Raw genomic sequence first — 100962 nt, forward strand, 5'->3', positions numbered from 1 at the left:
CTAAAAAGGAACAAGTCTTCAAATACATGAGCCCATAGGAGGAGGACATTTCTTTCAAACTACCACAGTGCACAAGGGTGGAAATAGCTGTAATAGTGTTCCTTGTCCTGCATGAGTACACAAACAGTTATGAGGCTGGGACTTGCAGTTGGCCCCAACACACTCTCTCTCTCTCTCTCTCTCTCTCTCTCTCTCTCTCTCTCTCTCTCTCTGTCTCTCTCTCTCCTTTGTGTGTAACAGGGACAGAAAGACTCATTGCAGGTAAGGGAAAGCGATTTGGGGAAGTGGAAACTTACTGCTGGGACCAAAAAGCCACATCATCATCATCATCATAATTTTAAAATCTCATTATGTTAACTCAAAATGAAGTTATCACATTCCCTTTCTCTTATCCTAGTGGCTATGATCTCCTGCGAGTGTTAGGTGTAAAGTAAGGACCAATCCAGGCTGGAGAGATGGCTCAGTAGGTAAGAGTGAGTACAGCTTTTGAAGACAACCTGAGTCAGTTTCCCAATATCCGTGCTGGAGGTGGGGGAGCTCATCGCCTCCCACCTCTCCAGCTCCAGGGGATTTGATACCTTCTGTGGTTTCTGAGGTCACCTGCACTCGTGTGTACACGCCCACACACAAATACATAATTCAAATAACATAATTTTTCTTTTCCTTTTTGATTTTTTGAGACCCAAAACTAGGCTGTGTAGCCTAGCTGTCTTGGAACTAGCTGTGTAGACCAGGATGGCCTTGAACTCACAGCGATCTGCCTGCCTCTACCTCTTGAGTGCTGGGAGTTAAAGGTGTGTACTACTGCCATCTGGCTTTAATATAAGTGGTTTTTTGTTGTTTTGTTTTTGTTTTTAAATTGAGAACTAATTACTAGAGAGTGTCAAACCTAAGGGAGAGAGAGAGAGCGAGAGCGAGAGCGAGAGCGAGAGCGAGAGAGCAAATCAAGCTCTTCGAAGGGAGTCCTAAACCAGAGTTTGGTGGCTCCAGTTTCTCTTTCCCCCTAGGTTGTCAGAAGAGCATAACTGGACCGTCTGCACGCAGGAAGCTGAACACTGTTCTAGCCGCCAGCAATCTTTGTAGTCTCTGACTCATCACGTGTTAACTGGGGGCCATCAAAGGCCGTCCTTGCAGGCTCCGCCCCCGCCCCCCAGGCCACTACCAGGGATCTCCAAACCTTGCCGATACTCCCTCCTGTTCGTAACTCATCACCCTGTAAGCAATAAGAGTTTTCACTGTATAGGACAACAGTTTTACCAGAGATTACTCGTGACTTTCTGAAGGACCAGCGTAAGATGCTGTCATTATGCAGCAAGGCAGGTCCAGGATAACGTGAAGAGAAGGAAGAGAGTGTGTGTGTGGGTGGGGGTGGGGGAGTCTAGGAAGGAGAAAGGAGGAGGAGGGAGAGAAATCAAGATGGAGACAAGTGAGCAGGATGATCCAGACCCAGGCGGACTAGGTCAATTTTATCTTGTCCGGGTGGGCGGTTTAAATCTTTATTAATCGGCAATGAAATTATTGTGTGGATGTATTGTGGACTGAGTGTTTAACATATAAATCTAATTGCTAAGCTACAAAAAAAAAATAAAGAAAAAAAGACAAGGGGTTGGGGATTTAGCTCAGTGGTAGAGCGCTTGCCTAGCAAGCACAAGGCCCTGGGTTCGGTCCCCAGCTCTGAAAAAAAGAAAAGAAAAGAAAAAAAAGAAAAAAAGACAAGCTGCATGCTTAGATTGGGCAGATCTACCACTACACTACTCTATTTCCCAGCTAGGAGATCCCTTAGAACTTGCGGTTTCTCCAGGCCACGTGCTTCAGCTCCATCTGCCTTCCGCCTCCTCTTTCTCCTTTCCCCTTCTCTTCAGCTCCACCTTCCCTTCCCCTGCTTTATTTTACAAGTTAAAATGGGGATAAAGTTTTGAAGAAGTCACCTGAGTCCTGACTAGGCACTACTCCTTGGGTAAGGGGAATTAGCATCAAAATACGAACAGCTCCAGGGCAATCCACAACAGACCAGAGGTTGACTGTGGATGCGGGGAGATCCTTTGTCTTCCTATTGCTGGGATTTTGGGTGGGCTGCCCCACCTACCTTGTATTTACCTGGGCGTTGGGCGTCTGAACTCAGGTCCCTGTGCCTGTGCCACAAGCCCTTTCTCCAGTCTCTTTCTTTCTTTTTTTCTTTTTTCTTTCTTTTTTTTTTTTTTCCGGAGCTGGGGACTGTGATACTGAGAGTCAAGTACTCAGATGACGAAACCAGATGAAGACTGGGTTTTTAATGAACATGAAAAAAGTGAGTCTGTAACTTTGACTATTTTCAAAACAAAAATAAAATTTTTTCTCCAGTTACTTTTGAGTTTTCTGTTAAATATGGGCAGACCTAATTCTTAATGGATATTCTATTTCAAGGCTAAAGGATCAAAAGCAGCCATTACCAGGTTCTTAGGCACACTTCTAATGTGTTTCTTTCTGAGACAATCTCCTTTGCTCAGATTTCCTTCATTAAAATGGCCTTTCCTATCCTCATCTCCTGCTGGTCCCCACTCACGGCTGCTCTCACACCAGGATCTAGCCTCCTTTCTCAAGTCAAACATTTTCTTGTCTGAATTATTCATTTTGTTTTGAAAATAGCCTTAGCAAGAAAGTTCAGGGGGAGTTTGTGTCGTCCAATTTCCACTGGAGGTATTTCCACCTAATTCTTCCTGGTATCCTGTCGGTAAATATGTCAAATACACCTGCATTTCCCAAAGACAGATATGACTTTTGAGAAACAGAATTACCGCATTTACATGTTGAGAAAGAGAAATTCTTGACATTCCCTTGATCAACGCGAGCTTCCTCCTGCCTCATGGATAACGGTAGAATAGGTGACAGTTTCTTTACCTCTGCCTTTCCAGATTGTCCCTGATGTTTGAAATGAGTTTAAAAATCAAGACCCACAGCCTCTTTCCTACTAGATCTCCTGATGGTCTGCAGTTTGCTCACAAGGGTCAAGTGTTGGAAATACCGTGCTCCTACTCCCCGACAGAGTACATTCCTCCTACGTGTGGTCCTCCTGCTCTCCTCCACAAAATTAAATTTTTGATTAAGGTCTCATCCTCCCTGTGTTTTTGAAGACACAGAGTAAGACGACCTAAGCCCCTGGTGCAAGTGACTTTCTACCACGTGGATGGGAGTGAGGCAGGGAGGTTCAATTTTCCAGTTACATAAATAATACATTCTCAGGGAGAAACTTTCCAGCCAGGGTTCTATTTTCCGATTTTCCGGTGTGTGTGTGTGTGTGTGTGTGTGTGTGTGTGTGTTTCTTCTTTTTTAGACTGACCTTCTGCTTATTTGCCTACTCAAGGTTGAACATTTGCCTGGTGTCCTGTGGAATCAGCAGCAGTTAAGCATTTTTTAGAGCCACACTGGGAAGGGAGAACAGCTCTAGCCAGTTGTCTGACATTCCAGGAACTTTTCCACTGACCTTAGACTACAGCCTGCTTTTTGCATAAGGCTATTATTTCAAGGAAGGGCAAGTCTGGGAGAGGAAAATAGGTATATGCTAAGCAACCCTCTAGGCTCGTTGTCAAGGGTGTCTACCGAAGGATTCTACGGACAAGTTTGAATTAGTGATCAGAGTGAAGGCTTTGTTCTCATTGTGAAGTAAAATTTGTATTTCCTGCTGGGCGTGGTGGCCCAAGCCTCCAATTCCAGCATTTAGGAGGTAGAGGCAGAAATGGGAGGTAGCGTGGCCGAGTGGTCTAAGGCGCTGGATTTAGGTGGAAGAGGCAGGCAGATCTCTGGGAGTTTGAGGATGACCTGATTTACCACAGATAGCACGTTCCAAGCCAGTCGCATCTACCGAGTGAGTGCCCCCCCAAAAGATTTATATTTCCTGCTTTTTATGTAGTCTCAGATACCCAAAAAGAAACTATCTTTCCCCCCCATAGGACAGTGACAATAGTAACACTATTATGGCCATCTATAATATTTATTAACATTGTACTTCATCAGAGGAAAGGAATGGTGAGTCAGTGCAGAAGCTGTCTTGAGTTATTCACATACACACATATGCACAGACACACATGCACACACACACGCACACGGAAGGAAAGCAATTTTCTGCTACCTTAGAGCAGTTTTTTGCACCTTCTTTATAAGGATTAGGACCAGGCACCGGTCACTTAGTCACTTAGATGTGGATAAGCCAGGAAGAGCTTATGCTAAGGGCTGGCGAAAGGCTGGATGGGAAGAGTCAGAAACTTAGTGACAATGAAAGTCATTGTGTGCCACAGAACTGAGAGTGATGGCCCAAGACAAGGAGTGAGAGTAACCAGAAATGTCAACAGTAATGATACCAGCACACTGATAGAGCCCACGACACAGGCAATGAAGAATACTTGGCATTGTGTTCCCAAATCAGGGACAACAGTGGGGTTTAACAAGAATCGAGTCAGCACCCTTTTTAGCAAGTGAGATATTCCTGAAGGTTCAGTGGCATTTTGAAACTTGAAAGAGTAAAGACTGGGGATAAAGTATGTTGTCTATAAATTAGGAACAACCCTGGGGTCCATTCCCAGAGCAGAGGTAGACATGAAGAAGAGACAATGCGACATAATGGTTTTATTTCCCAGGATTCAGTTTCCTGATCTGCTATTGAAATGTACGGGTGAGGGGAGGCTGAACTAAAGTAAACCAGGGAGTGTAAGTTCATACTGATCATAGCATAGACATCCCACGACAGACATCGGGGTGGTGATCGTTCAATTGATAAGGAACCAAACACAAGGACTTGAGTGTCATCCCCAAACTCTGTCTTTGTGTTTTGTTTTCTTAAAGAATGAAAGCTGTGTGTGATGGTGCATGTTTGAATTTCCAGAACCAGGGAGACAGACACAAGTGATCTCTGGTGCTCACTAGACAGCCAGTCTACCTTTATCAATGAGTCCCAGGCCAGCAGGAAAATCTGTCTTTAAAAAGATAAAGGGGGACCGGGTAGAGAGATGGCTCAGCAGTTAAGAGCACCAACTGCTCTTCCAGAGGTCCTGAGTTCAATTCCCAGCAACCACATGGTGGCTCACAACCATCTGTAAAGAGATCTGATGCCCTATTCTGGTGTGTCTGAAGACAGCTACAGTGTACTTAGATATAATAAATGAATAAATCTTTAAAAATAAATAAATAAATAAATAAATAAATAAATAAATAAATAAATCGATCTTGAAAAAAAGAGAGAGAGCAAACGCTCCAACTCAACCAAGCTTAAAAAAGAAGATAAAGTGGATAGTGCCTAGGGCTGTCCTCTGGCCTGCACACATGCCCACTCATGCATATACATCTATACACACACATGTACACATACACGCACACACACACACACACACACACACACACGTATACACATATACACACTACATTACTGACTAGATCTTTGGAAATTCTCAAGTTAAAAACTTAGAGGTGGTGGGTACACTTAGTACCCAGATGTTTTTTGACAAATGGCTGATCCTCACACAGAGGCAAAAAATAAACAAGATGACTCTGGAACATCTTGTAATACCATAAAAATGAAGAAGTGTTCAGTAAGACGTAGTTGGGTACAGTAGTTTATGCCTGTGGTTCCAGGACTCAGGAGCTGAAACAAGGAATCCTTGTGTCCACGAGTTTGAAACCAACCTGGGAAATATTTAGAGACCAAACAAAAATCTAAAACACTCCCACCGATGTTATGTAGCACAGAAGTCAGCTTAAATAGCTCCCACTGGCCAATGGCTAGAGCAATTTGGATATTAAGATAAAATGACATTGGTTCAAAATCAGAGTGTAAAATAAATATCTGTGAATCTGCAATGAAAAAATTAAATATGTACAAATTCATCGCAAATAATTTAGGTGAATGCTGTTCCTTCAAGGAAGTGGAGAGTGACACCCCATTCCTTAAGCATGAGCTGCTCTTGATGCTGTCCTTTCAGAGAATACACTCTGGATAAAAGATGAAGGAAAAGAAAGAGAGAAAGAAAGGAAGGAAGGAAGGAAAGAAGAAAAGAAAGGAAGGAAGGAAGGAAGGAAAGAAGAAAAGAAAGGAAGGAAACAGGAAGAAGGGGGGGAGAGAGAGAGAGAGAGAGAGAGAGAAAGAAAGAAGACCACTTTACATAAAGAAAACCATAAACTCTATCTCTAATCTCTATTCGGTGTTCAATCTCAGCAACAACGAATCACAGTGCTAATACACATCATTTTTATATTTGTAGTCTTCCTTTCTAATCCGATAATTGTAGGACAAAACCAGCAAATTATAGTTGAAGGAATCTGAATAGTATTGTTCAAAGATGTGGAGGTTTGAAAAACGGATCCTCAGGGGACCTAATAATGTAATTTGCTATGTTAGATAGGATAATAGGACAGATAAACATTATTAGGTAAAAACTAAGGAACTCTTTTTTCGGCTCTTTTTTTTTTTTTTTTGGAGCTAGGGACCGAACCAGGGCCTTGCGCTTCCTAGGTGGCGCTCTACCACTGAGCTAAATCCCAACCCCTATTTCAGTAAAAAATCAGAATTATGTTGCCAGCTGTGATAGGGCATGATATATTTGAAATTAATTGTCACATTTGAGAAGTTTATTTGGAGTGAAGAGAGATAATTGGAATTTAAGGACAGTGTGAATGGTTCAGGGACATCCAGGCAGAAGAGGTGTATATGGAAAGATACAAGGGTGGAGTAAGAACTCCATGCCCTCTGGGCACACTATCTTCCCAACACCAACATGCACTCCGAAACCTGGAGATTCATCAGATTTCTCTATGCAAGAATTTTGTCATAGTGGCTGGACAGAGGACCTAGCTTCAATTCCCAACACCCACATACCTAGTGGTTCGCAACTATCTGTAATTCCAGTTCCAGGAGATCCAATGCCTTCTGGCCTCTGAGGGCACCAGGCATGCCAACAGTGCACGGATATCCATGTAGGCAAAACACACACACACACACACACACACACACACACACACACACTCTCCCTTCCCTCCTCTTCCCCCTCCTCCTCCCCTCCCCCCTCCCCCTCCTCCTCCTTTCCCTTCCCCTTCTTTTTTGGTTAGGTGGTTTGGCTTAGTTTGGTTTTCAGAACAGGGTTTCTCTCTGTTACAAAGTCCTGGATGTCTAGATGTCCTGGAGTTCTTTGTGAACCCAGCTGGCCTTGAACTCACAGAGATTCACTTGATTGCCTCCTGAGTATTGGGACTAAAGGTGTGTACCATTACATCATCTAGAGGTACTAGTTTCAACGACAGGATGTTTAAGGAGAATGGTTCTTTTTTAAAAAAATATTATTTATTTAATGTATATGAGTACACTGTAGATGTCTTCAGACACACCAGAAGAGGGCATCAGATCCCATTATAGATGGCTGTGAGCCACCATGTGGTTGTTGGGAATTGAACTCAGGACCTCTGGAAGAGCAGTCGTGCTCTTAACCACTGAACCATCTCTCCAGCCCAAGGGGAATGGTTCTTAAAACATTAGTTTTTATCACTTGGACAGTCCTCTGTTCCAAACTCTAAAGATTTTCCTCTGACTAAAAATAGAAAGGACGATTACATTAAGAAATAGGCAACATAGGGAGTCTTGTGATATAAGATGACAAAAAGACAGGGGACAAAGTCTCCTCCCTCTTTGGAAAAGTGCTTCAGGAATGTCCAAAGCAAGTCTGGCAAGGCTGGACACTGACCACAGTGAGAGGAGATAACAGCGCCTTCAGTGTAGACAGAAGAGTCCTCCGCACCAGGTGCTGTCCACGTGCAGGTGACTGCATTATGGCAGTCACAAGATAAGGAAACAGACATTGTTCATGGTAGTCTCAGGGGAGGAATTTATTAAGGAAACCAGAAGCAAAACACTAGGAAAATACAGTGATAGATTATCTAGAACTGTCTTTCAGAGTAATCTGCTCGGGACACACAAGAAACACTTTGTAGGCACCATAGTCATGGGGATCTACTCCCTGCGTCCTGTTCCTAATCTCTTCCAAACGCCGATCTGTTTTTCCTCTATTTAATTTCATCATTTTTGAAAATGCTACAGAAATAGAGTTGCACAGTATACAAACTTTTGAAGCGGGTCTTCTTCATTTAGTGAGAAGATCTCACAAGTTTCAATTTTAAGGAATAGATGTCAATAGTTATAATTTTGAAACTGTCATGATAGAAATATTTCGGTAATGACATCCTGAGATTCAACTAGTGGCTGGTATTAATTTTGAACTCCAATGGCATGTAGGTTTTTGATTGCTCTGTCTTAAGAAGTCTTACCTGTAAACAGGAGTGCGGGTTAAATGTTAACTAAGCACTGCATAGTAGAGTAGCTTCAGGGGAGCGTTCAAAGGTTACCTATGGGTAAACATAAGGACAAAGGGGTGTGCCTCTTATCAGATAAACAAGGTTCAGGGGGGACTCCATAAGCAAACCAGAACAAAAACACAGGGGAGAAATTATAAGCTAAATTATTTAGAACTATCTTTTCAAAGTCTACAGTAACCTGCAGAGGTTATCCTCTTTGGCGTGAAGAAGACAGAATAGTATTAAGTGCTTATACCAAAGTCGTGTGTGTAAAATCATTCTGAAAACCCAGAAATTAGAAAAGACCAAGTCTCTTCTATGCTATATAGAGTATGGGAATACCTAAAATCTAGAACATAGGCTTTAAGAAGCAAACTCCATTCTACGCTCTGGCAGTTGTTATTGTTGATGTGTGTGTGTGTGTGTGTGTGTGTGTGTGTGTGTGTGTGTGTGTGTGTGTGTGCGTGTGCACTTGCAGTGACCAGAGGTTAGCATCAGGAGTTTCAACAATAGCTTTCCACTTTAATATACATAATTTCACTTATTTACTTTTTGGTTTTTCAAGTCAGGGTTTCTCTGTGTTGTCCTGGCTATCTGACTGTCCTGGATACTACTCGCTCTGAAGACCAGGATGGCCTTGGGACGTGCTGGAATTACAACGTTACCATGTCAGGCTGACAGGTTTATTTAATTGTTGAATGCTTTTTCTGCATGTATGTATGTGCACCGTGTGTGTGCCTGGTGCCCTCGGAGGTCAGAAGAACTGACCTAGAACTGGAATTAGTGACGGTTATGAACCACTGTGCAGGGCCTGGGCACCGTCCTCCAGAGCAACAAGCGCTCTTAACCACTGGGCCATCTCTCCACCCTCCTCCACTTTTTGTTTTGAGGTCTCTGACTGAGTCTGAGCTCAGGATTTGGCTTGATGAGGCCATCATGATTGTGTAGCAGCCGTCTCTCTGACCGAGTCATCCCTCAGCCCCTGTCTACCATTTTGAATCAGAGTGACACTCAAGCTCATAGAGATCATTCCGTAAATTCTTTGACTTTAGGACAAAAGGGCATGGAAAAGAGAACATTTCATCTTGTTTTTGGTTTATAAACTGTTTTCAATGATCTAGGCCTTTGTTAGAAAGCTGGGCTTGTTTAGGAAATAAAGTACAGTTTTGTTAGTTTTATTCGGTGATATAGACTTTTTAGAGTGACTTGGTATGGAGAATGAGACTCAGGTAGACTGCATGAATTTTAAAGAGTAACAACTGGGGCTGGAGATAGCCTAGTGGTTAGTGACGCGTACTGCTCTTGTAGAGGACCCTATTTTGGTTCTCAGCACCCAAGTCATGTGGACTAGAATGTTAGCTGTAGGGAATCTGATGTCTCCACAGGCACTCCCCACATATGCACATACTAACACATTTAATATACTTAATTTTTTTTCTTTTTTTCCGGAGCTGAGGACCGAACCCAGGGTCTTGCGCTTTCTAGGCAAGCGCTCTACCACTGAGCTAAATCCCCAACCCTAATATACTTAATTTTAAAAAATTGTTGGGCATGGTGGTGTAGAACTTGGTATCTCTGTGAGTTCAAGGCCAGCCTGGGCTCCAGAGTGAGTTCTAGGACAGTTAGGGCTGTTACACAGAGAAGCCTTATCTCAAAAAACCCAACATTTGTGATAACTGTATTTATTTAAAGGTTCAGGGTTAAGAGAGACATGATGTTTTCAGTCATTTTTTTAAAAACCTTGTAAACTGGCATATTGTCTTTAAAATTGCCTTCACGGTATTCATCAAACTTGGTGTGCTTATACCTTTTGCTCTGGAATTCTATTTATAATATTCCGTTCCTCAGATGTAATCATATGTGGTCATAACTATGAGATGTTCTGTGTGGCATTGTTAATTATTTTGATTTTTTTTTTCTTTTTCTTTTTTTTTTCCCCCGGAGCTGGGGACCGAACCCAGGGCCTTGCGCTTGTGCTCTACCGCTGAGCTAAATCCCCAACTGTTAATTATTTTGAATAGCTACAAATAATTTAAGCGTCCACTATTTTGGAAAAAAATTAAAATGTGGCACATTAAATTTTGTGCACTATGGAGTATTAAAATAAAGTCAATTAAAATACTGTAATTAAAAATAGTTACAGTTGGCAAGCATAAGTCCAAGTTCAAGGCCAGCCTGGTCTACAGAGTGAGTTTCAGGACAGCCTGGGGCTATACAGAGATCTCAACCCTGTCCTGAAAAAAACCAACCAATGGAAACCAAACACAAAACAAACAAACAAACAAAAAAGGATACAAAATCTACCTCAAATACAGCAATAGAAACACTTCATCAGCACTTCTCTCTCCCTCCCTTTCTCTCCTCCTCTTCTCTCCCTCTCTTTTCCTGAATGAGTGCTGGGATTAAAGTCATGTGCTATCATCACCTGGTCGGCTGCTTTTCTCTGACATTTTATTATATTTTTCTGTGACCCAGGATGGCCTGGAACATAACACGTAGCTCAAGGTGGCCTTAAACTCGGGTAGGAATTATAGGCACAAGTATGTGCCTCTATACCAAGTTGCTATTTTAAAATCCCATATAGCAAAGTAAGGTGGAAATGTCTCCAAACATAAGTTAATGTTTAGATTTAACATACGAAATGTTTTTGACATCTTGAAAATGGGAAGTGAAATTTCTTTAAAAATGACCTTGAATTACAAACTGGTTATGCTTCTTTTTTTTAAAAATACGTGTCTACTTATTTTAAAGTAGGTAGTCAGGAAAGATAGATTTTAGTTGTTACTTTCTTTGAAATGGTGTGGGCAGGCTCCCTCTTTCATTTCAGACTCTGAAGACATGGCTTAAGCGGCTCAAATTTCAATGATCTGCGAGTTGAAAAAGCACTCCGTTCAGAAGTAGATGTGCTATAAAAGAGGGGGAAAAGCATGTTCTCACTAGTTATACGCATTATATAGAGTAAATCGCTGTTTTATGTTTTACATATAACTTGTTTTTGCTCATACCAGAGGAAAGGGCTTTGGTTCAAACAAAACATTTTCTGGCTGTGAAATTTCAGAGACCTCTCGTTTATTTTCACCTGGAAAAACATCAATCCTTTCCTATAACGCTCCCCCAGCCCCGCCCCGCGGAGGGATGAATAAATAAACTTATAAAATACTGGCATTATGATGGCCATTAAATAGCTATGCGATGAAAGTTTCTTGTAGCATTACACTGTTCGGTAGAAAAGCACTCAGATTAAAACCGTGTAAAAATGAAGATGGACTTCAGTCCAGGGCAGTCTCATTTACTTAATATCTTTCCCAACCACACCTATCCGGCCAGTGCGGGTCTCAGAGGTTGGCCATGGCCCGGCGGACAGGCTACCGTCGCTGCTCTCAGGTTCGGAAAGACCACTGCCCATCCCTGCCCCGTAGCCGTCGCGTGGGTCCCCTGCCGTGCTGCCTGGAGTGTCGCCCGGCAGTAGCAACTCAACGCCGCTTCAAAAGTCCCCTGGGGTCCCGAGGCTTTTCTAGGCAGCAACATTCAGGGCCCTGAGTCTTAGTCCGGGAAGCCGGAAGGCCCGCGGGCTCGCAGGAGGGCGAGTCTCGAAGCGGGAAGCACAAGGCGCGCGTTCCCGCGAACGCAGGCGCGACGCTGGGGGCGGGGGGCGCGCACGCGCGCCGAGGCACGGGCGGGGGGCGGGGCGAAGAGGCGAAGGCGGGAAGAGGGCGCCCTGGAGTCCTGCCGAGTCCCGGGAGGGCGTCGACGCTGAGGGGGCGGGGCCAGGCGAGGCGGGAACGCGCTCGCGGGCTGGGAGGGCGGGGGCGCGGCGCTGGCGAGAGCGTGCCCGGTCCCCGCCCCTGTTTCCCACTCTTCCTTCCACCTCTGACCGGCCGGGGCTGCGGAGCGGCTTCGCTCGCAGGTCCCGGGAGCCGCCGCCCGCTTCCTCCGCCCGCGGTGAGCCCGTCAATCCCCGCACAACGCGCTCCTCCATCTGGGCCATGGATGGGTAAGTGCCGGGTGGCCGCTCGGGGGCTGTGCTGGCCTCGTTTCCTCTCGGCGACGCGTCCCACCGAGGCCGGGAGCAGGGCGCGACGCCGGTTAGCGGAGGAGCGGCCCGGGGCTAAGCCCGACGGCAGGGACCTGGGAAGCGCGGGGGTCCGTCCGCCGCGGTCTCTGCTTCCTGCGCGCGGCGCCCCCGTCACGTCCGCCCCTCGCAGCCTCGGGGCGCGTTCGGGAAGCGGAGTCGAGCCAGGGCCGGGGTGCCTGACCGGACTCCCCACACTTCCTCTCAGAAAATGGTGCGCGGCGCTGGCGGGGGCGGAGGCTGAGGCGGACGCGGCGCTCGGGGAGTTGCTGTTTACCGGTGGGGTGGGGCGCGCGGCGGAGCTTTCCTCGGCGGCGGGCCCGGGCGAGCGGCGACAGCCGTCTGGGCGGCGACCGGGTCTCGAACTGCGGTCCCCCGAGGGTCTCGGGACCGGCGGGGTCTCCTGACTTGGGCTTTGAGATACGTTAACCACTTCTAAATACCAAGCGTCTGCACTTTATTACCGGGGACGCTTCCTCTTCGTTCCCCACCCCTAAGAAACTTCGTGAATTCGCCTCGGGCGATGTTAGATATTGTGTAAGTGCAGATTTCCGGGCGCTTTCAACTGCTCGGTTTAAATAGGGTCTATGACTAAAAGAAAAAAAAAAAGATTTACAATCACCTTTTCCGAGCTGGTAATTTCTCTGGGAACTCTGGAACATGGGACGGGACCTGATGTATTTTAATAAAAGCGTGAATTGAGGGATTTTAATAAATTGGGGTCATATAATCAAGATTAAAAAAACCCTCCAAGTCAATTAGAGAACCTACCTTTTATTTATTTACATCTTTGTCGTTTGAGTTGTTCCTTAACCCCGCTCCCCCGCCGACTTTTGTTGACAGGACTTCTATAAACTGCGGAATTGGTGGAGCATATAACTTGTTTGAAAAGTAAAATCCATTTAGCAGGTTGCCGCGTAGTTGATCATAGCATGCTACGTGTTTACGTGAGGACACTAGAATAAAACAATTTTTAACCTCGTTAGGTTTCGTTTTTCTTAATTTCACAATTTTGTGATATATGGATTATCTCATCTGAATGCAGATTGCACACTGCTGTGGATATCAAAGTTCGATTTTAGATTTGATTTATGATTGTGATGCTCTTTAAAGTATTTTTATTTAGTGGGAGCTTCTTTGCGAACGCTTCTCCTTGAGAATTGGCTCCTCCTTACCTGTCTGATTCATTTTACGTGTGAAATAATTTTCAGTGATTTATACCATAAATGCCATTATATCAGTTCAGGAAGGACGGTGAAGTGTTCATCTTCAGAAGGTTCAACTTCGGGTTTGGTGAAACAAGTTAGCTTTTTGTGTCATGAGATTTAGTTAAAGGGCTTGCTTGACTTTTGCTTCTTCACTGTGAAGTGCAAGCTCCTCCCCCACAGTGCACTGGTTGGGGGTAGGGGGAAGGGTGAGTAGGAATGTTCAACCTTAATTCAGCATCTATGTGTTTATCTGATCCAAAACATTAATTGCATAGGTTTTAGTCATCATTTGCTACTTACTTACTACAGTCATCTTGTTAAAAAGTACCTTTTTAGTTGGCTATCAAAATAATAGGTTTTATTATATTTCACGCACAACACACATACCATCTCATTTTGTTCATATTTACTCTTCTGCTCTCGCCTTCCCAAACTTACTTTTATTAATAGTTTTTAAGCACTTTGCCTTGCTTGTGGTGTTAAAGCTAAGAAGACAGTGATGCAGATAGAGCATTCAAATGGGGAAATGCTTGTTTTGTCCACCAGGACCGATAAAGATAAGATTACACACTTTTTAAAGTATAACTTATCAGTTTTTATCAGGTTTACATTTCAGAAAAATGAATGCAGGTTTCTACTAGGAAAAAAAGGAATGGTTATTGTTTAAAACAATGAAGTTTGTACCACTTGATGCAAAAACAGGCTTGCATACCTTTAGGAAATTATGACTATTGATTAGTAACGTAGTACAGAATTTGTATTATAAAGGAACTATGGAGATAAACTGCTAACTGAAGATGTAGGAGAGATCAGCTTTTGTATAGATTAACTGTATAGGGGTTTTTACACATAATCTTATGGAGTGTGGCTTTTAATATAGTGAACTATGCCCTAGGCAAGCTTATTAAATTTCATTTTCCCACAGCTTGCAAAAAGCCCATTTCCTTTATTCTGAGTAGTTAAAAAAAAAAACCCACTAGCCAACATATTTTTAGTTCCTCCTCGAATTCCAGCTCTCTGCCTGCCTCCTTCCCCCACTGTGTATGTCTGTCTGTCTGTATATGTTTGTTCATGTTCATTTCTACCTAGGAGGAGGAGTACTTTTGTACTCAAAACAATATTGATGGATAATATTTTTTAAATAGCAAATTTAAAATTCGGCATGTAGAAATTGACTTTTATATTTATTCTAGCTCTGGAAGATGCGTTTTTTTTGTTTTGTTTTGTTTTTTGTGAGTTTTGGGGGGCGATAAGATGCAGATTTACAAGAGACTTTTGGTGTCTGTAAAATCCAAGCCCAGGTTTGTTTTATTGAGGCTGTAGGGTGTGATCACTTCTATCAGTGACTTACGAGGATGAGCCTTGGTGATTTTAGTTTTGGTTGGATTTGTCAAAGTGAGATAAACACATGCTTATTGTATCGAAGCAGAACTGTTCCACACACACACACACACACACACACACACACACACACACACACACACGAGAATACTTTATGTCTTGCATTGATGTTGAAGCTTTGCCTTTGAACTCTGCTGTTGCTACACTGTCCATTGATTTTTCTTTATTAACATTTCCCAGTTCATTTTTCATTATTTGTTATTATAATGCCTTTTCTTTTTCTTTAATCTTATCTGTCTTTTAAAACTTGTTCTCTAACTTTGTTTTCCATTTTCTCTTTTTACTTTTTCCATACAGTGTTGTTACAGATCTTATAGCAGTCGGTTTAAAGGTAGGAATCTTTTACTATCCTTTCATAGTTTTTATGTTTTAATTTTGACATTTCTCCCTTAGAGGTGAAATGATTTCACCTGTTCATGAAATTGTCTTTTGTTCTGTGTGATAATAGCCTTTTACTTTCACCTCCACCATAAGTAGGCCTGTGGATTTTATGCACCTCTCAGGAGGAACTATAGTATTATGTATGGAAAATTAAAACCACCCAAAGTATAAATTAACAAAGTTTTTTTTGGGTGGGAGAGTTTTGTTTTTGTAGTTAGAATAATCATAGACTGATTTTTTTTTTTTAAAAAATATCTTCCTTTATGGCTGCACTTATGAGTAATAAAGTAACAATAGCTGATTTTTTTTTTTTTACTGCCAATGATATGCCATGTGTTTTACATGTATGCACACCAATCATTATAACATTCCTTCAGGATGGGTAATTACTATTCTTATTTCAAAGATGAAAAAGCAGGTTGAGAAAGTTTGTCCAAGGTGTTAAAGTACTTGTCTTCCTGTTCTGTTTTCAAAGCCTTACCCTTTTGTTGTTGCTACACCTTGTTGCTAGCAATGAGGTCTATCTTAAACGTGAATATCTGGAGAACTTAATATATCTCATGTGTAGTAATGGTTTTTCCAAGTTACAAGTCTATAGTTACATCAGAGTCTTCTCATTATTGGATAAAAAAATACAAATCAAGAAAATAATGCTCCTCAAAGTGAGAGTTTTAAAAATATAATTTGTCTTGGGACTGGAGGGGCGGCCAGCAGTACTTACTGCTCTTCAGATGACCTGGGTTCTGTTCCCAGGGTATATGGTGGCTCACAACTACCTGTACCTTCAGTTGCAAGAGCGTCAGATGTGTTTTTCTGACCTCTTGAGTTCACAAACATACTCAGGCATGTACATATACATGAAATTTAAAGACAATAAAATCATAAACGATAACTGTCATGAAGTTTGATATTTGATACTGAGTTGGGAATGCAGTTCAATAGGCCACACAGTGCAGATTCCTTTATCCTTGGCTCTGTTTTAAGTAAACTAGGTTTATTTATATAGGATGATCACGGTCTAGTATGTCAGAGTTAGCACACATTCCACCACTGTACCCTGACTATGTTTTGTTAGTTAATTCTGTTTTTGTTTCTTTACACTTACAGGATCTGATCGTAATGCTTGTATTCTGTGATTTCTCAAGAAATAAGTGTAACAGGAAGTTAAAAGAATGGGATGTCTAAGACTAGCATAATTGAGAACTATTGCACTATCTTTGGAGGTTAGGTAGAGTTGACCTGCTTTGGCAAGCTCTAAGTATGTTTATGAGTAGGAAATTAATGCAGGCAGCCTTTTCTGGAACTGCCTCCTTCCATATGTTGTCAGCTTCTTAAGAATAATATGCAGAGATTAGAAATTAAGGCTTCAACTGTGTGTCTGAAGGTGCTTGGTAGAAGGGATATTTAAATGAATTGTTTTGATCTTTAAAGAAGATGTGTTTTGTGTTTCTAGCTTTTCTCTGAGATGTAAATAACAACAGACACTTTAAGTTACCACTTGGGGTTGGGGATTTAGCTCAGTGGTGGAGTGCTTACCTAGCAAGCGCAAGGCCCTGGGTTTGGTCCCCAGCTCCGGGAAAAAAAAGAAAAAGAAAAGAAAGTTACCACGTTAAGGTTAAAGAATTATGCTTATTTTATTATGGTGAAACTCATCCATTATAAATGGAAGAAAATTTAAATGTTATGTTTAGGAACCAGATGTGAATACAAGGTTTGGTTTTCTGTTTGTATCTTTTGAAGTAAGCACTTTGAAAACAACACCTCTGAAGAGATGACATGCTGACTAGCTGACTCAGTAGGCAGCCTATATTAATATATTTATTTATGTTATAAAATATGTATATTATATATATTCAGCATCTATATATTGAAATACTAGAATCATGGTATAAAAATATTCATTATGTACTTCTGGATTGTTGTTTCTTTGATCTCACCAAGGAAGTTTAGTTATTACCAAATAATGAATCAGTAAAACTTGTATTTCATCCAGAATATATGAAAAATAAGTCAATATTTGTTTTCTTTGTTTGCTCTCTGAATACAACAATATAATTAATGGCTTTAATTAGTAGCGATAATGGAATTTAGGCTGTGTTCTCTAATTTTACTTTCCTGGATTAAAAAGATAGTTATTTAAAATTAGTTAAAACTTATTTTATGTGTATGAGTGTTTTTCCTGCATATATGTTATATGTGTGTCTGGTGTTTATGGAGGTCATAAGAGGGCCATCTGGAACTGTAGTTAAGGATGGTTGTAAGCTACTGTTTGGGAGCTGGGATATCTACAAGAGCAGGAAGTGCTCTCTCCAGCCCCAAAATATTATTTAGATTTTGTAAAAGATAACATAAAATACTTTAAATTTGAAAGTAATTATTTTAACAAAGGGAAACTGAGTTGCTTTTAATGTGATTTATGATGTGTCACAAAAGACATTTTTGAGGCTCTCTTTACTGTTGTTTCTAGTGTCTGATTGTTATAAACTCAAAAAAGTTTGCTAAATGAATGAATGAATGAATGCCAAATCATAACAATGATGTGGCAAACATTCTGGAACCCAAGCTTTTTGATACTGCTGGTATTCTCGTAGGTATACACTTAGTGAAAAAGAATTCCTTTTTTAGATTGAAATTGTATTGAAGACATGTATACATTTTCAGGTGTTTTAGGATTCATATCATGATATGCACCTTGAATCTTCTTTGTGGGTTATTATAACTTCTTTTGAGGGGCTTTGAGACAGGGCTTCTCTAAGAAACCATGGCTGTGGGGTTGGGGATTTAGGTCAGTGGTAGAGCGCTTGCCTAGGAAGCGCAAGGCCCTGGGTTCGATCCCCAGCTCCGAAAAAAAGAACCAAAAAAAAAAAAAAAGAAACCATGGCTGTCCTGGAACTTACTCTGTAGACCAGTCTGGCCTTGAATTTGAGCATCTGCCTGCCTCTGTCTCCCAAGTGGTGGGATTAAAGTCATGCACCACCATTGCCTGGCTTGGAGTATTAATTTAAAAAAATGTGTGTGTGTGTGTGTGTGTGTGTGTGTGTGTGTGTGTGTGTGTGTGTGTTTGTGTGTATATATAATGTATATGAGTGTTCTGTCTGCATGTATATCTGCAGGCCAGAAGAGGGCATCAGATCTCATTACAGATGGTAATGTGGTTGCTGGAAATTGAACTCAGGACCTCTGGAAGAGTAGCCAATGCTCTTAACCACTGAACCATCTCTCCAGCCTGGGGTATTACTCTTTTAACATTGCCCAAATTAAAAAATTAGCTTTGGGAACTCATTGTGAAATATTTTTTCATTTTTGAGTTGTTGAGATGGTCTTGTTAGGTTAACCAAGCTGGACTTAAACCTGCTTCAGTCTCCAAATGTCTGGGGTCACAGGTATGCACTACCATGACTGGCAATCTGTGTGTGTGTGTGTGTGTGTGTGTGTGTGTGTGTGTGTGTGTGTGTGTGTGTGTATTTTACATGTCTATGTAAGACACACACACAACACTCATCATTGACTCATTGAGAAACAATGAGCAGTGAGTTCTTTTAAATGAAGACACAGTCTGGTGATAGAGTGCTATAGCATTCATTTTAGAGATTTACTATACCTCATAAATCAGTGATAGCATTCTGGGTAATGGCCTTTTTTGTGTGCCAAAGTGCATTTTAAACTTCAAGCTTATGCATTCAGTAGTATTAGCTGGCTACTACTCAAAATCTCAAAGCCACATTTCCTATATTCCTGTTTATCTATATTCCTGTTTATTTTGGTCTTCCAAAACTATCATAGTCTTTTCTATTTTTAGTGGGTAGTTGAGAATAGGAAAACATGTTTAGAAAGGACTATAATTGGCTTCCAATAATTGTCATGTCTGCTATGTAGAATAGAACCACACCATATCGAAATTAATTTTGAAGGTCGGTTTCCTTCATGCAAGACATTGGAGGTTAACAAGCAGCAGCCCATGGGCACATCTGGCTTGCCACCTGTTTCTCTAAGTAGTTTTATTGGGACATAGCCATGCTTATTTATGTCTATATTGTCTGTGATTGCTTTCACATTATATTAACAGAGCTGAATAGTGGTCATAGTCTGCAAAGGATAATGTATTCACCTCCTGGCCCTTTACAGAAAAAGTTTGCTTACTGTTATGCTTCACTATTGGAAATATGGAAGACCTTGGCTACATCTTTTTTAAATGAGGTGTTATTTTTATAGAATGCAATTCAATAAAGTTGGACAAATTTTAACACTTTAATCAAAACAATACAATGTAGCTTGAGAAAGATCCCTGTTTATCTCTTTCCTGACAGTCTAGGCAACTGTTCTGATTTTCATTAACATAGATTAGTTTTACCTGTTTCATATGAACAAAACCAAATAATAAAGGCTCTCCTGTGTGGCAGTTTTATTTAGCAAAATGAATTTTAGACTTACTGTGTTGTACTATGTGTAGTAGTAGTTCATCCTTTTATTTCTGTTTCATATTGTGTCTTAAATTCTGTTCTCATGTTGATGGGCACTTGAGTTCTTTCCAGCTTGGGAATATTACAAATAAAGTTTCTGTGAACGTGTGTGTGTGTGTGTGTCTGTCTGTCTGTCTGTCTGTGTCTGTGTGTGTGTCTGTGTCTGTGTGTCTTTTATTTTTAAATTTTATTTATAGATGCACGCTCTCTCTGTCTGCATTTATGCCTGCATGGCAGAAGAGAGCAATAAATCCCATTACAGACGGTTATGAGGCATCATGTGGTTGCTGGGAATTGAACTCAGAACCTCTGGAAGAACGGCCAGTCCACTTAACTAGTGAGCCACTTCTCTGTCCCTGTTTAGTCTACTGTTGTATACCTATTTTCTAAGCCCAGGAGTGGAAGTGCAGAATGATAGGACATGCAGATTTATCAGAAACTGTTCAATATTGTTCGGATCTTGAATGTTCCTCAAAGGCCTGTATGTTAAAGGCTCAGTCTGTAGGGTAGCATTTTGGGGAATTCATAGAACCTTTTAGTAGGTTTAGTTTCCTGGGAAGGTTTTAGGTTTCCATGTGATTGTGGGATATTGGCACTTCCCTCTTTCCCTTTGCTTTCTGAACTTCAGGTGAATTGTTTGTCTATCATTCACAGTGCCTTGTCTACCTGGCCTTCTTACAGCAGTGTATCTGCTTGATCTTAGACTGGCATCCCCAGAACTAGGAGCTGAACAAACTCTTCTCTTATAAGTTAGTCGTCTCAAGTATTTCAGTATAATGATGGAAGAGCCTACTCTGAGCTGTTGAACCATTTTCTAAAGTGTATGCACTTTACACAGTCTGCTTCAAGCCCACATCTGTGGTCATATGACCTTGAATATGCCTGATCTTCCAGTCTCATCTGAATTAGAACTCAGGTGCTTTTTCACCCTTTGCAACCCTTGGTGCTGTTTTTTACTTTTAGGTATCTAAAGGGTGTAGCTGAATGGCTAGTATCAGTAATATTTTATTGATTTGATGACTGGTACTGATATTTTTTTTTTAAAGATTTATTTATTATATACAAGTACACTGTAGCTGTCTTCAGATACACCAGAAGAGGGCATCGGATCTCTTTACAGATGGTTGTGAGCCACCATATGGTTGCTGGGAATTGAACTCAGGACCTCTGGGAAAGCAGTCGGGTGCTCTTAACCGCTGAGCCATCTCTCCAGCCCGTGGTACTGATATTTATCAATATCCTATGTACTGTCTAGCCGTTCACTTTTGGAGAGGGGATTCTGTGAAGCTCTTTTGTTGTTGGTTTTTTTTTTGTTTGTTTGTTTGTTTTTGTTGTTGTTGTTTTGAGACAGGATTTCTCTTAGTAGCCCTGGCTGTCCTAGAACTTACTCAGTAAGCCAGGCTGGCCTCAGGCTCAGAGACCTACCTGCTTCTGCCTCCCAAGTGCTGAAATTACAGGCATATGCCATCACTGTCTGGCTTTTTAACACTATTCTTTATTCTAGTGTAGTATCTCCTCTCGTAACAAGTATATCTAGTGACGCTCACTCAACCTTCCTAAGGCTGTGTGCAGCCCTTTAATATAGTTCTCGTGTTGTAGTGACCCCAACCATAACATTTTTTTCATTGCTACTTTATAACTATAATTTTGCTTTTGTTATGAATTATAAAGTAAATATTGGTGTTTTCTGATGGTCTTAGGCAGCTCCTGTGAAAGGGTAGTTTGACCTCCAAAGGAGTTTTGACAACATATTGAGAACGACTGTCCTAGAGTTGTGAGGCACCATATGGGTACTGAGAGTTGAACCTCAGAGTAACAACTGCTCAATCCCTGAATCTTTCCAGGCCATCTGTTGGTTAAGTCTTTACTTTTTTCTTTTCCTTCCTGTCCCCTTCTCCTCCCTTCTTTATTTCCAGACCAGGCTGGTCTCTTCCTGCCTCTGCCTCCTTAGTGTTGTGATTAAATGTATGCACCACAACCACCCACCTCTTCAGTGTTTCTTAAAGACACTAACTTAAACAAATGACATTTTTTTATATGCTTGCTTACGTAATTGTGTGTGCATGAACCACAGCATATGAGTGGAGGTCAGAAAGCATCTTGGTGGAGTTGGTCTCACCTTCCTCTCTTGTGAGTTCAGAGGACCAAACTCCAGGTTGTCAAGCTTAGTGACCAGAACCTTTCCCATTGAGAAGTTTCATCAGTCCCCAAAATACAGCTATTTTGTTTGCTTTTGTTGTTGCTTTGAGTCAAGGTCTTTATGTAACCTTGGCTGTCCTGGAACTCATTTGTTTTTCTTAAAGTGTGTTCTCATTATCTTTTTAAATTTATCTTTTGAGACAGGTCTCACAATATCTTTGTGAAGTCCTGGCATTCTGGAACTCTATGTAGACCAGACTGGCCTCAAATTCAGAAGTCTGCTTCCTTCTGCCTCTCAAGTGTTGGAGTTATGATAAGCACCTTCACACTCCACAGATTCTGATGATCTTTTATTTGAAGTAAGTAGATTGACCGATCACATTAGCGTACTTGAATGAATATATTAGTTACTTTGTTGTTGCTGGGACCTTAAGGAAGAGAGAAAGGTTTACACTGGCGCATGTTTGAGAGTACAGACCTTCACTGTAGGAAGGGCATGGAGGCAGGAGCTTGAGGTCAGGTCACATAGTCAGGAAGCAGAAAGGTACATGTTGGTGCTCAGCTGGCTTTCTTGTTTTTCTCTTTTCTTCAGTCTGGGATCCCAGCACCTGAGATGATTCCAATCATAATTAGGATATTTCTTCACCTGAGTTAAACTCCTGGACACCTTTCTACGTGCACTAAAATGTGTATTCTAGGTGCTTTCAAATCTGGACAGATTGACAGTGTACATCAACTCACATCTGCCATCTTCCTAACTTTTTGCTCATTGTACTTGTTCTTGGTTTCTTCTGATTTTTGTTTTGCTTTTGAAATGAAATATTGCTAAGTTTCAGGCTGGTCTCCAACTTCAAATGTTCCCACATTAGCCTTAGGAGTAGCTGGAGTTACAGAAATTCTCACTACATCTAGTCCCTTCTTCTGTGTTAGTTGAACATATATTTGATTCAAATTTTTTCACTTAGCATAGTTATGTATTATGTAAACATTTTCTTTGTAAGTTGCTTTGTAGTTAGCATATGTAGTTATAACTCATAAGTACACCATCCAAAATCATTATATTACTTCATGTGTACTGTAGGTAGAATAAACCAGCAGTCTCAGTTCTTTTCTGTCACTTATAACCTCACTACCCTTCATTTTTCTTAAGCATGTGCATTATCATCTTATACTTTAGAGCAGCTATTATGTAGATATACCATAATTATTTTTTGTGTACATGTCTTAGTGTAAGTTTGTGTACCACATATGTGCAGGAGTTTGTGGAGATCAGAAGAAGGTGGTGGACCCCTTGGAACTGGAATTACAGGCTGTTGTGAGTTGCCATGTGTATATCGGGAACAGAACCCAGGTCCTCTGCAAGAGAAATAAACATTCTTAATCACTGAGCCATCTTTTCACCCTGATAGCTCAATTAAATTAAAAGATTTTATTTTATCTTTATTGATTTCTTTCATGTAGATCCAGCTTCCTGCCCAATAATCAGAATGAACTTCTGCTTCCTCATATAACTTCTTTTAAGTTACAGAAATCCCACTAACATTAGAGTCTCTTAGTTTTGGTACATCAAATCCTACTTGGTTGTGTGGAGGCATTGTTAGGGATTGAACTTAGAGGGCCTTGGACATTCTGTAGATGGGCTATGTATACTCCCAGCTCCTGGCATATTTAGTTCTTTATTGTGAAAGGTACTTTCTGTACTAAAAATTTGGCATTGGCTTTTTCCTCCCTTTCTCTAACACTTGACGTATATTTCAGTCTTTTTATTATGCTTCTGATGAAACCTTGTAATTGTTACTCTTAATGCTCTGGACATATAGACTTATCAATCACTCTTATTTCTCCTTCCTCAAAGGTTTTCTTTGTCTTGTTTTTCATAGTTTGAACAATATACTGAAGTATAAGTTTAATTTTGGTATTTATGTACATTGGTAAATTAGCTTCCTGGAGCTGTAATTTGTAGTTTGATATAACTCACTAATTATGGAAAGTTGCAAGTCTTTGTTCCTTTCTGTCCCTCCTCCTTCTTTCTCTCCTCCTCCCTCCCTCCCTCTCTCCCTCTCCCCCCCCCCCCCCCCCTGCGTGTAGGTGTGTATCTTGTTATATTACATGTTATGGTCTCAAAATGGCTCTTGGGTCCTTCTATTTTAGTTTCCCCTGTAGCCAGGTATATAGAATGTACTAATGAGGCCTATTGCTAACCTTTTTTCATTGTTACATTTTTAAAACTATTTTAAAAAATTTTGAGGTTAAATTACATCACTGTTTCCTCCCTCTAGCCTTTTCTATGCATCCCCATTATACATTCGCATGTATATACACACACATTGTTTTTTCCCCTTTTGAACATTTTAGCTTTTGTCTCTGTTACTTATTTGAAATTGCCACGCATTATTGGATGTTCTGGGGTTTTGTTGTTTATTTTCTCTGAGCATTTCTTTCAGTTTGGGAAGTTTCTACTGAAATCTTTTTCTTTTTTTTTTTTTTTTTTTTTCCGGAGCTGGGGACCGAACCCAGGACCTTGCGCTTCCTAGGCAAGCGCTCTACCACTGAGCTAAATCCCCAACCCCTGAAATCTTTTTCTTTAGCCTCTGCAATACTGGGTCTGAGCAGGTATTCTAGAACTGAGCTTGTACCTACAGCCCCTACTGACATACCTTCAAGTTGATTTCTTTCTTCAGTAATCTCTAGTCTTTTAGTTAACCCATCACAGATTTATTTTTGTTACATTCGTATCTGTTTATATACACCATTACATCTAGTTTTAAAGGTTTTTGTCCTAGCTGGACATAGTGGTGCCTTTAATTCCAGCACTGGGGAGGCAAAAGGCAGGTACCCTGTTTCAGAAACAAACAAAAAACCCAAAGGACTTATCCTGCATGATTCTGTTCAGGGGTTTAATGCCTGTCTATGTTTATATTTATTTACCTCCTAAAGTGACTTTTACTTAATGGAAAGCCAGATATATCAGAACAGAAATTTAGAGGCAAAAGGTCCTTAGTGGGATGAGTTCTTTGCTAATATGCCTAGGTGTTGGGTTGGGTTTGGTATTTGCTTTAGTGACCAAAGCTTTAGTCTCCCCAATGTTCTTATTTGAGTTTTTTATTTAAAGACTGACCCTGCAGCTCTTTCTGCTGTAATCCATTGCTGTTACATTGGAGCCCTGTGACATAGTAAGATTTTAAGGGAATACATTCTGTATATCTTTAGATTTCAGCTTTTAATGGATATACATCCTTGTCCTGTTCCCCACTCCCATAGGTGAGCCAGGAAGGCTAGCAGGGGATAGAGTTTGAGGAAATGCCCTTCTTTGGATAGAGTAAAGTAGTTTCCACATCAGTGTAGGAATGTGTTAGTCAGCGGTCTCTAAAGGAACAGAACTGATAGAATGAATATATACGCAATATGTGAATTTATTCAGTTGGCTTACAGGTATGGACTGGGTAGTCCAACAATGGCTGTAACATGGCAGATAGTTGTTTAGTCCAGAAGGCTAGGAAGTGTCCCTGCAGTCCCAATTTGGTGCTTGGTATTGGGGGTAGGGTGGGGTAGATTCCTAGAGCTGCTGGCTTTTATTCTATGTTGGATTTAATACTGGGCATAGAAACAGGATAGATGAATTTGTCAGCGAGGGCGAGCAATCAGAAGAAAACTGTTCTGGCCCAGTTGGTAGGTCTTCCAGCTTCGGTTCTGTTTAAGAAAAACCCCTCAGAGAAGAGCCCACCAGCTTGATTTTTTTTTTTCTTTCTTTCTTTCTTTCTTTTTTTTTTTTAGGATAAATATTCTAGGACCGGGTGTGGTGACATGTTTTTTTTTTTAAACTTTTTTTTTCTTTTTTTTTTGAACTGGGGACCGAACCCAGGGCCTTGCGCTTCCTAGGCAAGCGCTCTACCACTGAGCTAAATCCCCAACCCGTGACATGTCTTTTAATCTAGCACTTGGGTGGCAGAGGCAGGAGGATCTCAGAGTTTAGGGACAGTTTCATCTCCATAGAGAATTTCAGGACAGCTAAGCCTAATGGTGAAACCCTGAATTTAAAAACAAAAAACAAAACAAAAGCTTGTATTCTGGGGATGTAAAGGAAGATTTTCTCATTTGTTTGTTGAAAAAAATTCCTAGGCTGAATTGTTGGGCACCATTGTTTGAAATTAATTTACCACATGTGAGTTGGGTTATTTCTGCTCTATTTGTGCCTTCTTATGTTATTATCACATCCTCCTAAATTTGAGGGACTGTTATAAGAATAGTACAAATAATGTGTATATCCTTTACCCATTTAGTTAATTTAAAACAGTTTATTCCTGCGATAAGGTGGGTGTGTGGAGGTCAGAGGACAGCGCTGTTGAGTCAGTTGTCTTCCTCCACCCCTGCTAGGGTTCCGAGTAGGGCGCTCAGGCTTGCATCGTTGGGTGGCGCTCACCTTTACTTGCTGAGCCGGCTCACTAGCCAGCGCCTTTTAGTGAACATTTCCCACTTGTTCTCATTCCCCGTTCTGTGTCTTTCTCTCTTAGCTTGTTAAGGTGATTGCTGATCTTTTCAGCTGTAAAGCTTTACCTTTGCTCTTATAATCAGTAGTTTAGAGATTTTTATAGTCTCTGCCTCCCAGCTTTCTCAACTGGGAGCTAAGCCAAGTGCTACTTAGCACTCTTAAGTCCTGAGTGCGCTCCTGCTCCTTTGAGCACTGCTCCTCCCCACCTCTTAAATTTGATTTTGAGACAAGCCATATAAGTTGCTGAAAGTGGCTTTGAAGTTTCATATTTTTGATTCATATTTTCGTTATTTCAAAATACCTTATAGTTTCCTTTTCTAGTTTTATTTTTAACCTATGGATTATTTAGTACTTTAAAAATTTTAATTTCTAAATACAGTCTATTCTTTTGTTACTATTTCTAATTCATTTCTTCTCTTTCTCCTTTCCCTCCTTTCTTCTTGCCTTGTCTTTTTTCCTTTCCATTGTTTAACTCCAATAGCCTAGAGTATTGTCCTTTTGTTTCACTGTCCTGAGTGCAGGCCTTGTAGCATTGTGGCCTTCTTATTGCTTACTTGTTGACAGAAAAATAGTCTCAGTGGATTCCTTTGGGTGAAATTGAGACTTTGACGAACTAATACAGGAATTAGCAAACTAGGGCTAAAGGGCTAACTACTCACTGTCATCTGTTTTTATATATCTTGTAAGCTAAAAGAGTTTTTATATTTGTAAATGTTAAAAATAAAAAATAAGGTTAGGGGGCTGGAGAGATGGCTCAGAGAGTAAGAGACTGGCTGCTCTTCCGGAGATCCTGAGTTCATTTCCCAGCAACCACATGGTGGTTCACAACCATCTGTAATGGGATCTGATGTCCTCTTCTGGTGTGTCTGAGGACAGCTGCAGTGTACTCATAAATAAAATAAATAAAAAAGAAAAAGAAAATGGCTTCTTTGGTAGACTCTTTAAAAAAATAAGGTTAGTATTTCATGACAGGTGAAAAATAGATGAATTCTAAGTCTTTGTGTTTTACTGGAATAGAGTGGCTCATTTCTGTGTTGTGTATGGTTACTTTGTTCACAGCAGTGTAGCTGACTGAATAGTTGGCTCAAGAATCTTATTGTCTAACTCTTGACAGATAAGCTTACCGACTTGATACAGTATCTGTGGTATGCTGCCCCTCTTTGTACACATGAGATAAATGTTCTACCGCTTAGTTATAACTGGAGTCCAAAATGCCTGCTTCTGTAAATGTTTATTTCTAGCTGTATGTCTGGTCTCCATTCAGTGTTCTGTTAGCACAGTTTACTGGTCTATCACTTCTTTCCTCCTGTCATATTTTTATGTATTTAGTTTTAGTAAACTAAAGAGGGATTTTTTTTTTTAATAGTATAGACTAGAGTTTATTCAGGGTGGGGGGTGTTGAGAGTGTAGTAGAGACAGAAAAAGGCAGAGAGTAGAGTAGAGACAGGCCATGAGCATGTAGAGAGAGGTGGGGAGGGGAATGGGGAGAGAGGGCGGAAGGGGTGAGAGGACAGAGCAAAAGAGCAGAAGCCTAAGAGGGATTTATTAAAAATTTAAATTATACTATAAATTTTTATCTTTCATTGGTATCGTTTTCTTTGGATTGCAACTTTATTTTTTCATTCTAAGTGTTTCACCAAGAGATCTCGTGTGTGTGTGTGTGTGTGTGTGTGTGTGTGTGTGTGTGTGTGTGTGAGAGAGAGAGAGAGAGAGAGAGAGAGAGAGAGAGAACATGGATGTGCCTCTGTGTGACAGCTTATATCTCTATCAATTTCTCTATCTTGTGTGTATGTGGTATGTGTGCTCTCGTGTTCATGAGTTTATGTGTGGAGGTCAGAGGTTAATATATGTTGGGTTTCTTTCCACAATTGCTTTCTACCTTATTTTTAAGTTTTTATTTATTTTGTTTGCATGCATATGCTGTGCATGGGCACTCATGCCCTCACACATGTAGAGGTTAGAGGATAACTTTCTGGAGTTGTTTCTCACTTTCACCTTTCTGTGGGTTCTGGGGCTAAAATGCAAGTTGCCAGGCTTATGAGGCCCGCACCTTTACCAGCTGAGCCATCTCTCCAGCCCCACCTTGGCAGACTCTATCACCAAACCTGGAAATCACTAACTGTGCTATTGCGACTGTCTGGCCAGGAAGCCCCAGGATCCTTCAGTCTACCTCCTCAACACTTCGGTTACAGGAACTGCACTAGGCCCTTTTTCTGTTGGTGTTGGGGATTCAAACTCAGGGTTTTCAGGACTGCACCACACACACTTTGCCAACCGAACCATCTCCTCATTGCTTCGTTTTTCTTTGTTTTCTTAAGAAATCGTTATTTTATGTGTTTTGTTTGCAGGGGTCTGGGTGTTTATAGAGGCTAGATCCTCTAGAACTGGAGTTACTCAGGGTTGTGAGCTGCCATGTGGGTTCTGGGGCTCACAAGCAGGTCCTCTGGAAGAGCAGTTAAGTGAAGCCATGTCTCCAGTCCCTACTTTGGTCTTTCTTGAATCACTGTTGGCTGTTTTTCTCTCTTGACTTGAGTGACTTTTCTAAAGGAGCCAGTGTGTGCTTGTATGACAGGCCTTACAGGCTCTGTAGACATGAGGGTATTTTTCAGCAAGAATTATTTTATTTTAAAGGCTTCCTTCAAACCTCCTTTCACTGAGACTCTTGGTTCTTTGACCTCAGTCTGTAGCCATCAGTCTGTGTCATCCTCACATACAGTGCTTCAAGCTCGCCTGCTTCTGCTTAATGTTCTCTTTTAGTAGCTTTTTGTTTCTCTTTTCTTTTTTGAGACAAAGAGGTTTCTGTGTGCAGCCCTGGCCATCCTGGAACTTGCTTTGTAGACCAGGCTGGCCTCAAATGTAGAGATTCTGCCTCCTGAGTGTTGGAATTAAAGGTATGTGTCATTGCCTGCTCTCTTTTAGTATCTTAATTTCTGGAACACATATATCCCTCTAGCTTTTGTAAATATCTAGAAGTTAAATTTGGACATGAGAGTAAGTAAGCCATTTATCTTAATTTCATGCTGTAGACCAAAGACCCATTGGTTAGCTAGTACCATGAGTATGAAAGATGTCACCTAGATAAGTTATTCATGAAACTTCCAAATTCTGTAGGTGAAGACATGATTTTAAAGCTTCTGGAGAGAAAGAAGTGAGTTTTAAGTAAATGAAGGTTTGATTTGACTGAAGGTTAGACTGGAAACTTAGCAGGCCCACTACTGCTCAATGAAAACAGGAACACTATAATTTTCTTGAGAAAATAATTTTAACCCAGCACTGTAGTCAGATGACCTTTTGCATAGGTAGATTCTCACATATGCATGGACCTAGAAACCTTACCTTTTTTTTAGTTATTTAGGGATACACTTAAGCAAAATGAAAAAGTAAACTAAGAACTTGGGGGAAAGGTTTTTTTTTTTTTTCTTTTTTTTTTTTTTTTTCAGAGCTGGCGACCGAACCCAGGGCCTTTCATTTGCTAGGCAAGTGCTCTACCACTGAGCTAAATCCCCAACCAGGGGGAAAGGTTTTAAAAAAGCATCGAGCCATCCCAGAAAAGCAGTGAAAAGACTTTGCCTAGGTGGTTGTCTAGAATGGTTAGAAAGCTCTAATTCTAGATTTGAACAAGGATATCTTGGTGGGATGAATATTCACATCATGGAAAGCTTGACATAAAAGTTGGTATAGGACAAGAGTATAAGCAAAACCAAAACTAAGGTCATTAAAGATGCCATGGAAATCTAAACAGGGTAAGGAAATTATGGTTAACAGACCAAATTAGACTGACATGGTGTTATGAAATTAAATAGGACTGTAATAATGGATTTCATCTTAAATCTAGGAACAGGCACCCAACCCAAGAACTGCCACTACTGTAGCGGCTGTTTAAACAGTGGTGCACACAGCAAAGTGCTTTGTCGCCTTTGGGGGGCTGCGCAGTGTTCTGCGGGAAAAGAAAAAAAAATCTAGGAACAATTTTTGTCTTCAAGTAACACTGGACCATAGAATAGAAAATGAACTGTATCAGGAATGATTTCTTAATAATAATAATAATTACATAATTTAAAAAGTGCTGTTTCTTGATTTTCAACTTTGAGTCAGCCTTTAGTCACCACAGGAATGGACAGAGCCTGCAATTGCAGGGTAGAATGTGACAATTATAATAATAAAAGAGGCAAATGAGTAGAAGAGGCAGGGAGATTACTACCTCTAATAGTTTTGTTTTTCACCGAGAGAATCAAGAGGTAATGCTGAGTTGACAAATAAACAATAAAGATACACTATTCAAGTTCAAAGGTGGCCAGGTGTGGTAGTGCACACTTGTTATCTCAGAACTCTAGGGGCAGAGGCTGAGGCAGAGGCAGGATTGCTAATGTCTTCAGGTTTTATTGCTGTAAAAGAGACACCATGATCAAGGCAACTCTCTCTTTCTCTCTCTCTTTTTTTAAAAATTTGTTTATTTTATATGTGTGAGTACACTGTAGCTGTTTTCAGACACACTAGAAGAGAGCATTGGGTCCTACTACAGATGGTTGTGAGCCACCATGTGGTTGCTGGGGATTAAACTCAGGACCTCTGGAAGAGTAATCAGTGGTCTTAACTGCTGAGCCATCTCTCCAGCCCCCAAGACAACTCTTATAAAGGGAAACATTTAGTTGGGGACGACTTACAGGTTCAGAGGTTCAGTCCATGATCATGATGGTGGGAAGCATGGCAGCATGCAGGCAGACTTGGTGCTGGAGTTCTGAATCATTTTTAGAAGGCAGCAGAAGCGGACAGTATCACATTGGCCAGACTTGAGCATGTATATGAGACCTCAAAGATCTGCCTCCACTGTGACTCACTTCCTCTAACAAGGCCACACCTCCTCCAATAAAGCCACGCCTCCTATTAGTGCCACTTCTTATGGGCCAAGCATATTCAAACTACCACAACCAGTTTGAGAATTAACACCCTGTATAGAAAGTTCCACAGCAAGATCTCATCGCAAAAAGTCTATTCCATGAATTACTTAAAGATTTTCCAAATATTTGGAAAGTCATGGATATCCAGTTCTAATAGACTCAAAGAATTCTATAGATTTGATCTTTCTTTAAAGATACTCTCTAGGACTTATAGTGAATCCATCAAAAGGAGTATATAAAGGGAATTCTAAAACTAGCAAGAAGAAAGATGTCAAGTTAGTTTGTGCATATAGCTTACTGGTAGAGCACTTGGCTGGCTTGTATAAAGTTCTGAGTTTGATATCAGTACCACAGGGGCAGGAGGAGCCAGAAAAATCCATAATGGGACGTTCTATTACATCTATTACAACAGATATCTCTGGAGAAACCATACAGGATAGAATCAAATGGATGGTAGGATATATTCAAAGTCTTGAGGAGCAATTGAGATTACTGTACCCACTAGAGCTACTCCTTAGAATTGAAGAAGACATACTTTCCAAAACAAGAAAAGCTCAAGGGAATTTGCTACCACTAGATTAGCTGTAATACATGAAAATGTAAGAAAGTATGAAGCTCAAAAAAAAAAAAATCAATCTTTTATAGAAAACCAAAAAAAAAAAACAAACCAAAAACAAAAACCCCACCCAAAGTATTTTATCAGAATAGAAAACCATGTTTTATTATTAATAACCTTGAATATAAGGGTTCAGTTCTTCAGTTAAAAGATATAAACTGAAAAAAGAAAAAAAAAGAGAGCATGTGGGACCAGTTTGTATACTGTCTATGAGAAACCCAGTTCATTAATGAAGGCACAAAAACTGAAAGTGAAAGGATCAAAGAAGATACTCTTCATAATTAGACACCAAAAGTAAGTAAACAGATTACACATTAAATTAAAAATTGAAAAGAGACAGGTCACTCTATAAAGATGAAGGGGTAGTTTACCAAGCTAAATTTATAGTTATAAATATATATTTATGGATTGGAGAGATGGGATTAGGGGCACTGACTGCCTTTCCAGAGGTCCTGAGTTCAATCCCCAGCAACCACATGGTGCCTCGCAACCATTTGCAAGGGATCCAATGCCCTCTTCTGATGTGTGTGAAGACAGCTATAGTATACTCACATATATAAAATAAGCAAATAAATCTTTAAAAAAATAGGTGTTTATTTAATTCTGGAGCCACTCCTTTATATAAAGCAGACATTATTAGTTATAAAAGAGTAGACTCTAGCACTTAGAAGGCAAAGGTTGGCAGATCTCTTGAGTTCAAGGCCAGCCTAGTCTACAGAGTGAGTTCTAGGACAGTCAGGGCTATGCCATGAAACCCTAGTCCCTTGGAAAACTTACATGTCTAAAAATATTTATATTGTGATTCTTAACAGCAAAACTACAGTTATGAAATAGCAAGGAAAGTAATTTTACGAGGAAATTAATTAAATGAGGAACTATATTAAAAAGTTTGCAGCATTGGGAAGGTTGAAAACCACTGTACTCAATTATTTAAGGACGTTTTGGGGTATGTGTGTGGGTGTGGATGTGGGTGTGTGTGGTTTTAAACATTTGAGCACATGAAAAAAGTTAGAAGTTCTGTGAAGGAAGTTGTAAAGGAGAGCAGTCAGCAGGGCTAGACCAGGGCCAAGTGTGTAAAAGCTCAGTACAGCAGGGGACAAGATCCAGGACCCTGGCTAGAGATGGCAAAGGTGAAATGCAGTTAGACATGTCTTCTGGGCACTTAATGATAACACATGTCATCTGGTAACACTACATAATAACACTTTATTTCTGTTTATGGAGCAGATTACTAAGAACAGGACAAACAAATTTTTTCTGGAAAGTTTCACAAAACGTTGTTAATCCATCTGCTAGAAATTTTGTTTTGATTGAAGATAGTACTTGGGTATTTACTTCAATGTTTCAAGAGTATGTTCATTTAAAGAAAGAATCCTAGAGACTTTTTTGATAGTTTCCCTTATCTTGATAGATAAATGAAATGATAACTTATTCTAGAATTTCATGTGCATGTCATATCTGGTTTGAATTTAGATTTTTGGTTTAGTTTCAAAATCCTAAAATTTACTTCAGTGGCTCAGTTGACAGATTGTCTTTTAATCACATTAATTTCTTCCTTTAATTGCATGCAAATAAAACCAGTTCCCACCAAATTTGATAATGAAACATTTGTACTGTTTAATCATAGTATTCCTTTGCTTTGTTGGCCTTGTATATTTAGTTTTTCAGTCGGGGAGCTTCAGTAATTGATGCTTGAAGCAAGGAAGCTGATTTATGTGTTGACATCATCAGAAAGCTAACAAGTCCACAGGAAATTGCTGGACTTATGTAAACTGACCATGTGTTTCTAAGGAGACTGTTGATGCAGTCTTAACCTCCCCTCCACACCTGCCACACGATGGCTCATTTTTCATTCTTTTAAGACCTTCTTGGCAATACTGTTAATTGTTTACCCATGATGCACTCTTTTCCCCCTGCTAAACATTTTTGTTGTCTTTGAGGAGAGAACTGACTCCTTGCACACATATACGTCATATAAAGTAGTAATAATAAACCTAGTACAAGAGTGTATCCTTTGTGATTAACCTCTTGATATTTGAGATTACCTTGTTCTGTGGGATAGTAGTTGATGTTTTTAATAAACAGTCGCATGGTTTATAAAGATTTATTCTGTAATTGATTACACTTGGTTGTTTCAGCTGCTCTAGTATGAATAGCATTGTGGGAATATCCCTGTCTAATCATGTGTAAGTAAGCATATCCTAGGTGTGTGCATAGTGGTAGGTCACAGGGGTCCTTTATATAGTTCACATGTTTGGCTTTCATAGGTTGAATAGTGTTATAAGTTGTCCCATTAAATCACATCCAGCTAAGTCCTGTTTAATTCCAAGAGCTTTGTTGCTCTGCCTTAACCAATGCTCCATTTTGCTACCTTTCTTCACATGATGGTATTCTGTTAGAGTCTTAACTTACATGTCCCTGAGTAGCCAGTAAGAGTAAACGTGTTTTCCTATGTTGATATACATAATGTTAGAAAGATGTTTTCTTGTTTGTTTACAATGTGTATGGCTTTACTTAATTCCTGTGCTGGAAAAATTGGGCTGTTAAAGACTTCCTCTTGTTTGAGAAATTTCCTTGTTATAGAGTGAAAGTGAAGAAAATAAAACCAACAAAACAGCTATCGTATGTTTGGGTTAAGTGCTGTTGTGTTCATATTCCAGAGGTCAGAACCTATCTATCACAAAGCCATGCTCAGTGTCAGTGAGGCAGGAAGCTGTTCTCGCAAGCCAGGCCTGGCAAGTCATGGGGTCCCTGTGGATGAAGGAGGCTGGTCCTTTCACAGCAAAGGACAAAGTACAGGTGCTAGACAGTGGTCACATGATCTGCTGCGCTTGGTGAGGTGTTGATCATTGTCTTTCATTTGTATCTTAGCTTATTCTCATTTTTTTGTCTTTTGTTCATATATATATGTATATTAAAGTTTAAAAAAAGGTTTTTAAGGTTATAAATGCTTTATTATACATACATACAAACATATTTTCTTTCACTTGGTCGTTTACTCAGAATACAAAACTTAACGTTCAAGTATGTATTTGTGTTTTTTTCTTTGCATTTATGCTTTCTGTTGTTGTTGGTTGTTTGAGACAGTTTCACTGTGTACCTTGGGGTGGTCTGGAACTTCTGGTTCTCCTTCCTCAGCCTCAGTGCTGGGTTACAGGCATGCACCTAGTTAATTTTTGTTTCTCGTGTAATGTTGTACTCCATAATCACTGAGTTATATTTCGTTATCTTCTGGAGTTTTCATCAGTTTTCTTTTTACCTTTTAGTCTGTAGGCTAACATATTTTTAACATTTAAGCATGATCATTTTTAGAGTATTCTGTGAAAGAGTTGCTCAGATGGTAAGAATTTTAGAACTGTCTCGACAGGCTGGGCCTAGCTACTAGTCCTAATTGTGTGTGTGAAAGAAATGAGTAATTGTGAAAATCAGAGAAAGGAAATTTAATTAACATGCACCAGGAAGAGAAACATAAAGAGAGACCCCCTGTCTGTATCCATTTTTGTTGCACTAAAATAGGTTAGGTAGAAGAAGCGTGGCATGTGCAGCTAAGCACTGCTGATCTAGGTGTAGTCTGTTTGTTCATTGTTTCTTTTCTGCTTCTGCATGGTGGTCAGGAGTTCTTATTACTCTTGGGGACAAGCTGCTTCTCAGATTAATCATGCTCCAGAGTGCTGCCTTTCCATTATGGACAGCTACCCTCGTTTGGGTAATAGTTTGTTGTGTGAGGAGGATGTGTTGTTTCTGGATGCCTAGGTGACTGCAAGTTTATGGCATTGGAGACCTTTCAACATGTCGTGGGGATCTGGAATAGGACATTATAAAAGCTGACAGTAGGTGCCTCAGGTGCTCTTATATTTGTTCCTTGCGCCTTGAAGTGAAATAAAGAGGTAGTTAGATATTACCTTTTTCCTGGGTGGTGATAGCATGCCTAGGTGCAGAATTAAGGAGTATAGTTGCAAAGTGAGAGGAGAGATACCAGGATTTTTTATCCTGCTTTTAGTTGCCTTGTAGGCCCAAGTGAAGAGTTGGTGGGGTTTGTTTGTTTGTTTGTTTGTTTTGTTGTTTTATTTTTTGGTCTGTGGGGTTTTTTGTTTGTTTGTTTTGTTTTGTTTTGGCAAAGGCAGGTTTTTAGACCCTTTTACCAAAGCGGCTGTATTTTGACATGAAACACTGATACTAAAAGACAGATATATGTAGAGGATATATCTATTAGCAAATAAATACATTTTAACCAAATTTCTTATTTTAAAGCCATGTTGGCCACACTAGAATGAATGAATATATATTAGAATATATATTAATATTTTTTCCCCAAGGCAAGATTTCTCTGTATAGCCCTACCTGTCCTTGAACTACCTCCATATACCAGGCTAACCCTGAACTCAGAGATCTGTCTGCCTGACTGCATCCCAAGTGCTAGGATTAAAGGCCTGTGACACTATCACCTGACAAATTACCATATTTAAACTTCAAAACCTTAACTTTATCTGCAGGTAGATAGTAAGCTACAAAGTTTGTTCATTATCAGATCAGAAGCACAGTAATACCTTTATATCAGAAATTAGGAATTTCTGTGCTTTAACGATCCTGGTCTTGAGCCAAGTTGGAACTTGAAAATTTTCTTTCATCCTGGTTAGTTAATTCCTTTGTTTTGGGAGGGTGTCTTTGTTAAACTTGAGTTTAACAAAGGCTAGCCAAGGATAGTGATTTCTGGATGCTTAAGACATTTTTGTTTAAATAATTGTTTTTGTAGTACAGTAGAGACACTTTGGAGATTAGTCCTTCCACAGGAGCCAAAATGTTTGTAGCTAGGGGCTGGAGAGCTGCTTTTGTAGTTTCATTCCCAGCCACCACAGTGGGCGGCTCACAACAGCCTGTAACTCTGATTCCAGGGGATGTAACTCCTCCTTCAGACCTCCATGGGCCCCCCAACCCCAACAACATACATTTATACCAGGAAACACTTAAGTTTGGAATGAAAATAAAATATTTGCGGTAGTATTATTCTAAAATTTATATAGTTATTTGAAGATTAAGTTTTATTACCTAATAAACCAAAATACTTATTTTTTTAAAAAATTCATCAGGATGAACAAAATTGATCGATTTGAAGTGGATTGGTTTTGCCTTCTATTTCATATTTATTATCCTTTTATAACCTTGGTTAACTATATTAGGATTGTAATAAAAAGGCTTATCTGATACATTTTATTGTTGAGTATTCAGATGTTCAATAGGACAGAACTCTTGCTTGAATAGGTCTGATGGCTCATCCCGTACCTGAACTCAGATCACCACTCAGTTTGGCTATATATAACAAGACTCTTAGAAAAGCCAAGGTCTGAGGCTGGAGCTGAGTCATGTTTGCCCAGCATGGTCAAACCCCCAGCACCAGGAGACAAACCCTTCTCTCTTACTTTAAATAAATAAATTTCTAAAAGCATATTTGCTTTTAAAACCAAAGATAGTTTATGGAAACTAATAATTATAAAAAGTTTGACCAATTTAGATATGAATCGTGTCCTTGTAGTTCTATTTTTAGAAATTAGTTTTGAAAGTAAAGATTCTTAGAATGTTAAAGTATTTGCATGTAAGTCAAAACTGTCAGCATATAGTCTCCTAAACACAGTTTAGTATTTCAAACACTGAACAATTGGAATTGTCAGAGGCATTTGCAAAATTATGCCCCCAGTGTTTTGCCTTTTTAAAAATATAACTATATTGATAGGCATCTGCTGTAGTTGTTTTTTTTTTTACCACACAGTTGGCTCCCAATCTTCTTAAATATCCTTATACTTAAATAAAATAATACTTTTGGTTAATAGTAAATATAAGCCATTATTTTAAAACTTTATTAATTGAGTACTAATTTTACTTTTCAGCGGGGATCTGATGAGCTTCTTCCTTCTGGTGTCATTAACGGACCTTCTACCATGAACAATTCTACTTCTGCAGGTGTGTATGGTAAGTTTTAACACCCGTCTTGTGTTTTCTTTCTGTGAGCTTTTTTCCCCATTGTTCTTATGTGCCACTGTTTACAGTAAAAATTTGTGAATTTTACTCAATAAGAGAAGTGGAAAGAGTCAGCTAAGGAAAAAACATAGTATTGAAGAAATTTAGGAATGAGTCCACCATTTTGTACATCTACCCCAAAATAATTAATTGGGAAGATTTTGTAGGCAGAGAATTTGTTAATATAAACGTGTAAACAGTGATATGGGAATTGAGACTAAAGCCAACTTTGTAAAGTTGAGTTCACATTAGGATCCCTGGAGAAAAACTGGGGAGATGCATGTAGTTCAGTTGGTAGTGCTTGCTATGAGAGCATGAGGGCCTGGTTTTGAACGCCCATGACTGTTTAATGTCCATGTCTGTCACGCAGTGTTAGGGTGTGAGGGGAAAAGAAGAGAGAATCCTTGGAGCTTGATGGCCAGCTAGTCTAGCCAAAACAAGGAGCTCTAGGTTTAGTGAGAGACCCTGTCTCAGAAATTAAGGTGAAGAGTGATAGAGGAAGACACCCAAATCTATTTCTGACCTCTATAAGGATGCAGTACATAGGTAGTCCTATGCACATGCATACCAGGAAGCAAAGAAAGATGGATGCTAGTACTCATTACCTTTCTTTCCCTTTTTATTCCTTCTAGAAGTCTCCATCATGGAAAGATAGTGCCCACGTTTAGGGTGGGTCTTCCCACTTAAGTAAAGCCTCTTTGGAAAGCCTTTCTAGACTACACCCAAGGGTTTATCTCCGAATGAGTCTGTTATAAGAGTCTTGAAGTTAACAATCAAGATTAACCAGCACACTTAGAATAACTTGGAAGCACTTGAAATATACAAACTCACCCCTGAAGTTTCTGTGTGGAGGAGATGTTTGCCTTTGTTTTAGAGCTCTTAGGTCATGCATCAGACATACAGATAGGCTTGAGCACCACCGCTAGTCAAATTTTCATTCTTCTTCTCAGGAGAGATCCAATTCCACAGAGCTGTTGCCTCCTGGGATTTCAGTTAAAGGTCTAGGGGTTGGGGATTTAGCTCAGTGGTAGAGCGCTTGCTCAGCAAACGCAAGGCCCTGGGTTCGGTCCCCAGTCGGAAAAAAAAAAAAAAAAAAAAAAAAAAAAAAAAGGTCTAACCAGCGCATCTGTCTTGCTTGGTTCTAGCTTCTCTTACATATTTTGTCGTTTCTTTCTCCTTAAAAAATATGCTATTTTGGATAATTAGAATGTTTTTTGTTTACTTACTTTGCCTTCTCCAACTTGCTGTGCAAGTATGAGGGCCTGATAGATCATCAGTACCCATGTAAGGCTGGTTCCCATACGTGTCTAACTCCAGTGTAGAAGTGTGAGGGGCAAGAACAGAGAATGCTGGAGTGTCATTGGCTATTCTAATTTGAAGTGTATGGTTTTCATTTTTCTTTTATTTATGTCTCTTTTATTTTTATTTTTTATTTTTTGCCAAGGTGTGAGGTGTGTTGCTAGGAATCTAATCCAGTCCTTGCAAATGTTAGACAGAGCCTACCCAACTAGACTTGTTTGCTTCATGCATCTCTTAATGTTCCTTTTAGATTGTCCTAGATTCTCAGAGCTCTATGTCCTGAAGGATGTGTGTGTGTGTGTGTGTCCTTATGATTTCCACTTGGTAATAAACTTTTCTTTCATTGTGCTGGGAAGTGGACCTAAGACCTCACATGTATTAAGATGAAATTGTATCTCTAGAACCAAGGAAACCTTTAAAATATAACTTCATTTCTTTGTAATAATCCAAACCCAGGTTTGTCTGAACTTGTGATATTTCTGCCTCTGCCTTCAGAATGTTTCTGATGTTACAGGCATTCACCACTGAAACAATGTGAGTGTGGCTCACAACTGCCTGTAGCACCATCTTCAAAGAGTTTTAACGTTCTTTTTTGACCTCCATGGGCATCCATATACATGTGTCATACACACACACACACACACACACACACACACACACACACACACTCACACACACGTCATAAGCGTAGACTTTGATGCTTTCTTAAGATACACAAACTTTTTTTGTTTTTTGTTTTGTTTTGAGACAAGGTTTCTTTGTATAGCCCTGGCTGCTTAGAAATCAATCTGTAGACCAGGCTGGTCTTGAACTCATAGAGATCTGCTTGCCTCTTCCTCCTGAGGGCTGGGATTAAAGGGGTATGCCACCACTGCTTGAGAACAAACATTTTAATAAAGTCCTACTGTACCCCAAAGTGAAAGCCATGAATACTGACTTGCTGAGTGATCTTTTTTCCTTTAGTAGAATCAGAAAATTTTTGTAGATAATCTGAATATCAATTTTAAAAATACTTTAAGTCTGAGAAACTACTTTGTATTGCTAGAAATATTTTTGTTTGAAAACAGGAATTAGTTTGTATCAATCCTGTTGCAACTACGTGGCTGACTCAAACTTTTTGCCATGTATGGGCTAATGATGCATAGCTGTAAATTTACCAAAAGACAGAAGAGAACTGACATAGAGAGATTATTACACACTCTGTGATGGATCTGCAGCAGGTAGCTTCTGCCACTGAGGGGACAGAGCCTTTTATATCTGTAGAGGGGCAGTGTACTCAGTCAACTTCATAGATCATTTTTGTGTGGTCTAAAGCTGAGGCAAAAGCCAAATCTGAAAGGACAAACTAACTTTATGCCATCTTGTTAACTATTAAGCTTTACAGCACTGGTTGTCTCGAGACGAATCTTTGGGGGTAGGTGCCATGGGTCATTGGGACTTTGTCTTGGAATGTTAGTGTATGTAATATCTAGATAAGGCTCTGCAGTTGAATGTTGATTGTCAGAGTGCACAGACTTTAAATTAACATTTGTCTTGGAGCTTTTTATCTCTGTGCTTTTTAGTAAGAACAGTGTTCTTACTCTGAGTATGTGGCACCTATATTTATAGCTTAGTAGTACCTCAAAATGTTATCTTAGCCAGGACTCAGGAAACCTAAGCAGGAGGATTTCAAATTCAGTGACAGCAAGTTCTAGGCCAGCCCTCACTACAAAATTCTGTCTTACCTTAAAATGATGATAGCAGTTTCTACCTTTAATGTTGAACTTTTTTTAAAAAAAAAAAAGATTTATTTATTTATTTCATGTATGTGAGTATACCAGATACCAGAAGAGGGCATCAGATCCCATTACAGTTGGTTGTGAGCCACCATGTTGTTGCTGGGAATTGAATCAGGACCTCTGGAAGAGCAGCCAGTGCTCTTAACTGTTGAGCCATCTCTTCAGCCTAATGTTGAACTTTTTTAAGTGAATTTAAACATATTAGATAGAATTGCTCCTGTAACATTCAGTTGGGATCTACTAAAGGGATTCAGAAGCATGTCAGTACCATGTAATAATTGATTTTCTGAAGTTAGCAAATGATGACAACATTGAACTGATAGAGCCTGCTAAATAGAGTTGCTGTCTCATGGATTATGTCTCTCTCTATAGCATGCGGTATTAATTAAGGAAAGCTGTGAGTTGATTTATTGCAAGCTTTTTAAACAAAATAGTGATAAAGTTGTATTTCACATGTGCCTTGTCAACGGATTCCCACATTTTCAGCTGTTGGCCTGGCCACCAAGTGGTCCCACATGATGGTGCATTCCTTTAGTCCTAGCACGGGGAAGAGGAGGCAGAAGGATCAGAACTTCAGGATCATCCTTGGCTATATTTTTAAAAAGTGGAAAGGAAAAAAAAATTTGTGTGTGTGTGTGTGTGGGAGGGGGGAAGTATAGGCAATAGGTTAATTTTACTTATTCATATCCTATATCCTATTGTACCTGCTACTTTTAAATCAAAAGGTCTGTATGTTGTCCATGAGGGATTTCATAAAGAGCATCAGTCTCTCATTGATTAACTTTCAGATTTAACTGTTCTATCTAAATAGGAAGATGAGACTAGCAGAAAACTTAACACTAAGGAATTAAATCTACCAAATCCCATTCTTGCTTATTTTGGTACAACTATTAATAATATAGTTATAGATACATTTAAAATGAAGATTTTATGTTGCGTAAGGACACTGGAACACTGGTGCCAAGCTGTGACTCCCTAGGCAATGTGGGACCTATGGTTATTCTCTGTGTATATTGTTATTTTAAAATCTCATGTATGACGGGTTACCTGAGATGCTGGGGGTAGGGGTAAAAGGCACTTGCTACCACACCTTGTGACTTGAGTGTGATCACCAGGCAGTTCCTACATGGCGGATGGAGAGAACTGACTCCTGTTGTCCTTTGACTTTCACACATCTGCTGTGACACACATGTCTACATAAAATCAATAAATAAAATGTAATAAAAAATCCTTTCTTGTAGCTACATATTCTGTGGGAGCTTTAAATTATGAAGCTTATTCTAAAATAAAGAATATCCCTTCCTATGATCTTTACCTAAAATAGACTTAAAGATATTTTGACTCAACTTAGATTATTTTGTTTTTGTATTATGCTGCTTTCACTAGTGTGTGTGCTCATGTACCCTTGTGCACAGGGCAATGTTTTTTATATCTGGGATCTTGAACATGGATCTGCAGTGTTAAGGCTTTTTTAAAAAATGTCTCTGGTAACTATGATTACATTTCAACACTTCATAACTCCTATCTCCTTTTAAATATAGTTGTATAAACTAATGGCAGGAACTGATAGTATTCTGTTTGTTTAAAAGAACTGATTTTTATTTCAGCCCATTGTTACTCAGATTGACCTTTTAAAAGTCTTCCTTTTAGCTCTATGTGGCCTTGACTAATAAGTACAAGTGTTTTATGGGGCCTGTGGGTCATCTCTGTATACTGTTTGTCTTTTCTCGTTCTGCTTGGAAAACGTCTATCTTTCATCTCCGATTGTAAAGATGATGGTTACCTTTTAGCAAGAGAGACAGCCTAGAGCCTAAGTCACTCGTGGCTTTTTTATCTTGCTATTACAAACATATAATATTCAATGTTGTTTAACTTCACAAGCATAATGCTAAATGTTATATATTTAACATATCAGTATATGTTATATATTGGCTCATTTATACAATGTTTAATGACACAAATATTGTGAATCTATGTTGTGAAAAATCAATATGATTGGAAGATAAATGTAAATGGAAAGAGAAAAAACCTCATATGCATAAAGGACGTGTGTTTCTGTGTGAGTGAATGTGTTGTGTGTGGGTGTCTCAGGATACCAGTAGAGGTCAGTGGATTCCTTAGAACTGGGATTATAGGTGGTCAGTCACCTGGTGTGGGTGCTGAAAACTGATTAGGGAAGAGTAGCAGGGAGAGGTCTTTGTTGCAGTATAATTAATAGAAAGGTTTCTTTTATCCCACACTAGAGCTGTCACCGCAGGGGCACATGGCATCTGTGAGATATTTTCATCTCAGTCAACAAAGTGTCTCACCTGCTCTGTACCATCCCATATCATACTGCTGATGACCACTCTCTGAGCCTGGCAGCAATCTCTCTACCCATCTAGTTCCCAAGGCAGGTTTCCACACCAGACATACACATCCCAATTCTGTGGCAGGCTCAGTGTGTCCCGCCACCACACACTCTCTTGAACTCAATTAAATCGCCACATGAAAGAACACACAACACAATAACCTCCGATCCAATTGATAAGATATAATTGCCCATCTAAACAGCACAAAATCCTTTATACACCCATCCCTTAAAAATAGTCATGTGCAGAGAGAAATCTTAACATCTGTCTCTATGTTCTCTCAGCTGCTCTCCCCCTCACTCTGATCTTCTCTCTAAAGCTTTTCTCTCGCCAATGACATCCTTCCTTTTCGTCCAATGACAGGCCTCGTTCTATCCTGTACCTGCCTTCACCTGCATAATAACATCAACCTATAGGTCTTAACTGCTAGTCCATCATTCCCGCCCAGTATTCTACTTTTTTTTTTTTTTTTTTTTCGGAGCTGGGGACCTAACCCAGGGCCTTGCGCTTGCTAGGCAAGTGCTCTACCGCTGAGCTAAATCCCCAACCCCAGTATTCTGTTTCTTGACTTGACTGATGATTATGCAGCCTACTTATGAAACTATGATAATATTAATACTAAAGTCTATTCATGGCTATATTACAAAAAGAAAGTTATAGAGAAATACTTTGATACAGTTATGAGTCCTGACAAATTACACAAGATGAGCAAAATATGTACATGGGGTGTGTGTGTGTGTGTGTGTGTGTGTGTGTGTGTGTGTGTGTGTGTGTGTGTGTATGATAATGATAATACACACTCTTAATGGTCATTCTAATGTCTGTTTTCCTTTTCCTTTCAAAACAGAATTCCCAAATTATTACTAGATTGCCACACAAGAATAAAAAACCAATTTCCTTCTTCCACTTGAAAGTGGAAGGTCAATGGTAAAAGAAGATTGATTGAGATGAAGTCCAGTTTTAACTTTCCTTAACCTCTGAGGATGGGAATGATGGTGATAGTGGTGGTTTGATTAAGAATGGCCTCCGTAGGCTGATTATTTGATTGCTTAGTCATCAGGGAGTGGCAGCATCTGAGAAGAGTTAGGAAGTGTGACCTTGTTGGGATAGGTGTGGTCTTGTTGGAGGAAGTGTATCCCTGGGAAGGGTGGGAGTTGGGGTTCAAAAGCACAGTGTCACTCTGTCTTGGCCAGTGAATCAGAATACAGCTTGCAAGACTTCTCTAGCACCATGGTGCTGCCATGCTCCCAGTCACGATGAGAGTGGACTGATAAACCTCTGAAACTGTAAGCAAGCCCACAATTAAATGTTTTCTTCTGTAAGAGTTGCCTTAATCATGGTGTCTCTTCACAGCACAATAGAACAGTGACTAAGAAGTGATGAGGTGCAATTTTATAACTTGAACCAGTCGTCATAAATTATAGAAGATCATATTATAAAATCTGGTTCTTAATCAAGAAATCAAATCTCCTGTCATCTACCCATGTTTCAGAAGATCTAAAAATATACCCCTAAGTCTGCATTTTGTTTTGAATTATAGCACTCTCACCTATGTTTGAGTTAACATAACATACAAATAATGCTCCCATGATCGGCCTGGCTTAATCTATGCATACAAGAACAGGCCAAAACCAAGAAATTATAAAATATGTCACAACATCAGATGAATGGAGAAACCCTTATGACAGATTAATAAAAGCATAATTATAGCTATTGTTAACAATACAAAATAAAACAAAAGCAAATTAGTGAGATAGTCTTTGTATTCATATGCTTGAAATAATATTCATTTGAATCACTAAAATGTGGGAGAATAGTGACCTAGCATGTATGAGGTCCTAGGTGCAAAACACAGAAATACAACCTAGCAGTGTACTAACATACATACATACCTGTTACAAATACAAATGTGGGGGCGAGTGGTAGTGTGTGTAGGGCAATAGGGAATGTTCAGTTTATATATTTTTAGGTCAAGTTGTATGTCACAGACACAACATTAAATATTGCTGTGTTTTTTATATGGTCCTCATGACATCTATATAGGATTATAGGTAGTACATTTTCATTAGTTTTTAGAAAAGGGATATTAGGAGTTTGGCAAGATTGTATTTTTCTGCCAATAGTGGCAAATATATTTAATATTTAAAAAGATTGTAATAAAAATTTTAGTGGCAAATATTTAATATTTAAAAGGATTATAATAAAAATTTAAATAGTTATATTTGGCCTATCCTCATAATATTCCTGGAAGAAAAATATTTCTGAATTTCATCTGCATAAACTTGAATAATCTTTATAGGCAGGTCAATTGTAGTTAGTATGATCTGAATAAGATCTTGCTATGTGCTAGGACAATCAGTTCATTTTTTGCAGTGACTGGTCTGAAATTTTAGAGCAGGACAGCATCATTGGGACATACAGTACTGCAGAGTGCTGAGTGGCATGCATGTAGTTTAAAGCATGTGGGGGTATTGGAAAATGCATATCTTAACCAAGGTCTGCTTATTACTACTGAGTAGGATTATCATAAGAACACAAAATGTAGCTAATACATAATAGATTAAGCCTATAATGCTTAAGAAATAAACTGAAATTTTATAGATAACTCATCCAGATTGTTTTGGTTGTATTTATACAAAAATTTATATCATGATTTTCTTTAAATTGGGTATTTCTTTATTTACATTTCAAATGTTATTCCCTTTCCCAGTTTCCCCTCTGGAAAACCCCTATCCCGTTCACCCTCCTCCTGATTCTGTGAGGGTGCTCCCCTATCCATTATCCCAATCCCTCCTGGCATTCTCCTACACTGGGGCATCAAGCCTTCACAGGACCAAGGGCCTCTCTTCCCATTGGTGCCCAAAAAGGCCATCCATCCTCTGTAACATATGTTGCTGGAGCCATGGGCCTGTCCATTTGTAGTCTTTTGTTGGTGGTTTAGTCCCTGGGAGCTTTGGGGTGTCTGGTTGGTTGATATTGTTGTTCTTCCTATGGGGTTGCAAACCCCTTCAGCTCCTTTAGCCCTTTCTCTAACTCCTCCACTGGGGTCCCCGTGCTTAGTCCAATGGCTGGCTGTGAGCATCTGCCTCTGTGTTTGTCAGACTCTGGTAGAGCCTCTCAGGAGACAGCTATATAAGGCTCTTGTCAGCATGCACTTCTTGGCATCTGCAATAGTGTCTGGGTTTGGTGACTGTATATGGGATGGATCTTTCTTAAAATTTGTTGTTTGTTTGTTGAGCTCTGACTGGTCTGGAACTCACTCTTTAGATCAGGCTGGCTTTGAACTCAGAGATCTGTCTGCCACTGCTTTCTGGGATTAAAAGGTTTGTGCCACCACAACCTGGCTTAAATTTTGTTTTAGTTCTTTTAATTTTGCAGTATAAAACATTTGAAAAGGGTCCTTTAACAATATATTAGTGGACTAGAGAGATTCCTGAATAAGGTTGAGTACTGGATGCTCTTGTAGAAGACCCAGGTTCGGTTTCCATCACCGACATGGCAGCTTAAAACTGTCCATAATCTCAGTTCCAGGGACTCTAGTACCTAGTTCTGATTTCTTGGGCACCAGGCATGCTGATTGTACATACATACATGCATGCATGCATGAAAAACACTTATACTCATAAAAATAAATACACACATGAGACATTTTGAACATTGTAGAGGTATAGTCATTCCTCAGTTAGTGATTGGCATGCTTTCTGAATATGCAGTGAACTTCCTAGAGTAGGGTCTCTCAACCTATGGATTACGACATGTGGGGGTTGAACAACCCTTTCACAGGGGTTACCTAAGATGGTCAGAAAATACAAATATTCATACTATAATTCATAACAAGCAAAATTACAGTTGTGAAGTAGCAACAAAAATAACTTTATGGTTGGGATCACCACAACATGGACTGTATTAAGGGGTTGTAGCATTAGGAGGGTTGAGAACTACTGTGCTAGAGTGTGTTTACACAGACCTGGGCAGTATAATTTACTTACTACACTTAGGTGTATGTGTTATATATGGTGTAGCTTGTGCCTCAGACTGCAAACCTGTGCATATTGACTTTGTACAAGTCTGTCACTGTATTGACTACTGTAGGTAGTTGTAGTTAAGTGTTGTGTATCTAAACATAAAGAAGGTAGACTTGTGGTTAGTGCTTACCTCATGAAAGTGATACCTGACTCTATGAAGCAATAGAATTGATTTATCCTAATACTTTTCCTCAAAGAAAAATCAGACAACAATTAAATGTGATGGCCACAGTGAAAAACCAAAAGTGGATTTATTAAGAGGTGATTGGTTTCAAAACCCATAGCTCCATTAATTTCAAATCTGGTGCACTAGGTCAAGTGTGGCAATTTTTAGTTAATGTAGTATGTCAACCCAAATTAGTTTTGTAATTAAAAAAAAAATCTTATGTTTTTTTAGCTAATGGGAATGACAACAAGAAATTTAAAGGAGATAGACCTCCCTGTTCGCCTTCCCGTGTTCTCCATCTTCGAAAAATTCCATGTGATGTCACCGAAGCAGAGGTCATATCATTAGGTCTACCATTTGGCAAAGTAACTAATCTTTTGATGTTGAAAGGAAAAAGCCAGGTATGTAATATTTAAAGATTGACACTGAGTGATTATCTTCTGGGTGTTAGTATTTCATGTAATTTTTATTTTCTTGAACTTAAAATTAACTAGTTGACTTGAGACCGGGTCTCTGTTGCTCTGGCTGATGTAAAATTCATAAGCTCAAGTGACCTTTCTAAAGTTCAGCCTTCTAAGTATCAGGAACCATGTGTGTGCTGCCGTGTGGCTATCTGTAACCACAGATTAGTTTTTAAGTTGATTTTTTTTCCTTGTGTGACAACAAGCAAAAATTAATACAATAAACAGGAAAATTTCTTATCTAATGATTTGAGGTCTGATTCTTTGAGCCCTATTTCGTATTTTACTTCATGTTTTCAATTATAGGATGATTCTTAAAAATGTCCTATTATGCCTAAGAGACCCTGATATTGAAATTATAAATTGGCACGTCATTTGTCCAACTAAAGAACAATGCAATTATCACTATAAGCTAAAGATCTAATTGTCTTTTACCTGGGATTTAAGAGTTGGGAACAGCTGGCATAGAGGCACACACCTTTAATCCCAGTGCTAGAGAGTTAGGGGTAGGTGAGTCTCTTGAGTTCAAGGCTAGCCCAGTGAGTTCCATACATTAAGTTCCAGGACAGCCAGGGCTATGTTGAAAGATCCTGTCTTATAACAAAACAAACAACAGCAACAAAAAGGTTTGGGGGCTACATCATTTGTAAAGGAAAACCGAATGTCTAGCTAGATACAGCTGAACAGTTAGTATTTTTTTAAAAGTGAAAGCAGTCACTTTTAAAAGGCCAGAGATTTAGCTCAGCAGTTAGTTAAGAGCCTTTGTTGCTCATGTAGTGGACCCAGGTCCAGTTTCCAGGCCCATAGCTGGCTGTTCCTGCCCTTCCAGGGGGTCTGACTGATACCTTCTCCAGAGTCCATGGGCAGCAGGTATACACGATGCACACATACAGTCAGGCAGACACATATATAAGATAGAAAGTGAGTGGTTTTCTTTTTATAATGCATTTGCTTACAGTAGGCCACTTTTCTTGTAAGAGTTCATTTCTTTTTTTTTCTTTTTTTCTTTTTTTTTTTTAAAAAAAAACCTGATTGCTGTGGATCTTCTCTGGTGCTTTGGTCTGTTGTAGCCAGTTGTTGCTTTAGGTTAGCCCAAAACAACGCCATGTCTCCTGCTTCCATTGACCCTTATGCACATTCCAGTTGTGGAATTATTGTGTAGCTTCCTTAATAATTTGAAAGACATAAGAGTAACTTCAACGAGTGTTTATATTAAATTATTTTTTAAGATATTATTTTTGGTACTTTTGCGAGTTTCATACATTGATTGGTCTTACTCATTCCTTCTTTCTGAACTCTTCTCATACCACCTCCTCTTTTCTACCTGTCAAAACTGTTTTGTTTCTTAAACCGTACAGGATACATTTTAATGGATACATGCAAAATGCAATCTCTGTGTATAAATGGGGTATTTGATGTTTTAATTCATGAATATATATTTAAATCAGATTCAAAACATATGAAACATTCTTACCATCCTCTTTCTCTCTTTTTTTGGGGGTGTTGGGGGAGGGGGCAGTCAGGGTAGAGGGAGCAGTTGTTAGGGTTTGACCCTAGCTCTTTTCTTGTGCTGGCCAAGTACTCAAGCTACAACCTGATATTATTATTTCTTTATGATGAAATCATTTAAAACCCTGTTTTCTAGTCTTTTTAATTATTTACTGTATTATTGTTGTCTTTAAATACCTTACTAAGAAAAAGCACAATAGAATTTTTACTCTTAAAGATAGCTTAGACAAGCTATCTTAACAGCTTAAACCAGCTGTTTTCAACCTGTACGTCAAGATCTCCTTTCATGGAGGTTGTATATCAGATCTCCTGCATATCAGGTATTTACATAGTAATTCATAACAGCAAAATTATAGTTATGAAATAGCAAAAAATTTTATTGAGGTCACCACAGCATGAGAAGTTGTGTTAAAGAGTTAAAGCATGGGGTTGGGGATTTGGCTCAGTGGTAGAGCGCTTGCCTAGGAAGCGCAAGGTCCTGGGTTCGATCCCCAGCCCCGAAAAAAAAGAAAAAAAAAAAAGTTAAAGCATTAGGAAGGCTAAGAACCACTGGTGTAGACACATTTATTGATCAACTTCCTCCAAGTCTTGTGACTCACTAATTTCCCCAGACAATAGTAACCGTCATTCTATGCCTACCTTTGTGTGAGAATAGCATTTGAAAGAGTCTACATATCAGTGAAATAGTGCAGTGCTTATCTTTCTGTTCTTAGCATAGTTACTGAGCACAGCAGTCTCTAGCACTGGCCATTAAAAATGGCAGGTGTTCTTTTTCAATGGCTGAATCATTCTATTATATACAGGTATCACATTTTCTTTATTCATTCACTGGTTGATAGACAATTAAGTTGGTTCTGTGTTTGGCTGCTGTGAATGGTACTAAATAAATAGGAGACTGCAAATGTCTCTGTGACCTTCTGATTTTGTTGCTTTTGGATAAACACCCAGTAATGAATTGCTAGCCCCATTTAATTTTTTTTATAAAAAGGAATCTCTATTCTGTGTGTGTAATAGTTACATCGATTTATGTTTCCATCAGCAGTACAAACGAGGCTCTCAACACATTTCTTTTTTAATTGAGACAGTGTCTCACTTTGTAGTCTAGGCTGGCCTTGAGCTCAAAGATCGTCCTGCTTCTGCCTCTTGACTTCTAGTATCAGTGTTGTGTGCCATCATACCTGGCCTTACCCTTAGTCCTGTTTGGTAATAGCCATTCTATTATCAAACAGCAAGTTAAAAGTTGAATTTTTATTTCCCTGATTAGTTGTATTGAATTTTTTAAAAATAGCTGTTGACCATTTGTTTTCTTTTGAAAAAACAAAATGAATCTTTTATCTGTCCTCTGCTCACCGTGGCCTAGTCAAACTGTCCTTTCAGCTTTGCATATTGAGAACCTCTTGCCTTTACCTGTCTGGAATTATGCCTGTGTACAGTACTTGTGCTTGGAGCCCTCGCCTTAAAGCTGTGGATAAACAGGCCCAACTCTATTACCCATTTAAAAAATAGAATCCTTTTTTTGATCATGTTATTCTTGAATAAATTTGAGGTATTCTTGAAGGTAGTTCTGAGTACTCGGTATGGTTGGAATGTTTATATTCTCTTTTTCAGCAGCCATTAACAAAGTAGGCAGACCTTGCTACATTCAAAGTTCTATTACCAACTGCATGTGGTAGTAATAAGCACTCAGGAGGCCAAGGCAAGGGTCTGGTCTACATAGTGAGTTTAAGGACAGAGAAGGTCTATGTAGGAGAGACCCTGTCCCTTCCCCAAGATTTAAAAAAAAAAAAAAAAACCCTGCTAATCAAAAAAGTTCTGTTGCTAATTTAATCCATCACAGACGGATATAGCAGTCTACATAACTAAATCCATACATAGGGTAAAACATGAGATGTCAGGAAACTTTTTACTTCTCTGCCTTTCCCCATGCTATTTTTCCCATCCTGTATTAGGTACCAAGTGTCACTTGAATGATTCCAATCAATATTGACTTAATGTAGTTCTCTAATTTTAGGAATTGATCCTTTGCATCTTCTTAAAATAATCTTTATTTGGAGGATTTGAAGCTATTTTATTTTCTAATATCTCCAGATCTTATGTGAAATGTATGTGTGTCTGTGTTTTTGTTTGTTTTATGAGATGGGGTTTTCTTTATCCTGGGCTGATGTGGAACTTGCTCTGTAGACCAGGCTGGCCTCAAAACTCAGAGATCTGCCTGACTCTGCCTCTCAAGTACTAGAATTAAAGGCAAGGGCTACCACCATTTGGCCAAATCTGTGTTTTGAAAAAACCCTCAACACTTGTTTCTAAGCCCTAGGAACATTAGCTAAAATCATGTGCCACCTAGAGGGTGGTGGATAAGATTGTAACGTAGTAAGTATATGTTCAAAAGACTTTTTGATTTGGAGCAAATATAAGTGAATGGCTATGGAATGTAGCGATTCTTGGTATCTTAAATTAATGTTCTCTGCTGACACTGTACACTTCATTTCTCATTGTGGGTGAATTTTAAATCTTAAAGAAATTCTTCATAATCTTAAATTGGGAAACCTTTAATTAAAAGTATCTCACATGTATAAAGAAAAATGTCATAAGCAGAGAATTTTTTTTTTACGTGGTGTTACCCAGCCCTTTTCTTTGCTGGTAATAATTCAAAGTGTGTGTGTGTGTGTGTGTGTGTGTGTACGTGTACGTGTACATATGTATGTACCTATATATAAATGTGTAATCATGTTTATGTGAATACAGTGTAAACACATAGTTACATATATATAAAGTAAAAAAATACTTTCCCAGATTTATATGTAGCTTTTGCTTTAAAGTGTACAGGATGAATGTAGGGTAGAAGAATAATTGAAAAATGAGGCAAAACTAAATGTGAGTGCCGGCTCAGTGTAAAGAGTACTGGCTGCTCTTCCAGGAGATCTGGGTTGGATCATATCACCCATAAGATAGTTCCCAACTGTCTGTAACTTCAGTCTTGGGATCCAACTCCCTTTTCTGGCATCTCTGGGCAGTGCATTCATATGGGCATAGACATACATGAGACATAAACCCTATACACATAATAAAGTTAAAAATTTTGAAAAAGAAAACTGAATGCGGATGCTATTTTGAGTGGGTGCCTTCATACACTGATATTTTCTAGTTCTTTTCTGTAGAATCCCACACAGACCACCTAATAACTAGCACTCTAACCTAACAGTCATTTCGTGTTTGAGTTATAGTTTGCTTATATAGCTACATATTTTAAAAAAGGAAACTGAGGTTTGCAAGTTACAGTAGGTAGGTAGATTTAAATTGAGATTTTACTCAGGCAATGGTTATTTCTCATTCCTTGCTATCAAATCAGATATGTTGGTTTCCTGGTGGCAATGTTTGTGATGATAGGCACTCTGAAAAAGGGACATTCCATTTCATCTGTAGATGGCTGGTGTATAAAAACGGAGAAGAGCAAGTTATTAGACCCAGATCTTATTTTAGAATTTAGATAGAGTAGTACTTTTCCACCAACTGATCCCTTTCCCCATCTCTAACAGGGCCTCACTGTGCTCTGTTACAGGCTGTCCTGCAACTCAGAGGCTCTCCCAGGGCTGGCACTAAAGGTGTGCACCATCATGCTCACACTTGGACTTTTTTATTTTTAACCTCTTTGTCTTTATTGAATGAAATTCTAGCATCTCTTTTGTATTCTCTAGCAGTTTAGCCCAAGATTTTACAATAAATAAATAAATAAATAAATAAATAAATAAATAAATAAATAAAAGCTCCTAAGAATATTTATTTGTAATGGTGATGTAAACATTTATTTTTAGGCATTTGAAGAACAGAAGTTTAAAAACAAACATAAAATGTAACAAAATAATTTAATCAACTGGCAGTTTCCTAAGTTGAAAACTTTTATTGTACCCAGTTTTTCAAATTTATCCTCTTGGGGACAATGTCATGTATGGTGAGAAGCACAAGTTTAGATCTATGTGGAATGATTCTTAACCATCTTCTTGTGTTTATTGCAGGCCTTTTTGGAAATGGCTTCTGAAGAAGCTGCTGTTACTATGATAAATTATTACACTCCCGTTACTCCTCACCTTCGAAGTCAGCCTGTTTATATCCAGTATTCCAATCACCGAGAACTTAAGACTGACAATCTGCCCAATCAGGCTGTGAGTATGGCAGGCGTCTGTAAGAATACTTAGATATGTTACAACTTAAAATTAGCTTCTGTACCACTATACATTTTCCTTCCTTTTAGTACACTGCATTAGGATTTCTTATGTATATGTAATTTGTTCCTAAATGTTTAATAATCAAAAGTTTCATTTGGAAACATTGGAAGCTGTAGTGTTAGAGGGCTGTGCATGGGTAACATTCTTGTGATTCTAGAAGTAGGAGGCTAGACTACTCAGGGAAAGTTTCTCAAAAAAAAAAAAGATGTAACACCCCTTCCCCCAACTGTTTTCATAATTAAGATAAAATCCTGTACCTCCTAAAATCAGAAATCTGAAAGAAGTGGAGGAAATAGCTGGATTTACCCTTGTTCTGAAAAGAAGTCAACAGCCTTGCGTTTGCCTCTCATGGTCTCGTGTGTGCTTGTGTGCAGCACTCTCCCAGGCTATATCCCTAGGCAGGAGTAGTTCTATCTTGATGTTTGGGAGGCAGTTTAAGATGTAGAGCATTGCTCAGAAATGTCCTTTAAATGAGTTTTGACTCCTCAAGTGAATGTGGAATAGTATCTAACAACATAATGCTTTATTTCGGGTTTTTATTTTGATACACTTCATGGTGAGTCCTGTGTCCAGGTTCATTTTAAGTGGTTAAATAGAAATTTGATTTAACATGAAAAGAATTTTGTCTACAAAGCAAGTACATTTTTTAAAAGTGTGTGTGTGTATCTGTCTGTCTATCATATGTATTAGGTGTTTGTCTGCATAGATGACCGAGAAGGTACCAGATTCCCTGGAACTGGAGTTACAGACAGGTGTGAGCTGTCTGTGGGAGGTGGGAATTGAACCCAGGTCCTCTAAAAGAGTAACCAGTGCTTTTAACCACTGAGCCATCTCTCCAGCCCTATGTACTTTATTTCTTAAATATCTTTTAAAATTCAATATAATTACATTGCTTCCTCTTTTCTTCTCCTTTTCCCCACATTCCTTCTCAAATTCACAACTGCTGCTGCTGCTGCTTCTTCTTCTTCTTCTTCTTCTTCTTCTTCTTCTTCTTCTTCTTCTTCTTCTTCTTCTTCTTCTTCTCCTTCTCCTTCTCCTTCTCCTTCTCCTTCTCCTTCTCCTCCTTCTCCTTCTCCTTCTCCTTCTCCTTCTCCTTCTCCTCCTTCTCTTCCTCCTCCTCCTCCTCCTCCTCCTCCTCCTCCTTCTGATGATGATGATGATGATGATGATGCATGTGCTTTTGTTATTATCCATCCTCAACTTCACACACAGGGTTTCTATGTGTAGCTTGCTGATTCTGTTTAATGTTGCTTCTGTGTGTATGATTTCAGGGCTGACCACCTGGTATTGGATAACCAATTTGAATATGCATCTCTGGGGAAGGCTAATTCTCCCTTGCTCAGCTGTTGTTAATTGGTGGCAGGCACTTTGTTTTAAGAGTAGAGACATATGAGATTTGTTTTTCTTAGGCAGCCGTATGTTGAGGTAGGTATCATGGATGTGACTTCCCTGTCATTTCTAGGAGGTACAGTCTCGCAACAGACTTCCCATCTTCTAGTGTTTACAGCCTCTTCCCGTTCCCCCATGATGTTCTTGAGCCTGGGATGCAGGAGTTGTATTGTAGATGTATCACTGGGGCTGGGCCCCTGGCCCAGTTGCTCTCTGAATTTTGACCGGGTATGGTTTTCTGTAATGGTCTTCATCTCGTGCAAAGTGAAGCTTCTTTGAAAGGTGATCTATGAGTATTAGGATAAGTATTTAGGTTAAAAGTATTGGTGAGATCAGGAATTCAAGGTCCATACCTAAACGTAATAAAAGCAATATATAGCCAACATCAAACTAAATGGAGAGAAATTTGAAGCAATCCTACTAAAATCCCACAGACTCTCCCCCCTATCTATTCAATACAGTACTCAAAATTCTAGCCAGAGAAATTAGACAACAAAAGGAGATCAAAGCAATATAAATTGGGAAGGAAGAAGGCATGATACCATTATTTGCAGATGATATGATAGTATACATTTTAGTGACCCCAAAAAATTCTACCAGGGAACTCCTAAACCTGATAAACATCTTCAGCAAAGTGGCTGGATATAAAATTATCTCTAACAAATCAGTAACCTTCCTCTACTCAAAGGATAAATGGCCTGAGAAAGAAATTAGGGAAACGACACCTTTCACAATAGTCACAAATAATATAAAATACCTGATGTCACTCTAACCAAGCTTGTGAAAGATCTGTATGACAAGAACTTCAAGTCTCTAAAAAAAGAAATTAAGAAGACCTTAGAAGATGGAAAGATGTCCCATGCTTATGGATCATCAAGATTAATATAGTAAAAATGGCCATCTTACCAAAAGCAATCTACAGATTCAATGCAATCCCCATCAAAATTCCAACTCAGTTCTTCATAGACTTAGAACGATTCTCAAATTCATCTGGAATAACAACAAACCCAGGATAACGAAAACTGTTAAACAATAAAAGAACATGTGAGGGAATCATCATCCCTAACTTCCAACTGTATTACAGAGCAATAGCAATATAAACTGTATGGTATTGGTACAGAGACAGGCAGGTAGATCAGTGGAATAGAATTGAAGACCCAGAAATGAATCCACACACCTATGGTCACTTGATCTTTGACAAAGGATCTAAAACCATCTAGTGGAAAAAAGATAGCATGTTCAACTAATGGTGCTTGTTCAACTGTAGGTCAGCTTGTAGAAGAATGCAAATTGATCCATTCTTATCGCCCTGTACAAAGCTCAAGTCCAAGTGGATCAAGAACCTCCACATAAAACCAGATACACTACATCTAATAAGAGCCTTGAACACATGGACATGGGAAATTTTCTTGAACAAAACACCAATGGCTCATGTTCTGAGATCAATAATCGATAAATGGGACTTTATATAATTGAAAAGCTTATTATGCAAGGCAAAGGACACTGTCATTAGGACAAAATGGCCACCCACAGATTGGGAAAAGATCTTTACAAACCCCATATCTGATAGAGGGCTAATATCCAAAATATACAAAGAACTCAAGTTAGATTCCAGAGAACCAAATAACCCTATTAAAAATGGTGTACAGAGCTAAACGAAGAATTCTCAATTGAGGAGTCCAGATGTCTGAGATGCACTTAAAGAAATGTTCAACATCCTTAGTCATCAGGGAATGCAAATCAAAACAACCCTGAGATACCACCTCACGCTAGTCAGAATGGCTAAGATCAAAACTCAGTTGACAGTAGATGCTGGCAGGGATATGGAGAAATAGGACCACTCCTCCATTGTTGGTGGGACTGCAAGCTGGTACAACCATTTTGGAACTCAAACTATTTCTCACTAAATTGGAAATAGCTCTACCTGAAGACCCAGCTATATCTCTCCTTGCATATGCCCTAAAGATGCTCCAACACATAACAAGGACACATGTTCCACTATGTTCATAGCAGCCTTATTTATAATAACCAGAAGCTGGAAAGAACCCAGATGTCCCTCAACAGAGGAATGGATACAGAAAATGTGGTACATCTACACAATGGAGTGTTATTTTGCAGCTGTTAAAAACAGTGATTTCGTGAAATTCACAGGCAAATGGATGGAACTAGAAAATATCCTGAGTGAGGAAACCCAGACACAAAAGAACACATGGTATGTACTCACTGACAAATGGATATTAGCCCAAAAGTTCAGGATACCCCAAGGTACAACCCACAAACCATACGTAGCTTAAGAAGGAAAACCAAAGTGTGAATGCTTCAATCCTACATAGAAGGGGAACAAAATAATCACAGGAGTTAGAGGGAGGGAATGACCAGGGAGGGAAAAAAAGGAGGGGGGGGGAATGGTAGGTATTGGAAGGTACAGGAGAGAAGTACAGAGGGTCAGGAAATTGAGTTGTAATATGTAGCAGTTGGGGAAAGGGAACTGGGGGTAGCCACTAGCTGACAGGGAAATGAGAGGCTCCCAGGACCCAATGGGGATGATTTTAGCTAAAATATGCAACAAAGGGGAGATAGAACCTGTAGAGACCACCTCCAGTCGATAGGCACAGTCCCTAGTTGAGGGATGGGGCACCTACCCTTCTCAAAATTGTTAACCCAGAAATGTTTCTGTCCAAATGAAAGACAGTGTCTTAGTTAGGGTTTTACTGCGGTGAACAGACACCACAACCAAGGCAACTCTTATAAGGACATTTAATTGGGGCTAGTTTATAGGTTCAGAGGTTCAGTCTGTTATCATCAGGGTGGGAACATGGCAGCATTCAGGCAGGCATAGTGCAGGAGAAGCTGAGAGTTCTACCTCTTCATCTGAAGACTGCTAGCAGAATATTGACTACCGGGCAGCTAGGATGAGGGTCTTAAAGCTCAAACCCCCACAGTACCATGCCTACTTGAACAAGGCCACACCTATTCCAACTGGGCAATACCTAATAATGACACTCCTTGGGCTGAGCATATATAAACCATCACAGACAGAGACAGAAAATGGAACAGAGACTGAAGGAAAGGACATAGAGTGACCGCTTCACCTAGGGATCCATCCCATCTGTAGACACCAAGTCCCAAAACTATTGCTGATGCCCAGAAATGCTTGATAACAGGAGCCTGATTTGGCTGTTCCCTGGGAGGTTCTACCAGCACCTGACCAGTAAGGATGCAGGTATAGCCAACCATTGGATTAAGCCCAGGGACCCCAATGGAAGAGCTAGGAGAATGACCGAAGAAACTAAGGGGATTGCAACCCCATAGTAAGAACAACATCAACTAACTGGACCATCCACAGTTCTCAGAAACTAAACTACCAACCAATGAATATACATGGAGGGATCCGAGGCTCCAGATACATAAGTAGCACAGGATGGCCTTATCTGACAGCAATGGGAAGGGAGGCCCTTGGTCCTACAGAGGCTTGATGGTCCACGGAAGGGTCATGCTAAGAGAGGTGAGGTGGGAGTGAGTGAGTGGGTGGAGGAGCACCCTCATCTAGACATAGGGGAGAGGAGAAGGGAAGATGGGACGAGGGATATGGCCGTGCTTGTGCAGCTTTCCTTGAGTTCTAGGGATTCAAACTCAAGGTCTCATGCTTGCATTTTGGCAGGTGCTTTTAGCTGATGAGCCATCTTTCCTTGCTCATAATAAATTTGTCTTTAAGTAATTTGTAAGTGTACATTTTAATGGTTGTTAAGGAAAACCATTAACTCATCCATCTTTGGAACTTTTCCCTGTTTGTGTTTACATAATTTATAAACAATTAAAAAAAAACAAACATTTTAAAAGGTGCTGGAGAGATGGCTCAGTGGTTAAGGGCACTGACCGCTCTTCCAGAGATCCTGAGTTTATTTCCCAGCAACCACATGGTGACTCAAAACCATCTGTAATGGGATCTGACGCAGTGTACTTAGATAAATAAAAATTTATAAAAGAATATTTTAAAAATTATTTTTAAACTATGGGAACCCCAGTGGGGCGTTAGAGAAAGGACTGAAGGAGCTGAAAAGGTTTGCAGCCCCATAGGAAGAATGACAATATCAACCAACCAGACCACCCAGAGCTCCAGGGGACTAAACCACCAACCAAAGAGTACACATGGAGGGACCCATGGCTCCGGCTGCATATGTAGCAGAGGATGGCCTTGTCTGCCATCAATAGGAGGAGAGGCCCTTCGTCCTGTGGAGGCTCATTTCCCCAGTGTATGGGAATGCCAGAGTGTTGAGGTGGGAGTGGGTGGGTGGGAGCGGGGAACATCCTCATAGAAGCAGGCGGAGGGGAGATGGGAGAGGGAGGGAAAGGGGATAACATTTGAAACGTAAATATATAAAATATCCAATAAAAATAAATAAATCATTTTTATGTTGGTAATTTTCCTCAAGATGGTCCTTTTTCATATCGTGATCCAACATAACATTAAGATAAAAAACAACTTTTTATATTTTAAAATATATTTATGGGGTTGGGGATTTATCTCAGTGGTAGAGTGCTTGCCTAGCAAGCGCAAGGCCCTGGGTTCGGTCCCCAGCTCCAAAAAAAAGAAAAAAAAATATTTATATTTATAAACCTGTGCATATATGTACATGCCTGATGCCATGGACATCAGAAGAAAACATGTAGTTGCTTGGAACTTAAGTCGTGGGTGGTTGTGCTACTATGTGGCTGCTTACAAACTCAACCCAGGTCTTTGCCAAGAGCAACAAGTGCTCTTAGCAGCTCAGCCATCTTTCCAGCCTCTCCATTAATTTGATTGCTTTTGGTTTGATATTCAAGTCTTTGTTGTCTTAGATTTTTTTGTTTTATATATGTGATATCTACATGATATATGTGCTATATATTATTATTATAAAGGTAGCACTTTATTCTTCCTAATGTAAAGATAATTTCTTCTGGTTTATTTAATAACTGATCTATTAATCTACTGATATGAACTTTATCCTAGCTTCATAGCATGCCCTTTCTGCATGCTTACAATGTATTTATATACACTTGTTAATAAGTATATGCTACATGCTGTGTTCATGAATTCTGTTCACTTGGCATGAACTCCAAGTCTAGCTTAGACTTGACTTTTTCTTCCACTGCATTCCTGCTTTAGTGTGTACTGTGAGTTAATTTTTTGCAGAGTAGTGTATTGTCTCTTCAGAATTAACTGATAATAGTCCTTACAGTTATTTTTATTAAGTCTTGTTTTCTTTTAAAAAATTGGAATTTGATTTTTTTTGTAAATTCAGAAATAATTAACATATTCTTCTCTGAATCTTTAGTACAAGTTCTGTTTTGTTTTTTATTAAAGTTTTTTAGTAGAATTTAAACATTTTCCTCATGTAAATCATACAGTTTTTCATAGTAGTTTGATTCCTAAGTATGTTAGCATAGATTGTCAGAACAAAAGATAATTTAATAAAAACTTAGAGATTGGATTATGCCAAATGGAAACAGTGAGAAATCCCAGTTGCTAGGCAACCACAGTCACCCAAATGGCCTAGTTTATTCTTAGATAGCCTTGATTTTTTTTTCCCCAACACTTTTATTCCAAACCCCACCAGATATAAGTCAAAAGGGAAAGTACCTGTTTACACATATATAAATCCTGCTTATATTTTTCAAAGCCAAGAAGTCAGATTCACATCCCCACTCCTTTTTTTTCTGAGGATACCCCAAAACAAACATGTGACTCAGTTGTGGACACAGTTGTCAAAGGATCAAGTCCATATGAAGTAGTTTTACCTCCTTTCTTTACTGGAAAACTATAATTACTAAATATAATTGTGGGGTCCTACATTTGAAAACTTTTTACTTTGGGGTTTTCTTGACCTTGTTAGGTAGTTTATGAATTTGCAAAAATGACTTTGTAAGGTTTTACCTTGAAAATGTTCTCTAAACAATTATTACAATGTATAGTAAAGACCATCATGTTCACTCTATTCTAGTTTCCATATTCTCGACCTTAGAAGTGTATCTTCAGATCACACAGGCACTGTACGTTTTATTTGTTAAGGGAGGGGACTCACTATGATGCTCGTTAGGTTGAGCTCACTTGGTTAGCCTAGGCTGTCCTTTTACTCCTCTCCTCCTTTGTCACTTGTAAGTGCTGGGATCACAAGTCTCTGCCACCATGTTCCCTGGGTACATTTTAATAACAACTATATTTTCCCACTCTAACTATTAATATTAAAGTCCTTGTGTTCTTTGATTATACTGATGTCTGTTTCCCTTATTAATAGTATAACCATTCTAGTATTGTTGCCTTAACTGTCTAAAAATCATCTCCCACAGTAGTAATTTTTTTGTACTATAACTGTAAGCATCAAATGCATTTTCATCTTCAAACACTGTTTTTCTTAAATGTTTGTGCTTAATTGAAAATTGCTGCTAAGAACTTGGTGTCGCAGTACTGCATATTTATAATCCCAGCACTGAGAGACTGAGGCAATAGGATTTTAGTTCAAAAGTGTCCTTAGCTACATCATGAAACCCTGTCTCAATATAAAACAAAAAGCACAAAGTCTTATAATTACGAAATATATCTACCATTTTTCAGGTCTCTCCCCCTTTTACTTTTATTTTCAAAAGCCCTTTTCTGCCCCTCCTTCTTTCCTCCATCTCTTTACTCCTTTCTTTGCCTCTGATCCTCCCCCCCCCATCTCTTATTTTACCCTTTATGGTGCTAGTGTTACCAGTGTAGCACCACTGCACCCCACTTTAAAAGCATATGTTCACTTTCTTGCCAGTTACTGAGAAGGCTGAGTCGGTGCTCTGTGAACACCGGTGCGGTCTATATTGAACGTTCTGTAGTATGGAGGGCACTATGCACTGTTACGTCTCTTCTTCTGTAAAAGAGAAAATGTGAAGAAAAAACAATAACAGCAAAACTAGCAGCAGCAATTACATAGAACTGAAATTAGTAGAGTGATTATTGACAGGAAGTGAAGAAGTGAAATCAAATTTGTTTTTAGTTGCACATGCTTTTGATATTAAATCATTTTAATGTGAGAGAAATGCTCATTATGTCTTTGCCCAGATACTCCAGACTGTAACACCCAATGCAGTAGTGACTATGTTTAACTAATTGTAAAACTCAGCTCCCCAATTACTGTGTCTGATCGCTGTTATATAGGTTGTTTTGTTTTGTTTTTTGTTTTATAAGACAGTTTTTTCTGTGTATCCCTGGCTGTTGCGGCACTCAAACTGTAGAACAGACTGGCCTCAAACTCAGAGGTCTGCCTGCTGTGATTAAAGGCTTGGACCCTCACTGCCATCACTTGAGATACCCAGCTAGCAGTCATATTGAACAGGGTAGAACCTAGCCTTTCTCACAGGAATCTGTTGGCTGTAAGATAGCACTAAGTAAATCTTATACTCCTTCATTTGTGGAGTGTGTAGAATAGTTCACACACTGATCTTATATTTGCGTGTTAATTCTAAGCCTATATCTTTTTCGATTGGTATCCCCCACCTCATACACACCAATTAAACTTTAAAATGGAAGTTTGAGTTGATTTTCAAACCTGTAAAAGCAGCACCATCCTCATTTTCTAATAAAATGTTACTGAGAAGCTCAGAGTGAAGTAAATGAGGCTGTGTGTATGTGTCTGTGTGTCTGTGTGTGTCTGTGTGTACACACACATAAATACAGTATACATACAGTTAATTTTATAGAGATCAAGCATACCTTACTTATCCTCCTTTCACTTCATTTTTAAAAATAAATATTGTAAGATTTAAGGATATTACAAATGTAGAAAAATGTGCAGGTAGAGTATAAAGTTTCAGTTTTCAAGCCTTTTGAGGGTGTATAACCAACCATTCTTCATTATTTACTGGTATTTTGTATATGTATCTACAAATGAGGAAATTTCCTCTCTAGGCTAGAACGGGGTAGTCAGCACTGGGTTAGGTTGGTGGCACAGGCCTGTAATCCCATTTATTTAGATCACAAGTTCAAGATTTGTTGAGGCCACATAGTCTATTTTAAGGCTAGCTCAAGTAATGTTTAACTTTATCTTGAAGTGAAAAAGCACTCCAGGAAGGCTCCAGTAGAATGCTTACCAGATGTGCATGAGACCTTCAGTCCAGTCTCTACTACTGCCCCCCTCCAAAAAAAAAATAAGAAATTAATATTGATACATTACTCCTCTGTCATCTGTAGATCACACTCATACCTTGCTAATTGTTCTATTAATACCTGCATGTAGCAAAATGATATAGTTAGATTCATGTATATGTTCTTCTTGGTTATGTCTTTTTAGTCATTTTAGAAAAATTTTGCCTTTCTTTTAATCTGATGTCCTTAACATCACTGAAAATGAAAGGCAGTTTACTTCCTATCATGTTCCTCAACGTGTGTTAGTCTAACATTTCCTTGTGATTCAATTTAGAATATGTATCTCTGACAGATACATGTAGAAGTGACACAGTCATGTTTACCCAGCTTCTGTACTATGGAAGAAGGAAACCTCTCTCCTATTACCCACTGGGAAGGTTTGGTTGGTTGTTTCTTTCTAAAATCCAAGGATGCTAAAGGTATTTTTATAAAATGGTATAATAGCTGTATATACCATAAGCACACATTATTGTGTATACTTTAAATACCCTCTAGATTATTTATAATGTAACATGGAGGCTATGTAAATAGCTGCAATAGTGCCAGCTGTGATGACATACTCTTGTAATCCTCAGCACAAGGAAGACAAGTGCCAATCCAGACTTAACTGTATAATAGTGAGACCTAGTTTCAACCAAAGCCCCAAAGTTATTATATTATTTTGTTATTATATTATTATGACAGGTAAAGGGGGTGTTTACATGTTTAGTATAGATCAGTAGTTCTCAACCTTCCTAATGTGATCTTTAATACACTTCCTCATGTTGTGTGACTCCCAACTATAAGATTATTTTTGTTGCTATTTTGTAACTAATTTTATGCTATTATGAATTATAATGTAAATGTCTGTTATGCAGATAGCCTTGTGAAGGGATCATTCAACCTCCAAAGGGGTCACAACCCACAGGTTGAGAACTGCTAACATAGAAGTTTTTCCATCTATGTTTAGATGTTGTACCTACCGATATGGAGGGCTCACCTTTACTTAAAAGGGGGAAAATAATATCTCATGCATTTGTAGTTATAAATTTTGTTCTTTATAAGCTGTCAGTTGTTAGCATTATCTCTTTAGGGATTCCTGTTTATTCTCAGATTGGGCCAGTGGGAACCCCTTCAAGTTGTCTTCTGTATTTAACATACAGACTTTATTGTATCGATAATTTTTGCATTCTGGAAAATATAACAAAAATACCACAAAACCAAAATTATTTCACACTTCTGTTTTTCTTGCCACAGTTCTGAACCAGCCTCCTTTTAGAACACCTTGTTTCATTTCAGTAGAAATGTATTAGAAGCTTTCTTGTACACGTACAAACACCATTTGCCAGGTTATCTGCATGACAGGTTAGCCTGATCACATTCTCTAGACTCAACATTAGTTCATTGCTTGCCCACCCCGTGGACCTCTTCACCCTTCTCAGGCTGTCTCATGACACTGGCTACCCATATCATTGTGGGTTTCCTTCTTAGGCTCAGACATTCTTAACAATCTGCTTCGCGACTCAAGATCTTCAGGTGATAGCTAGCATTGAAGCTCCCTACCCCCAAATAGAAACATACCATAAATACCTTCTTTTCCTTGTGTGGGTTCAGATTTCCCTGTGCAAGGCAGCTCTGACCTGTGGCTATGCGCCTCAGCTTGTTCATAATGTTCCATGGCAGGGAGGCATACTTCTACTGAGGCCTACTTTCCCCCACTGACACCAATCACATTTGCGCTTATACTGTCTAAAAGCTTTAGACCTGAGTTGTCAAGTAGTAACGCGCGCCTTAATGCCAGCACTTGGGAGGCAGAGGCAGTAGGTCTCTGGGTTTGAGGCTAGACTGATCTACAAAGTGAGTTCCAAGACAGCCAAGACCACACAAAGAAACCCTTCACCCCCAACGTAATTGTGCTGAGACTAAAAGTGTACGTATACCACTGCTCCCAGCCTTCTCATGTCAATTTTAAGAAACAAACACAACAAGCCATCTCCTGAGCCCCATCTGAAAGGAAGGAAAAGAAAAGGGGAAGGAAAGGAACCAAAAACACAACTTTGCTCTTAAACACAGCAAACTGAGAGGTGTATCCAGTTTGTGTTATGTTGGATGAGCTTCAGGGTGCATGCACTGCTGTGATCAAAAGTGCTCAGTTTTGTTTTTTATTAATTCTTTGCCTTGTTTTCTAGAGAGCCCAAGCTGCACTGCAGGCTGTCAGTGCAGTCCAGTCAGGAAACCTGTCCCTTCCTGGAGCTACTTCCAATGAAGGCACATTGCTACCTGGGCAGAGCCCTGTGCTCCGGATAATTATTGAAAACCTATTTTACCCTGTCACTCTGGAAGTTCTCCATCAGGTAAGCAGCAAACTACTGAAAGCAGAATCAAGCCTGTTTTTTCCTAACTTTTGATACTTAATGCCTGTTTTGTAAGTTGGATGTGATGGCATACAACTTTAATCCCAGCACTTGGGAGCAGAGGCAGAAGAATCTCTGTGAATTCAAGGCCAGCCTGGTCTACAGAGTGAGATCCAGGACAGCCAGAGCCACATAGACCCTGTCTCAAAAAAAAATCATCGTTTACTGATTTGATTGATACTTTTTTGCTCATATAATAGGAAGAAATTTACCATCCTGATTTTATAGAAGAAATTTTATCAGATATTTTTTATTTTATATCTTCCCTTTTCTAAATTTTGTGTTTTTGAGACCTATGAACCACTGTCCTAGAACTTGGTATGTAGACCAGATTGGTCTTGAAATCACAGAGATCTGCCGGCCTCGGTCTCCCAAGTACTAGTATTAAAGGTGTGTGTCCCTACGCTTGGCCTAGGGAAGGCTAGGGGTGCAGCTGAGTGGTGGTAGACCATGTAGTATGAAGAACTTTCATGCACGAATTCTTATGTTCAATCCCTAATACCAGTAATTATGATAATAATAACAAACACTGGAGGGAAAATGGTGGGTAAGAAAACCTAATTTTAGCCAGGTTTGGTAGCACACTTACAATTCTAGCATTTAAGAGGCTGAAATAGGAGGATTTCTACAAAACCAAGTCCAGCGCATAGCAAAGCCCCACGCTAAGCATCTTTGTCATTGCTTTAGTGCTGTGAAAAGACATTACCCCAGGCAACTGTACAAAAGAAGGCATTTAGTTGGGGGTTGCTTAACAGTTTCAGAGACTTAGTCGTTATCATGGCAGGGAACATGGCAGCAGGCCGGAGTGGTGCTACAGAAGTAGCTGCGAGCAAAGAGAGATTGGGAATAGCTACGAATGGAAAAAAAAAAAAAATGAAGAAAGTATAATATTGTTGATAAAATCTAGATAGTTATAATTTCTTCAAAAATTATGTCACCACAGAATACAACTAATTTATTTTTTTGTCCCTTCTTATATTTGAATATTGTTAATTCTGAGGTGGGAGCCAGTGAGCTGGCTCAGCAGATAAGAGCACTTACTTCCTTGCCCAGTGACATGAGTTCAGTCCCTGGGACCCATATGGCAGAAGAAGAGATCTGACTTCTGAAAATTTTCCTCTAACTTCCCTACTTGTACTGTTGAACACATGAATGTGTGTATGCATGCACAGGTGCACATGTATATAAATACATTTTTTAAGGGAAGATGTATAGTAAGCTTCAGTTATATACATAGATAAATGATATGCATTATGTTAGGTAATCAGTTATAATCCATTATAATCTTTGTAGATTATTAGTACATCTTAACTGTCTTATCAAAGATAGTCCACTAAATTGAGCCTAGTAATACTTAAAATTTATAAATTGGAAGGTTACCTAATTACACAATTTTCTAGTGGGTGAAACTGAACAGCTTCCTCCAATAAGGCCATATATCCTAATCCTTCCCAAACAGGTTCACCAACTTGGGACCAAGTATTCAAACACGAGCCTCTGGGAGGCATTCTCATTCAATGCTCCATGGCATCTCCATGGCCACTATAGACTTGTGGCTGTATCATAATGTAAAACCACTTTATCTACTTTGAAAAGTCCCCATAGTCTTTCAGTCTCATATGGTTTAAGGGGGCCAGGCCTTATCCAAGCAAGCAACAGAATATGGCAGTGTCATCTATGTGGTTCTGGCTTTAGCATCATGAACACATGAGTAAAGGTGTTATGGGGTCCTCTGCAGTTAAGGAGAACCACTGGAGCTACTTACAAACTGATAGCTTCCTGCTTTGGGTAGATCCTTGCTACTTTGAACCACGTGTTTCAAAGTTCAAAGTCCCTATTATGATCCTCTATAAAATCAAAAAGCAAATTATTTAGTGACACAGAATATACATTACCATTCCAAGTGGGAGGAATAGAGGCATAGTAAGGAAATACTGGATCAAAGTAAGACTGAAACTCAGCAGGGCAAATTCCAAACCCTATAGCTCCATGTCCAGTGTCAGATGGGCTTAGATGACTCCACCCCTCCAACTTTGCTGGCTGCAAGATACATTTCATTTGACCGGTTTCATTCCCATGTGCAGTTTTCCTTGGCAGACACCTCATAGCTCTGGCGTGGTTAATATCTTGGCATCTCCAGTGCAGTCCAAGCTGTTTGCCCCTCAGGGCCTTTCTGTAGGGACATGCCTGGCATAAGCGGCTCTCCTGTACTCTGGAGGAAGACTTCACCACCTCTTTACTGCTGTGTCCTGCATGATAGCACTGCTTTCAGCCGCTTGCTTTGGGATGGATCCAGTTTCCCTTGAATCACATTTTCTTTGTTGCCCCCCCCACCCCCAGCAGAACATTTTTAATGCCTTTCTTTTCTTTACATAAGTTGCAGTCTGGCGGGTGGAAGCTTTGCCAGAGAGCACCCCTCTCTCTATTGTATTTCAGGGCTGGTCTCTCCTTACCTAATCTCACTGCTTTCAGCACATGTCGGGGCTCCTTTCCTGGGGCTCTTCTTGCTGTCTTCTCTTCAAACTGCACATTTTATACTTTTTTTCTTACTCACTCTTACTCATTGTAGATCTGTGTGTGATTACTATTAACCACAGTATTGGCAGAGTCAATACTAGGCTGTCTTGAAATTTCCTCCACTAAAGAAATTAGTATGTTGCTTTTAAATTAGGTTGCAGGCAAATTCTTAGGACAAGGGCAGAAAGCAGCTACAGTCTTTGGCAAAAATATGGTCTCTGCCTAGCTCCTGCTATTATTCACCCTCAGAGCAACTTAGGCCAGACTTCCAGAGTCTCACAGCTTTCAGCACTGTTGTCTCTCAGGCGTCTACCAGCATGACCTACTAAGCTCTGCCTAAAGTGTCCAATCATTTTTCTAATTCAGAATCCCAAAGTCTTCCACATCATCTAATTTATGATGGGCCTTAGACTTACTTCCAGTGTTCTTTGCTATGTATGTAAATTCTAAGTATACTACTTAGTAGGACTACTTTATTCCTTTCAATAATTGTCCTAATACCAGTTTCAAAATACGTACACCTGTAAAGCATTTCCTAGATGCTTTAATGATGGTGTTCGTAGATATCCTTGTCATTCCCTAAAAATGGTTCAGGGGGTTGGGGATTTGGCTCAGTGGTAGAGCGCTTGTCTAGGAAGCGCAAGGTCCTGGGTTCAATCCCCAGCCCCGGAAAAAAAAAAAAGAAAAGAAAAAAACTACAAATAAAAATGGTTCAGTAGTTCAATGATTGGTTGCATTGTTCAGTTAAATTTGTTTTCTGTTTATTGCACAAAGTAGCATTTAACAGTCAAAGCACTGAGACTTGAATTGTAACTGATTTTTATTTTATTTCACAAAGATTAATAACCTATGTGACCCATCAGTAGAGTGTTTGCATTTGCTTTCTGTGATGCTGTGGTAATTTATATTCTTATAAAAGATATCTTTAAACCGGTGACTCAACACTACTACCACCCAGCAAATGTGTTAGTCCGTGTTATGAGGTCATGCCTAACAGTCTTTTCCCGGAACTAACAGACTTTATTTCTCATATAGAAGTTCCTAGAGACCTGGGTGAGCAGGACTATTTTCAATTTTCGGTGCCATTTTCCCTTCACTTACTTTAAGTCCTCTCCCTCAACACTGTATAGTCATTGTTGTTGTGAAGAGATTATCATCATGGCATTGGGGGCAGGGGTAGAAGCAGTAGCTTAGAACTACATCCGGAACTGAAGGCTAAGAGAAACTCTGGGCATGGCATGGCGTTTTGAAACCTCTAAACCCACCTCCAATGACACTTCTTCCAACACACTTCTTAATCAGAATCAGTAGTACGAGCCTATTGGGCCGTTCTGATTCAAACCACCACACCATCCTAGAGGTAGTGTGGTTAAAGTGAAGGGAGACTCCTTAAGGAGGGAGCATTTGAGACGGACATCAGCCTGACTTTGTAGGTTAAGGCGTGTCTCAAACCCAAGAAACACCGAGGGAGGAAAAGATAGGGCTAAGCTGGGAGCCAGAGAACAGGATCTGGAGCTGGTTTGACGCTTGCTCTAGTGCTGTTCTGTAATCTCAGTGTGTTAGTTACTGTTCTTCTCATTTCTGTGGCTACAAAAGCAGTTTAGGGAAGGAAAGGTTTAATTTGACTTGTAGTTTGAGGGTTCAAGTGCATCAAGGCAGAGAAGGCAAGGCAGTCAGAACGATTTTACAGGGATCAAATTAACTGGTCGTATTGTTTCCTCGAATCAGGAGGCAAAACATAAACTTGGTTTTAAGCTGGCTTCCTTCTTTGTTTCTTTTTAATCAGTCCAAGAGGGGATGGTGCTGCCTACATTCAGGGTGGGTCTTCTTTCCTCTTCAGCCTGCAACAGCCTCCAAAAACACCTAGCGGGGCTGGAGAGGTGGCTCAGCTGAGTACTCAGTATGAGTGCTGGCTCTCTTCTGTAGAGCCTAGGTTTGGTTCCCAGCATCCACAAAGAGTGAGTGAGCAACCAGCTGTGTTGCTCCAGTTCTGGGAGGTCTCACATGGTCTTCTGGCCTCTGGGAACCAGGTGCGCAGTGGTATATAGCAGCAAGCAAATCATGTTAATCACAGCTCTTGGGGGACAGAGCAGCTGCATCTCTGGAATGAGTTTGACCCCTACCTGGAAAAAAAATTAACAAAAGTAAATGAGCATTAGAAATTACAATCTGTTGGGAATATTTCCCTATATTCTTGTTTATTCCTCTTTTTTATTTTGTTTATTTGTTTTTTGAGGCTGGCCTCAATCTTGAACTCACAGAGATCTACCTTTCTCTGCCTCTCAAGAGCTGGGATTAAAGGCGTGTACCCCAGGCTTAGCTTTTTTATTTCTCTTAACAGAAAACATTTCAGCAAGACTGACCTTAGCCACCTTCCTTCTCTCTCGCTAGGACTCCATTTAACCTCAGCCCTCTCTCCTCTTATTATTTTTCTTATAATACTTTCGTAATGGTATCCTTTGCCTATTTATTGTCTTAATAAGTAAATAATAAGTATATATTAATAAATAAATAAAAATATGGTATCCTTTGCCTATGTAATGTCTTAATAAAGCAGAAAACTTCTTTGCTCTTTTTTTTTTGGCCAATTTATAAAGGTGTCATATAATTGAATTAGTTGAACAAGCCTTTGTTTGAACATCTTGTATCTAGAAGCCTTCAGAAATAACTGATGACTTAGAAGGATGAAATAAATTATTGACTCATTGACTTTGTTTCAATTCATATACTTGTGAACATATCAAACTATTAGTTAATTACTATTGTTACCTTGTATTTTAGAGTTGTACTATTTGTACATATTATAAAATTGGTTAAGTGTTTGAGTTCCTGTAGTGTGCCAGTAACATGTATAGGCATTAAAATAATAACATTTTAGGCTTGATTTAAGATATTTTGAACCAGAAATTTTAACAGAGAAAATTGTTTACATTTTATATATTAATGGGCGTCAAACAAACAGAAAACTTCAGTCAATTTATAATGTAATAGATGCCTGCAATCCAGCACTAGAAGGGTAGAGGCAGGAGCCAGAAGCTTACATGGGGCCCTGCATCAAAAAAATCAAAACTAAAACCCAGAAAAACAAAATAGGATTCATAAACCAAGATGTATTTATACAAGTATGCTAGTTTAACATTTTCCCTTAGATTAAATATGAACTCCTTTTTTCCAGATATTTTCTAAATTTGGCACGGTGTTGAAGATTATCACCTTTACAAAGAATAATCAGTTTCAAGCCTTGCTTCAGTATGCTGACCCAGTGAATGCGCAGTATGCCAAAATGGTGATTATGCTTGGTCTTTCATCCTTGGTCATGCTCTTTGGAGACATCTGAAGTGGAACCATTGTGTCTTACTTGGCCCCAGTTTATCTTGTGCTTAATTAAGTGTGATCCTTGACTGTTAAAAACTGTCGTTTTATGTTTTCTTTGTCTAAGCTGAAGCTTACTGCTTTTCCATCGATATCATCTGCAGTCTACCAGTCCTCAAATGCTATCTGTCTGTTGTGCTAAACTCTGTGCTTACATATAGTGTTCTTGGTGCAATCTGACTGATGAGTACATGTCTGACTTTGTGGTTTCATTTACTTGTTTTAAATCAGCCAGACATTGATTTCACTACTTTTCTAACCACATTCAGCTCTCCTTGTTATTTAGCTCTGAGCTGATATAGAAAACCTTAAGAAATATGCTGCTGTCGACTTGCTTTTTTTTAATTGCATGAATCTTTAATTTTGTTTTAATGAGACAGTGACACATTTGGTCACGTTAAATATATGAGCTCTTCGAGAGAGCTGTCATTAACATTAATTCTGCTTCATATTGGTTTAGAGATAGAGACTAAAGTTGAACGTACTTTTGTTTTTCATACAGTTTGAGAAATACAGCCTTGCTTTTCCTGTCCCTCTAGCTTCATGGCTTTTTTTTTTATATTATGTTTATGTATCATATAATTGTCATATTCTTTGGTGTCTGTGTTTTTAAAAATTTGATTATTTGTGAAAGTAGGTAGTAGCCAGATAGCCCACCATTTTGTTCTTAGGAAGGGACAGACTACTGATCTTTGGTTATAAGTGACTTCCTTTGTTCCTTATTCAAAAAAGCAAGTACAAAAAGAAATAAAATATAACAGTCAATATTCTATGCACTATGACTAACATATCATACTGTTTACAGTAATATTTTATCAATACATTATAGTCACCAACATAAATTATACTTAAATAAAATCAAAGTATGAAATTAACATCTTTAAATATATATTGTGGGAAAATAATCCTAATAGTCTACAGTAGTTTTCCAAGCCTTTGCATATCTTCCTTCATTTGACTCGACCACTTCAGACAATAAAAGGAAACCTAGTTCTCTGGGCTCTAGGCCGTTGTACTCTGCTCGATGCTGGGTTGTCACTTAGTCAGAAAGAGGCTCCTCGGTTTGTCGGTGTGGTCTTCATAGAACACCAGTTTCTTTCTCACCTGCTTAGGCTCTGGATGGCCAGAATATCTATAATGCGTGCTGCACTCTCCGTATCGACTTCTCCAAGCTCACCAGCCTTAATGTGAAATACAATAATGACAAAAGCAGAGACTTCACTCGCTTAGACCTTCCTACTGGTGATGGTCAGCCATCTCTTGAACCTCCTATGGCTGCTGCATTCGGTGAGTAGTTCCCTTTTCAGTCACAAAGCAACTCTTCTGCTGCAGTTACAAGTTTCATTTATTTATCGGCCTTCTTAGGTTCTCTGGCTTTCTAAAGGAATCATGGGACAAATATGCCCATAAGTTAAGCCTTAATATAAGGTAGTTGTGTTGGTTCACAAAACACATAGAAGCCTGAAATTATGTTCCAACTTGTTTTCTAACATTAATATTACCCAAAAGCTACTTATTTGCTTTAAAATAATTATTTTAATGGTAATCTGCAAAACGTGCATATTTCTAAACAGAATTTTGACATTAAGTGCTCTTGAGAAATATTTTTCTTTTAAAGTAATGATAACTTCTAAATCAATATCCTAATTAGCAGTCTTTCCTTTATTCAAAGAAAGCTGATTTTATTCTGTTTTATTACTTCAGCAATAGAACTTTTATCTTTGTCTTAGGCTATGTGAATATTAATGTTTTACATTAAATAAACCCCTTGAAAACATTTGCCTTTCAAATTATATTTGCAAAAGTGGTTTGAAGAGCTTCCTTTAAATAAAAGATTTAAAGTAAAGTAAACCTTTAGGATGTTTGAGTGGGAGGTCAGCCTGGTCTACATAGTGAGTTTTTTTAAAAAAAACAATACAACAAACCTTTATGTAAAGGCCAAAAAAGGAAAACAGGATTGGCCATTTTGCATGTGTCATTAGATTAGTATGTGCTACTTTTTAGTTTTTCACCTCTAAAATGTGAGGTAAATTATTCAGGAAAGTTAAATTTTAATAGCCTTATGATTTATTTTCCTCTGCTAAACAACACTTTGGAATATTGTTGACCTATGGTGGTATTAAATCCATCCATTTTTGTTTGTTTTTTGAGATAGTGTCTTTCTATGTAGCTCTCTTTATTCTGGAACTCACTCAGAGACCTGCCTGCCTCAGTCTCCAGAGTGCTGGGATTAAAGGAGTATGCTGTCATACCTGGCTCCAGTTTCTAAGTGAGAAAATTAAAGTGTTAAAACAACTAACCGGTTTAGTTTGTAATTCTATTTTAAAGTAAAAGATTTTGTCTTTGTCATTACCATTTCAATAACGAATTACAGAAATTAGGACAGCCTCAAGTTTCCAGAACTTGGCTATCAAATGCAGAATGAGTTTTATTGCAATAATTGAGTGTGTGTGTGTGTGTGTGTGTGTGTGTGTGTGTGTGTGTGTGTGTTCATGTGCGTGCGTGTGCACGCGCACGCACATATGTATGTATGTATATATATGTAAGTATGTATGTATATACACACACATACACATATATATGTAACTAATATGCTCTGTTAGTAGGAAAGAAGGAGGGCCTTTGAAAAATACAGTTAAGAATTGTTTTTTAGCCTGGGTGTGGTGGTACACGCCCTGGTACTCAGGAGGCAGAGGCATGTGGATCTTTGATTTTGAAGCCAGCCAGATCAAAACAGAAACTCTGTATGGAGGTGGTGGGAGGTTGTTCTAAACATAAGTTAATAATACAAAATAATGTCTAATTCTAAATGTAATTTATAAGAAAAAAGTAGTTTTATGTCTTACATGAAAGTTTTAGTCTGTTTCTAATAATCAACAGATTCCCTCTGTGCTTGTCTTGGTTTCAGAGACAATGCACTTTTCTTCTTCTATCACGTTAAAGATTTGTGTGTACACACACTTGTCATCCTCTGTCACTCTCCACTTTGTTTTCTGAGGTATGGTCTCCCTGAACCTAGAGCTCACTTCGTTGTTACACTAGCTGGTTAGCAAGTCCTGGGGATTCTCTTGTCTTCATATCTCTCCCTTACTCAGGCCTTCATGTTTGCATAGTAAGTATTTTGTGGACTGAGCAATTTTCTTAGCCCCTGTGGTGCTTTGAATATGCTTGGCTTATTAGGTGGCTTTGTTGGAGGAAGTGTGTCGCTGTAGGGGTAGGCTTGAAGACCCTCCTCCTAGTGGCTTAAGAGTGCTCAGTCTGCTCCTGGCTTGCTTTTGATGGAGATGTAGAACTCAGATCCTCTAGCACCATGTCTGCCTGAACACTGCCACGGTCCACCTTGATGATAATGGACCTGTATGCCAGCTCCAATTAAATGTTGTCTTGGTCATGGTGTCTGTTCACAGCCATGCAAAACTTAAGTAAGACAGAAGCTGGTGTTAGGAGCCCATGCTTTTATTTGGAAGAATGTGAATTTGGGAATTTGGGGTTTGGAAAGCAGTGGAATGTTTTCAGTGGGGCTTAATGGGCTATCTTAGTAGGAATATAAAAGACTTTGTTGCTGAGGGTAATTTGAACTGTGAAAGCCTGGTTTTACAGGTTTTAAAGGAGAATTTTTAATATGTGGCTGATGTTGTGATTTTTGTTTTTGGTTTTTTTTTTAATGATGACAATGTGTCTGCTCTTTGCCGTTGTCTAGAGTCTCCTGAGGCTAAGGTGAAGAGATTTAGATTAGTTGCTTTGACAAAGGAACTCTCGGAAACCCCCTGCATTGTCTTTGTTCTTTGATTTAATCTCGTGAAGAGCAGCTTCATAAAGCATAACAAGCTCTGAACAAACAAAACCAAAAATACAAAAATGTACCTTTCAAATATTAAAGGGCTACCAGGAAGTAGAATGGAACTGAATTCTATGTTCAAGGAGATAAACAGGGCTGGAGAGATGGCTCAGCAGTTAAAGGCACTGACTGCACTTCCAGAGGTCCTGAGTTCAATTCTCAGCAACCACATGGTGGCTCAAAACCATCTGTAATGGGATCTGATGCCCTCTTCTGATGTGTCTGAAGACAGCTACAGTGTACTCATTTTAAAAAAGGAGATAATCAGATTAAGGGAGTGGTGACCTTGAAGCAAGATCCCACCCTGCTAAGCTTATTTATAAGCAGTTGAACAAGGAACTTGGTTATTATTTTCATTTAGACTTGTAATCTTAAACGATCTACAATCCATAAATGAAGGTCACACTGTGATCCAGATCTTGAGACTGGAAAACACAGGCTTTTGATCTGGATCTTGAGGAACAGTGGCCATGAATAACTTAGGCCTAGGCATGGTGGAATATACCTTCAATTCCATGAGACAGAGGCAAGCAGATCTGAGCTCAAGGCCAGCCTGGAACAGAGCAAGTTCCAACTAGATCAAAGCATGGTGGTCCACACCTTTGATGCCAGTACTTAGGAGATAGAGGCATGCAGATCTGAGTTCACGGTCAGTCTACAGAGCAAGTTCCAGGACAGCCAAGCTTAGGCAGTGAAGGGAGTTGGAAAACAGAAATGTAATGATAATGTAATAGAGCAAGGGAATATGTTCCAGCTCTTGCAAGCATTAGAACTCTGCAGCTTCTGCCATGTGGCTCTGGCTTTAGAGTCCAGCATAGAAGGGACTACTGGGAAAATCGATGCTGGTTAACTGGAGCCGAGTGGTTTCCCAGACCACAAAGAAACTATCTATGTTCCAGAGATAGCCAAGGTTGTACTTCATGCTGCAGCTGGTCTTGGTAATGTGTAAGAGTCACCGTCGCTCAGGTGGTACTGGTTTTGAAGGCAGGAAGGATCATGAAGAGCAGCTGAGCTCTACTCTGTGAAAGGCCAGAGAAGGCCATTGGGGGAGGTGCAGCCTCAGTTGTAGTTAATGGTCCAGGGCTGCAGGGGTCATGTAAAGAAGCCTGTGAGAGGCTATTGGTGAAGCCTAGTTGCAGCAGAGGACCCCAGAGTATTAGAGATGTCAGTACCATGAGATGATCACCAAGAATAGCAGCAGCAGTGGAGTGCAGTCAAACCGGAGCCTAGAGTACTACAGAGGGCAGAGCTGGAGAAGTGACCCAAACCTTTTGAGACACCCAGAAGATCATGTATGGATCCCAGCCATTGTAACAAGAAGCTGCAAAGTTGATGTTGCCTTGGATACTCCAAGGTGTTGATGTCAGAGCTGTGGGATACCTGCCGAGGAAAGCTGCTAACAGGGTAGAACCAGTTCAGAAGGAAAGTTTGCTGCAGTCAACAAAGATGAAAGGAGTTGGAGATCTGAAGAGCGCTTTGACATTGGACAAGGAGATGCAGAGTTTGGAGTTTGCCCAGCTAGTTTTTGGTCTTGTTTGGTCTGGTATTTCTCCATTATGTTTAGAATGGCAATGTTGATGTTAGAGGTAGATGATCTGCTTTTTGATGTGATTTTTATAGGGGATTAAGTGATAAGCTGAATCTCAGAAGAGTCTTTGAATTTTGGATTTTTAACATTGTTGAAACTGTTAGATTGTGGGATTTTTTAAGTTGGTGTAAATGTATTTTTCATTATACTATGGCTAGGTGTGGTCCAACAGATTCATGTGTTTGAACAAGCCTATGGGGGCCAGGGAGTGGAATGTGGTGGTTTGAATATTTTTGGGCCAGGAAGTGGCACTCTTAGGTGTGTTCTTGCTGGAGGAAATGTGGGGGTGGGCTTGGAGACCCTCCTCCTAGCTGTCTGAGTATGCTCAGTCTGCTGGCTTCGTTTGGATGAAAATCTAGAACTTTCAGCTCCTCCAGCTCCATGCCAGCCTAGATGCCGCCATGCTTCCCACCTTGATGATACTGGACTGAACCTCTGAACCTATAAGCCAGCCCCAATTAAATGTTGTCCTTATTAGAGTTGCATTGGTCATGGTGTCTCTTCACAACAATGGAAACCCTGAGACGGCCCTTATAATGATAGAATGGTATCTTAACATAGTAGTTTTTGTCTTGGTTATTAGCATTGAGTACATCCTCAGTTACCCTTGTGTGTGTGTGTGTGTGTGTGTGTGTGTGTGTGTGTGTGTGTGTGTGTGTATGTGTGTGTGTATGTGTGTGTGTGGTGTGTGTGTGTGTGTGTGTGTGTAGTAATTGTTGTGTGTGACAAGTCTTATTTTAAAAAAATACTTGTTACACTAAAGTTATGAAGATACTCATAATGGATACAGTAGTGCATGTACCCATTACTCAGGAGACTGAGACAAGGATTGTGAGTTCAAGAGTAACCTTAGGTATATAAAGAGACCCTGTCTCAAATGAACAATTTTTTTTTTTTATAGCAAAAGAGCATTGCTTACATTCTAAAGTTCATAGTATTTTAAGTGGCTTTGTTTTAAAATAATGTAAGCTGTAGGAATAGCATAAATGACTCGATTCAGATTTGCCATCTGTGTCATGCTGTGCTTGTTTTAGCCTTTCCAATTGTATTCGTATATATTTATAGTTGTATCTTCCTCTTGAAACCATTGGAGAGTAAGATGCAAATGTGTTGAGTTTACTTCTAAATGCTCAATGAATGTTTGTGTTTTTCAGACAAGGTAGCCTAGGATGGCCTTGAGCCTGCCTAAGCTAGGTTTATAAGTTCCAGCCAATGGGCTTAGCAAATCAGTATTTTAAAATGAAATCCATTTTTTAAAATTATAAAATTAATACCTACTCCACACAGCATCTAACCAATAGAACTTTCAAAGTTTTGCCAGTTACAAAAATAATATATAGCCATTTTTTCTAAAAACTTGAAAATTATCGGGCTTATCCACTGAGCCATCTCTCTAGCTCCATGGAAACTTTCAATGGCACTTAGTATATTTGTGTTTTGTGTCTGTATCTGTGTCTGTCTGACCTCTGTGTGCTTGCACAGACATGTAGATTTACTTGCCCATGGAGGCTGTAGAACAAACTTAGGCATCATTCTGTAGACTCCATCCACCTCTTTTCACGACAATCTCTCATTGGTGTGGAACTAGTCAGTTAGGCTAGGCTGACTGACTGATGAGCCTGTGTATCTACTTGTATCTGCCTATGGAGGGTTGAGTTTCATCAATGTGAGTTCTGGGGATCAAATGCTGATCTTCTTGTTTACATGGAAAGCACTTTACTGTCCCAGCCTTCTTACCTGCCATTAATGCCACTTTAAAAAGTTAACTTTTTAAAAACAAATTATTTATTTTGTATATGTGAGTACACTATAGCTGTTTTCAGACACACCAGAAGAGGGCATCAGATCCCATTACAGATGGTTGTGAGCCACCATGTGGTTGCTGGGAATTGAACTCAACCTCTAGAAGAGCAGTCAGTGCTCTTAGCTGCTGAGCCATCTCTTCTTAATAACATGGAAATATGTTGGCTGCTTTCAACAGATCCACCTGGAAAAACAGATGGAAACAGCACAGTCTGTGCTTGGTTGGATTTTTTACTATTCCCTGAAACCTGTTTTTCTCTTCTTTCTCACGTAACTCTTGTTGAAAGGCCTCCACTTAATTTGGAAGTATTCCACAGGACCCAGGGATCACTTTTTTCTGTCTCTAAGGCTTTGCCTTTCTTTTCCCCAATAGGATACTTTTCTCCCTTTCCCTTTAGCCCTGAACTATTTTGTTTTAGCCAAGTTTTCATCTGTAGACGTCCAATGGCTAATTCAGCATAATTACTAAGTTTGTATGTTTGGTGTTTCCAGTTGTGTATCTTACAGTCGGTCACCTCACACTTGATTCCTCCATTGGAACTGCCTTCTGTTTTATTGACACTGTCACAAGGCTTCCTATAGAAAATGCTGGCATTGCTTGTCTAGAATACACAGAGAGAGCATTCACTGTGCTTTGCAGTTACATACTGTGTAGCTCAAACTTTGCCTAACTTCCAGATCCTAATCTTAATCCATCCTAGTCCTCTAGGACTTGTCCGTAGTCCACTTGCTGGGTTATATGACTGGAGAACCCTCAGCATGTGAATCTCTGTAATTCATTCTCAATGACAAATGTTTCATCTCATATTTGTTTATTTAAACAGAATCACACCGTGTAGCCCAGACTGGCCATAAATTCATGATCTTACTGTTTCAGTAATGGAATTAAAAGCATCTGCCACATTGTCCAGCGTTATTATTTTTTTTCATCAATTGGCCCCGTACTCCTTCAACACAGTACAGTTCAACAACCATTTGATGGCTTTTCATATAGGAAAGACATGCTTTAGGTAAACACCAGAATCTTAGCCGAGTCCAGACTCCATTAACAGCTAAGCTTCATCCTTGAAACCAGTTGAAAGATCTCAGGCTCTGGAGGTTTCCGTACTTCTGGGATTATCGACTGAACCCATCTTCAAGTCCACTTATAATACATTTTCACATAGGCATTTCATAGTGTATTGATAAGCAAATACACACACACACACACACACACACACACACACACATTATATCAGGCAATATATTTACTGTAGCTTTTTCTTCACAGGTGCACCGGGTATAATGTCCTCTCCATATGCAGGGGCTGCTGGATTTGCCCCAGCCATTGCATTTCCTCAAGCAGCAGGTGAATCCTTTCAGATTGAATTTGAAATTTATCTTTAAAGGAGAGTCTTTGTTTTCTAGGACCTCATCAGATTTGGACAATTTAAAATAAAGGCATTAGGTAAACAACCATGGAGTATAACTTGAATGCACAGCATCTTTATATATTTACAAATAATTCTCTCGTGTTCCACTGTGTACTCCAATAATTCCACTCTGTGTTTGAGTTACTTAGTTAACTATAGATTAACTACATCAAACTAGTAAACTATTAAACCCGTGTCAGGTTGTTAGATAAGGTGTATGATCTTCTTCTTTCTTTGTTGATAAGCTTATTTTTAAATAATCTTTTTTTTTTTTTTTGAGCTGAGGACCGAACCCAGGGCCTTGTGCTTGCTAGGCAAGTGATCTACCACTGAGCTAAATCCCCAACCCCTGTTGATAAGCTTATTATGTGTTGAACAAACCTGAGTTTTATTTACCTTTGTATCTTCTACACATTTGAAAGAAACATAGCCAGTAAAACATAAACAATGAACATCTTTGGAGAATGTTTTACCATTTGTGAGTTCTTAATAGTACCAATGAAGGGTACTAATATCATTTATTTCAGGGGATGCAATTTTTTTCCTGGGAATATATATGAAATAATAATTATTATTCCTGGAATAATTAAGAAATAGGAACTAGCTTTGGCTGTTCTGGAAATCTCCATGTAGAGCTGACTGGCTATGAACTCACAGATCTGCTCCCCTAAGTGCCGGGATGCCACCACCACCACCACCACCACCCAGCTTTATGACTTTTTTATCATATACTTTATTGTTTGATCTCTGTAAAGAAAACTGGTTTCTAATTAAGAAGTGGTGTGCTCGGTGTTGGGGATTTAGCTCAGTGGTAGAGCGCTTGCCTAGCAAGCTCAAGGCCCTGGGTTTGGTCCCCAGCTCCGGAAAAAAAAAAAAAAGAAGTGGTATGCTATGAATCTGATCTTCTATATTAACATTTATGATTTTTAACTGTTTATGGACATAATAGCTGTATTTTAAATTTCAGAGTAGCTGCTTTCTAGAAATTATTTTTATATTTTAATGTTGTAATTCTGGAAATTTTAGTTACTGTCTCTATTGGGCAGAATAGAATTAACTGAAAAGAAGACTGATTTTTGAGAATAAAGTTTAAATCCTAGTTTGGTGGTTTAACACATTGTAACACATCTTTTAGGTGACCGTTCTGGTTATTTAAAAATAAAACAAAACAGAAACCCCACAGAGTTTGCTCTTTGAATCTCTTAGAGTTTAATTTTTTTCTTACTTTGTTTCAGATATTTTGTTTAGACACACTGTAGTGTAAAACACAATAATAGACAGTAAGCGGAATGAGGAAAATGAATGAATGTTTAATTGGATGAGACTTGTAAGGCTAAGTAGAGCGCACTCTGGTTCTGCTTTGAGCTGATGACATTAGCAAAGTTGAGTGAATTAGAAGTGCATGAGAAGGGGATTGTACGAAGGAGAAAAGAATTAAGCTAGTCGTGGTGCTCGCCTTCAGTTGAAGCACTCAGGAGGCTGAGACAAGGATCTCTGAGTTCTAGGCTAGCTAGAGATATAAAGATGAATGAAGGGCATTCAATTGGAGGGTGCCGTCTGTACAGTCTTAAACCTCTTAGATTGTCCAGTGAAACAGGGTAATTTCAAGTCTACTTCAAGTTAACTCCACAGTGTAAAGTCATCAGATGAGTATGAAGAAGAATGTTAAACTGAAAGAAGCAGGTTGAAGCTGGGGCTATAGCATAGTTGGTGATGGTGTGTGCCTAGTACTCAGGGACCTGCTGTCATTCCCAGTAGTGTAAGACAAAGAAAGGCGCATTGGCTCCTTTTATAGAATCAGAGGCTTCTATAGCCTTAGACACTTTCAAAGCAAAGCTGTAAGTAGTGGGACAATGAGACAGTATTTTCAGTCAGTATATCAGCCTTCAGTACTTCAAGAATACCTAGGGCATGAAAAGTCCAAGATTCTGTTACAAAATACAATACATTTATTACTTTACAAGGCTAAAAAAATATTTTTTCCATGTAAGCTATTAGGTAGTACACCCCAGCATACATCTTTGATACTTCTATTGAAGGGCTATGCATGTGTATACCACCTTGATAGTTTTTGAATATGAAAATTACATTCACCTGATATAAAGGTGCTGGATAGAAAAGTGATTGTAGGTAATAGGCCCTCTGAGAAGCCTGGGATTTTGTGGTGGGGAGCAGAGGGTTAAAGGTTGAGACAAGGCTTCACTGTGTAGCCCTGGCTATCCTGGTCCTTACTGTGTAGACCAGCTGGCCTAGAACTCAGAGATCCACCACCACCCAACTTCCTACCTGGCAACTAAGACCAATGAGTCCAGTTAGTCTGTGGAACACAGCAAACCTGGTATTAATTATGATCATGTCAACAAATAAGGCTCTCATCTTACAGTAGACTCTGGGAAGGTGGCCTTGGCTAACCTTTATGATGATCTTGACACTTTTTATGTTTACTTTCTTGGGTTAAGTTCTATCCTATCAAATGTTACTCTTCAAATGATTAGAATATAAGAAACACTGTGTGTCTTTAAAAGGTCTGTCCGTCTCGGCTGTTCCTGGAGCCCTTGGTCCTCTCACACTTACTTCCTCTGCTGTCAGTGGAAGGATGGCCATTCCTGGGGCAAGTGGTATACCAGGGAATTCCGTTCTGCTGGTCACCAACCTCAATCCTGACGTGAGTGGAAAAATGTTCTAAGTCTGAGAAGTGGGATGGTGGCTCTTATAATGCTTAAGTTTGTTTTGAGGAATTTAATAAAAATTATCAATAGGCTATATAGAAGTATAAATAGTACTGTAACAGAATAAACTGTCTTTATTATATTATAAATAGCTGTTTTTAAGTTGTGCTATATTTAGTTATATTTTGTGTTATCCTTTTCAGTTTATCACACCACATGGGCTTTTTATCCTATTTGGTAAGTTTTAAAAATTTTTTTTAAATATTATCTGTGGTTATTTATTTAGAAATACCTGTTTATAGAGTGGAGACTGGGAAGGGGGACAACATTTGAAATTAAATAATAACATAACCGATTAATAAGAAAAAAAAGAAATACTGTTCATTACTTTATATGTTTCGTGATAGGTTTGGCTGGAGCAAAGATTATAACCAGGGGAATAAAGACTTACAAAGTACGAAGAAATATGGTTCCCTAAAGAAAATAAATAAATGGGGAAAGCGTATCATTTCAGCAAGACTTTGAGGTGTGGTTTTGTTTTTAGAGTACTGGGAGTCAGACCCAGGACCTCTTCTGTGTTATGCCAGGACCACGCTACCAAATTTTACCCTCAGTTTTTCTCAGGCTAGTGAGATCCTATCCCTAAGAAAAGAGAGAAAGAAAAGAGAAAAGTTAGGAAACTGTCAGTCTTCCCCTCTCAGTTGGAAGCATAAGTAAGCATGTTTTCCAGCCTCAGTTATTTATACATATCTTTTATTACATGCGTGTAGTATAAGCACACAAACAAAAATGGGGACAGTAAAAATGATCAAAAGTTAAAGAACACAATACAAAACCTCTCCGTTAGAAACAGAAAGCTCCAGTGGAAATGCTTCATTTCTACTGTGCTTCTTGCACTAATGTTTTCAGTTGAATCCAGTCGTTTTTGATGTGCTTTACCTAGAAAATTTGTTTTCCTGTTAGCAGATTTTGAAAACTGCTGTATTTGAATGTTTAACAAATAGGACAGGGTGCTTATTTCTATATTCTTTAAGCGGTTGTTTTTTCAGACCTAGAGGTTGAACCTAGGACCTTTTGCTTGTTAGGCAAGGCATCTACCACTGAAACGGAGTCTTTGTTTAGCCCAGAAGATCTTTTTGCCTTGGCCTGCAAAGTAGCTAGGGTTGTGGCCTACTGCACTGCACTTTGTTGCTCTAGCTGTGGAGTTTTAGTTTTAGTTTCTGATCTTTGAAATTGGAGATATTCTACCTGCTTGCCTATTGAACTCCAATATTTATTAAAATCTTTATTATTTTGTATGTATATGATGCATGTATGAGTACACATGTGCCACTGCCTACATATACATATGGATGTTAAAGAACAACACTAGAGTCAGTCCTTTCCTTCCACCTTGTCTTGTTTTTTTGAGACAGGGTTTCTGTGTGACGTCGGTTGTTCTGGAACTCACTCTGTAGACCAGGCTGGCGTTGAACTGAGAAATTTGCTTGCCTCTGCCTCCTGAATACTAATATTAAATGTGCAAGCCACCATGCATGGCTTTATATAGTTTTTTTTTTTTTAAGGTTTATTTCAGCTTGTCAGTTTTGAGAAGGTGGTAGATTCAGAATGCTTGATTTCGTTTGTTTTGTTTCAATTTTAAAATTCGTCTCTAGGTTAAATGTTGTCTTTAAATGGCAGTAAGCTCACCTTTCCTCTGTGTACTGTGAAGGTACTGTATTCAGTCTCTCACTGAATTACAAGTGTGGTGATAATGCCGCTCTGCTTTTTGTGACCCCAGTGATAATCTCTGCTGTAAAAACTGCAGACTATGATAGGACATGGGGCGGGGTGATGAAAAAGGGCTTTCTTAAATGGTAGGCCCTCCTGTCTTTAATTTTTTTTTAGAGTAAAAGTTCATAAAATGTAATATTTCATGTTGGTCTTTACTTTCTTTCCACACTGAAATGAATTATTTTCCCTTTTGTAATAGATGACTGACTGTGGGAACCACTAATAATAAACGGACAAATTAGTATGGTGAGATGAGCTAGAAGGTGTTAGGGTAGATCCTGAGTCCATAGGAGAGCTATGACAGGTACAAGGATAGAAGTGGACAATTGTGAGAGCTGTGTAGACCATAAATTCCAAAGGTGCTGGTGATTGGCTGAAAGATTTTAAGAAAGATAATATCGAAAGTTGGTATCTCACAGAAGCAATTGTGTGCAAAGTGTGCATCCAGAGTTTCCCAACACTAGAAATAGAAAGATGTGACAGGGTTTGACTCCATTGAGAAATATACTGAGTTTGATGTGTTTATGAGACCTCCAGGACAGATGGAGAGGTAAAAGCTGTGGAACATAATATTAAGACAGTATATGTAAGATTGCCGTGGGATGGTGCATAGCAAGAAAAAGAAATCTGTAGATACAGGTAAAATTACTCTACAGCCAGGCATTTAAATTCAGTGCTTTGTGTTTTGCTTTAATTAGGAGTGTATGGTGATGTACATCGAGTGAAGATTATGTTTAACAAGAAAGAAAACGCCTTGGTGCAGATGGCCGATGCGAGTCAAGCCCAGCTAGGTACTGACAGTGGTGATGCCCATTTTGCATATTCCTTCCGAATGAGCATTGTAGCACTGGTACGGATGTAATTTTGCAGCAGCACTTCCTTATGGTAGTGTTTTTATGATCATTTGCACCTGCTTTATTTGAGGCTCTGAAGTTCTTTATGTGACACACATATAACACTGTCAGTGCTGACAGCTTGGACTCCAGGACTCCTCCCATTCACTTTAAACTAATAAGTGTCTTTTCTTTCACCTTTTTGTATGGTACTTTATTTTTCTTTTAAAAACTGAAAAATTACGTATGAGAAGAAAGGAGTATTTTCTTCTAAGTTAGATTTTATAGAACTGTTGAGTAATTTATAAAAGTCTTGACAAGTACCCTAATAATGGTAAAAGAACGTGTTCTTCCCAGCCATTAAAGTATAGCTATTCAGATGCCTTACAACACCGCCTTGCTTAGGACAAACTCTAAAGTCAGATAACCATTCCTTGAGGGTTTGTCATGTTCCATGCCTGAGGCTTCCTGGCACCCTGCTCAGAGGCTACTTTGTTTGGTTAGGTTAATTTTTAATTTTATTGTAAAATGAAGTTATCTAATATATTTTCCTATCAGCTCTTGAAAGGCTTTTGATTCATAAAGTTTTATGTGTATGGGTATTTTGTCTGAATATTTGTCCGTGTGCACATGTGTGCCTGTGGCTCGCAGAGGTCAGAGAAGGAACTGAATCCCTTGAGCTGGAGTTAGAGACAGTTTGAAGTTGGCGTGTGTGCTGAGCAAATGCTCAGCAAATGCTCTTAAACTGTGAGTCATCTCCAGCTCCTGAGCTCCTGAAGTTTAAACCTTTAAACTGATTACAATTTTAAATGACTAAATTCTTAAAAATGGTCACATATTTTTTGAGAATGTTAATCTTGTTACTCAAAGTTTTCCTATTTTCTTCCTGTCCAATAGCAATGAACCACCTAAGTGGTCAGAGACTTTATGGAAAAGTACTTCGGGCTACACTGTCCAAACATCAAGCTGTCCAGCTCCCTAGAGAGGGACAAGAAGACCAAGGTCTGACCAAGGACTTCAGCAATAGTCCCCTGCATCGCTTTAAAAAGCCTGGCTCAAAGAACTTCCAAAACATCTTCCCTCCGTCAGCCACACTGCATCTCTCCAACATTCCGTATGTATCTAATAAGTTACTCAGATGATTACTCTGTAATATGTGCATTACTAGGTAAGCAAAAGCCACAACTTTGCTAAACTTAAAAGTTAACCTTGGTTGATAACTTTTCTGTTCCATCATGTTGAGAGGATCCTGTATTTCTAATCAGACTCTTAAAAGGGAAATCATCAGCACTCGAGGATTTTCATTAAATAGTTTAATTAGTTGCTTTTGTGTTTTAAGAGGGCATAAAGGGGTTGGGGATTAGCTCAGTGGTAGAGCGCTTGCCTAGCAAGCACAAGGCCCTGGGTTCAGTCCCCAGCTCTGAAAAAAGAAAAGGGAAAAAAAAGGGCATAAAGATAAGAATATTCAGGTATTGCTTTAGTATATGTTTGTTTGCTACTTGGTAGAGGAAGTGCAGCTCTCAGGTAGTACATCAGCATCAGTTTGTCTAAACATTTGAAGAATTTTGTGATATGAGACCATCAACCTTAGGTATAAACGTGGTGTAAATTCATACAATGCCTTTGCTGCTTTGGAACCACGTAGAAGACTGGGAGTTTACGCAAAGTTTTGTAGTCCACACAGCATGATATAGTTAGTCTCTGTCCCTCCAAAGAAGACATTTATTGTAATTCCCTGATATTAAAAAAAAAAAAGCAGCAATTTTTATCTATTTTAAACCTACTCATGAAAGGGGAAGCCTTGGGATAGTGCTAAAAGTTGTGGGAGTGTATTTGTGTATTTATGTGTATATAAGGGAATGGATGAATAAAGTTTGGAACATAATTGTAAGAACGTGAACTAATGAGTAAAGAAAAATAATTACTTCAATTAGTATTGACTGCTTCAGTTTTTCTGCTGGTGTACAGTCAGGCTTGATGGGAATTTTTCATCTAAATTAGGCAGTAAAATCAAACTTCATACTAGTTCTACAAATGAAGGAGTTTTAAGAAACTCTTAAAGGAGTCACTTTACAAACCATTCCTAACATACAAGAATTTAAAACTATGTTGGCTCTGTGAGCAGTGGTAGTGCACACATTTAATCTAGCACTCGAAAGGCAGAGTTAGTCGCATCCCTGAGTTCAAGGCCAGCCTGGTCTACAGAGTAGTTTGAGGACAGCCACAGCTAAACAGAGAAACCCTGTCTTGAAAACCAGAAAGTATCAGCTCACTGCTGTGGACTATCTAAATGGACCTGTTTTTTTTTTGGTGTGTGTTTTTATGTCTGTTTGGCTAGTTGGTTGGTGGGTTTTTTGTCTTGTTTTGTATTTCAGTGTTTACACCCAGTCCTCATGTATGGCCAGCAAGTTCTCCACTATTGAGCTAGACACCCAACCTTTTTATTTATGTTGAAGCTTCTGAAACTTGAGACCTTCGTCTTGAGACTTCATCTTCTTGACTAACTGGGATTGTTGGATTTTACCATTATGCCCAGTTTATTTCTTCCTTAAATATAGCACATTATGTAGGAGCTGGTCACCAATTATAATTTACATAGGACATTATAGATGAAGAAAGAAATGCTAGTATTTCTATTTCCCAAGTTGTAGGTTCTATGCTGGTGTTGTCTTATTTCATTTTATCTCAACCCTTTTTTAAAATGATTTATTTTTCTTTCATGTGCATGTTTGTGTGTGAGGGGTGTTGGATCTCTTAAAATTTGAGTTACAGCCAGTTGTGAGCTGCCATGTGGGTGCTGGGAATTGAACCTGGGTTCTCTGGGAGAGCAGCCAGTGCTCTCAGCCTCTGAGCTATCTTCCCAGTCCCTATGACAACCTTTTTTGTTTCTTGTTTTTAATCTAAGCTTTAAATAACAGATGCATGAATTTGACTGTTACAAGTGTATGGTGCAGTGCACATTCTCATTAAGTACATGAATACTTTTTGTAACTGTCCACTCTTATCTGCGTCACCATTCTGTCATCCAAGTTGAAAAGTGTCATGCTAAACAATCACATCCATATTTCTGTGAGCTCTAGTCTAGTAACTAACTGTTGTACCTCGACTTATCAGTTTATCTATAGTAGCTTTTGACACAGTCATTGGTTCAGTTTACTGATGGTATTCACACTCAGGAGGATAGTTCTTTCAGAAGAATATACAAAGGAGAAAGGAATACAGTGTAAGCATTAACTGTTTCCTTGAAGAATCCCTGATTGCTTTTCACCATGTGACTCTGTAATAGACCACATCATGTTAGTTAATACTACTCCCAAACACAGCATAGTAGTAAATATTTATTATCTCATACTTTTAATCAGGAATGTAGAGGCAGCTCAGCTGGCTAATCTCTGAGTATGATTCATAAGGCAAAGGGGTACCTGAGAGTAAGCTCAGTGGTAGAGTTTCTGTGTAGCATGTGGAGAACCTGCTTTCAGTTCTTGGCACATTCTGCTGTTTCTACAATGTCCTAAAGGTTCCAGAAGATGTGTCATTGCAGTATGAGAGAATAGCCAGGAGGTAAATATTTGGAGGTAAAAGTAGTTAGGGACCATCTCAGAGATTGGGTAGCCCATGCGTATTCTGAAACATTGAAAGCTATAGGAAGTGTATGATTCCGGGCTGTAGCAGGTAACAACTGCTACAACTGGGTATACAACTTTGTTATTACTTGTGTTAATTACTAATGCCAGTAGTGTGAGAATAATAATCATTTTGAAAAACCACTACAGTTGTTATCTTTAGATTTCCCTTTATATACTTTCACCATCTCTAGATTTGTATGTATCAAACTAAACTGTTCTGCAATTTAGAAGACATTGTTGGGGATATGAAGTGCACTAGAGATCTGATGACAGTCAGAGCTCATCCTTGTCGTTTGTAAGTGGGGCTAATGTAGGTGACACTCTATTTCCACAGTCCTTCTGTTACAATGGATGATCTGAAGACCCTGTTCACGGAAGCTGGATGTTCAGTGAAGGCTTTTAAATTCTTTCAGTAAGTCTTTGCTTTCAAAAAGTAATTAATATTTTAATTAACATGGATTGCTGGTTTTTAAAAAGTAGTTTAGCAAAGTCCAGAGGAAGAGAAGGTTTATAAGCAGCAGCATTCTGAGTGTGTGTTTGTCATTTTAGGAAGGACCGTAAGATGGCACTCATTCAGCTGGGATCTGTGGAGGAAGCGATCCAGGCCCTTATTGAGCTTCACAATCACGACCTTGGAGAAAATCACCACCTCAGAGTTTCCTTCTCAAAATCCACCATCTGATCTGTGTGTGAATTCTCTCCTTCTATTGGACCATAATTTCTGTAATCTTCAGGCACAGACTGAAGCAGTTCAGGACCAGCTCTGCCTCTTCCATAAAAGTGACTCTTGGAGTCTGACTGATACTCAAGTACGACAGCTACTTCTTCTTTCCTCTCATTTCCCCTACCACTGTATGATCAAAAGTTTGCTTTTCCTTTGTATTGTGGTTTCTATGAAAATAACTTTCAGGAAAAAAAATCAGGAAAGTATATTTTAAATAATTTAATTCCCTGAATTAGATTTCAGAAGGACAGACTTTCTTTATGTTTGGGTCCAGATCAGCCTTACATGACATTTCTAAACTCCTTTGTACTTTGAGAAATTTAAACATACAGCCTTTTGCAATTTCTTGATGTAATTTAAATCACCTTCTACTAAGTTTTTAACTTCATGATTCAGAAGTTTCCCTGTAGAACGTGACATTCATTCACTTGTAAGACTTGTACCAGATGTTTGCACCTATTGATAGCTTATTATACACAACCACACGGAGTTGTATTGGAAACAGGTCTATAGACATGCATGCTTCCTTTAGTCTTCTTTCCCCCTCCTGTGTTACACTCCTTTGAATAATGCATATCTTCTCTTTTTAAGACTATTTGGAAAAGCAAAGTGTTGCAACTGTCCCCAGGGAAATAGAAGTGAAATTCAGCCTGGATCTATTACAATATCAGCATAATTAGTCATTTTAGAAAAAAAAATCATGTTTTAAATTTCAAAATGACATTTGTCTAGTAATGTAATGTGATCTTGGAAAATTTTAAAAGAAAATAATCCTACTTTTTTATAATTGTTTTCAGAAAAAAGTTTACAGTCTTAAGGAAAAATATTCAGGTCTATCATATGGTTTGACAGATTTTTTAAAAGTTATTTTTGGTAAGGTCTTCTTTTAGGAAAAAAAAATCTCAAGGGTTTTTTGTACCACTATAATCTCTAATACTCAGAATTACTGTGTATTTACTTAATTTCTTATTATGTGCCTTATTATGTGCTTAAGATATAATAGGTTAGAATTTTATCTAAATATCTAGGAGGATAAATTGTGGGCTTGGTGAGCATTCTGTTATTTCTTTCCTTGTCTTGGATTTTAAGGGGTTTGGTTGTTTTTGTTTTGTTTTTCTTTTTCATCACAGTTTTAAGTGGTTTTCAATAAGTAATCGTTTCTATTCAGATCTTTGGTGCTTTGGTATAGTGATGGGATAGAGAAGGGTGAGGGTTTGGGAATAAATAACTCAGTGTGCACCTGTAGGCCTCTACATCGTGACTGCTGGTTACTGCCAGCGTCAGTGTAGTCAGAGCTATAGAACTGCAGCCTCCGTTCTGAATCTGCCTAACCTTTACTGCCCGTTAGAACTCGTCTCAGGATTACTTGATTCTTTCTTAGTGCTCAAGTGAGAACTTGATCTTCTTTGTTAATGCGACTTCCTTACAGCTAGCACACAGATTTGGAGTGTTAGAAGTGGGTTTTTTTTTTTATATTCTGACCCTCTTACTGTTTTGGTTGAGTGTAAAAGTACATGTTAATGTTGCCTCAGTGATTGTGTCATGTAAATTTATTCTTTTAATATGAGACTGCTTTTGTTAATTCTTCAGTGCTTGATTGGTTTTTAAAATACAGAATTTGTCAGAGGGATCAATTTTGTCCACCCCGTCTCACTTTTAATAATCTCAGAGTGGATCATCTCATCTTTGAAAAAGTATCTCAGTCTTTACTTTCAGCTATTAATTTGAACATTATTTTTTTTTTAAAGAAAGGAAGAAAATTTTCATAGAAGCTGAAAGAGGTAACTATAGGTTGGTTAGAGTCAAATCAGAATTCCCTCAGTGCAGAGCAACTGCTGGTAGGCTAGGCAGGGAATGCTAGACGGGGCATTTCACATGGCTCACCCTCATGTTGGCTGAATAGATCAGTGTGACAGTTCTCCAGTGGGTGTTTTCCCACTTACATTTGAGGTGTATTTTCACCTGAATACTGAATAAGGGAGGGAAAAAATTAGGACTGTCTCCTCAAATTTGCTTTTCTTTTTTTCTCACACAGACATTATTTTCAGTGTCATTTTAAATTGGATTGCTTCCTTTATTTTGAGTTGGGAACTACTATGTAATTTATTAATTCTTGGCATTCATAACATCCAGCATAAGTGTAGCAAAAGTTATTGAGAACAGAAGGGAAATCATACTGGTGTTGAATGTAATTCTGAACTAGGGATGGCCTTTAAATTTGAGAGAGAACATTGAAATCCTTTTCAGGGATTTGTGTAGATATGTGTGTGTGTGTATGTGTGTGTATAAATAAGTGTATATACATACATATACTCTTTTAATGTTATATATACATATGCACATTACGTACATTTTAATTTATTGACAAAATTAACAATGATTTGAGAACGTAGGATATGCTTGCTTTAAAAGAGCATGTTTGAAGCCATCAGATTGTGTCTAAAATTAGCTGTAGCATATGGATGCTGTCCATATTTGAGCTCTTTACTGTTTGAATTATAGAGGTCTACAGTATTTGTGTTAAATATCAGGGTGGTGGAGAAATTCGGTCTGTGTATTTTTATTTTGGCATGCGCTGATTCAGGATCTTTTAAGCAGTGGTTTATTTGTGCTGTTGACCTGTGACGACGCCTTGCAGAGATAATTTACTTTGTTTTGTCACTTTTGGGTATTCTGACTTTTACTTTATAAAGCATATACATTCAGGACTTAAGGAAATAGCAGTGCACCTTCAATAATAGCATTACATGTCAAGATGTCTTACTTTGGGATTTGGATGTGTTTTGTGACAGATGAGAATATATTCTCTTAGTTGACAGTTTGTTAGACCTTCAGGATTACCTGGTACCCCCACAGAATGTCATGAGATCTTTGGGACTAAATGCCAGAGGTAGCTCTTAGTGTTTGCACTGAATGTTTCAGAGTCATGGTTGCAGCTTCCTCCTTTGTCTTTCCCCACTGTGGTGAGTAAGGGTCCTGTTGAGGTTTGGAATGAGCCCTTATGATCCAGGCATAGTAGCACACAGCTGCAGTTGAAGCACTGGAGGAAGATGATGGTTGTGACTTTAAACCCAGCCTGGACCACAGGCCATGGTCCATGCTAGTCTTGGCATTACAGAAGACCAGTGCCTTCCTTTCCCCAATTAATCTACTGTCAACTTTTAAGTCTTCATCATGTCATTTACTTGAGTATATTAATGTGCAGTTCCTTGTTTAGTCCCATTAAATATTTTTGGATTAAAAAACGACAAGCTCAGAAATAATGATTTTTTATTTTATTTTATTTTTTTTTTTGTGCCTCAGTGAATCTACTTGTAAACCCCAAACTTATCTCTTAGAAAACTCAGTTTGTACTGCTATTTTTATAACCAAAAAGCATGGCTATGATCGGAGCATTTTTCTTAGCCTTTCTTTTGTCTTGATCTCTTGTCCATGGGAATAAAACTGCCAGATTTAAATCCTCACTATTGTGCTAAAGCAGACACAATTTAGATTGTACATAACCTTGCCATGTAACTCAGCTGTCTCTTTAAGGATCGTGTTAGGGTTAGACTGTTTGCAGTCCTTTTTCAGAGCAAATCCGAACAGGTACTTGTGAATTGTTTAAAAAATAGAAAATTATAGAAATCTTAATTTGGGGCGGGGCCTTAAAGGGAGAAAACAAACCAGGACCAAAGTTTATGTGCCTTCTTCAGTAGTCTTAATTGATCTTTTCTTCCTATTTGAGACTAAGGTAGCATTCGGATTTTGGTTTTCAGGAAATATCTATATATAGATTAAAGGAATGTTGTCCTACAAACTGTTCACACAAGCGAATAGTTAGAACTGAATAAAAAGTTACACTCTTGCCTTCAGCACGTAATGCCGAGCATTGAACCAATTCAAGAGCAGAACTGCTCCATCTTCATGTTGGTCACCTTGGCTGTCACAGCTCGTCAGGGACCTTGGTGTTGATAGCAGTCATAACTGAAAGCTGCCTGTGGCAGACTTCACTTAACACTGTCAGCAGTGCATTGTCATGTTCTCTGTAGTAGTTATAAGAACAGGTATTTTAGGTAGGAGAGTTTTGGGGGTTTTTTTGGAGCCATTAAGACTATCATACTCTAGTCCTTTTTGTTTCTTGCTTGTCTTCTGTTGTTTGTTTTTGTTTTTTCCTTGCCACTCATTGTTACCCAGATCTTTAAAAACATTCCATATCCAGGAAGTACTAATTACAAAGATTGCTGACCACACCAAGTTTTACATTGAAATTTCACCTCATTGCTCTGACCAAAGACTGCTTGTTCTGGTTTTAACTCATTTTCCCTGAGCTCTTTTCTGAAAGATACCATGCAGAGCGGCCTTGACTTTTCATTTTCTATTGGTGAATAGACTGCTTAGAGAAAATGGGAGTTTACTATGAACAGAGTGGGACAGCAACGATGGATAGTTATTTTCAGTACTGTATTTGAGGGGGGCAAATAGCACAGCTAGAAGCCTCTAACATTGTCTAGTGTTTTACATGGTCTGTTCATAAAATTCCCTTTTTCTGTTTGTAAGAATGTTCATCTAACAGAAGAAAATGCTGTAAATATTTGTAACAACTTTTTTTTAAACCAGGCCAAAAAAGAAAAAAAAAGGTTTTCGGGAACAAGTTAACATATAAAGTGGTTTTATATAAAACAGCGATTGTCTTGTATATTTTGATAAACAGCAGTACCAGATTTCATTTGTAATACAGTTTGTGGTATTGGAAGAAAAGGATTCTGTGATTGTCTAAGTGAATTATGTTATAAATGCAAAAAGGAGAAAATATTAAAAACCATATTTTCTAACTGTGTAGTGCATGGTTAATTTAAGCTTCTGTACACTACAATATTGATCCCGTTTCCCTTCGGTTTGTATATTTGATAACTGTTTCTTGGAATCTCAGTCTCTTTTCCTAACACGTATAGCATTGTAGCATGCCTTTTAATAAATGTCATGGCATCTGTACTCTCTTAAGATTTTTCTGTGTTCTTGTCTGTACTTTCGGTCCCCCTTTGTCTTACTGTAATCCCAATGATGTCATATTTTCTTTTTTTTTCCTCATGGCCATCCATCTCAAGTTGTCACACCAGTTAGCAAATACTTAAACAACTTTAAACACTGGGATTTAAAGAAAAAAAGCCAAAGTCATCTGTTCTTTGGGTATAATTCTCATTTTAAGGAGCAAAGTACTTCCCTGTTTTTAAAACACTGTCAGACATCCTCCAGTGCACGTACAAATCAGTGTGCTCAAAGGCCCCTCCCCTCCCCTCTGCTGCCTTTGTACACAGGCAGGCATGCAGTATATGACCTTCAGTGAGTTGGAGTCCTTTTGAGTTGAAGGTTAAGTTACTAACTGGCCGTATATTGCTTTACTCCAAACATACTGAGTCCTGAATAGTCATGTCTGTTTTACTCGTTTACTCAAATCTCCAGGAAGTGGGGATTATCTTTAACACAGTAGAAAATTTCATAAGACTGCTCATCACAGTCAGCTTACCCATAGGATCTATTATCTACTTCAATGTTGCTAAATAAGTATTCCAGCCAAGAAGGGCAGAAGAAAAAGAAAGCCCATAACCAAAGGAGACCTCTATCAGTTCGATTAACCGGAGTGTGTGTACAGCAGGGGCTCAGGGCTACTACCAGGAGCCGTGCCAGCTTTCAACCTGAGAGGACTGAGAGGCCACACTTCAGTTTCAGTTGATTGCAGTTCTCCCCACCTTTACTGCCTGCTACACGGGTACTATGGTTTTATATCCCCCGTATGGTCACGAAGGTCTACAGCGCTGGGGGTGTGGCTTATGTTTTCTTTAAACTACCAAGTCCAACTTAAAAGGCACTGGGTATCTCTTACAGGCAACAGGGTGCTGGGAGCATTTTGCCAAAAACTAAATCAAAAATTTAAACTGACTATTGAGTTTGGCAAACCCAGCCCTTTAAAAGGTTCATTTCTTGCAGTTGTAGGGCCCAAAAATGTTAAGTTGCTTTTCAACTTCCAGTGGGGATTTGACACCATTTCTCTTCATGTGCAGTATTTCTTCTGGTACTACCTTTCTTGCTGTGTAGATCTTGTGGTCTTCGTGTGCCTTCCTGTGGTCTTCTCTTTCTTTGTGTCAGTCCTAATCTTCTAGGGCAGGCAAGCTTGGTGTAGTCCCAGCACTACAGACGGTAAACACGGGAGGGAGTAACACTTGGGTTCCATGTGGAGATGCTGTTTCAGAACAACAGAACAGGCATGAGTAAGACCCACCCACACCATCTCACCTTGCTTTATCCACACAAAGGTCTCTAAATACAGACTGAGGTGTGGAGAGTTCGACTTGAACATGGACGTCAGAGTGAGAGGTACACAGTCCAGCCCACAGAACTGGAATAGGAATTACTTGGCACTGTGTACTGCTTATGCCGACAGTTGAGTTGCGTGCTGGGAAAGTAGACATTAAAGGCATGTGACTTTAGGGAGAATGCCATATAGTGGCCATAAAGACCATCTGATTCTAAATCATACCTTTGAATCTCTGCCTTTAAAGTTACGAAGCTGGATAGTGTGGTTGCTGTTCTACTAAAATATATACGGCTGAAGCTGCCATGTAGCTAGTCACGTGGCAGTACATGCTTTGTAATAATAATGTACATAATAGGATAAGAAGACACAAGTCTCCCCCCCCACCACCACCCCACCGTGCGTGTGTGCGTGCGTGTGCGTGTGTGTGTGCGTGTGTGCGTGTGTGCGTGCGTGCGTGTGTGCGTGTGTGTGTACTGATTTCTTTAGCCTTGACTGACCTGGAGCTCTGTAAACCAGGCTGGCCTCAAACTCAGATCTGTCTATATCTCCTGAGTGCTGGGATTAAAGGTGTGTGCAAGGTCCCATGGCCCAGGCTAGTTTCTAACTATTTAGTGCTAGGATTAAAGGCTTGTACCACCACTACCTGGCTTCTGGGTCTAGTTTTTAATCCTCACTCAGTGTGTTGATAATGGGATGGTGCTACAGGATAAGATAGATGGTTAAAAGGATAAAAGCTGTCTTGTGTCTGTTTTAGAGGGTTTTTTCTCCAAGATATTCCTATTCCTACATCATGCCTTTTTTCTCCATTGTCTTGAAATTAATGGGAACTTGTCTTTTTTAATTTTGATCATAACGGTTAGATTAAAGTGATAGTTATTGGTTTTGTGAAAGCTAACTGCATTTCTGCATTGGGTTTCTGCATAGAATTCATAATTAGTCTAAAGAAATAGGAAAAGAATGACTAAAATTCTGTGAAGAGGTGGTAATAGGTCTTTTGGAAGAAATTGCCCTCTGTTAGATTTAAGTCATTACCTGTATCTTTGTTCTTTGCCTAAGATTATGGAATTTGCAGAATTCTTGATCATGGGAGATTACAAATGTCAAGTTGTAACCTGCTTATAGAGATTGTCCTTCACCAAAAGCAGGCTGCTGTTGAGTATCTGAGTGTTAGATAGAGTAGAATGGAGACAAAGGGGTGAAGAACATTTAAAAGTGGGGCTGTACAGAGATACAAATGATGGCTATGTACTCCATAGGAGAGTCTCACAGATGGGATGCCAGTCAAAAAGAGCAGTACAGAACTTAGAGGCCGTGTTTGCATCACGTTCCTCAGCAAAGGAAGTGATTGAGAGGTGTGTGAGGAGGGTTTCTGGTGTCTGGTTAGTGTTTATGTCCCACAGCTATGCCAGTTGCTCAGAAGTGTTGGCTTTCTGATAATACATCTTGGTATGTGTAGGATTTGTGTTTCTGCACTACACTTTAATGAGATTCTAAGAAATTATTATATGAAGCCAGTGGCTATAATCCATTCTGTGTTGCTTAAATCAGAAGAGTACCCTATCCATTGAAGCTGTCTTAGGAAGAACTCAAAATGCCACGGACAAAATACGTGAAATTCTTCCCATATATGCGTATGTCAATTTTCACTAATAAAAGACCTCGTTTCACGAAAATTTGGTCTTCCGAATGGTTTTATACCCAGCTAGAATGGGAAGTGTTACATTTCAGTGCACATTAGCTTTGTATTTGCAGCTCTAAGCCTGGTCTGGTGGTTACTTCTCAAACCAAATGGACTTCTGTCTAGAGGACCCAGGCAGGCTGCCTAGCTCTAGCATCCCTTAACTGTAGTAAGACGCTTACTTAAGCTTGCCACTAATACTCTTAAACACATACACATATAATATGGTATGAACCCAGTGTCTCACTGCAGTAACTTAGCTGTACTGGTGGCCAAATGTAGGGCCTTGGGCATCCTTAACAAGTATTCCGCTGCTGAACTGTACCCCCAGCTTTTTATGGTTTATGTTTATTTTGATATGCAGAACTTTGAACCTGTGTTTGCTAGGCAAGTTCTTGACTGCTGAAATACATAACTCAGTTTCTTGATTATCAATCATTTCTCTCTTTTGTCCTACCCCGAGGGTCATTTTTAAACCATTCAGTCCATATTGAAGTGTGGTTGTCAGTAACAGCTTTTCTTTCCATTATTTGTGTTGGTTGAACTAAGCTTTTATAGCGAGCTTTCACTGTCTAGATTTTGCTGGTTGGGTTTTCCCAGTGCTACTAACTCCAGTATCTTCTGAAAATTCGTTTCTTTCCTTCCCCGCCTCTCCCCTTTTTTGTGTGGCAAGAATACTTCACAGATGACAGTGTGTCCTGTCTTGTATCAACAGGAACTATTCACAGTCATTTCCTACCTCTGTTAATTTTGGGCACCAACAAATTGGCAAATCTATGGTGTTGAGGACCAAACTCATGCATGACCTTGCACAACCTAGATGAGTGCTCACTGAACTGCATCCCCAGCCCACAAAGCTCCAGTTCCGTGGCTCGCTCGCATGTATTATTTGGGTTGATTCTGTGTAAGAGAATTGTCTCAGTACCATGTATTTGGTATTCTGAGATACAGTTCTGAGTAACAAATTCCTGGAGGGGTTTCCCCCCTTCCTTGTAAATTATTTTGGATTCTCCAAATGCCCTTAAAAAACAAAACAAAACAAACTTGTGTTCCTTTGAACATTTTCCAGTATTTGTGATAGCAAAGAGTTGTATAATGAAGCCTTTTCCTGTCACTCAGCTAAAGCAATTCATGGCCATTGTTTGAGATACCTGACACTCCTTTCCCCTCAGTAGGAGGAGCAGGGCCTCTTGCAGAAGACCTGCACGTGGTGGATATCTGTTACCTGCCATGTGCTTTTAACGTCACATGGACACTCAGAGAAGAAAAGAGAGGTTGGATCTCAGCCTACCATGATCCCTCCTCTTAACTTCAGGGAATGTGGTAAACAACAATAAAACAAGAAGATCCCTAGACCCATGTCCTCACCAGTTCTAACCTCTGTATTTTTCTTACGTGATATTTCCCAGAGACATCCCAGGTTTTCCAGACCTGGACAGTCCCAAGGATGTCAGAGTATTCTGCATATTGTTTGTAAGAGCTGTCATAACAGTGTCGCAGACTTAGGTGGTTCAGATAATAGTTGACTGGGATGTAGTCATGGCCCTGAGTTCTCATCCTTAGCAAAAACAAGGTAGAGGGGGGTTGGGAATTTAGCTCAGTGGTAGAGCGCTTGCCTAGGAAGCGCAAGGTCCTGGGTTCAGTCCCCAGCTCCGAAAAAAAGAAAAAAAAACAAGGTAGAGAAGGTCATAACCTATGTTCTTTAGACTGCAAATCTGAGGTCAAGGTGCCAATGGGTTTAATTTCTTCTGAAATCTTTCCCATTTACTTTCAAGCGGGAATAACCAATTGGATGGATGATGAAGTGGTATCTGGGGAGATTGGTCCACACACAATCATGGAAGCCTGAGGACTCAAAGACATGCATGTGTTAAATTCCTCACCAAACAAACAAACTTCCACAAGGCTTCTGGAAATGCCTTTTTTTTTTTTTTTCTTTTTTCTTTTTTTCAGAGCTAGGGACCGAACCCAGGGCCTTGCGCTTTCTAGGCAAGCGCTCTACCACTGAGCTAAATCCCCAACCCCTGGAAATGCTTTTAAAGGCAATCTGCAAACCAACAATTCCCCCAGAATATCTACAAATGGTAAGAAAAGCCAGGGTCTGAACCAGGATGGCTCCTCTCTCTGCCATCACAGCTCTCAGAGTGCTGCATCTCTGTTGCTGAGGTTAAATCCCAGCCTGGTGGAGGTAGGAGCATTGCTTGGCGTTGATCCTGCTCATGAAATGGAGGCATTTCTTGGGGTATACTTTCTCTGGGGTCCTAATCACTTCTATGTCAGCTTATGTTGTAGTTTTATGTTAATAAAGGCAACCCCCTCAAAACGCCAGCCACCCCCTACTACAGACTCCTTGACAAGTTGAATCAGTCTGCTCTAAACAATGTCCTTCCCTGTTCTATTTCCCTTTCTCCTACTGACCCTCTTCCCTTCCTTCTCTTTTCTTCCACGCCCTCTTTTTTACTCTTTTTAAATTTTTATATTGTCTTCATCCTTAGATTTCAGTCTTAGCAAGAATCCTCAATCAGTTAGAATTTCATATTAATGGAAATGTTCTCAATATTTCCCACTGTTGGCATGGCCTGTCCTCGGCAAGAATTCTTTTTCCTTTGATGTCTGCTCCTTGTAATTTTTCATCCTCCAACCTCCCCACACCCTGATGGTGGCTTTGCGCTGCCATTGCTACTCAGGTATCAAGAGTTTGCTTTGAGCCCTGCTAATGTGAGTCTTGAGTGATTCCTATCATGATAATTCTAAACAAAGTTCTCTTAGTGCATTTAGGGATAACTATCCCACCATCCAGGGGCCCAGACTCTCTTACTCAAGAGCACACTATTGTCCCAGCTCCAATGGGCAGCTCAGAGACGATGCTTCAGGAAAAACAACAACAAAAACTAAACAAAACAGCTAGACCATAAAACCATTGCTAGTCTGTAAGAAGGATCTGCCTTCTGGGCTGCAGACATCTCTCGGTTAAAAATGTTCATTGGACAAAAGAAATCAGAACATTAAGAATCTATTCAGTTGAAGATGCCAGAACTGGATTGGACAAACTGGTTGTAGTTTATGCCCCTCAGAGCATAATTAAGAACTGTAAAAGAG

General features: G+C 39.2%; 1 protein-coding gene and 1 non-coding gene across 5 annotated transcripts; both read left to right on the forward strand.

Moving 5' to 3' along the window:
• The first annotated feature begins 12134 nt into the window (after window positions 1–12134).
• Window positions 12135–93135, forward strand: Ptbp3 (polypyrimidine tract binding protein 3). Of its 4 annotated transcripts, none has more exons than XM_032903477.1 (15): window positions 12135–12301; window positions 15286–15319; window positions 37854–37935; window positions 47834–48003; window positions 53586–53732; window positions 65511–65675; window positions 71428–71538; window positions 72737–72911; window positions 80124–80201; window positions 82791–82930; window positions 83138–83171; window positions 85406–85498; window positions 86438–86654; window positions 89501–89578; window positions 89716–93135. In XM_032903477.1, the coding sequence occupies exons 1-15, from the start codon at window positions 12294–12296 to the stop codon at window positions 89846–89848; spliced, it is 1665 nt and encodes a 554-aa protein (XP_032759368.1). In that variant the 5' UTR covers window positions 12135–12293; the 3' UTR covers window positions 89849–93135. The 4 variants fall into 4 exon arrangements, with proteins under 4 accessions (XP_032759368.1, XP_032759375.1, XP_032759382.1 ...); XM_032903484.1 differs by having other exon boundaries at window positions 37854–37926; XM_032903491.1 differs by lacking the exon at window positions 15286–15319.
• On the forward strand, window positions 30296–30424 carry LOC116890455. Its single transcript, XR_004386647.1, has one exon. It is a non-coding gene; the product is annotated as a small nucleolar RNA SNORA68 (small nucleolar RNA).
• Window positions 93136–100962: the final 7827 nt, after the last annotated feature.

The sequence above is a fragment of the Rattus rattus genome, chromosome 1 (assembly GCF_011064425.1).
Source record: "Rattus rattus isolate New Zealand chromosome 1, Rrattus_CSIRO_v1, whole genome shotgun sequence".
Lineage (NCBI taxonomy): Eukaryota > Metazoa > Chordata > Mammalia > Rodentia > Muridae > Rattus > Rattus rattus.

Bases quoted from the DNA above. Each gene is read 5' to 3' on its own strand.
- Ptbp3 (XM_032903477.1), top strand. The intron at 15,320-37,853 runs GTAGGAATCTTT...TTTACTTTTCAG, and splicing joins TTATAGCAGTCGGTTTAAAG to CGGGGATCTGATGAGCTTCT. The intron at 65,676-71,427 runs GTAAGCAGCAAA...CCTTTTTTCCAG, and splicing joins CTCTGGAAGTTCTCCATCAG to ATATTTTCTAAATTTGGCAC.